This window comes from Triticum urartu, chromosome 4A (assembly GCF_056163025.1).
Source record: "Triticum urartu cultivar PI428250 chromosome 4A, HENAU_Tu73, whole genome shotgun sequence".
Lineage (NCBI taxonomy): Eukaryota > Viridiplantae > Streptophyta > Magnoliopsida > Poales > Poaceae > Triticum > Triticum urartu.
This window is the reverse complement of record NC_141876.1, coordinates 31,102,714-31,246,892: the sequence shown is the minus strand read 5'-3', so window position 1 is coordinate 31,246,892 and position 144,179 is coordinate 31,102,714. Positions and strand designations below refer to the sequence as shown.

Here is a 144,179-nt window from a genome sequence, read left to right as displayed (position 1 = left end):
TGGGCTCTGAAGAAACTCACCCCACTTCATCTGTACGTGAAGAAATTCCAGCCACTAGTGCTGAACATCTAAAGACGCAGACTACCACTGAAGAGGAACCAGAAATTCCTTAGCCTGAAGGACCTGTGATTGAGATTCCTGAGGTCGTGATGCAACTCACTTACACTCCTCTACCCAAGCCAAATGATCCATTCTCCAGGAAGCAAAAATTCAAGGCTGATGATTTCTTCAGTGAGCACGTATTCTTCGCAGACTATAACCCTTATGACTCTGCTCGCATTAGGAAGAGGCATTTCTGGACAGCCAGCCAAGCCAATTTCTTTTCCTCAGTGCTATTCAACAAAAACAAAATCTTCTACCATGAGCACATTCCTCACGTGGATATGGAATCTCTGTCGTGCTTCATGCCAGTCCTCAATGTTCTTCACGACACTGGAGTATTAAACTTTTGTTCTGACATCTGCGATTGGAATGAAGAAATGATTCTTCAATTTTATGCGACGTTGCACATCACAGGAGATTCTGAAGATGTGAATTCATGGGTACTAGACTGGATGTCTGAGAACACTCACTACACAGCACTAGCTACTAAATTGCTTCGTGCCTTACCACTCAGTCCTCCCCTTGAAGAAGCTCGTTGCATTTACAGTGAACCTGAGCTTACAAATCACTACATGCAAGTTCTGATGAAACCTTTGAAGCCAGGTCAGGCCCCACGAACAAAATTCCTCGTGAAGGAATTACTTTATGTGCCCAAAACTGTCTATCGCATTCTAACGAGGACAATGAGTCCCATCAAAGGCCACGACTCATCTGATGAGGAAATTGTTGGCATCATGAAGAATCTGGTATTCAATATCATTCATGGCATTCCTGTCAATTATCACGATTTCTTCATGAGGACTCTGGCAAATGTTGCACTTTCTCCGTTTGAGCTGAAGCCTTATGCACCTTGGATTATGAGATTCCTCAGGACAAGGTCTTCACTCAACTACAAAGTTGATTTTCAGAATCACCTCAGCTACTTGCCCCCGATTGAAGTCCTTAAGCAGACCTATTCGTCAGTTGATGAAAAGGGCAAGGCACCAGCTGTTATAGATGAAGGCATTCGTCCATTGGATGGACAGTTTCGCAAAGCTGCATCTTATTCCACCAATGATGACTCTGCCACACATGACTCTGCCAATGCACCCAAGTCCACTCCTCAAGCCACTGCTCCTCGTGTGATGACTGATCATGAGCTTCTGCTTAGTCTTCACTAGAAGGTGGATCGAAATCATAAATGGGTTAAGCGTCAGTTTGGTTCATTTCTTCCCAACATGATTGCTACGCACAATGCAATGAAGAAAAACCATTACTACCTCCATGAAGTTTTCGGTCGCACCTGGGCCATTCTGTCACATCTGTATGGTGAAGAAGATCTCAAGAAAATGGGTCTCAAGGAAGATTTTGACTGGTCTGCACCCCCACCGAAGAAATTCAAGAAGGTCAAGGTTCCTTCCTTGGTGGCCAGCTCATATTCTTCATAGCGCGACACCGATGAGAATGAAGACTTGGACGACACTGCGGCAGGCCCTTCCATGACAAAGGACCCCAACAACGCTGGCGCTCCTTCATCAACTTAATATTCCTCAGGGGCGTTAGTCCTCATATTCGATCCTTTTGGTCATTTGATGACAAAGGGGGGAATTTTGAGTTAGTCTTCAAGCGGGTCTTTCTATATGGGCGTTTTTTGTTAAGTTACAACTCCCGTTCTTCTGAGACTTTATTGGATTGAGTTGTAAACTTAAACCCGATGGTGCTCTGATACTTTTGATATGTGTTTCTGCATGCTTATTCCTCATATATGCTAACACATGCAGAATTACATCAGTCACCATATTTCATCATGCATTTCAAATTCTTCATTGTGATATGTCAAATGAGTGTATGAATTACAAGATATAGGGGGAGATCTCCATGATTCTACTCTTCAAGTGTGCAATGCTTCAAAAGCAAATACCTCACCATGCACATATTCAGGGGGAGTTCTCCTATATCTTGCGATCAAATTCCTCAATATCAGTATTTACACTTCATATGTTTATCCCCGTTGAAAACTTAACCTATATTGTCATCAATCACCAAAAAGGGGGAGATTGTAAGTGCATCTAGTGCCCCTTAGTGATTTTGGTGTATTGAAGACTTATAGGTTAAGGGACTAATGCATTTGTGAGTGTACACAAGTATATAAGTCTATGAGGAGTTTGATATTTACAGAGAAAGTCGACCCCTAAAAATGAAGTTCTTCGACTGAAGACTTTGGATTTCTGAAGACTTTTTGAAGACTTTGAAAGTGAATAAATTGGTGTGACCTTGAAGACTTGGTATTCATTCGATGAACATGAAGCGTGAAGACTTTTGTTTTCGTGGTTTCATTTTCTCTTTCTTGAGTCATAGGAAACACCGTACTGTTAAAGGGGGTCGAGGAAATACTAAGGAAAAATTTCCATGTGATGCTCAACTCAAAATCCTACACCTACCAATCCCTTTGAGTGAAGCCATTGGAAATCTCATACAGTCCAGTCATTTTCTTCAGTGACAGAGACGAAGTTCTTCTGGTCTCTAAGGAATTTGTTCTGACTAAGGAGTTAGGAACTCGCCAGTGCGGATTACCTACACAGTGAGGAACATGATAGCCCTGAGGATTTTGCTACTCAAAATTCTGACTGTTGCTGTGCTATGAGCCAGCTGTCCAAAATATCTATCCACCTAACGGTCATATCATTGAAGGGCATTTATGTCTTATCATGTCGGGCTTCTCCCTAGGCTATAAATAGCCGCCCCCTACAACCACTAGCTGGTTGGCTGCTCCGAGAGAAACTAACACTTGTCATTTGAGAGCAACCCATCCTCCGAGGACTTTGAGCGAAAATCATCAAGTGAGGAAAAACCCAAACCCAAACACCTACAAACCCCAAGTGATTGAGCATCACTGAAGAGATGATCCTGCGTGGATCCGACGCTTGTTACCTTTGAAGACTGTGCTTCTTCCAGACGGTTAGGCGTCATGGTCTAGAGCATCCAAGAGGAATTGTGGATCGCCGAGTGACCAAGTTTGTGAAGGTTCGGAAGTCACCTGAAGACTTACCACGAGTGATTGGGCGAGGTCTGTATGACCTTAGCTCAAGGGGAATACGGTGAGGACTGATTGTCCTGAGCTGCGTGTTCAGGACTGGGTGTCCGGGACTGTGTATCCTTAGGTTTAAATACCTAGCCGCCCTAACCAGACGTACAACTGAGACAGCAGTTGGAACTGGCCTACCAAATCATTGTCTTCACCAAGCTTACCGGTTCTATTTCCTCAACTCTTTCATCTCCTCATAACTGTGTTGTGTACTCGTTCATATCTGTGCTTGAAGACTTTGACTGAAGATTTTCTCAATTTCCTCAGTTCAATTTCTTCAGTCTGTTTGTCTTCATCCTGTGTTATCCTGTGCTTACGCTTCCTGTACTCTCTGCTTGTCTTCATTTCATCATGATGACTATGCTTGTGTTCTGTTATGTTTACTTTTGAGTACTTATTCCGCTGCTAGCGGTTCTTCGCTAAGGAATTTCCTCAACTGCAAATTCCTTAGTGAAGAATTCATAAAAATCGCCTATTCACCCCCCTCTAGTCGATATAACACACTTTCAAGAACCATGGCTTCTGCCATTCCTTGACAGATTCCACGAATGTGCCTTTTGGCCAAGAGACATTGGTGAGCTTTCTCACCATGGCGCCCCCGCACTCTGCATGCTGTCCGTCCACCACCTTGGACTTCACGTTGAAGGTTTTGAGCCACAGCCCGAAGTGGGGGTGGATGCAGAGGAAGGCCTCGCACACGATGATGAACGCCGAGATACTGAGGAAGGAGTTCGGGGATAGATCGTGGAAGTCTATCCCGTAGTAGAACGTTATCCCGCGGACGAAGGGGTGGAGTGGAAACCCTAGCCCGCGGAGGAAATGAGGGATGAACACTACCCTCTCGTTGGGCTTCGGTGTGGGGATGATTTGTCCCCGGGCTAGAAGACGGTGGGCGACTTCCTTCGCCAGGTACCCGGACGCCCGAAGCTCGGCGATGTCCTCCTCCTTAACTGAGGAGGCCATCCATTTGCGTTGACCTCCGGATCCGGACATGGTTGAGTTCTTTCTCGAGATAGGGAAACGAGAACTTGGGCGTTGGAGCTCGAGAACGGAGAGGCAGGAAGAAAGCGTGGGAGAAGAAAGGCGAATCTTATCTCCTTACAAGGGCGGTGAATATCGAACGCCCCCCCATTCGCCTTAAAATTTGCCTGCTCCCAAGGGCTGTGTAAATGGCACAGTTGGGTTACCCACACTCGTATTGATGAGAATACCATAATAAGGGGACACGATCTCTGCTTTGACAAGACACGCCATTGACAACCGCGCCTCGAAACATGGGGCGAAAAACAGTTCGAAATTATGACCGGACAGGCATGACGTCGCATTACTAAAGTTGTCGGCAGATTGGACTTGTGTGTCATTATATTCTCCCTGCGGTTGTGTGCGGTGTGTGTTACAGGTCCAGACATGATCAATTCGTCTGGAGACTATTCGGGAGTTCAAAAGGAGGAACCCGCCTTGCAATGCTGAAGACATCACTACGCATCGGATACCTTCTCATTGAAGCCAGGTTCAGGGGCTACTGAGGGAGTCCTGGACTAAGGGGTCCTCGGGTGTCCGGCCTGTTATCTATGGGCCGGACTGATGGGCTATGAAGATATGAAGACCGAAGACTGTACCCGTGTCCGGATAAGAGTCTCCTTGGCGTGGAATGCAAGCTTGGCGAACAACTATGAAGATTCCGTCTTATGTAACCGACTCTATGTAACCCTAGATCCCCCCGGTGTCTATATAAACCGGAGGTTGTAGTCCGTAAAGGGTATACTCAATACCGTAGTCATACATGCTAGAATTCTAGGGTTTAGCCATTACGATCTCGTGGTATATCAACTCTTGTAATACTCATATTCATCAATATCAATCAAGAAGGAAGTAGGGTATTACCTCCATAGAGAAGCCCCGAACCTGGGTAAACATCGTGTCCCCTGTCTCTTATTCCCATCAACCCTAGATGCGGGACCCCCTACCCGAGATCCGCCGGTTTTGACACCGACAATGACCCACAAGTATGGGTGATCTATCGTAGTGCTTTCAATAAGTAAGAGTGTCAAACCCAATGAGGAGCAGAAGGAAATGATAAGCAGTTTTCAGTAAGGTATTCTCTGCAAGCACTAAAATTATCGGTAACAGATAGTTTTGTGATAAGGTAATTTGTAACGGGTAACAAGTAATAAAAGTAAATAAGGTGCAGCAAGATGGCCCAATCCTTTTTGTAGCAAAGGACAAGCGTGGACAAACTCTTATATAAAGGAAGATGCTCCCGAGGACATATGGGAATTATCATCAAGCTAGTTTTCATCATGCTCATATGATTCGCGTTCGGTACTTTGATAATTTGATATGTGGGTGGACTGGTGCTTGGGTACTACCCTTCCTTGGACAAGCATCCCACTTATGATTAACCCATCTTGCAAGCATCCGCAACTACAAAATAAGTATTAAGGTAAACCTAACCATAACATGAAACATATGGATCCAAATCAGCCCCTTACGAAGGAACGCCTAAACTAGGGTTTAAGCTTCTGTCACTCTAGCAACCCATCATCTACTTATTACTTCCCAATGCCTTCTCCTAGGCCCAAATAATGGTGAAGTGTCATGTAGTTGACGTTCACATGACACCACTAGAGGAAAGACAACATACATCTCATCAAAATATCGAACGAATACCAAATTCACATGACTACTTATAGAAAGACTTCTCCCATGTCCTCAGGAACAAACGTAACTACTCACAAATCATATTCATGTTCATAATCAGAGGGGTATTAATATGCATAAAGGATCTGAACATACGATCTTCCACCAAGTAAACCAACTAGCATCAACTACAAGGAGTAATCAACACTACTAGCAACCCACAGGTACCAATCTGAGGTTTTGAGACAAAGATTGGATACAAGAGATGAACTAGGGTTTGAGATGAGATGGTTCTGGTGAAGATGTTGATGGAGATTGACCCCCTCCCGATGAGAGGATCTATGGTGATGACGATGGTGATGATTTCCCCCTCCCGGAGGGATGTTTCCCCGGCAGAATAGCTCCGCCGGAGCCCTAGATTGGTTCCGCCAAGGTTCCGCCACGTGGCGGCAGAGTCTCGTCCCGAGAGCTTGCTTATGATTTTTTCCAGGGCGAAAGACTTCATATAAACAAAGATGGGCACCGGAGGCCTGCCAGGGGGCCCACGAGACAGGGGGTGCGCCCAGGGGGTAGGGCACGCCCCACCCTCGTGGATGGTAGGTGGCCCCCCTCTGGTGCCTCCTTCGCCCAATATTTTTTATATATATTCTAAAAATGACTCACGTGGAGTTTCAAGACTTTTGGAGTTGTGTAGAATAGGTCTCTAATATTTGCTTCTTTTCCAGCCCAGAATTCCAGCTGCCGGCATTCTCCCTCTTCGTGTAAACCTTGTAAAACAAGAGAGAATAGGCATAAGTATAGTGACATAATGTGTAATAACGGACCATAATGCAATAAATATCGATATAAAAGCATGATGCAAAATGGACGTATTAGATCACATCATTAGAGAATGATGTGATGGACTAGACCCATCCGTTAGCTTAGCACTATGATTGTTTAGTTTATTGCTATTGCTTTCTTCATGAATTATACATGTTCCTATGACTATGAGATTATGCAACTCCCGAATACCAGAGGAACACTTAGTGTGCTATTAAACTTCACATCGTAACTAGGTTATTATAAAGATGCTCTACAGGTGTCTCCAATGGTGTTTGTTGAGTTGGTATAGAGCGAGATTAGGATTTGTCACTCCGATTGTCGGAGAGTTATATCTGGGCCCTCTCGGTAATGCACATCACTATAAGCCTTGCAAGCAATGTAACTAATGAGTTAGTTGCAGGATTATGCATTACAGAATGATTAAAGAGACTTGCCGGTGACGAGATTGAACTAGGTATCATGATACCGACGATCGAATCTTGGGCAAGTAACATACCGATGACAAAGGGAACAACGTATGTTGTTATGCGGTTTGACTGATAAAGATCTTTGTAGAATCTGTAGGAGCCAATATGAGCATCTAGGTTCCGCTATTGGTTATTGATCGGAGATGTATCTCGGTCATGTCTACATAGTTCTCGAACCCGTAGGGTTCGCACGCTTAACGTTCGATGACGATTTGTATTATGAGTTATGTGTTTTGATGTACCGAAGGTTGTTTGGAGTCCCGGATGTGATCACGGACATGACAAGGAGTCTCGAAATGGTCGAGACATAAATATTGATATATTGGACCATGTTATTCGGATACCGAGAGTGTTCCAGATAGTTTCGGATAAAATCGGAGTGCCAAGAGAGAGAGAGGGCCGCAGCCAAGAGGTGGCGCGCACCCCCCAAGGGGAGTCCAAATAGGACTAGGGGAAGGGGGCGCGTCCCCTCTTTCCCTCTCCCTCTCCCTCTCCTTCCTTCTTCTCCTACTTGGACTAGGAAAGGGGGAAACCTACTCCTACTAGGAGTAGGAATCCCCCTTGGGCACGCCCCTTGTGGCCGGCCGGCTCCTCCTCCCCTCATTTACATATGGGGGAGGGGGGCACCCCATAGACACACAAGTTGATCTTTAGCCATGTGCGGTGCCCCCCTCCATAGTTTTCCACCTCGGTCATATTGTCGTAGTGCTTAGGCGAAGCCCTGCGTTAGTAACTTCATCTCACCGTCAACACGCCGTTGTGCTGACGAAACTTACCCTCGGCCTCAGCTGGATTAAGAGTACGAAGGACGTCACCGAGCTGAACGTGTGCAGATCGTGGAGGTGTCGTGCGTTCGGTATTTGATCGGTTGGATCACGAAGACGTTCGACTACATCAACCGCGTCACTAAATGCTTCCACTTTCGGTCTACGAGGGTACGTAGACACACTCTCCCATCTTGTTTTTATGCATTTCCTAGATAGATCTTGCGTGATCGTAGGAATTTTGTTGAAATATGACAACCCACAAGTATAGGCGATCGCAACAGTTTTCGAGGGTAGAGTATTCAACCCAAATTTATTGATTTAACAAGGGGAGCCAAAGAATATTCTCAAGTATTAGCAGCTGAGTTGTCAATTCAACCACACCTGGATAACTTGATATCTGCAGCAAAGTATTTAGTAGCAAAGTAATATGACAGTAGTCCTAACGGTAGCAAAAGGTAACGGGGTGTACCAAACGTCACAACGTAACTGGGTGACTATAAAGGTATACTACGGGTATCTCCGAAAGTGTCTGTTGGGTTGACACGGATCAAGACTGGGATTTGTCACTCCGTATGACGGAGAGGTATCTCTGGGCCCACTCGGTAATGCATCATCATAATGAGCTCAAAGTGACCAAGTGTCTGGTCACGGGATCATGCATTACGGTACGAGTAAAGTGACTTGCCGGTAACGAGATTGAACGAGGTATTGGGATACCGACGATCGAATCTCGGGCAAGTAACGTACCGATTGACAAAGGGAATTGTATACGGGGTTGCTTGAATCCTCGACATCGTGGTTCATCCGATGAGATCATCGAGGAGCATGTGGGAGCCAACATGGGTATCCAGATCCCACTGTTGGTTATTGACCGGAGAGCCATCTCGGTCATGTCTACATGTCTCCCAAACCCGTAGGGTCTACACACTTAAGGTTCGGTGATGCTAGGGTTGTAGAGATATGAATATGCAGTAACCCGAAAGTTGTTCGGAGTCCCGGATGAGATCCCGGACGTCACGAGGAGTTCCGGAATGGTCCGGAGGTGAAGAATTATATATAGGAAGTGCAGTTTCGGCCATCGGGAGAGTTTCGAGGGTCACCGGTTTTGTACCGGGACCACCAGATGGGTCCCGGGGGTCCACCGGGTGGGACCACCCATCCCGGAGGGCCCCATGGTCTGAAGTGGGGAGGGGAACCAGCCCATAGTGGGCTGGTGCGCCCTCCTTGGCCCACCCCCTGCGCCTAGGGTTGGAAACCCTAGGGTGGGGGGGGGCGCCCCACTTGCCTTGGGGGCTACTCCACCCTTGGCCGCCGCCCCCCCTAGGAGATCCCATCTCCTAGGGCCGGCGCCCCCCCTTGGGGAGCATATATAAGGGGGGAGGGAGGGGCAGCCGCACCCTTGACTCTTGGCGCCTCCCTCTCCCCTGCTACACCTCTCCCTCTCGAAGTAGAACGACGAAGCCCTGCTGCGGTGACTCCTGCATCCACCACCACGCCGTCGTGCTACTGGATCTTCATCAACCTCTCCTTCTCCCTTGCTGGATCAAGAAGGAGGAGACGTAACGCTGACCGTACGTGTGTTAAACGCGGAGGTGCCGTCCATTCGGCGCTAGGATCTCCGGTGATTTGGATCACGTCGAGTACGACTCCCTCATCCCCGTTCTTTGAACGCTTCCGCTCGCGATCTACAAAGGTATGTAGATGCATCTGATCACTCGTTGCTAGATGAACTCATAGATGGATCTTGGTGAAACCGTAGGAATTTTTTTTTTCTGCAACGTTCATGAACAGTGGCATCATGAGCTAGGTCTATGCGTAGTTCTCTTTGCACGAGTAGAACACAATTTGTTGTGGGCGTAGATGTTGTCAACTTTCTTGCCACTACTAGTCTTATTTTGCTTCAGCAGTATTGTGGGATGAAGCGGCCCGGACCAACCTTACACGTACGCTTACGTGAGACCGGTTCCACCGACTGACATGCACTAGTTGCATAAGGTGGCTGGCGGGTGTCTGTCTCTCCCACTTTAGTTGGAGCAGATTCGATGAAAAGGGTCCTTATGAAGGGTAAATAGAAGTTGACAAATCACGTTGTGGCTTTCACGTAGGTAAGAAAACGTTCTTGCTAGAACCCTATTGCAGCCACGTAAAACTTGCAACAACAATTAGAGGACGTCTAACTTGTTTTTGCAGCAAGTGTTTTGTGATGTGATATGGCCAAAGTTGTGATGAATTATGAATGATATATATGTGATGTATGAGATGTTCATGCTATTGTAATAGGAATCACGACTTGCATGTCGATGAGTATGACAACCGGCAGGAGCCATAGGAGTTGTCTTTATTTTTTGTATGACCTGCGTGTCATTGAGAAACGCCATGTAAATTACTTTACTTTATTGCTAAACGTGTTAGCCATAGTAGTAGAAGTAATAGTTGGTGAGCAACTTCATGGAGACATGATGATGGAGATCATGATGATGGAGATCATGGTGTCATGCCGGTGACAAGATGATCATGGAGCCCCAAGATGGAGATCAAAGGAGCTATGTGATATTGGCCATATCATGTCACTATTATTATTTGATTGCATGTGATGTTTATCATGTTTTTGCATCTTGTTTACTTAGAACGACGGTAGTAAATAAGATGATCCCTCATAATAATTTCAAGAGAGTGTTCCCCCTAACTGTGCACCGTTGCGACAGTTTGTTGTTTCGAAGCACCACGTGATGATCGGGTGTGATAGATTCCAACGTTCACATACAACGGGTGTAAGACAGATTTACACATGCAAACACTTAGGTTGACTTGACGAGCCTAGCATGTACAGACATGGCCTCGGAACACAGAAGACCGAAAGGTCGAGCATGAGTCGTATAGAAGATACGATCAACATGAAGATGTTCACCGATGTTGACCAGTCCGTCTCACGTGATGATCGGACACAGCCTAGTTAACTCGGATCATGTTATACTTAGATGACTGGAGGGATGTCTATCTAAGTGGGAGTTCATTGAATAATTTGATTAGGTGAACTTAATTGTCATGGAATTATAGTACCATTGGAAGAAGAGGCACCAGTGGGAACATCTCTACTGACGAACCATTTCAATAGTACGGGTGCTGCCGTGCCACGGGGCACGACCATGGAAGTAATGAAAAAGAAGAAGTTCTGTAGTTGGACCATCTGCTCTATCCGTTCGATTTGAGCTTAGTTGTAGAAAGAGTACCTCTTTTTGCCTGGACTTCAAGCAGTTTAGCTTTAACCGTGTTAATGGTCTCACATTTAGATTTCTTTTTCTATTTATTTTTCCATCTAGGATTAGAACCGTATACTTGGTAATAATAGCAACGACACATTATGGCAAAAAAAAGTTTGATTCAGAGGGAGAAGAAGCGGCAGAAATTAGAACAGAAATATCATTTGATTCGTCAATCTTTAAAAAAAAAGATAAGAAGCAAAGTTTCTCCCTTGAGTTTGAGTGAAACTCGGATAAGCTGTATTATTGAACCATACAAAACAACAAGCGATAAAACCAAAGACAGATAAAGCAGCTAAACTATAAGACAAGTAAGCTTCTCCAGACCATACAAATGCACGGCGAGCCCATGCGAAGGGTTTGGTTAAAATATGCCAAATTCCGCCAAATACACAAATAAAACCCAACCATACATGCCCACCAATTATATCTTCTAAATCATCTACACTAACAATCCACCCTTCTCCACCAAAAGGAGATTTTAGTAAATAACCAAATATAACACTGGGACTAAGGGTCAAATTGGTAATTTTTCTTACATCTCCCCCCCAGGGGCCCAGGTATCATATACACCGCCAAAATAAAGAGCCTTGAGTACTAGAAGAAAAGCACCTAGACCTAACAAAATTAAGTGAATACCCAAAATTGTAGTCATTTTATTTCTATCTTTCCAGACATAACCAAAGAATGGAAAAGATTCCTCAAGAGTCTCGGGTCCCAGAAGCGCGTGATAAATGCCACCGAAGCCTAAGACTGCGGAGGAAATTAGGTGAAGTACGCCAGATACAAAGTACGGAAAAGCATCTAGAACTTCCCCCCCTGGCCCTACTCCCCAACCTAGAGTAGCTAAGTGTGGAAGTAAAATCAACCCTTGTTCATACATGGGCTTTTCTGGTACGAAATGGGCCACTTCAAATAGGTTCATTGCTCCGGCCCAGAATACGATTAATCCGGCATGAGCTACATGAGCTCCAAGCAGTTTACCGGACAAATTGATAAGTCTGGCATTCCCAGCCCACCAAGCAAAGCCGGTGGTTTCTTGGTCACGACCAGCTAAAACGAAAGTTCCATTAAAGAGCGTTTCCACGTGGTAGAACCTCCTCAGGGAATATAAGATTTTCATGAGGCTGATCCTGAGCTGCCATCCACGCACGAATACCCTCGTTTATTATTCGTTCCCTCCTTTCAATATGTTGCTGAGAATTTCTGAGAGATTTAGGTCTGGAGGAACTACACCAGTCCCAATGCATACTCCACCAATTATTAGACCAAATCCGATGAGAATACTCCCCCAACCCACATTATTACTATTGCTATCGGGCACGGGACCCTCACCCCCACCATCTGCTGATTACTCCTTTTTTCCTTTTTAAAGAGTGGCATTCTATGTCCAATATCTCGATCGAAGTACGGAGGTCAGAATAAATAGAATAATGATCAATGGAAAAAAGAAAAAAATCCTTTAGCTGGATAAGGGGCGGATGCCAACAGCTATTCCATCCCCATTGTCCATTGAGCCTGCTCTGAATAATCCCCCTTTTGCCGGATTATTACCAATATAATCATAAAAGGCTAATTTTTCGGGAATTTTAGACCAAGCTTCTGATAAACTAAGATTTTCGGCTAAACCATTGCTAACTCTTCGATATATTTCTTGCTGAAAGTATCCCTGATCCCACTGATAACGAGTAGGCCCAAATAATTCGATTGGGGTTGATCGGTTTTTTTAATGCAAATAGATTCAATCTAGTAATTTCTTTTAGATTAAGTCTTACGTCTTGTTTGACCGGTGAAAGACTTCCTTTGTTGAAATGTTCTGTTCCAAAAATTCCTAAAATAAAAGGAAAAAACTTTCCACTTTCCTAAACTAAGGACGGGAAATAAGAAGGTGAGCATATCTTCTAAATTAATAATACTCAACTCAGCCCTTCCTAGCCAACGTTGTCCTCAACTTCAGCGCGTTCCTAGAGAAAACCAAGCTGAAAGACGATGGCAGCAATTATACGGACTGGGTCCCGAACCTGAGGATCATCCTCATAGCTGCCAAGAAAGATTATGTCCTACAAGCACCGCTAGGTGAAGCACCTGCTCTCCCTGCAGAACAAGACGTTATGAACGCTTGGCAGACACGTACCGATGATTACTCCCTCGTTCACTGCGGCATGCTTTACAGCTTAGAGTCGGGGCTCCAAAAGCATTTTGAGAGACACGGAGCATATGAGATGTTCGAAGAGCTGAAAATGGTTTTTCAAGCTCATGCCTGGGTTGAGAGATATGAAGTCTCCGACAAGTTCTTCAGCTGTAAGATGGAGGAAAACAGTTCTGTCAGTGAGCACATACTCACTATGTATGGGTTACATAATCATTTGACTCAGCTGGGAGTTAATCTCCCGGATGACGCGGTCATTGACAGAATCCTTCAGTCGCTTCCACCGAGCTACAAGAGCTTTGTGATGAACTTCAATATGCAGGGGATGGAAAAGACCATTCCTGAAGTATTTGCAATGCTGAAATCAGCAGAGGTAGAAGTCAAAAAGGAACATCAAGTGTTGATGGTGAATAAAACCACTAAGTTCAAGAAAGGCAAGGGTAAGAAGAACTTCAAGAAGGACGGCAAGGGAGTTGCTGCGCCCGGCAAGCAAGCTGCCGGGAAGAAGCCAAAGAATGGACCCAAGCCCGAGACTGAGTGCTTTTATTGCAAGGAAAGTGGTCACTGGAAGCGGAACTGCCCCAAATACTTAGCGGACAAGAACGCCGGAAAAACGAAAGGTATATGTGATATACATGTAATTGATGTGTACCTTACCAGTACTCATGGTAGCTCCTAGGTATTTGATACCGGTGCAGTTGCTCACATTTGTAACTCAAAGCAGGAGCTGCGGAATAAGCGGAGACTGGCGAAGGATGAGGTGACGATGCGCGTCGGGAATGGTTCCAAGGTCGATGTGATCGCCGTTGGCACGCTATCTCTACATTTACCTACGGGATTAGTTTTGAACCTCAATAATTGTTAGTTAGTGCCAAGTTTGAGCATGAACATTGTATCGGGATCTCGTTTAATTCGAGATGGCTACTCATTTAAATCCGAGAATAATGGTTGTTCTATTTATATGAGAGATATGTTTTATGGTCATGCTCCGATGGTGAATGGTTTATTCTTAATGAATCTCGATCGTAATGCTGCACATATTCATAGTGTGAATACCAAAAGATGTAAGGTTGATAATGATAGTCCCACATACTTGTGGCACTGCCGCCTTGGTCACATAGGTGTCAAACGCATGAAGAAGCTCCATGCCGATGGACTTTTAGAGTCTCTTGATTACGAATCATTTGACACGTGCGAACCATGCCTCATGGGTAAAATGACCAAGACTCCGTTCTCAGGAACAATGGAGCGAGCAACCAACTTATTGGAAATCATACATACTGATGTGTGCGGTCCAATGAGTGTTGAGGCTCGCGGTGGCTATCGTTATGTTCTCACCCTCACTGATGACTTGAGTAGATATGGGTATGTCTATTTAATGAAACACAAGTCTGAGACCTTTGAAAAGTTCAAGGAATTTCAGAGTGAGGTTGAAAATCAACGTGATAGGAAAATCAAGTTCTTGCGATCAGATCGTGGAGGAGAATACTTGAGTCATGAATTTGGCACACACTTAAGAAAATGTGGAATAGTTTCACAACTAACGCCGCCTGGAACACCTCAGCGTAATGGTGTGTCCGAACGTCGTAATCGCACTCTATTAGATATTGTGTGATCTATGATGTCTCTTACCGATTTACCGCTATCATTTTGGGGCTATGCTTTAGAAACTGCCGCATTCACTTTAAATAGGGCTCCGTCGAAATCCGTTGAGACGACACCGTATGAATTATGGTTTGGGAAGAAACCTAAGCTGTCGTTTCTAAAAGTTTGGGGATGCGATGCTTATGTCAAGAAACTTCAACCTGAAAAGCTCGAACCCAAGTCGGAAAAATGCGTCTTCATAGGATACCCTAAAGAAACTATTGGGTATACCTTCTACCTCAGATCCGAAGGCAAGATCTTTGTTGCCAAGAATGGATCCTTTCTAGAGAAAGAGTTTCTCTCGAAAGAAGTAAGTGGGAGGAAAGTAGAACTTGATGAAGTATTACCTCTTGAACCGGAAAGTGGCGCGACTCAAGAAAATGTTCCTGAGGTGCCTGCACTGACTAGAGAGGAAGTTAATGATGATGATCATGAAACTTTAGATCAAGTTGCTACTGAACTTCGTAGGTCCACAAGGACACGTTCCGCACCAGAGTGGTACGGCAACCCTATCTTGGAAATCATGTTGTTAGACAACGGTGAACCTTCGAACTATGAAGAAGCGATGGCGGGCCCGGATTCCGACAAATGGCTGGAAGCCATGAAATCTGAGATATGATCCCTGTATGAAAACGAAGTATGGACTTTGACTAACTTGCCCGATGATCGGCGAGCCATAGAAAATAAATGGATCTTTAAGAAGAAGGCAGACACGGATGGTAATGTGACCATCTATAAAGCTCGGCTTGTCGCTAAGGGTTATCGACAAGTTCAAGGGGTTGACTACGATGAGACTTTCTCACCTGTAGCGAAGCTGAAGTCCGTCCGAATCATGTTAGCAATTGCCGCATTCTATGATTATGAAATATGGCAAATGGACATCAAAACGGCATTCCTTAATGGTTTCCTTAAGGAAGAATAGTATATGATGCAGCCGGAAGGTTTTGTCGATCCTAAGAATGCTGACAAAGTGTGCAAGCTCCAACGCTCGATTTATGGGCTGGTGCAAGCATCTCGGAGTTGGAACATTCGCTTTGATGAGATGATCAAAGCGTTTGGGTTTATGCAGACTCTTGAGAAGCCTGCGTTAACAAGAAAGTGAGTGGGAGCTCTATAGCATTTCTCATATTATATGTAGATGACATACTTTTAATGGGAAATGATATAGAGCTTTTGGACAGCATTAAGGCCTACTTGAATAAGAGTTTTTCAATGAAGGACCTTGGAGAAGCTGCATATATATCAGGCATCAAGATCTATAGAGATAGATCAAGACGCCTCATAGGTCTTTCACAAAGCACATACCTTGACAAGATATTGAAGAAGTTCAATATGGATCAGTCTAAGAAGGGGTTCTTGCCTGTGTTGCAAGGTGTGAAATTGAGCTCAGCTCAATGTCCGACCACGGCAGAAGATATAGAAGTGATGAGTGTCATCCCCTATGCCTCAGCCATAGGTTCTATTATGTATGCCATGCTGTGTACCAGACCTGATGTAAACCTTGCTGTAAGTTTGGTAGGTAGGTACCAAAGTAATCCCGGCAAGGAACACTGGACAGCGGTCAAGAATATCCTGAAGTACCTGAAAAGGACTAAGGAAATGTTTCTCGTTTATGGAGGTGACGAAGAGCTCGTCGTAAAGGGTTACGTCGACGCTAGCTTTGACACAGATCTGGATGACTCTAAGTCACAAACCGGATACGTGTATATTTTGAATGGTGGGGCAGTAAGCTGGTGCAGTTGCAAGCAGAGCGTCGTGGCGGGATCTACATGTGAAGCGGAGTACATGGCAGCCTTGGAGGCAGCGCATGAAGCAATTTGGGTGAAGGAGTTCATCACTGACCTAGGAGTCATACCCAATGCATCGGGGCCGATCAAACTCTTCTGTGACAACACTGGAGCTATTGCAATTGCCAAGGAGCCCAGGTTTCACAAGAAGACCAGGCACATCAAGCGTCGCTTCAACTCCATTCGTGAAAATGTTCAAGATGGAGACATAGATATTTGTAAAGTACATACGGACCTGAATGTAGCAGATCCGTTGACTAAACCTCTCCCTAGAGCAAAACATGATCAACACCAGAATTCCATGGGTGTTCGATTCATCACAATGTAACTAGATTATTGACTCTAGTGCAAGTGGGAGACTGTTGGAAATATGCCCTAGAGGCAATAATAAAAGGATTATTATTATATTTCCTTGTTCATGATAATTGTCTTTTATTCATGCTATAATTGTGTTATCCGGAAATCGTAATACATGTGTGAATACATAGACACCAACATGTCCCTAGTAAGCCTCTAGTTGACTAGCTCGTTGATCAACAGATAGTCATGGTTTCCTGACTATGGACATTGGATGTCATTGATAACGAGATCACATCATTAGGAGAATGATGTGATGGACAAGACCCAATCCTAAACATAGCACAAGATCGTATAGTTCGTTTGCTAGAGTTTTTTCCAATGTCAAGTATCTTTTCCTTAGACCATGAGATCGTGTAACTCCCGGATACCGTAGGAATGCTTTGGGTGTACCAAACGTCACAACGTAACTGGGTGACTATAAAGGTATACTACGGGTATCTCCGAAAGTGTCTGTTGGATTGACACGGATCAAGACTGGGATTTGTCACTCCGTATGATGGAGAGGTATCTCTGGGCCCACTCGATAATGCATCATCATAATGAGCTCAAAGTGACCAAGTGTCTGGTCACGGGATCATGCATTACGGTACGAGTAAAGTGACTTGCCGGTAACGAGATTGAACGAGGTATTGGGATACCGACGATCGAATCTCGGGCAAGTAACGTACCGATTGACAAAGGGAATTGTATACAGGGTTGCTTGAATCCTCGACATCGTGGTTCATCCGATGAGATCATCGAGGAGCATGTGGGAGCCAACATGGGTATCCAGATCCCGCTGTTGGTTATTGACCGGAGAGCCATCTCGGTCATGTCTACATGTCTCCCGAACCCATAGGGTCTACACACTTAAGGTTCGGTGATGCTAGGGTTGTAGAGATATGAATATGCAGTAACCCAAAAGTTGTTCGGAGTCCCGGATGAGATCCCGGACATCACGAGGAGTTCCGGAATGGTCCGGAGGTGAAGAATTATATATAGGAAGTGCAGTTTCGGCCATCGGGAGAGTTTCGGGGGTCACCGGTATTGTACCGGGACCACCAGATGGGTCCCGGGGGTCCACCGGGTGGGACCACCCATCCCGGAGGGCCCCATGGGCTGAAGTGGGGAGGGGAACCAGCCCATAGTGGGCTGGTGCGCCCTCCTTGGCCCACCCCCTGCGCCTAGGGTTGGAAACCCTAGGGTGGGGGCGCCGCACTTGCCTTGGGGGCTACTCCACCCTTGGCCGCCACCCCCCCTAGGAGATCCCATCTCCTAGGGCCGGCGCCCCCCTTGGGGAGCCTATATAAAGGGGGGGAGGGAGGGGCAGCCGCACCCTTGACTCTTGGCGCCTCCCTCTCCCCTGCTACACCTCTCCCTCTCGTAGTAGAATGGCGAAGCCCTGCTGCGGTGACTCCTGCATCCACCACCACGCCGTCGTGCTGCTGGATCTTCATCAACCTCTCCTTCTCCCTTGCTGGATCAAGAAGGAGGAGACGTCACGCTGACCATACGTGTGTTGAACGCGGAGGTGCCGTCCGTTCGGCGCTAGGATCTCCGGTGATTTGGATCACGTCGAGTATGACTCCCTCATCCCCATTCTTTGAACGCTTCCGCTCGCGATCTACAAAGGTATGTAGATGCATCTGATCACTCGTTGCTAGATGAACTCATAGATGGATCTTGGTGAAACCGTAGGAATTGTTTTTTGTTTTCTACAACGTTCACCAACACATCTCATCGTCAACACGCCGTTGTGCTGACGAAACTTACCCTCGGCCTCAGCTGGATCAAGAGTACGAAGGACGTCACCGAGCTGAACGTGTGCAGATCGTGGAGGTGTCGTGCGTTCGGTATTTGATCGGTTGGATCGCGAAGACGTTCGACTACATCAACCGCGTTACTAAATGCTTCCACTTTCGGTCTACGAGGGTACGTAGACACACTCTCCCATCTTGTTTCTATGCATTTCCTAGATAGATCTTGCGTGACCGTAGGAATTTTTTTGAAATATGACAACCCACAAGTATAGGAGATCGCAACAGTTTTCGAGGGTAGAGTATTCAACCCAAATTTATTGATTCGACACAAGGGGAGCCAAAGAATATTCTCAAGTATTAGCAGCTGAGTTGTCAATTCAACCACACCTGGATAACTTAATATCTGCAGCAAAGTATTTAGTAGCAAAGTAATATGACAGTAGTGGTAACGGTAGCAAAAGGTAACGGTAGCAAAAGTAATATTTTTGGTGTTTTGTAGTGATGATAACAATAGCAACGGAAAAGTAAATAAGCAAAAACAATATATGGAAAGCTCGTAGGCAATGGATCAGTGATGGAGAATTATGCCAGATGCGATCGATCATGTAACAGTCATAACCTAGGGTGACACAGAACTAGCTCCAATTCATCAATGTAATGTAGGCATGTATTCCGAATATAGTCATGCATGCTTATGGAAAAGAACTTGCATGACATCTTTTGTCCTACCCTCCCGTGGTAGCGGGGTCCTATTGGAAACTAAGGGATATTAAGGCCTCCTTTTAATAGAGTACCAGAACAAAGCATTAACACATAGTGAATACATGAACTCCTCAAACTACGGTCATCACCGGGAGTGGTCCCGACTATTGTCACTTCGGGGTTGCCGGATCATAACACATAGTAGGTGACTGTAGACTTGCAAGATAGGATCAAGAACTCTCATGTATTGATGAAAACATAATAGGTTCAGATCTAAAATCATGGCACTCGGGCCCTAGTGACAAGCATTAAGCATAGCAAAGTCATATCAACATCAATCTCAGAACATAGTGGATACTAGGGATCAAACCCTAACAAAACTAACTCGATTACATGATAAATCTCATTCAACCCATCACCGTGTAACGCCCTCGATGCGGCTATAGCTCCCACGTGTCGAGGCACGACTTAGAGACATAACCGCATTGAAAGCAATATCGCAAGTTAGGCAATCTTCACAACATCCCATGTAATATAGATAATAAAGGGGAGATACATAGTTGGCTTACACTCGCCACGTCAATCAAAGTACATAAATAGCATTACAACATTCAAACACTCATTGCCCGACTACAGCGCCAAAATAAAAGAACAACCCAACATGCGACACGGTCCCGATCACCCCAACTGGGAACCACTACTGATCATCAGGGAAAGACACGTAGTATCGGCGCGAGTCCTCGTCGAACTCCCACTTGAGCTCAAGCGCGTCATCTGGAACGGAATCATCAGGCCCTGCATCTGGTTTTGAAGTAATCTGTGAGCCACAGGGACTCAGCAATCTCGCACCCTCGCGATCAAGACTATTTAAGCTTAATAGGTAAGGCAAAAGAAAATATGTGGAGCTGCAGCAAGCGACTAGCATATATGGTGGCTATCCTGTTCACAAAAGAGAGCGAGAAGAGGAGGCAAAGCGCGAGCGAGTAACTAGAGGGCATCCTGCGGCAAGCATTACTCCAACACCATGTTCACTTCCCGGATTCCGCCGAGAAGAGACCATCACGGTAACACACACAGTTGATTCATTTTAATTAAGTTAAGGTTTAAGTTATCTACAACCGGACATTAACAAATTCCCATCTGCCCATAACCGCGGGCACGGCTTTCAAAAGTTCAAACCCCTGTAGGGGAGTCCCAACTTAGCCCATGACAAGCTCTCATGGTCAACGAAGGAATAGACCTCCTCCCGAGACATTCCGATCAGACTCGGTATCCCGGTTCATCAAGACACTTCGACAAGTCAAAACCAATCCAGCAGCACCGCCCGAATGTGCCGACAAATCCCGATAGGAGCTGCACATATCTCGTTCTCAGGGCACACTCAGATTGTCCTAGGTATGGGTAGGCCAGCCCAGAGTTGCCCCTGGTGGCCACCGGCAGCTGACAAGTGGACCAACACTCAGAGGAGCACTGGCCCGGGGGGGGGGGGGGTTTAAAATAAGATGACCCTCGGGCTCCAGAAACCCAAGGGAAAAAGAGGCTAGGTGGAAAATGGTAAAACCAAGGTAGGGAATTGCTGGAAAAGCTTTAATCAAGGCGAACTATCAAGGGGTTCCCATTATCACCCAACCGCGTAAGGAACGCAAAATCCGGGAACATAACACCGATATGACGGAAACTAGGGCGGCAAGAGTGGAACAAAACACTAGGCGAGAGGCCGAGCCTTCCACCCTTTACCAAGTATAGAGATGCATTAAGATAACAAGGCAATATAATGATATCCCAACAAGTAAATAATGTTCCAACAAGGAACGGTCTTCACCTGCAGCTAACAACGCTATAAGAGGGGCTGAGCAAAGCGGTAACATAGCCAATCAACGGTTTGCTAGGACATGGTGGGTTAGAGGTTTGACATGGCAAGTTGGGAGGCATGATAAGCAAGTGGTAGGCATCGTAGCATAGGCATAGCAAAAGAGCGAGCATCTAGCATAGCAAAGATAGTAGTGATTTCGAGGATATGATCATCTTGCCCGCAAAGTTGTCAGAGTTGACTGGATCCTCGAAAGCAAACTCAACGGGCTCCTCGTTAGCGAACTCGTCTCTCGTCTCTACCCAAACAGGACAAACAAGCAACAAGGACACAATCAACCACGTGCAAAGCTCAAACAATATGATGCAAAGATGGTATGCTATGCGGGACGCGATATGGGATGCATATGCAAGATTTGACAAGGAATGAAAGAACCTGGCCTCAACTTGGAAATCCAAGTGTGCCAGTGGAAAGGTGAGATTAAATCGCTTGAAAACGATATAAAGAACACCGGAATCGGAGTTACGGTTTGGAAATGGCAAGCAATTCAAATATGGCACCGGTCTGCAATTTACAGCAAGTAGCCAGCTAAATGCAACAAGATGAACATGCTACAGCACCCAAACATGACAACAAAATACATGGAAGGGATCCAGTCATGATGTTTAACAAAAGACTAGCACTGAGCTACGGCCAATTCATCCATTAACAGGTTCAAACAAGCATGGCAAAAATGCATTTGGTAAACAGATTTCAGACTTAGTGAAATTAACACTTGTCTGGAATTTCAGATCAGATAGCACTCTTTGGAGCATGAAAAACTATATGCTACAGGACCTGAACATGACAAAGTAAAGCATGGAATGGAGCTACTCAAATAGCTTACCAAAAGTCTCTTAGTAACCTTGAGCCAAAAGGGATCAGAAAATACATTTGCAAGCATGTGAACATGGCAAAAACATAATCAGATCACAGACTTAGTGAAAACTGGAGCATGCTGAAACAGATATCAAGTAGGCATGTTTACGAGCTCGATGCACTCACTAAAGAGCATGTCATGACAATCTAAGTATACACCCATCAAGAATACACAAAATACAAGCTATACATGGCAAGAACAATAACATAGCATGCACCGATCAACTACAACATCCTCGGCAAAATCGCTAACAAGTAGACAATCTACCCAGATTCACGAAATGACAAAAGTAGAGCTCGATTGACTCAAGATAGGGTGCTCCATAATTGCAAACAAAGACATGGATGGATAGAGCACTACAAGATTAACAAAACATCCTTACTGATCATCCTCAAAAGAGGCACGGATCACTAGGAAACAACATGAACATATGGCAATTTGAGATAAACAGATCAAGGACTTAGTGGAAATGCTAAGTCCCTGAAATCGGCATTAACAAATGCACCACTTTGCAAGCTTGTGCTAGTCACCACACACATCACAAAAATACATGGGTTGCACCTCTGGAAAGATGGCAAAACATATAACAAAACACATGAAGAGCTCAGGGGCATATCATGCACACAATAATCATGGCAAAAATGACAAATCTCTAAATGGAGCAGCAGATCTGACAATTATCTCAAATAGCATTCTTCTAACAGCATTTCGGTCATCAAGATGAACTCAAATGAAAATGATGCGATGAGATGAAATGATGTGCTCTCTGAGACGAACATATTGATATGCTTGTTGGGTTTCGTAGTAATTTCAAAATTTTCCTACGCACACGCAAGATCATGTGATGCATAGCAACGAGGGAGGGAGTGGTGATCTACATACCTAGTAGATCGACAACGGAAGCGTTTGGTTGATGTAGTCGTACGTCTCCACGATCCGACCGATCAAGCACCGAAACTACGGCACCTCCGAGTTCTAGCACACGTTCAGCTCGATGACGATCCCCGGACTCCGATCCAGCAAAGTGTCGGGGAAGAGTTCCATCAGCACGATGGCGTGGTGATGATCTTGATGCACTATAGCAGCAGGGCTTCGCCTAAACTCCGCTACAGTATTATCGAGGACTATGGTGGCTGGGGGCGCCGCACACGGCTAAGGAATAGATCACGTGGATCAACTTGTGTCTTTGGGGTGCCCCTTGCCTCAGTATATAAAGGATGGAGGAGGAGGAGGCCGGCCAAGGTTGGTGCGGCCAGGATGTGGAGTCCTACTAGGACTCCAAGTCCTAGTAGGAGTCCACCAAGAGGGGAGGAAGGGAGAAGGAAGTGGAGGAGAAGGAGAGGTGGCCGGCCCCCTTTTCCCTAGTGCAATTCGGACTAGAGGGGAGGGGGGGCGCAGCAGCCCCTTGGCCCTTTCTCCTCTTCCCACTAAAGCCCATCAAGGCCCATTGCTTCTCCCGTAACTACCCGGTACTCCGAAAAATACTCGAATCACTCGGAACCTTTCCGATGTCCGAATATAGTCGTCCAATATATCAATCTTTACGTCTCGACCATTTCGAGACTCCTCGTCATGTCCCCGATCTCATCCGGGACTCCGAACTCCTTCGGTACATCAAAACTCATAAACTCATAATATAACTGTCATCGAAACCTTAAGCGTGCGGACCCTATGGGTTCGAGAACAATGTAGACATGACCGAGACATGTCTCCAGTCAATAACCAATAGCGGGACCTGGATGCCCATATTGGCTCCTACATATTCTACGATCTTTATCGGTCAGACCGCATAACAACATACGTCGTTCCCTTTGTCATCGGTATGTTACTTGCCCGAGATTCGATCGTCGGTATTCCAATACCTAGTTCAATCTCGTTGCCGGCAAGTCTATTTACTCGTTTGTAATACATCATTCCGCAACTAACTCATTTAGTTGCAATGCTTGCAAGGCTTAAGTGATGTGCATTACCGAGAGGGCCCAGAGATACCTCTCCGACAATCGGAGTGACAAATCCTAATCTCGAAATACGCCAACCCAACATGTACCTTTGGAGACACCTGTAGAGCTCCTTTATAATCACCCAGTTACGTTGTGATGTTTGGTAGCACACAAAGTGTTCCTCCGGCAAACGGGAGTTGCATAATCTCATAGTCATAGGAACATGTATAAGTCATGAAGAAAGCAATGGCAACATACTAAACGATCGGGTGCTAAGCTAAAGGAATGGGTCATGTCAATCACATCATTCTCCTAATGATGTGATCCCGTTAATCAAATAACAACTCTTTTGTTTATGGTTAGGAAACAGAACCATCTTCGATTAACGAGCTAGTCAAGTAGAGGCATACTAGTGACACTTTGTTTGTCTATGTATTCACACAAGTATTATGTTTCCGGTTAATACAATTCTAGCATGAATAATAAACATTTATCATGATAAAAGGAGATAAATAATAACTTTATTATTGCCTCTAGGGCATATTTCCTTCAGTCTCCCACTTGCACTAGAGTCAATAATCTAGTTCACATCGCCATGTGATTTAACAGCAATAGTTCACATCACCATGTGATTAACACCCATAGTTCACATCGATATGTGATCAACACCGAAAAGTGTTTACTAGAGTCAGTAATCTAGTTCACATCGCTATGTGATTAACACCCAAAGAGTACTAAGGTGTGATCATGTTTTGCTTGTGAGATAATTTTAGTCAACGGGTCTGCCATATTCAGATCCGTAAGTATTTTGCGAATTTTCTATGTCAACAATGCTCTGCACGGAGCTACTCTAGCTTATTGCTCCCACTTTCAATATGTATCTAGATCGAGACTTAGAGTCATCCAGATCTGTGTCAAAATTTGCATCGACGTAACCTTTTACGACGAACCTTTTTGTCACCTCCATAATTGAGAAATATTTCTTATTCTACTAAGGATAATTTTGACCGCTGTCCGGTGATCTACTCTTAGATCACTATTGTACTCCCTCGCTTAACACAGTGTAGGGTATACAATATATCTGGTACACAGCATGGCATACTTTATAGAACCTATGGCTGAGGCATAGGGAATGACTTTCATTCTATTTCTATCTTCTGCCGTGGTCGGGCTTTGAGTCTTACTCAATTTCACACCTTGCAACACAGGCAAGAACTCTTTCTTTGACTGTTCCATTTTGAACTACTTCAAAATCTTGTCAAGGTATGTACTCATTGAAAAACTTATCAAGCGTCTTGATCTATCTCTATAGATCTTGATGCTCAATATGTAAGTAGCTTTACCGAGGTCTTTCTTTGAAAAACTCCTTTCAAATATTCCTTTATGCTTTCCAGAAAATTATACATTATTTCCGATCAACAATATGTTGTTCACATATACTTATCAGAAATTTTGTAGTGCTCCCACTCACTTTTTTGTAAATACAGGCTTCATCGCAAGTCTGTATAAAACTATATGCTTTGATCAACTTATCAAAGCGTATATTCCAACTCCGAGATTCTTGCACCAGTCCATAGATGGATCGCTGGAGCTTGCATATTTAGTTAACACCTTTAGGATCGACAAAACCTTCTAGTTGCATCGTATACAACTCTTCTTTAGTAAATCCATTAAGGAATGCACTTTTGTTTATCCATTTGCCAGATTTCATAAAATGCGGCAATTGCTAACATGATTCGGACAGACTTAAGCATAGATACGAGTGAGAAAATCTCATCGTAGTCAACACCTTGAACTTGTCGAAAACCTTTTGCGACAATTCTAGCTTTGTAGATAGTAACACTAATATCAGCGTCCGTCTTCCTCTTGAAGATCCATTTATTTTCTATGTCTTGCCGATCATCGGGCAAATCCATCAAAGTCCATACTTTGTTCTCATACATGGATCATATCTCAGATTTCATGGCCTCAAACCATTTCGCGGAATCTAGGCTCATCATCGCTTCCTTATAGTTCGCAAGTTCGTCATGGTCCAGTAACATGACTTCCAGAATAGGATTACCGTACCACTCTGGTGTGGATCTCACTCTGGTTTACCTACGAGATTTGGTAGTAACTTGATCTGAAGTTACATGATCATCATCATTAGCTTCCTCACTAATTGGTGTAGTAGTCACAGGAACAGATTTTTGTGATGAACTACTTTCCAATAAGGGAGCAGGTACAGTTACCTCATCAAGTTCTATTTTCCTCCCACTCACTTCTTTCGAGAGAAACTCCTTCTCTGGAAAGGATCCATTCTAAGCAACGAATATCTTGCCTACGGATCTATGATAGAAGGTGTACCCAACATTTTCTTTTGGGTATCCTATGAAGACGCACTTCTCCGATTTGAGTTTGAGCTTATCAGGATGAAACTTTTTCATGTAAGCATCGCAACCCCAAACTTTAAGAAACGACAACTTTGGTTTCTTACCAAACCATAGTTCATACGGTGTCGTCTCAACAGATTTAGATGGTGCCCTTTTAACGTGAATGCAGCTGTCTCTAATGCATAACCCCAAAATGATAGTGGTAGATCGGTAAGAGACATCATAGATCGCACCATATCTAATAAAGTACGGTTATGACGTTCGGACACACCATTACATTGTGGTGTTCCAGGTGGCGTGAGTAGTGAAACTATTTCACATTGTTTTAAACTGAAGGCCAAACTCGTAACTCAAATACTCTTCTCTACGATCAGATCATAGAAACTTTATTTTCTTGTTACGATGATTTTTCACTTCACTCTGAAATTCTTTGAACTTTTCAAATGTTTCAGACTTATGTTTCATCAAGTAGATATACTCATATCTGCTCAAATCATCTATGAATATCAGAAAATAATGATACTTGTCGCGAGCCTCAATATTTATCGGACCACATACATCAGTATGTATGATTTCCAACAAATTTGTTGCTCGCTCCATTGTTCCGAAGAACAGAGTCTTAGTCATCTTGCCCATGAGGCATGGTTCGCAAGCATCAAGTGATTCCAAAAGCCCATCAGCATGGAGTTTCTTCATGCGCTTTACACCAATATGACCTAAACGGTAGTGCCACAAATAAGTTGCACTATCATTATTAACTTTGCATCTTTTGGTTTCAATATTATGATTATGTGTATCACTACGATCAAGATCCAACGAACTATTTTCATTGGGTGTGTAACCATATAAGGTTTTATTCATGTAAACAGAACAACAATTTATTCTCTTACTTAAATGAATAACCGTATTGCAATAAACATGATCAAATCATATTCATGCTCAACGCAAAAACCAAATAACACTTATTTAGGTTCAACACTAATCCCGAAAGTATAGGGGAGTGTGCGATGATGATCATATCAATCTTGGAACCACTTCCAACACACATCGTCACTTCACCCTTAACTAGTCTCTGTTTATTCTGCAACTCCCGTTTCGAGTTACTAATTTTAGCAACTGAACTAGTATCAAATACTGAGGGGTTGCTATAAACACTAGTAAAGTACACGTCAATAACATGTATATCAAATATACTTATGTTCACTTTGCCATCCTTCTTATCCTCCAAATACTTGGGGCAGTTCTGCTTCCAGTGACCAGTCCCTTTGCAGTAGAAGCACTTAGTCTCAGGCTTAGGACCAGACTTGGGCTTCTTCACTTGAGCAGCAACTTGTTGCCATTCTACTTGAAGTTCCCCTTCTTCCCTCTGCCCTTTTCTTGAAACTAGTGGTCTTGTCTACCATCAACACTTGATGTTTTTCTCGATTTCAACCTTCGTCAATTTCCGCATTACGAAGAGCTTGGGAATCGTTTCCGTTATCCCTTGCATATCATAGTTCATCACGAAGTTCTACTAACTTGGTGATGGTGACTAGAGAATTCTGTCAATCACTATCTTATCTGGAAGATTAACTCCCACTTGATTCAAGCGATTGTAGTACTCAGACAATCTGAGCATATGCTCACTAGTTGAGCGATTCTCCTCCATCTTTTAGCTATAGAACTTGTTGGAGACTTCATATCTCCCAACTCGGGTATTTGCTTGAAATATTAACTTCAACTCCTGGAACATCTCATATGCTCCATGACGTTCAAAACGTCTTTGAAGTCCCGATTCTAAGCTGTTAAGCATGGTGCACTAAACTATTAAGTAGTCATCATATTGAGCTAGCCAAACGTTCATAACGTCTGCATCTGCTCCTGCAATAGGCCCGTCACCTAGCAGTGCATCAAGGACATAATTCTTCTGTGCAGCAATGAGGATAAACCTCAGATCACGGATCCAATCCACATCATTGCTACTAACATCTTTCAACATAATTTTTCTCTAGGAACATATCAAAATAAACATATGAAAGCAATAACGCGAGCTATTGATCTACAACATAATTTGCAAAATACTACCAGGACTAAGTTCATGATAAATTTAAGTTCAATTAATCATATTACTTAAGAACTCCCACTTAGATAGACATCCCTCTAATCCTCTAAGTGATCACGTGATCCAAATCAACTAAACCATAACCGATCATCACGTGAAATGGAGTAGTTTTCAATGGTGAACATCGTTATGTTGATCATATCTACTATATGATTCACGCTCGACCTTTCGGTCTCCGTGTTCCGAGGCCATATCTGCATATGCTAGGCTCGTCAAGTTTAACCCGAGTATTCTGCGTGTGCAAAACTGGCTTGCACCCGTTGTAGATGGACGTAGAGCTTATCACACCCAATCATCACGTGGTGTCTGGGCACGACGAACTTTGGCAACGGTGCATACTCAGGGAGAACACTTCTTGATAATTTAGTGAGAGATCATCTTATAATGCTACCGTCAATCAAAGCAAGATAAGATGCATAAAAGATAAACATCACATGCAATCAATATAAGTGATATGATATGGCCATCATCATCTTGTGCTTGTGATCTCCATCTCCGAAGCACCGTCGTGATCACCGTCGTCACCGGCGCGACACCTTGATCTCCATTGTAGCATCGTTGTCGTCTCGCCAAGCTTGTGCTTCTACGACTATCGCTACTGCTTAGTGATAAAGTAAAGCATTACATCGCGATTGCATTGCATACAATAAAGCGACAACCATATGGCTCCTGCCAGTTGCCGATAACTCGGTTACAAAACATGATCATCTCATACAATAAAATTCAGCATCATGTCTTGACCATATCACATCACAACATGCCCTGCAAAAACAAGTTAGACGTCCTCTACTTTGTTGTTGCAAGTTTTACGTGGCTGCTACGGGCTTAAGCAAGAACCAATCTCACCTACGCATCAAAACCACAACAATAGTTTGTCAATTTGACTCCGTCTTAACCTTCGCAAGGACCGGGCGTAGCCACACTTGGTTCAACTAAAGTTGGAGAAACTGTCACCCACTAGCCACCTCTGTGCAAAGCACGTCGGGAGAACCGGTCTCGCGTAAGCGTAATCGTAATGTCGGTCTGGGCCGCTTCATCCAACAATACCGCCGAACCAAAGTATGACATGCTGGTAGGCAGTATGACTTATATCGCCCACAACTCACTTGTATTCTACTCGTGCATATAACATCAACATATAAAACCTAGGCTGTGATGCCTCTGTTGGGTTTCGTAGTAATTTCAAAATTTTCCTACGCACACGCAAGATCATGTGATGCATAGCAACGAGGGGGGGGGAGTGTGATCTACATACCTAGTAGATCGACAACGGAAGCGTTTGGTTGATGTAGTCGTACGTCTCCACGATCTGACCGATCAAGCACCGAAACTACGGCACCTCCGAGTTCTAGCACACGTTCAGCTCGATGACGATCCCCGGACTCCGATCCAGCAAAGTGTCGGGGAAGAGTTCCGTAAGCACGACGGCGTGGTGACGATCTTGTTGCACTACAGTAGCAGGGCTTCGCCTAAACTCCGCTACAGTATTATCGAGGACTATGGTGGCTGGGGGCGCCGCACACGGCTAAGGAATAGATCACGTGGATCAACTTGTGTCTTTGGGGTGCCCCTTGCCTCAGTATATAAAGGATGGAGGAGGAGGAGGCCGGCCAAGGTTGGTGCGGCCAGGATGTGGAGTCCTACTAGGACTCCAAGTCCTAGTAGGAGTCCACCAAGAGGGGAGGAAGGAAGAAGGAAGTGGAGGAGAAGGAGAGGTGGCCGGCCCCCTTTTCCCTAGTGCAATTCGGACTAGAGGGGAGGGGGGGCGCAGCAGCCCCTTGGCCCTTTCTCCTCTTCCCACTAAAGCCCATCAAGGCCCATTGCTTCTCCCGTAACTACCCGGTACTCCGAAAAATACTCGAATCACTCGGAACCTTTCCGATGTCCGAATATAGTCGTCCAATATATCAATCTTTACGTCTCGACCATTTCGAGACTCCTCGTCATGTCCCCGATCTCATCTGGGACTCCGAACTCCTTCGGTACATCAAAACTCATAAACTCATAATATAACCGTCATCGAAACCTTAAGCGTGCGGACCCTACGGGTTCGAGAACAATGTAGACATGACCGAGACATGTCTCCAGTCAATAACCAATAGCGGGACCTGGATGCCCATATTGGCTCCTACATATTCTACGAAGATCTTTATCGGTCATACCGCATAACAACATACGTCATTCCCTTTGTCATCGGTATGTTACTTGCCCGAGATTCAATCGTCGGTATTCCAATACCTAGTTCAATCTCGTTGCCGGCAAGTCTCTTTACTCGTTCTGTAATACATCATTCCGCAACTAACTCATTTAGTTGCAATGCTTGCAAGGCTTAAGTGATGTGCATTACCGAGAGGGCCCAGAGATACCTCTCCGACAATCGGAGTGACAAATCCTAATCTCGAAATACGCCAACCCAACATGTACCTTTGGAGACACCTGTAGAGCTCCTTTATAATCACCCAATTACGTTGTGACGTTTGGTAGCACACAAAGTGTTCCTCCGGCAAACAGGAGTTGCATAATCTCATAGTCATAGGAACATGTATAAGTCATGAAGAAAGCAATAGCAACATACTAAACGATCGGGTGCTAAGCTAAAGGAATGGGTCATGTCAATCACATCATTCTCCTAATGATGTGATCCCGTTAATCAAATAACAACTCTTTTGTTTATGGTTAGGAAACATAACCATCTTCGATTAACGAGCTAGTCAAGTAGAGGCATACTAGTGACACTTTGTTTGTCTATGTATTCACACAAGTATTATGTTTCCGGTTAATACAATTCTAGCATGAATAATAAACATTTATCATGATATAAGGAAATTAATAATAACTTTATTATTGCCTCTAGGTTATATTTCCTTCAATGCTATAAGCCCAAAACGGAGTTACGGATGCGGAGTTACGATGCGATGAACATACCCAAAATAATTAGAGACTTAGGGAAAAACTGAGAGGTCAACCCCTAGGGTTTCAGATCTGGATCGCCGGCGCGCGCACTGAGGTCGGCGGCGGGCTCGCCGGAGAAAGGGCAGGGTGTCGCCGGAGTGGAGGAGATTGCCGGATCCGGTCCTCTCCTAGCTGGATCCGGTCGGGGCAGCAAGGCGACGAGGTCGGCGGGGTCGGCGGCGGTCTTGGGAGGCGGCGGAGCCGGGTCGGGCGAGCTTGCACCAGCCGGCGTCGATGGCGGGCGGCGGCTCCGGTCGCCTCGGGCGCCGGACGCGAAGAGGGCGGCGGCGGCTTGAGGCGTGAGGCGCGGCAGGCGGGCGGCGCTGCCGGGCCGGGGGAGGGCCCCGCACGGGCCTTGCGGGCCCGCGACGCGGGGGGCGGCGAAGTGGTCACGGGGGCGCGGGCGAATGGCAGCGCGCCACATGGCGGCGGCGGGGCGGACCGGACACGTCCGGCCCGGCGGATTTTGTCCGGCGGCGGCGGGTGGAGAGGAGCTAGGTTAGGGGAAGAAGATCCGGGAATTGAAATGGGGGGTCTTTAAATAGGCATAGAGGGATCTAGGAGTGTCCAAATGAGCTGCGGTTTTCGGCCACGCGATCGTGATCGAACGCTCTAGATGATGGAGAGGGTTTTGGTGGGTTTTGGGCCAACTTGGAGGGGTGTTGGGCTGCAACACACACGAGGCCTTTTCGGTCCCTCGGTTAACCGTTGGAGCATCAAACGAAGTCCAAATGGTACGAAACTTGACAGGCGGTCTACCGGTAGTAAACCAAGGCCGCTTGGCAAGTCTCGGTCCAATCCAGAAATGTTTAATCCCCACACACGAAAAAAAGGTAGAAATGACCACCGGAGGAGAACGGAGCGCCGGAATGCAAAACGGACAACGGGGAAAATGCTCGAATGCATGAGATGAACACGTATGCAAATGCAATGCACATGATGACATGATATGAGATGCATGACAACGATAACAACACACGGAGACAAAAACCCGAACCCAAGAAAATAAAATAACTTAAGGCCGGAAACGGCAAGAGTTGGATTACATATTGGGTAAATTACATCCGGGGTGTTACACACCGTCCAGCAAGCCTACGATGGAATTACTCACACATGGCGGTGAGCATCATGAAATTGGTGATGGAGGAAGGTTGATGATGACGATGGCGACGAATTGCCCTCTCCGGAGCCCCGAATGGACTCCGCATCAGCCCTCTCGATGATGACGATGGCTTGGCGGCGGCTCCATATCGTAAAACGCGATGAATCCTTCTCTCTGGTTTTTCTCCCCGAAAATAAATATATGGAGTCAGGGTTGAGGTCGGTGGAGCGTCAGGGGGGCCACGCGGCAGGGGGCGCGCCCAGGGGGGCAGGCGCGCTCCCCACCCTCGTGGACAGGTGGAGGCCATCCTGACGTGAATCTTCCTTCCAGTATTTTTTTATATATTCCAAAATAATTCTCCGTTGATTTTCAGGTCATTCCGAGAACTTTTATTTCTGCACAAAAATAACACCATGTCAATTCTGCTGAAAACAGCGTCAGTCCGGGTTAGTTCCATTCAAATCATGCAAGTTAGAGTCCAAAACAAGGGCAAAAGTGTTTGGAAAAGTAGATACGACGGAGATGTATCAACTCCCCCAAGCTAAAACCTTGCTTGTCCTCAAGCAATTCAGTTGATAAACTGAAAGAAAGAAAGGAAAACTTTTACAAACTCTGTTTGCTCTTGTTGTTGTAAGTATGTAAAGCCAACATTCAAGTTTTCAGCAAAGATTATGAACTAACCATATTCACAATAACATTTAGGTCTCATGCTTACTCATATCAATGACATAATCAACTAGCGAGCAATAATAATGAATCTCGGATGACAACACTTTCTCAAAACAATCATGATATGATATAACAGGATGGTATCTCGCTAGCCCTTTCTAAGACCGCAAAACATAAATGCAGAGCTCCTTTAAAGATCAAGGACTGACTAGATATTGTAATTCATGGTAAAAGAGATCCAGTCAAGTCATACTCAATGTAAACTAACAGTAATGGATGCAAATGACAACAGTGCTCTCCAACTGGTGCTTTTTAATAAGAGGATGATGACTCAGCATAAAAGTAAATAGATAGGCCCTTCGTAGAGGGAAGCAGGGATTTGTAGAGGTGCCAGAGCTCGTTTTTGAAATAGATATGAATAATATTTTGAGCGGTATACTTTCATTGTCAACATAACAACCAAGAGATGGCGATATCTTCCATGCTACACACATTATAGGCAGTTCCCAAACAGAATGGTAAAGTCTATACTCCCCCTCCACCAACAAGCATCAATCCATGGCTTGCTCGAAACAACGAGTGCCTCCAACTAACAACAGTCCCGGGGGAGTTTTGTTTGCAATTATTTTGATTTGATTTGCCTAAAGCATGGGACTGGGCATCCCGGTGACCAGCCATTTTCTCGTGAGTAAGGAGCGGAGTCCACTCCTCTTGAGAATAACCCACCTAACATGGAAGATACGGACAACCCTAGTTGATACATGAGCTATTCGAGCATACAAAACAAAATGTTTATTTGAAGGTTTAGAGTTTGGCGCATACAAATTTACTTGGAACGGCAGGTAGATACCGTATATAGGTAGGTATGGTGGACTCATATGGAATAACTTTGGGGTTTATGGAATTGGATGCACAAGCAGTATTCCCGCTTAGTACAGGTGAAGGCTAGAAAAAGACTGGGAGGCGACCAGCTAGAGAGCGACAACAGTCATGAACATGCATTAAAATTAATCAACACCGAATGCAAGCATGAGTAGGATATAATGCACCATGAACATAAATATCGTAGAGGCTATGTTGATTTTGTTTCAACTACATGCGTGAACATGTGCCAAGTCAAGCCACTCGAATCATTCAAAAGAGGATACCACCATATCATACCACATCACAACCATTTTAGTAGCATGTTGGCACACAAGGTAAACGTTTATAAGCTCCTAGCTAATTAAGCATGGCATAAGCAACTACAATCTCTAATTGTCATTGCAAACATGTTTATTCATAATAGGCTGAATCAGGAACGATGAACTAATCATATTTACAAAAACAAGAGAGGTCGAGTTCATACCAACTTTTCTCATCTCAATAAGTTCATCATATAATCATCATTATTGCCTTTCACTTGCATGACCGAATAGTGTGGATAACAATAATAGTGCACGTGCATTGGACTAAGCTGGAATCTGCAAGGATTCAATTCAAGAGAGAACACAAGGTAATATGGGCTCTCTGTTAGATCAACAATAATGCATATAAGAGCCACTCAACATTTTAATTATGGTCTTCTCCTCTCGACCCCAAAGAACAAGAAAAGAAATAAAACTATTTACACGGGAAAGCTCCCAACAAGCAAAAGAAGAGTGATGACCCACAAGTATAGGGGATCTATCGTAGTCCTTTCAATAAGTAAGAGTGTCGAACCCAACGAGGAGCAGAAGGAAATGATAAGCGGTTTTCAGCAAGGTATTCTATGCAAGCACTGAAATTATAGGTAACATATAGTTTTGTGATAAGATAATTGGTAACGAGCAACAAGTAACAAAAGTAAATAAAGTGCAGCAAGGTGGCCCAATCCCTTTTGTAGCAAAGGAAAGCCTGGACAAACTCTTATATAGAGAAAATCGCTCCCGAGGACACATGGGAATTATCGTCAAGCTAGGTTTCATCACGTTCATATGATTCGCGTTTGGTACTTTGATAATTTGGTATGTGGGTGGACCGGTGCTTGGGTGCTGTCCTTACTTGGACAAGCATCCCACTTATGATTAACCTCTATTGCAAGCATCTGCAACTACAACAAAAGTATTAATGTAAACCTAACCATAGCATGAAACATATGGATCCAAATCAGCCCCTTACGAAGCAACGCATAAACTAGGGTTTAAGCTTATGTCACTCTAGCAACCCATCATCTACTTATTACTTCCCAATGCCTTCCTCTAGGCCCAAATAATGGTGAAGTGTCATGTTCATAATCAGAGGAGTATTAATATGCATATAGGATCTGAACATATGATCTTCCACCAAATAAACCAACTAGCATCAACTACAAGAAGTAATCAACACTACTAGCAACCTACACGTACCAATCCCGGACTTAGAGACAAGAATTGGATACAAGAGATGAACTAGGGTTTGAGAGGAAATGGTGTTGGTGAAGATGTTGATGGAGATTGACCCCCTCCCAATGAGAGGATCGTTGGGGATGACGATGATTTCCCCCTCCCGGAGGGAAGTTTCCCCGGCAGAACAGCTCCGACGGAGCCCTAGATTGGCTCCGCCAAGGTTCTGCCTCGTGGCGGCGGAGTCTCGTCCCGAAAGCTGGCTTATGATGTCTTCCTCATCGAAAGACTCCATATAGCAGAAGATGGGCATCGGAGGGCCACCAGGGGGCCCATGAGGCAAGGGGCGCGCCCAGGGGGGTAGGGCACGCCCCCACCCTCGTGGGCAGGGTGTGTCCCCCCTCCAGAACTTCTCGTGCTCAGTATTTTTTATATATTCTGAAAATGACTTCCGTGAAGTTTCAGGACTTTTGGAGCTGTGCAAAATAGGTCTCTAATATTTGCTCCTTTTCCAGCGCAGAATCCCAGCTGCCGGCATTCTCCCTCTTTATGTAAACCTTTTAAAATAAGAGAGGATAGCCATAAGTATTGTTACATACTGTGTAATAACAGCCCATAATGCAATAAATATCAATATAAAAGCATGATGCAAAATGGACGTATCAACTCCCCCAAGCTTAGACCTCGCTTGTCCTCAAGTGAAAGCCGAAATCGAAAAATATGTCCACATGTTTAGAGATAGAGGTGTCGATAAAAATAAAATACGGACATGAGGGCATCATGATCATTCTTAGAACAACAACTTATATAATTCTTGTCATATGATCTCTTATGCTAGAGTAACAATTCAGTCACAATTTCAAGTATGAATCATAAACTTCATTGAAAACTAACAAACTACAATCTCAGTCATTGGAGCAATTGCAATTTATCATAACATAGGAAAGAGTCAATATAAGAGCTTTGCAGCAAGTCCACATACTCAACTATCATATAGTCTTTCACAATTGCTAACACTCACGCAATACTTATGGGTATGGAGTTTTAATCGGACACAGAGAAAGATAGGGGCTTATATTTTTGCCTCCCAACGTTTTTACCTCAAGGGTAATGTCAACAATAATAGTTCATGAAAACTCACATCCAATTAGCCATATATACCGGGATCTTTCCAACATGTTGTGCTTGCCAAAAGATAAAATGTGAAGAAGAAAAGGTGAGGAACAGCAAGACTTTTATGTAAGGTAGGAGATAAAAGTAAAAGATAGGCCCTTCACAGAGGGAAGCAGAGGTTGTCATGCGCTTTTATGGTTGGATGCACAAAATCTTAATGCCAAAGAACGTCACTTTATATTGCCACTTGTGATATGAACCTTTATTATGCAGTCTGTCGCTTTTATTTCTTCCATATCACACAATCATATAAAGCTTATTTTCTCCCACACTAATAAGTCATACAAATTTAGAGGGAATTTTTATTGCTTGCACCGATGACAACTTACTTGAGGGATCTTACTCAATCCATAGGTAGATATGGTGGACTCTCATGGCAAAACTGGTTTAAGGGTGTTTGGAAGCACAAGTAGTATCTCTACTTGGTGCAAAGAATTTGGCTAGCATGAGGGGGAAAGGCAAGCTCAAACATGTTGGATGATCCATGACAATATAATTTATCTCAGATGTAAGAAAACATAACCCATTACATTGTCTTCCTTGTTCAACGTCAACTCTTTAGCATGTCATATTTTAATGAGTGCTCACAATCATAAAAGATGTCCAAGATAGCGTATTTATATGTGAAGACATCTCTTTCTTTATTACTTCCTATTAATTGCAAGGATGACCAAAACTATGTTTGTCAACTCTCAACAATTTTTATTCATCATACTCTTTCTATGTGAGCTCATTACTCTCCATAAGATCCATATGATCTATTTTCTTTCTTTTTATTCTTTCTTCTTTTCTTTTATTCACTCAAAATCATGGCAAAATAATCAAGCCCTTGACTCAACACTAATCTTTATTATATATATAGCTTACGGACTCGATTACATAGAAGGATCACAAAGCAAAACTCACAACTAGATCGTACTAAAACTTTATGCTACTAGATTAAGATATTATCAAAAGGATCGAACTAGGAAAAACGGTAAAGATAGAAGTGATGGTGATACGATACCGGGGCACTCCCCCAAGCTTGGCAGCTGCCAAGGGGAGTGCCCATACCATGTGATTATATCTCTTTTGCCGGTGAAGGAGTTGATGGTTTTATTGATGGCGTAGGCTTGTCGTCCCTCTTCCAAGGCATAGGCTCATCATCATAGAAGGATGATCGAGTCTCCAGAAACCTCAAATCTGCAGCCAAACTCATCCTCTTGAATCTATATTCATACTCATAGTTTTGATTTTGCAGGTCATAGATCTGGGCTTGGAGGTGCTCGATTTTCTCATGAAGCTTGAAGATGGCCTCCCCAATGTCCTTGACGTCCAGCTTGTGGTTGTTGGTGAACTTCGTGATCATAATGTGATTGGAATAGAGTCCACACTCCACCATATCCTGACACTTGAAAACTTGTTGCTCGAATGCCTCGAGCCTTGACTCTGTGCTTCCGGTCTTCCTCGGTCCCTCAACATCACGAATGTGCAACAACCCCTCACGCATCTCAATGGTTTGAGGGTGTTGCAGTACTTCTGCGAGGTAGGGGTTGATGACCTTCTCGAAGAACTGGTCCTTGGGGGCACTTGAAGACAACATGACGACCTGGATCTGTCAGAAAAACACCTCAAAACAAAGACAGAGGATATTTGCGTGATACGGGATTTAAAACCTTCGGGAGATTATATAATGAATTTTTACCGATCAAAATACGTAACGTGCAAGAAAACAGAGTTCGGAGAACACACGAGGTGCCCACGAGGTAGGGGGCGCGTCAAGGGGGTAGGGCACTCCCTCCACCCTCTTGGAGCCCTCGTGTCCTTCCCGGACTGCTTCTTATTTTTCTATTTTTCTAAATATTCCAAAACGGAGGAAAATTGCCATTAGAACTGTTTTGGAGTCGGTTTACTTACCGTACCACATACCTATTCCTTTTAGGAGTCTGAAATGTTCCGGAAAGTGTCCCTTATGTATTCCTCCGGGGTTACATGTCAGGACCCCGATTCCAAGTCACATCGATCTAGCTGGTAACACCTCATATCACTTTGCGGCCTCACGCACGGTATTCCCACGGGTGTCGCCTTACCAGGGCCCGGGACCGTTTGCATCTTTTGGCTCACGTATATGATAGTGTCGCTAGCATCCATATGACAGAGAACCCGGGCTGACATGACTAGTCGTGAACCCAAAGTGGCACTAACTTACGGGAACAGGCATACATGAATCAACATCGAGCATGTCGGTCAGCAGCGTGTGAATTCGGGCTGTAGCACTGGGCTAACAGGACTCCGGGAACTCGGGCTGTAGCAGGCTAGGCAGGACTCCGGATGTCACCGTGTGACATTTCCCTGAAGGGACAGACACAGGAACGAAGTGAATCACATGCCGGCCAATCAAGTGTTTCGGAGCAGAAGTGCTGGGCTAGCAGGACTCCGGTGAACCGGGCTGTAGCGGACTACTATGGCTCATGGAAGCACAAGACTACATTTCCCCATAAGAGAGGCTACCAAGGATAAACAACTAGGTTGTCAGATCCCACACATACCAAGCATTTCAATCATACACATAACATGCTCAATATGTGCAATACAACATGGCATCACAACAAGACTCTATGACTCAGAGTATTTACTCATTAGGCTCCGAGGAGCGAGATATTACAAACATGGATCTCATGACCCAACATTCAGAGCATACAAGTCAAAACACATGCGGAAGCTTAATTTGTCTGAGTACAGACAACTAAAAATGAAGAAGGCTGAGGAGCCTGACTATCTACCAGACCCTTCCAAGGGTACAAGATCGTAGCTGAGGTAACAAGCTAAACGTCGAAGCCCACGTGGAACTACTAGCGAGATTGAAGTCTCTCTGCAAAACATAAAATAAGCAAACGTGAGTACAAATGTACCCAGCAAGACTTACATCAGAACTAACCACATATGCATCGGTATCAACAAACAGGGTGGTGGAGTTTAACTGCAGCAAGCCAGCTTTGACTCAGTGGCTAACCTGAACTACGACTGCAAGTAACTCTTTTGAGGTGGCGCACATGAGTCCACAAATTCACCATACCAATACACCACTATGGATCCGCTCCTGTCTCCCTGCGAGAACGCCATCCATAGCACTCACGCTTATCTTGCAAATTTTAGAGTATCCACTTTCACTTGTCTATGAACTATGCAAGGGGTCCAAGTTTCCATATCCAAGGAATCCAGCTATTCGAATAGATAATGATAACCCTGCAGGGGTGTACTTCTTCACACACGCTCTCGCCATTTATCGCCCTGTACACGTCATGTACCTCGGCAACCTTCAAGCGGAAGCCGGGCGAGGGAGTCGGCCATGACCTGACTAACCAACAAGTCTCTAGTCCAGGTTTATCGCCTATTCGGGTTCCATCCGCAAGGAGATCCGGCCGGGGTGTCACTCACGGCCCCAAACGATGTGTGCAGGGTTCCCAAGCCCACCATCGGGGTGCCACTTGGTACACCGTGCCACTATGCCTAGTCTGTCCCAAGCCCACCTGTACCGGATGCCACTTGGTAGACTACTAACACTACCTACAAACACCAGAAACTAGTTGCAACTCCTGGACAGAGATTGAGTTGATTAATAAGCCGAGAGGGCCGAGTTACCGGAACCCAATGTGTGGTAGTAACTGTTCATGGATCACTAACACAGAACTCAGTTCCTGAGAACGGCTGCAATGAGACAACCCACCATGTACTCCTACATGGCCTCTCACCGCTACCTTTACCAAATCGTGTTCACACACTTAGCTCTCACACAGTAGGACATGTTCATCACCCTTCCAATTCATCTCCGATGAACCAGACCTGACTCAACTCTAAGCAGTAGCAGGCATGACAAACAAGCATTAATGAGTAGGCACATCGGGGCTCAAACAACTCCTACTCATGCTAGTGGGTTTCATCTATTTTCTGTGGCAATGACAGGTCATGCAGAGGAAAGGGGTTCAGCTACCGCAGCATGTAACAGTTGAAACGTTGTTGTCCTAATGCAGTAAAAGAGAGCAGGAGTGAGAGAGTGGGATCATATCGGAATGAATAAGGGGGGTTTTGCTTGCCTGGCACTTCTGAAGATAGTATAGTTCTTCATCGGTGTCATCGAATTCATCGCTGGATCAACGTCTACTGAGGGGGGACAAACACCGGCAACTGAGAAAGAACTCAATCAACACATGACGATATGTAACAATATGATGCATGCTATGACATGGCAATATGAATGTGTTTTGGGCTAATGCAAGCTAGAACATATTGAAATGAATCCATTTGAACCAAGGATTCAAATGCAAACCCATTTTATGAAGTCATATAAGTGCATTAACTTGTTTCACCTAAACAGCAAGGTTAAAGTGTTCTAACATGCATGAAACTAGCATAAATGGATAGATTGGATTTTTTCTGATAATTTTTCATATATAATTTATCTTATTTGGAGTTATAGATAATTTTCTATGATTTTTAGAAGTTTTGGGAATTTTCTAATTATTTTAAATCCAAAAAATCAATTACTCCATCAGCATTGCGTCTGGGTGATGTCAGGAGGGTCAACAGGCCGGTCCAGGTCAAACCTGACCAGTGGGGTCCACTAGTCAGTGACCCGGGGTCATCAGTGTCACGGACAGGTGGGTCCGGTCAACGGCCATGTCAGCAGGGTCAACTCTGGCTGGTGGGGCCACGGTTATTAGTTAAAACAAATCAGAAACTAACTATGGTTAATTAAGGGCGTGGGGCCCATATGTCGGTGTCACTGGAGGGTTAATTAGTGGGGCTGTTAGCTACTAATGACGGGCCACGTCATCTCACCGGAGTTCAACCGGCGGTGACCACAGAACACGGCGGGGCGCACCGGATTTGCGCTAGAGGCGTCGGGTTAGTGCGCTGAGGGCACCAGGGCATAGCCCTTGCTCGCCCGCATCAAGAGGAGGCGGAGTTGGGCGTGGGGCTCGCCGGAATCAATGCCGGCGACGAGGTTTGCGGCGGCCGTGGTTCGGTCAAGCTCGGAATCAGCGTTGTAGTGCATGGCGGTTCGAGCGGTGGGGTGCTTCGTGCTCCTGCAGACACGCTGAGCATGGTGACGCTCTCAGGCTCGAGCTGCAGTGGCTGCAACGACGACGGTGACATGGCCGGTAGTAGGGGAAGCTCGGCCACGGCGGTTACGAACGCTGGAGGTCGCAAACGACGAAGATAATGAGGGGGAGAAGACGGTGAGCTCACAGCAGTCACGTAGACAAGCTCAGCGGGCTCGGGGACGCTCTGGACGAGGCGAATCGATGGAGTCGATCTCCAGGCACCGGAGGTGAAGACGACGATGCTCCGGTCGACTGGGGCCTCTTTTGGTCGCGTGCGTCGGTGTGTTGCTCCACGGGGTCGTGGCAGAGCTCGGGGACGCGGAGAGGGAGCGAGGGAGTGGCTGCAGCCACGGCGAACGGCGTCGGTGCGCTCCGGCTCGTTCGGTCGGCCATGGGAGAGAGAGCAGAGGGGAGGAAGAGGTTGCGGGCGAGGGAGAGAGAGGACAGGGGTCTCTGGCATCTCCGTGGCATCGCGAGGACAGGGCGAAGGGGGAGCAGGAGGTGGAAGCAGGAGGTGGAGCTCGGTTGCGCGCGCGTTGACACGGCGTCGTCCTCCTGGCAGAAGCTAGGAGACGACTGGCAGGGGTTGGTGGGCTAGGCCAACTGGGCCAGCTCCAGGTAAGTGGTTGGGCTTCTCTCTCTCTCTCTCTCTCTATCCTTTCTAATTTTATTCTATTTTTCTATTTTTCTGCTTTATGTTTGCAAATAAAATACCAACTAAAACACTTTGTTAATTCTGTAAAATTTTGTGAGGAATATTTGAATTATTTTCAAACCACACAATAAATTTCAGAATATTTGGAGCAACCAATATTTAATGGTAACTTTTAAACTCCAACTCAAATACCATAATGATTTAATTCAATGACCAAAATGTCCTGGAAAAATATGCATCATCTCTGGTAGAGGCTTTCACCTTTTTCCATAAATCATGAACATTTTTAAAAGGATATTTTGAGGTCATTGAAAATATTTTGGTTGAACCTATTTGAATTGCATTTGTGCTAGGGTTTATCAATCCCCATTTCAAATTTATTAAATTGAACATGATGACATGAATGCTTATGAAACTAAGTGCAATCAAACTCTAGGGCTGTGACATTACAGTTTCAGTAACATTGGTTTCAACATTTATAGGATTACCTGAGATATAATGTTTAATTCTTTGACTGTTCACCACCTTCGGATTTGTGCCGTAGAAGTTGTTGATTTTTATGGCACCGGAACGATAGACCTCCTCGATAATGTAAGGACCTTCCCATTTAGAGAGAAGTTTTCCTGCAAAAAATCTTAAACGAGAGTTGTATAGCAATACATAATCACCTACATTAAACTCACGCTTTTGTATCCTTTTATCATGCCATCTTTTAACTTTTTCTTTAAACAACTTGGCATTTTAGTAGGCTTGGGTTCTCCATTCATCGAGTGAGCTAATATCAAATAACCTCTTCTCACCGGCAAGTTTAAAATCATAATTGAGCTCTTTAATAGCCCAATAAGCCTTATGTTCTAGTTCGAGAGGTAAGTGACATGCTTTTCCATAAACAATTTTATACGGAGACATACCCATAGGATTTTTATATGCAGTTCTATAGGCCCATAATGCATCATCAAGTTTCTTGGACCAATTCTTTCTAGATCTATTAACAGTCTTTTGCAAAATTAATTTGAGTTCTCTATTGCTCAATTCTACTTGACCAGTAGACTGTGGGTGATAAGGAGATGCAATTCTATGATTAACATCATACTTAGCAAGCATTTTACGGAAAGCACCATGAATAAAATGTGAACCACCATCAGTCATTAAGTATCTAGGGACTCCAAACCTCGGAAAAATAACTTCTTTAAGCATCTTAATAGAGGTGTTATGATCAGCACTACTAGTTGGAATAGCTTCTACCCACTTAGTAACGTAATCAACAATAACTAAAATATGTGTGTATCCATTGGAGGCAGGAAAAGGTCCCATATAATCAAAGCCTGAAACATCAAATGGTTCAATAACAAGTGAATAATTCATAGGCATTTCTTGACGTCTACTAATATTACCAATTCTTTGACATTCATCACAAGATACGACAAACTTACGGGCATCCTTGAAGAGAGTAGGCCAGTAAAAACCGGATTGCAATACCTTATGTGCAGTTCTATCTCCAGCGTGGTGTCCTCCATAAGCTTCGGAGTGACACTTGCGTAGGATCTGCTCCTGTTCATGCTCAGGTAACAACGTCTAATAACACCATCTACTCCTTCTTTATAAAGATGTGGTTCATCCCAAAAGTAATGTCTCAAATCATAGAAAACCTTTTTCTTTTGCTGGTATGTGAAACTAGGTGGTATAAATTTAGCAATAATATAATTAGCATAATCAGCATACCATGAAGCAGTACGAGAAGCATTTATGACATTTAATTGTTCATCAGGGAAGCTATCATCAATAGGTAGTGGGTCATCAAGAACATTCTCTAGCCTAGACAAGTTGTCTGCAACGGGGTTCTTACCTCCCTTTCTATCAATAATATGCAAATCAAATTCTTGTAGCAAGAGAACCCATCTGATGAGTCTAGGTTTAGCATCTTTCTTGTCCATAAGATATTTAATATAAGCATGATCCGTGTGAATAGTTACTTTAGAATCAACAATATAAGGTCTGAACTTATCACAAGCAAATACAACTGCTAAGAATTCTTTTTCAGTAGTAGCATGATTTCTCTGAGAATTGTCTAGAGTTTTACTAGCATATTGAATAAAATTTAATTTCTTATCAACTCTTTGCCCTAGAACAGCACCTACAGCATAATCACTAGCATCACACATAATTTCAAAGTGTAAATTCCAATCAGGTGGCTGAACAATAGGTGTAGAGATCAATGCTTTCTTAAGTATTTCAAATGCTTCTACGCAATCATCATAAAAACAAATGGTATATCTTTTTGTAATAAATTAGTCAGAGGCCGAGAAATTTTTGAGAAGTCCTTAAGGAACCTCCTATAAAAACCGGCGTGACCAAGGAAACTTCTTATACCTTTGATCTCCTTGGGACATGGCATCTTTTCAATAGCATCAACCTTAGCTTTATCAACTTCAATACCTCTTTCAGAAACTTTATGCCCCAAGACAATACCTTCATTAACCATAAAGTGTCACTTCTCCCAATTCAAGACAAGGTTAGTTTCTTCACATCTCTCAAAATTTGATCAAGGTTGCTTAAGCAATCATCAAAAGAGGATCCATAGACGGATAAATCGTCCATGAAAACCTCACAAATCTTTTCACAGAAGTCAGAGAATATAGCCATCATGCATCTTTGGAAGGTAGCAGGTGCATTACATAAACCAAAAGGCATACGTCTATAAGCAAAAGTACCGAACGGGCAAGTAAAAGCGGTCTTAGATTGATCATCAGCTGACATAGGTATTTGAGAGAAACCAGAATAACCATCTAGAAAGCAAAAATGTGTATGTTTGGATAATCTTTCTAGCATTTGGTCAATAAAAGGTAAGGGGTAATGATCTTTTTTAGTAGCCTTATTTAATTTGCGGAAATCAATTACCATCCTATAACCTGTAATAATTCTTTGCGAAATCAATTCATCTTTATCGTTAGGAACGACAGTAATACCTCCATTTTTAGGGACACAATGGACAGGACTTACCCACTGACTATCAGCAATGGGATAAATTATACCTACCTCAAGGAGCTTTAGTATTTCCTTTCTTACCACCTGTTTCATCTTAGGATTCAGCGGTCATTGGTGATCACGAACTAGTTTGGCATCTTTCTCCAAATTTATTTTGTGTTGACATAGTGTGGGACTAATGCCCTTAAGATCATTGAGAGTATATCCAATAGCAGCACGGTGCTTCTTCAGAGTTTTCAATAAGCTCTCTTCTTCATGCTCTGAAAGGTTAGCACTAATAATAACAGGATATATCCTTTTCTCATCAAGATAAGCATATTTAAGAGTATCAGGTAACGGTTTGAGCTCAAACACGGGATCATCCTTGGGTGGAGGAGGATCCCCTAGGATTTCAACAGGAAAATTGTGTTTCAGGATGGGTTCTTGTTTAAAGAATACTTCATCTATTTCCCTTCTTTCATTCATAAACATATCATTTTCATGGTCTAGCAAATACTGTTCTAAAGGATCACTAGGAGGCACGTCAATAGAAGCAAGACCAATAATTTCATCTTTACTAGGCAATTCCTCTTCTCGGTGTTATCTACCAAATTTAGAGAAATTAAATTCATGAGACATATCACCTAAACCAATAGTAACAACATCCTTTTCGCAATCTATCTTAGCATTAACTATGTTCAAGAAGGGTCTACCAAATATAATGGGACAAAAGCTATCTTGTGGGGAATCAAGAACAAGAAAATCAAAAGGATATTTAGTTTTCCCACACAAGACATCAACATCTCTAACAATCCCAATTGGTGAAATAGTATCTCTATTGGCAAGTTTAATTGTGACATCAATATCTTCTAACTCAGCAGGTGCAATATCATGCATAATTTCTTTGTATAATTTAATAGGTATTGCACTAGCACTAGCACCCATATCACACAAGCCATGATAACAATGATCTCCTATTTTAACAGAAATAACAGGCATGCCTACCACAGGTCTATGTTTATCTTTAGCACAAGGTTTAGTGATTCTAGCAGTCTCATCACAGAAATGAATAACATGCCCATCAATATTATCAGACAAGAGATCTTTAACAATAGCAATATTAGGTTCAACTTTAATTTTCTCAGGAGGTGTATAGGTTCTAATATTGCTTTTACGAACCATAGTTGAAGCTTTAGCATGATCTTTTATCCTAACAGGAAATGGTGGTTTCTCAACATAAGCAGTAGGAACAATAGGATCATTATAAGTGACAGTCTTTTCTTCAACTTTAATAGGTGCAACTAATTTTACTTCTATGGGAGGATGATATTTAAACCACTTCTCCCTAGGGAGATCAACATGAGTAGCAAAAGATTCACAGAAAGAAGCTACTATTTCAGAGTCAAGTCCATATTTAGTGCTAAATTTACGGAAAGCATCGGTATCCATAAAAGATTTAACACAATCAAACTTAGGTGTCATACCTGACTTCTTACCTTCGTCGAGGTCCCAATCTTCAGAGTTGCGTTTAATTCTTTCCAATAAATCCCATTTGAATTCAATAGTCTTCATCATAAAAGAGCTAGCACAAGAAGTATCGAGCATGGTGCGATTGTTATCAGAAAGCCGAGCATATAAATTTTGAATAATTATTTCTCTTGGAAGCTCATGATTGGGGCATGAATATAACATTGATTTAAGCCTCCCCCAAGCTTGAGCGATGCTTTCTCCTTCGCGAGGCCAAAAATTATATATATTATTGCGATCACGATGGACAAGATGCATAGGATAAAACTTCTGATGAAATTCCAATTTCAATCGTTTGTAGTACCATGATCCCATATCATCACATAGCCTATACCATGTCAATGCATCTCCCTTCAAAGATAAAGGGAAGACCTTCTTATTAATAACATCATCGGGCACACCTGCAAGCTTAAATAATCAACAAACTTCATCCACATATATTAGGTGCTCATCAGGATGCATTGTTCCGTCTCCTGCAAAAGGATTAGCTAGCAGTTTTTCTATCATACCCGAAGGAATCTCAAAGTAGACATTTTCATTTTCAGTAGGTTCAATAGGTTGAGGAGCAACTCTTTGCTCTACTGGTCGGGGTGAAGATACCCCGAACAAGCCCTTCAGAGGATTACTTTCTGTAGTAACAAGTGACAGTAAATTTCAGCACACTATATAAATTTTTCCTTACCAAATTCCACCTACCAAAGGCGCTCCACTCCTCGGCAATGGCGCCAGAAAAGAGTCTTGATGACCCACAAGTATAGGGGATCTATCATAGTCCTTTCGATAAGTAAGAGTGTCGAACCCAACGAGGAGCAGAAGGAAATGATAAGCGGTTTTCAGCAAGGTATTCTCTGCAAGCACTGGAATTATAGGCAACATATAGTTTTGTGATAAGATAATTGGTAACGAGAAACAAGTAACAAAAGTAAATAAAGTGCAGCAAGGTGGCCCAATCCCTTTTGTAGCCAAGGACAAGTCTGGGAAAACTCTTATATAGAGAAAAGCGCTCCCGAGGACACATGGGAATTATCGTCAAGCTAGGTTTCATCACGTTCATATGATTCACATTCGGTACTTTGATAATTTGGTATGTGGGTGGACCGGTGCTTGGGTGCTGTCCTTACTTGGACAAGCATCCCACTTATGATTAACCTCTATTGCAAGCATCCACAACTACAACAAAAGTATTAAGTTAAACCTAACCATAGCATGAAACATATGGATCCAAATCAGCCCCTTACGAAGCAACGCATAAACTAGGGTTTAAGCTTCTGTCACTCTAGCAACCCATCATCTACTTATTACTTCCCAGTGCCTTCCTCTAGGCCCAAATAATGGTGAAGTGTCATGTTCATAATCAGAGGAGTATTAATATGCATATAGGATCTGAACATATGATCTTCCACCAAATAAACCAACTAGCATCAACTACAAGAAGTAATCAACACTACTAGCAACCTATAGGTACCAATCCCGGACTTAGAGACAAGAATTGGATACAAGAGATGAACTAGGGTTTGAGAGGAGATGGTGCTGGTGAAGGTGTTGATGGAGATTGACCCCCTCCCGATGAGAGGATCGTTGGTGATGACGATGGCGACGAATTGCCCCTCCCGGAGGGAGGTTTCCCCGGCAGAACAGCTCCGCCGGATCCCTAGATTGGTTCCGCCAAGGTTCCGCCTCGTGGCGGTGGAGTCTCGTCTCGAAAGCTGGCTTATGATTTTTTTCCTCATCGAAAGACTCCATATAGCAGAAGCTGGGCATCGGAGGGCCACCAGGGGGCCCACGAAGCAGGGGGCGTGCCCAGGGGGTAGGGTGCACCCCCCACCCTCATGGGCAGGGTGTGGCCCCCCTCCGGAACTTCTTGCACTCAGTATTTTTTATATATTCCGAAAATGACTTCCGTGAAGTTTTAGGAGTTTTGGAGCTATGCAGAATAGATCTCTAATATTTGCTCCTTTTCCAGCCCAGAATCCCAGCTGCCGGCATTCTCCCTCTTTATGTAAACCTTGTAAAATAAGAGAGAATAGGCATAAGTATTGTTACATAATGTGTAATAACAGCCCATAGTGCAATAAATATCGATATAAAAGCATGATGCAAAATGGACGTATCAAAGTGCGAGAAATCTTTTTGGGTTTTGTTTTTAATTACTACTACAAGCATGGAAATTAAACTAATTAAAAGCTACAACTATTTTTTTGTTTTTCTTAAGGTTTATTAAACCCACAAGAAGAAAGCATAAAAAGGAAAATAAACTAGCATGGATGATACAATGAAAAAGTATGAGCACCGACACCTAGCATGAGTGTGTGAACATAAATGTAATGTCGGTGAGAAATATGTACTCCCCCAAGCTTAGGCTTTTGGCCTAAGTTGGTCTATGGGCACGGTTGGCCTGGCGGATATCCAAAGTTATAGCTGGGGTCGTACTGAGATGCAGAAGCTATTGCCTCATGAGCTGCCGCTTGGAGACGGGCCGTCTCCATCCTCCTCTTATATTCGTCCGCCTCCTCCCTGGTTATAACATATCTCCCTTTTGCCTGAGAGTCAAAGAAAGCAAGAGCAGGGAGAGCGACTTGATAGGTGCGTCATCTGTCAAAGATTAGTCGGTACTGGAGGAATTGATCGTTCCTCTCAACAAACTGATGACGAACCATGGCCTCATAATCTAAATAAACAGGAGGCAACTCAATATCATACCCATGTATAGGTATATCAAGAAAATTAGCTAGACGGGTTGCATAAATTCCACCGAAGAAGTCTCCATTAAATCTATTATTATGCAACCTACGTGCAACGATAGCCCCCAAGTTGTATTGTTTATCTCCTAAAACAGCGCTTCTGAGAATGCTAAGATCAGGGACACACATGTGACATGCTTCATCCTTACCATTTATGCACCTACCTATGAAGAGAGCAAAATAATGTATAGCAGGAAAATGAATGCTCCCTATGGTAGCTTGTGTTATATCTCTAGATTCCACCACAGTTATACTAGCAAGAAAATCGCTAAATTCAGATTTGCAAGTTTCATTAGGATAACCCCATTGTGGAAGTTTGCAAGCAGTGTTAAAATCCTTTAAGTCCATAGTATAAGAATTTTCATAAAGATCAAACAGGACAGTTTGAGAATTGCGTGATGATGAAAATTCAAACCTTCTCACAGAGGAATCAGTGAGATAGTGGTACTGGCGGCACTTATCTGCCTCAAAGCTCTCAAGATCGGCGTTATGCACATACGCGTTAAATTCTTCCTTGATTCCTGCTCGATCCATAAAGTCCTCTGAAGGCCATTCACAAGACCGCACTTGAGCTTCCCTCGGTGGTTCATCGCCGGCATCGCGTATTGCGAGCCTGGGTCCTTGCTTCCTTGAAGGACCACCTTGGTACATTTTCCTAAACATATTTCTTCCTCTGAAAAATTTCTGAAATTTTAGTAACTTCAAAATAAAAGTGAATCAAACTCAACAAAATTGATAGCAACTACTCCTACAAGTGCCTAGAGGCAATATCATGCATCAAAACTACTTTTGACCATATAAATTTGACATGCAAGCTCAAGAACAGGGTCACCTAAGCAGCAAAAATATGCAATGAATAAAGCACTAGAACAAAAACTAATTGGACCATTGGAGGAGTCACATACTAGGAACAACCCCCCAAAGCAGTTTTGTGAATGGAGCTTTGAGCAAGAAGGTCGAAAATGGCAGCAAAATGAGCTTGGACTCGGGTTTGAGCTGGTTAGTGATGTTTGTGGGAGGAATAAGGAGTGTGTGATAGCTGGAATAAGTGGAGGGGAGCCACCATGGGCCCCACGAGGCAGGGGGCGCGCCCAGGGGGGTAGGGCGTGCCCTGGACCCTCGTGGCCAGGTGCTTGCTCCCCTGCTGTGTTCTCAGTGCCAGATATTCTCGAATATTCTAGAAAAATCATATTTAAATTTCAAGGCATTTGGAGAACTTTTATTTTCGGGGTATTTTTTATTGCATGGATAATTCAGAAAACAGATAGAAATTACTATTTTTGCTTTATTTAATATAAATAACAGAAAGTAAAAAGAGGGTACAGAGAGTTGTGTTTTCTAAATTCATCCATCTCATGCTCATCAAAAGGAATCCACTAACAAGGTTGATCAGGTCTTGTTAACAAACTCATTCCGAATAACATGGAACCGGAGAATTTTCAAATAACACTAGGTTACCTCAACAGGGATATGCACATCCCCGACAATAAGAATATAATATTTCTTCTTGACAGTAGGAAGAGGAAATTCAAAACCTCAAAAAATAATCGAAGGAATTTTTCCAATAGAGTTTATACTATGAACTTGAGGTTGTTTCCTCAGAAAGTGTATCATATGCTCATTGCCATTAACATGAAAAGTGACATTGCCTTTGGTGCAATAAATAACAGCCCCTGTAGTATTCAAAAAGGGTCTTCCAAGAATAATAGACATACTATCGTCCTCAGGAATATCAAGAATAACAAAGTCCGTTAAAATAGTAACGTTTGCAACCACAACAGGCACATCCTCACAAATACCGACAAGTATAGCAGTTGATTTATCAGCCATTTGCAAAGATATTTCAGTAGGTGTCAACTTATTCAAATCAAGTCTACGATATAAAGAGAGAGGCATAACACTAACACCGGCTCCAAGATCACATAAAGCAGTTTTAACATAGTTTCTTTTAATGGAGCATGGTATAGTTGGTACTCCGGGATCCCCAAGTTTCTTTGGTATTCCACCCTTAAAAGTATAATTAGCAAGCATGGTGGAAATTTCAGCTTCCGGTATATTTCTTTTATTTGTAACAATTTCTTTCATATACTTAGCATAAGGATTCATTTTAAGCATATCAGTCAAACGCATACGCAAGAAGATAGGTCTAATCATTTCAGCACAGTGCTCAAAATCCTCATCATCCTTTTTCTTGGATGGTTTAGGAGGAAATGGCATGGGTTTCTGAACCCATGGTTCTCTTTCTTTACCGTGCTTCCTAGCAACAAAGTCTCTCTTATCATAACATTGATTCTTTGATTATGGGTTATCAAGATCAACAACAGGTTCAATCTCTACATCATTATCATTGCTAGGTTGAGCATCAACATGAACATCATCATTAACATTATTACTAGGTTCATGTTCATTACCAGATTGTGTTTTAGCATCAGAAATAGAAATATCATTGGGATTCTCAGGTGTGTCAATAACAGGTTCACTAGAAGCATGCAAAGTCCTATCATTTTTTCTTTTTCTTCCTCTTAGAAGGACTAGGCGCATCAATATTATTTCTCTGAGAATCTTACTCAATTCTCTTAGGATGGCCCTTAGGATACAAAGGTTCCTGAGTCATTTTACCACCTCTAGTCATAACTCTAACATCATTATCTTTTTTCTTACTATTTAATTCATTGAGCAAATCATTCTGAGCTTTGAGTACTTGTTCTACTTGAGTGGTAACCATAGAAGCATGTTTACTAATAAGTTTAAGTTCACCTTTAACATTAGCCATATAATCACCCAAGTGTTCAAGCATATCAGCATTGCGTTTAATTTCTCTATGAAAAAAGCATTGAAGTTTTCTTGTTTAACCATAAAGTCATCAAACTCATCCAAGCATGGGCTAGCAAACTTAGTAAATGGGATTTTAGCTTTATCATATCTATAGAGAGAATTTAGCTTTACTACCTCTGTCAGGTTATCAAGACCATGTATTTCTTCAATAGGTGATGGATTAAAACCATGTATTTCTTCAACAAGCGGTAAATTAAGACCATGTATTTCTTCAATAGGAGGTAAATTCTTAACATCTTCAGCTTTAATAACCTTTTCCTTCATAGATTTCTTTGCCTCTTGCATATCTTCAGGACTAGAAATAGAATACCCCTTTTCTTCGGAGTTGGCTTAGGAGTTGGCTCAGGAAGTGTCCAATTATTTTCACTAGTCAGCATATTATTCAATAAAATTTCAGCTTCATCTGGTGTTCTTTCCCTGGAAACACAACCAGCACAACTATCCAGGTGGTCTGTGGAAGCATCGGTTAGTCCATTATAAAAGATATCAAGTATTTCATTTTTCTTGAGAGGATGATCAGGCAAAGCATTAAGTAATTGGAGAAGCCTCCCCCAAGCTTGTGGGAGACTCTCTTCTTCAATTTGCACAAAATTATATATTTCTCTTAAAGCAGCTTGTTTCTTATGAGCGGGGAAATATTTAGCAGAGAAGTAATAAATCATATCCTGGAGACTACGCACACAACCAGGATCAAGGGAATTAAACCGTATATTAGCATCACCCTTTAATGAGAACGGAAATATCTTAAGGATATAATAGTAGCGAGTTTTCTCATCATTAGTGAAAAGGGTGGCTATATCATTTAATTTAGTAAGATGTGCCACAACAGTTTCAGATTCATAGCCATAGAAAGGATCAAAATCAACTAAAGTAATTATCTCAGGATCAATAGAGAAATCATAATCCTTATCAGTAACAAAGATAGGTGAAGTAGCATAAGCAGGATCATATTTCATTCTAGCATTCAAAGTTTTTTGTTTCAGCTTAGCTAATAGTTTCTTAAGATCACTCCTATCATCGCAAGCAAGAAAATCTCTAGCAGCTTCTTCATCCATAACATAGCCCTCAGGCACAACAGGTAATTCATATCTAGGGGGAGAGTCTTCATCATCACTTTCATCAATATTATCAGTTTCAATAATTTCATTCTCTCTAGCCCTAGCAAGTTGTTCATCAAGAAATTCACCAAGTGGCACAGTAGTATCAAGCATAGAAGTAGTTTCATCATAAGTATCATGCATAGCAGAAGTGGCATCATCAATAACATGCGACATATCAGAATTAATAGCAGAAGTAGGTTTAGGTGTCGCAAGTTTACTCAAAACAGAAGGTGAATCAAGTGCAGAGCTAGATGGCAGTTCCTTACCTCCCCTTGTAGTTGAGGGATAAATTTTTGTTTTCGCATCTTTCACATTCTTCATAATGATAAGCAGATATAAATCCCAAGTGACTCCAAGGATAGAGCTATGCTCCCCGGCAACGGCACTAGAAAATAGTCTTGATAACCCACAAGTATAGGGGATCGCAACAGTTTTCGAGGGTAGAGTATTCAACCCAAATTTATTGATTCGACACAAGGGGAGCCAAAGAATATTCTCAAGTATTAGCGGTTGAGTTGTCAATTCAACCACACCTGGATAACTTAATATCTGCAGCAAAGTATTTAGTAGCAAAGTAATATGATAGTAGTGGTAACGGTAGCAAAAGGTAACGGTAGCAAAAGTAATATTTTTGGTGTTTTGTAGTGATGATAACAATAGCAACAAAAAAGTAAATAAGCGAAGAACAATATATGGAAAGCTCGTAGGCAATGGATCGGTGATGGAGAATTATGCCGGATGCGATCGATCATGTAACAGTCATAACCTAGGGTGACACAGAACTAGCTCCAATTCATCAATGTAATGTAGGCATGTATTCCGAATATAGTCATACGTGCTTATGGAAAAGAACTTGCATGACATCTTTTGTCCTACCCTCCCGTGGCAGCGGGGTCCTATTGGAAACTAAGGGATATTAAGGCCTCCTTTTAATAGAGTACCGGAACAAAGCATTAACACATAGTGAATACATGAACTCCTCAAACTACGGTCATCACCGGGAGTGGTCCCGACTATTGTCACTTCGGGGTTGTCGGATCATAACACATAGTAGGTGACTATAGACTTGCAATATAGGACCAATGTGACGCCCCCGATTTGACCGTACACTAATCATGCACGCAAATGTGTACGACCAAGATCAGGAACTCGCGGGAAGATATCACAACACAACTCTAGACACAAATTAAAATAATACAAGCTTTATATTACAAGCCAGGGGCCTCGAAGGCTCGAATACAAATGCTCGAAGGCACAAGAGTCAGCGGAAGCAACAATATCTGAGTACAGACATAAGTTAAACAAGTTTGCCTTAAGAAGGCTAGCACAAAAGTAGGAACGATCGAAAAGGCGAGGCCTCCTGCCTGGGACCTCCTAACTACTCCTCGAAGTCGAACTCCACGTAGAATCATCCTCGGGATCCTCTGGCTCCTGGACTCCATCATCTGGTTGCAACAACCGGGTACAGAAAGGGAGAAAAGGGGGAGCAAAGCAACCGTGAGTACTCATCCAAAGTACTCGCAAGCAAGGAGCTACACTACATATGTATGCATTGGTATCAAATGGAAAAAGGGGTATCATATGTGGACTGAACTGCAGAATGCCGGAATAAGAGGGGGATAGCTAGTCATATCAAAGACTACACTTCTGGTAACCTCCATCTTGCAGTAGGAGAAGAGAGTAGATGGTAAGTTCACCAAGTAGCATCGCATAGCATAATCCTAACCGATGATCCTCCCTTCGTCGCCCTGTGAGAGAGCGACCACCGGTTGTATCTGGCACTTGGAAGGGTGTGTTTTATTAAGTATCCAGTTCTAGTTGTCATAAGGTCAAGGTACAACTCCGGGTCGTCCTTTTACCGAGGGACACAGCTATTCGAATAGATCAACTTCCCTGCAGGGGTGCACCACATTTCCCAACACACTCGATCCCCATTGTCCGGACACACGTTTCTGGGTCATGCCCGGCCTCGGAAGATCAACACGTCGCAGCCCTACCTAGGCACAATAGAGAGGTTAGCACACCGGTCTAAATCCTATGGCGCAGGGGTTTGGGCCCATCGCCCATTGCACACCTGCACGTTGCGAGGGCGGCCGGTGAGCAGACCTAGCAACCTCCATTACAAAGGAAGTTGCGTTACGCGGTCCAACCCAGCGCGCGCCGCTCAGTCGCTGACATCACGAAGGCTTCGGCTGATACCACGACGTCGAGTGCCCATAACTGTCCCCGCGTAGATGGTTAGTGCGTATAAGCCAGTGGCCAGACTCAGATCAAATACCAAGATCTCGTTAAGCGTGTTTAAGTATCCGCGAACACCGACCAGGGCCAGGCCCACCTCTCTCCTAAGTGGTCTCAACCTGCCCTGTCGCTCCGCCTCAAAGTAACAGTCGGGGGGCGTCGGGAACTCAGGCCCACCACTACCTGGATGGAGCCACCTGCCCCTTCAGCCCCCATCTCCGAACAGTATCATAAGTAATGTAATAGTATAAAGTATACAGCATATGCCCATGATCACCTCCCGAAGTGATCACGGCCCAGTAGTATAGCATGGCAGACGAACAAGAGTGTAGGGCCACTGATGGAACACTAGCATCCTATACTAAGCATTTAGGATTGCAGGTAAAGGTAACAACAGTAATAGCAAGGACAGGCTATGCATCAGAATAGGATTAACGGAAAGCAGTAACATGCTACACTACTCTAATGCAAGCAGTATAGAGAAGAGTAGGCGATATCTGGTGATCAAGGGCGGCTTGCCTGGTTGCTCTGGCAAGAGAGAGAGGTCGTCAACAGCGTAGTCGTACTGGGTAGCAGCGGCGTCGGTCTCGGTGTCTAGCGAGAGAAGAGGACGGGGGGGAACAGTAAATACGGAGCAAACAAAGCATCACAAAACATAACGAGGTAATACACGGAGCTAGGTATGCCCTAACGCGGTATTAGGTCATACCGGCGAAGGGGGGAAACATCCGGGAAAGTATTCCCGGCGTTTCGCATTTTCGGACAAACGGATCGGAGGGGATAAGTTGTGTGTTCGCTATGCTAGGGATGTGTGGCGGACGAACAGGCTACGTATTCGGATTCGTCTCGTCGTTCTGAACAACTTTCATGTAGAAAGTATTTTCATGTGAGCTACGGTTTATTTTATATGATTTTCTAAAGTTCTAAATCATTTTTAGAATTTTCTTAATTAATTTAATTCAACATTATCCAGAACAGTACATGCTGACGTCAGCATGACGTTAGTGGTCAACAGAGATGTTGACTGGGTCGCTAACGTGTGGGTCCCACATGTCATTGACTGCTAACTAACTAACCAGGTTAATTAGTTTAGTTAACAGATTAGTTAAGTTAACTATAGCAGTTAATTAGGTTAATTAGTTTAATTAAACACAATTAATTAATTTAATTAATTTATTAATTAAATAATTAATATTTTTATTTATTATTATTATTATTTTTAAAATTCTTTTTTTTGTTCTGGGGCTGGGCCCACTGGTCATAGGCCCATAGGGGCATAGCGGGCGAGCGGTTTACGGGTGTCGGGCATGGGCACCAGCCCGTTTGGGCGCACACCCCAGCCAACGGTGGGGGAACGGGGCGCCAGCGCTGGGCGACGACCGGGAGCCGGCAGGGAACGGCACCGGCGAGGCCGTGCGAGGGGGGGTTCGGGCTGCGCGCGGTGCAAGAATAGCGGCAGCAGCAGGGGAGGCAGTGCAGGGGCGAGAACCGCGGCGGGAGGACGGGGCGCGGCGGGCACGGTGTGCGCGAGGGGACCATGGGCGCGGCGACTGGAGGCGAACGAGGTCGCGGTAGCAGGTTCGGCGGCCGACGCAGCGCCGTGCGATGGGCGTGGTGTGCGCGCGGGTGCGAGAGAAGGAGAGGCCAGGGGCGACCGGGCTGCAGCGGAGCTGTGCCGGGGCGCGCGGGCGCGGTTGGGGCCGTGGTGGCCGCAAGCGTGTGGTCGGGCATGCGCACGCGGGAGGAAGCGGTAGCAGGCGAGCGCTGCGGGTGAGCACGCGGGCTCTAGTGGTCGCGGGCGGTAGCGAGCCGCGGCTAAGGAAGTGAGCTGCGGTGGCTATGCGGCGGTGCTACGGAAGCAAGGAGGGGGGAGGGAGGCGGCGGCTCACTGTGGGCGTAGGGCATGGGCAGTGTGGCGCGAGATGGAAGACGGGGACGGCCTCATCGACGATGGAGTCCGGTGGGGCAGCTCCAGCGAGGGGTCGAGGAGGAAGACGGCGAGGCAGCGCTCCGACGAGGTGGCGTCGCGGAGGAGGTCGGAGGCATGGTGGAGCGGAGACAGGCGGCGTCAGGGGCATTTCCCCCGATCTGGATCGGGAGGACAGAGGAAGGAGAGGGGATCGTGCGAGGGGGCGAGTGGGGGGAAGTGGCTGTCGGTGGGTTAGGTCATGGGGTGAGGGGATATGGGAAGTGGGGGTGGCCGGCTGGCTGGTTGGGCCAGCTGTGCCGGCCGGGCGGCCTAGTGGCCGGTTAGGCTGTGGCCCGGGGGTGTTTTCCCTTTTTCTTTTATTTCTATTTTCTTTGTTTTGTTTTTATTTATTACTTTCCTTTACTATTTTAATTCGTTTTAAAGTATCCAGACACTTTGTAAAAGCATGATTTCTTCACCATAAATACCTAGGCATTAATTGGCACAACCCGAACATTTTAGTTTTAATATTTGAAAACTTTTATTGTTTGCTTGATTTTTAATTTGAATTTGAATGGTATCAAACTAACGCGAGATTAGCCACGGTAATCGAGGTGACGTGGCATCATTAGCAGAGGTTCACTGTAGCTTAAGTATCCGGGCGTCACAATTCTCCTCCACTACAAGAAATCTCGTCCCGAGATTTAAGAGGGGGACTAAAGGGAAAATTCTGGTTACGAAATTCTAACGGGTCTTCTCGATCTTGGTTGCTCTTCTCAAAGAGGTCGATCCATTACGTTGAAGTCTTTATTTCTCTGCTCCAGGTCATCATGATCAAGTCGTCATCCTTTCTTCGGGATCTCCATCGCCCTACGAACACGACCAAGGGGAAAAACTCTGGAAGAACGCATCTCCACAAAGCTGGGCATCTGACGGTGAACTCAATGGGAAATACATAAGGTACACCACGAGTTGTATTTCAGTGAATTCGCTGAGTGCAATATACGATGGTACCAAAGTTTCAAATGGGTAGGCAGTCGTTCGATGCCTGAAACAGTGTGTGAAAAGGGGTTCAGAGCAACGAGAATAAGTATTGCGTCTGATATCGGAATAGATCACTAGGAAGGTGGCTCGCGAATTACCTACGAAACCAAGAGCAAGGGATAACTGTATCAACAAGGTGTACAGGAGAGTCAGGTTTCGATCCCGTGGAACTGTGGGTTATGGGCCCACCATGTGGGTTAAAAGCAGGAAGGCGGTGATGTCTTGCACGATCATGCAAGTAAGGCATGCCAGAGGATAGCCGGTCAGTTATGTCGGCAACAGCATCGGTACCAAGGGCGAGGGACGATGAGAACCATTCTCCTGCTCGTTGAACGAGGCGGACCATTAGGCAAAGTTCTCGTCCATCAGTGGATATCGGACTGTCATCAACAATAGTAACAGGTTCTAACTGACAAAGTTGTACACCGAGGTGCTTACAAAAGCAGTGACTTATTAGTGCTTAGATCATATAAACCTCGAGAAAGGTTAAACCAAACAATGGAAAGGATAATAAGATTATCAACTTAAACGGAACAATGGAAAGGAAAATGTGTTTCAACACATATTTCGGGGTATATCCTTCTCAAGGACAAGCAGAGAAGAAATATCCATGACAGGATATAAAGAAGAAAACCATTTAGGAAAGGGGGGAATTTCATGACATTACCCATACAATGTTGTTTGGATAATTGAGCAAGAAACATTTAGCATTGGCTTCAAATGTTCTTGTTAAAAATCGGAGTACCACAAACATGCTTCGAGATAGCATTGACATGGTCTTCAAGCAAATGTCAGACTTTGGATACTCAAAAGATCCATCAGGAACAACTTGTAGAAAAAGCCTTGCAATTTCCTCATGGAAGAATCGCTAAGCTTGCTAAAAAGGAAACTATAACAATAGGTCCTCCGGCCAGGTGTGCTAGGCATGACATCATCTTACCGGGTCATATAAAGACCAATGTTATAAGTCTTGGAAATATGTCCCAATCATCATATCTGACTGAGATCCAGATCTGATTGGTGCCAAGATGCCTCAAACTCAGTATGCCTGAGAAGAAAAGGAGCAACTCAAATTGACGAGATGTCATTGTAAGATTCTTGGGAAATGAACTATGGAAGCGAGTTCCGAATCATGAGTTCATCATTAAATCAAGGAGAGGTGAGGAGGTGGCTGATTGAATCAGCGACAATTCCTCCAGATTTCCAAAAAGATGGGTTTCCACAGTCATGTGAACAAGGAGATAACATTTGTCAGATCAAATGATATTGAGGTATGCTCGAGGAAAACATACCCAATTTAAACATTGGTTGAAAGGTGCACCGAAATAAGGGCTTAGGTAGTATGACCGATGTTAGAATGGTGATTCGATAACCAATGGTCTAAGAATGAAATGTCGACCATTAACTTCAAAGCAATAGGGTTGCTAGAAGTTTTGAATTCGCATGTCATAGTTCAATTGTCGGTTTTCCAGTTAGAAACAACACGAGGACCAAGAAGGAATGATGATGGTGAGAAGTATCACTATACCAAGAATTCTTATGAGGTGGAGTAATCCTCACAACATTCTTGTCATAAAAGATGGTAATACTCCAAGGTAAAGAAGAACAAATGCTGAATAGCAAGGACCTCAAGGTATAACACAAAACACGAACAAGTTTGTGTTTGAACAGAAGGCAATCGAGTGGTCGATGATAACACAAATCATCGAGGGCAAGGATGGTATTCCTCATCATGAATTCAATTGATATCCTTGAGGAGCTCGGAATGTTGATGATGATCATGACACATTTGTCGAGAGGTTTCATGAAGATATAATCGATCGACGACGACATCAAGTCAAAGGAATGATGAGGCAAAACGTTATTGGAACCACGGGTATGGCACAAACTCGAAATCAAGCTTGTTGTTCAAGGCGAAACGGTAAGACGAGGAAGATCGGCGTATGATTTGCTCATCATCGAAAATTGTGCTCCGGGAAGAATGACCAGGTAGCACAGTTAAAAATTAGCACAATAATGATATAGTCAATCAAGCTAGGAATGACGTGATGGAGTATTAAACTTCTCGACAACAAAGTAGTGGAAGTACCGAATCACAGTGTTGATTTGATTCACAAATCGGTGTTCTCGGTTGACGACAACCCAGAACCCGTGGAGTGACTATGGCGGGGAAACGTATCACTTCATCAGAAATTCATAAGAGGAAGTGCAATGGGTTGATATCCTTAAGATACCAGGGGTAATACTTGAAGGTAGAGTAGAATAGATGCTTGACAGCTGAAATGAGGTGCAGAAGACAAGCATTTTAACTTGCTTTATTTCAAAATAAAAAAAATCTATTCGCGTCGGAAATGAGAGATTTTTTGTTTCTCCATACAGAATTAGTTTCTTCAGATTCTGACGTAACAAACAATCCGAGAAACGGGATCAAAGAAGAACAATATGGCCGAAACCACGATTGTAAAAGATCAAATCCCAGATATAAGATGAACATACCAAGGGGATAATTAATTTAAGAGAAGCTTCCATGATAAGGTCTACATCGGGTCCATGGGCATGAACACAAAGTTCAAGGTCGACTCCCACTTCTTTAATGCATAACCTTTCATTCACTGCTCTAGATAAAAATGATTTCAGTGTCAAAACCTACCTGGTGAATTACCAGAGGAGTATGACTCGTGAAAACTTTCGGGTTCACACAGATTAAGAAAGGCATAGGTTCAACCCGTCAGGGTATCGTGGAAACATATACCACAAGCTTCAATCATAAATACCACCAGCTCGAAAACAGAGCATGGTTGAGAAAACAGAGGATACAATTTACCAAAAGCATTATGTATCCGAGGAAAAGCTCACAAGGTTATTGAATAAGGAGGACACTGTCGAATAATAATCCAATAAAGGATCTGACGGTCCATAGCGGAGCTGATGTGAGCATCGGCATACAGTCAGTTGAAGAAAGGATGCAAGGGCATCAGATTATAGGACACCTGAATGATTTGATGCTTAGATATCAAAGGAATTATGATTTCCAAATAGAAGGATCAGAAGCAGACGCTCTGATCAAGGGTGGATAAGTTCAATAGACCTAAGGGTACAATTGACGGCAAACAGATTGGTCGAGAACAAGCTTATGTTCAAAAATGACGTCTGAGCCAGAAAAATAATTTAAAAGGATCAACTGATGACTGCGTGCATTCGCACTCATTTTGAATCAATAGGATCAAAATGACGGTGTCTAAGAATACTAACGAATATTGCCAGACATATGGAAAGCATCCATAATGCAAGCAGACAAGTATTGCAGAGCAATAAGCTACTAAGGATTTTTGGAGGATCGAATAGTATTTCGAAGACCATTGTGAAACACATGAACAACTGGGGGATGAGCGGATACTCGATAAGTGTGAGAATTATCCATAGGGGTATTCAGATGACAAAGAACAGCAAGGCAGTAAGCTCAAAGGATTATCGAAACAATGACGAGTATTTAGGGGTATCTTGTAATAACAAGACCAACTAGGGATGTATGTAAGAATAACAACTGCAAGTAGTTATCCATAAGGGTTGACGGTGGAAGGGGAATTGCAAATGCGATGAACACAAGTTCTCGGGTTAATAGCGGAGAGTATCTTCAGGGTCTTCACGTGCAGCAGATGATCATCAGTAATAAGGGGCTCTCCGAGTGAAAGTGATAACGAGATCCTAATGTTAGATTTAGCAAAATTCATTTAACCCGAATAGAAGAGAGATCAGAGTCCCAGAGTATAGACAAGGAGTAAAAGATCCTAAAACCACCCAATGGCGACATGGGCCCGTAAGCCACACGGCCATGTTAGTAAAAGTTTTTCAATGACTAGACTCGACTTCGGCCAAGGAGTTGGGAAGGGGATTCCTACAGGCAGTCAGCTCTGATACCAACTAGTGACGCCCCCGATTTGACCGTACATTAATCATGCACGCAAATGTGTACGACCAAGATCAGGAACTCACGGGAAGATATCACAACACAACTCTAGACACAAATTAAAATAATACAAGCTTTATATTACAAGCCAGGGGCCTCGAAGGCTCGAATACAAATGCTCGAAGGCACAAGAGTTAGCGAAAGCAACAATATCTGAGTACAGACATAAGTTAAACAAGTTTGCCTTAAGAAGGCTAGCACAAAAGTAGGAACGATCGAAAAGGCGAGGCCTCCTGCTTGGGACCTCCTAACTACTCCTCGAAGTCGAACTCCATGTAGAATCATCCTCGGGATCATCTGGCTCCTGGACTCCATCATCTGGTCGCAACAACCAGGTACAGAAAGGGGGAAAGGGGGGAGCAAAGCAACCGTGAGTACTCATCCAAAGTACTCGCAAGCAAGGAGCTACACTACACATGTATGCATTGGTATCAAATGGAAAAAGGGGTATCATATGTGGACTGAACTGCAGAATGCCGGAATAAGAGGGGGATAGCTAGTCCTATCAAAGACTACGCTTCTGGTAACCTCCATCTTGCAGTAGGAGAAGAGAGTAGATGGTAAGTTCACCAAGTAGCATCGCATAGCATAATCCTAACCGATGATCCTCCCTCCGTCGCCCTGTGAGAGAGCGATCACCGGTTGTATCTGGCACTTGGAAGGGTGTGTTTTATTAAGTATCCGGTTCTAGTTGTCATAAGGTCAAGGTACAACTATGGGTCGTCCTTTTACCGAGGGACACGGCTATTCAAATAGATCAACTTCCCTGCAGGGTGCACCACATTTCCCAACACGCTTGATCCCCTTTGTCCGGACACACTTTTCTGGGTCATGCCCGGCCTCGGAAGATCAACACGTCGCATCCCTACCTAGGCACAACAGAGAGGTCAGCACGCCGGTCTAAATCCTATGGCGCATGGGTCTGGGCCCATCGCCCATTGCACACCTGCATGTTGCGAGGGCGGCCGGTGAGCAGACCTAGCAACCTCCATTACAAAGGAAGTTGCGTTACGTGGTCCAACCCAGCACGCGCCGCTCAGTCGCTGACGTCACGAAGGCTTCGGCTGATACCACAACGTCGAGTGCCCATAACTGTCCCCGCGTAGATGGTTAGTGCGTATAAGCCAGTGGCCAGACTCAGATCAAATACCAAGATCTCGTTAAGCGTGTTTAAGTATCCGGGAACGCCGACCAGGGCTAGGCCCACCTCTCTCCTAGGTGGTCTCAACCTGCCCTGTCGCTCCGCCTCAAAGTAACAGTCGGGGGCCGTCGGGAACTCAGGCCCACCACTACATGTATGGAGCCACCTGCCCCTTCAGCCCCCATCTCCGAACAGTATCATAAGTAATGTAACAGTATAAAGTATACAACATATTCACGTGATCACCTCCCGAAGTGATCACGGCCCAGTAGTATAGCATGGCAGACGGACAAGAGTGTAGGGCCACTGATGGAACACTAGCATCCTATACTAAGCATTTAGGATTGCAGGTAAAGGTAACAACAGTAGTAGCAAGGACAGGCTATGCATCAGAATAGGATTAATAGAAAGCAGTAACATGCTACACTACTCTAATGCAAGCAGTATAGAGAAGAGTAGGCGATATCTGGTGATCAAGGGGGGGGGCTTGCCTGGTTGCTCTGGCAAGAGAGAAATGTCGTCAACAGCGTAGTCGTACTGGGTAGCAGCGGCGTCAGACTCGGTGTCTAGCGAGAGAAGAGGAGGGGGGAGAAATAGTAAATACGAAGCAATCAAAGCATCACAAAGCATAACGAGGTAATACACGGAGCTAGGTATGCCCTAACACGGTATTAGGTCATACCGGCGAAGGGGGGAAACATCCGGGAAAGTATTCCCGGCATTTTGCATTTTTGGACAAACGGACCGGAGGGGAAAAGTTGTGTGTTCGCTATGCTAGGGATGTGTGGCAGACGAACGGGCTGCGTATTCGGATTCGTCTCATCGTTCTGAGCAACTTTCATGTAGAAAGTATTTTCATCTGAGCTACAGTTTATTTTATATGATTTTCTAAAGTTTTAAATCATTTTTAGAATTTTCTTAATTAATTTAATTCAACATTATCCAGAACAGTACATGCTGACGTCAGCAGTCAACAGAGATGTTGACTGGGTCGCTGACGTGTGGGTCCCACATGTCATTGACTGCTAACTAACTAACCACGTTAATTAGTTTAGTTAACAGATTAGTTAAGTTAACTATAGTAGTTAATTAGGTTAATTAGTTTAATTAAACACAGTTAGTTAATTAATTAATTTATTAATTAAATAATTAATTAATATATTTATTTATTATTATTATTAAAATTCTTTTTTTTGTTCTGGGGCTGGGCCCACTGGTCATAGGCCCATAGGGGCATAGCGGGCGAGCGGTTTACGGGTGTCGGGCATGGGCACCAGCCCATTTGGGTGCACGCCCCGGCCAACGGTGGGGGAACGGGGCGCCAGCGCTGGGCGACGACTGGGAGCCGGCCGGGAATGGCACCGGCGAGGCCGTGCGAGGGGGGGTTCGGGCTGCGCGCGGCGCAAGAATAGCGGCAGCGGCAGGGGAGGTACTGCAGGGGCGAGAACCGCGGCGGGAGGACAGGGCGCGACGGGCGCGGTGTGCGCGAGGGGACCATGGGCGCGGCGACTGGAGGCGAACGAGGCCGCGGTAGCAGGTTCGGCGGCCGACGCAGCACCGTGCGATGGGTGCGGTGTGCGCGCGGGTGCGAGAGGAGGAGAGGCCAGGGCGACTGGGCTGCAGCGGAGCTGTGCCGGGGCGCGCGGGTGCGGTCGGGGTCGTGGTGGCCGCGAGCGTGTGGTCGGGCGTGCGCACGCGGGAGGAAGCAGCAGCAGGCGAGCACTGCGGGTGAGCACACGGGCTCTAGTGGTCGCGGGCGGTAGCGAGCCGCAACTGAGGAAGTGAGCTGCGGTGGCTATGCGGCGGTGCTACGGAAGCAAGGAAGGGAGAGGGAGGCGGCGGCTCACTGTGGGCGTAGGGCATGGGCAGTGGGGCGCGAGATGGAAGACGGGGAAGGCCTCGTCGACGATGGAGTCCGGTGGGGCAGCTCCAGCGAGGGGTCGAGGAGGAAGACGGCGAGGCAGCGCTCCGATGAGGTGGCGTCGCAGAGGAGGTCGGAGGCATGGTGGGGCGGAGACAAGCGGCGTCAGGGGCATTTCCCCCGATCTGGATCGGGAGGACAGAGGGAGGAGAGGGGGCGAGTGGGGGGAAGTGGGTGTCGGTGGGTTAGGTTACGGGGTGAGGGGATATGGGAAGTGGGGGTGGCCGGCTGGCTGGTTGGGCCAGCTGGGCCGGCCGGGCGGCCTGGTGGCCGGTTAGGCCGTGGCCCGGGGGTGTTTTCCCTTTTTCTTTTATTTCTATTTTCTTTGTTTTGTTTTGTTTTTATTTATTACTTTCCTTTACTATTTTAATTCGTTTTAAAGTATCCAGACAATTTGTAAAAGCATGATTTCTTCACCATAAATACCTAGGCATTAATTGGCACAACCTGAACATTTTAGTTTTAATATTTGAAAAAAAATATTGTTTGCTTGATTTTTAATTTGAATTTGAATGGTATCAAACTAACCGACATTAGCCACGGTAGTCGAGGTGATGTGGCATCATTAGCACAGGTTCATTGTAGCTTAAGTATCTGGGCATCACAATCAAGAACTCTCATGTATTGATGAAAACATAAGAGGTTCAGATCTGAAATCATGGCACTCGGGCCCTAGTGACAAGCATTAAGCATAGCAAAGTCATAGCAACATCAATCTCAGAACATAGTGGATACTAGGGATCAAACCCTAACAAAACTAACTCGATTACATGATAAATCTCATCCAACCCATCACCGCCCAGCAAGCCTACGTTGGAATTACTCACACACGGCGGTGAGCATCATGAAATTGGTGATGGAGGAAGGTTGATGATGACGATGGCGACGAATTCCCCTCTCCGGAGCCCCGAACGGACAACAGATCAGCCCTCCCGAGAGAGTTTAGGGCTTGGCAGCGGCTCCGTATCGTAAAACGCGATGAATCCTTCTCTCTGGTTTTTTTCTCCCTGAGAGTGAATATATGGAGTCAGGGTTGAGGTTGGTGGAGCGTCAGGGGGGCCACGAGGCAGGGGGCGCGCCCCCCACCCTCGTGGACAGGTGGAGGCCCCCCTGACGTGGATCTTCCTTCCATTATTTTTTATATATTCCAAAATAATTCTCCGTTGATTTTCAGGTCATTCCGAGAACTTTTATTTCTGCACAAAAATAACACCATGGCAATTCTGCTGAAAACAGCATCAGTCCAGGTTAGTTCCATTCAAATCATGCAAGTTAGAGTCCAAAACAAGGGCAAAAGTGTTTGGAAAAGTAGATACGACGGAGACGTATCAAAATACTGCGTTCCCCAACAAAAAGTTCATCATTTTTGAAAAAATATCATCGGTTTTGGAAAAGTTCATTCAATTTAGCAAAAGAAAAAGAATAAAAAAATGAACAAAACCCTTTCAAATAAAAAATAAAAAATAAATAGAAACAGAAAAAACAAATAGATGTAAGGAGGATGAATGTAACTAAGTAGATAAGGTGAGGAAGGTGAGTGGTTAGTGCAACCTATGAATGACCAGGAGGTCTCTAGTTCGAATCTAAGTGAATTGTTTCTTTTAACAAATGCACCGAATCTCACCAAATAGGGATTGCCCCTAAAAATACTCAAATGGTTCCCATAAACCCGATTTTGTTACTGATCCCATATAATCACCTCTCTCGTCTCGCACATTTATGGGATGAAAGCCTTCCCTTATAATTTTTACGGGTGGATAACCGTGTGAAACTTCATGATGCATCGGGCCGGACCGTCGCTACCGCGTCGTCGTCATGCTGTGTCACTGCCACCTCCACGCCGTCGATGGGCATCGGGCCACTACGCAGGCACGCCGCTGCCACGCAATGGTGTCCCCGCTAGGGGGTTTCTCACCATGTCATCTCCCGGCCCACGGGCTCAAGACTCCATGTCGGTTTAGGAGTGGGGCACACCAAAGGACCCATGACGCATCAATGGTTCACTCCCAAAGACTTGTCGTGTACCCCAAGATGTCAGATTCATTGTAAACTCGATTTTCTCATATGTTGCCGACCAGCATAATGTAACCCTAGACCCCCTGGTATATATAAGCCGATGGGTAGGACTCGTAAAGGACACACAACAATCTCATGGTAGATCATTTGTACTTTGAACTTTCAATCCAAAGCAATAAAGACAAGCAGGATGTAGGGTGTTAACTCTTCGGATAATCTAAACCTGGGTAACACCTTGTGTCTTTGTCATTGTCGTATCTAGACGCTTAATTCGGGATCCCATACCTGAGATCTTCTGGATTTAGCTCTGTCATTGGTGGCCCATGCTGGTCCTGCTAAGTAGTCATCACTATACGATGGGGATCAAGATCAGAGAACACATCGGTACCGGTGCTACTTTCATGCCAGGACATATCTTCTTCTTCGGCAACATCACCCTCCTCGTTGACTCGGCCGGCCACCTAGGCCAGGTCGAAACCTTTGCTCATGACCGGGTCCTCGGATTCGGGAACATGGAGTACACAACGGTTTCACGCGGGGAGCTAGTCTTCACGCATTGAGTGTCAAACTAGGTCGAAAATTTGCCCGGATGTTAAATCTGGTCCAGGACAATTGTGAAAAATCCTCATCGGACCTAGCTTCAAGTTAGGACCCAACGACACCTCCCAAGGCCCAGATGTCAGATCAGGCCAAGGATGAAAAACCGAGATCCATGTCAGATTGGATCTTGGAAAAGCTTCCTCTGGTCCCGATGTCAGATCAGATCCAAGAAGAATGTGAGAAACTTCTAGTACATGAGATGTTAGATCAGATTTAGAAAACTAAATATATGACACAGTGAGGTCTAGGCATATGATCATATTAGGAATCGATGGGGAGGGTCAGGTTTTTTGACACACCCACCACCCATCTCGTCGCCAATGTTGAGGATCTAAGCGAAGTCCTCGCAAGTGCCTCTGACAAAATCGGCGACAAGGAGGTTGGCGAGTCCTCAGACAACCCACCAATAGCCATGCTCATAGGCAAGTGGACAGATACCTCCACCTACAACATCTACATGGCAGACACCCTAGACAACAACAACGGCAGGGGTGGCAACGACAACGACAACAAAAACGAGGGCGGTCGATGTCTACTACACAACCTTCTTCTTGTAGACGTTGTTGGGCCTCCAAGTGCAGAGGTTTGTAGGACATTAGCAAATTTCCCTCAAGTGGATGACCTAAGGTTTATCAATCCGTGGGAGGCGTAGGATGAAGATGGTCTCTCTCAAACAACCCTGCAACCAAATAGCAAAGAGTCTCTTGTGTCCCCAACACACCCAATACAATGGTAAATTGTATAGGTGCACTAGTTCGGCGAAGAGATGGTGATACAAGTGCAATATGGATGGTAGATATATGTTTTTGTAATCTGAAAATATAAAAACAGCAAGGTAACTAATGATAAAAGTGAGCACAAACGGTATTGCAATGCGAGGAAACAAGGCCTAGGGTTTATACTTTCATTAGTGCAAGTTCTCTCAACAATAATAACATAATTGGATCATATAACTATCCCTCAACATGCAACAAAGAATCACTCCAAAGTCACTAATAGCGGAGAACAAACGAAGAGATTATGGTAGGGTACGAAACCACCTCAAAGTTATTCTTTCTGATCGATCTAGTCAAGAGTCCGTAGTAAAATAACACGAAGCTATTCTTCCTGTTCAATCTATCCTAGAGTTCGTACTAGAATAACACCTTAAGACACAAATCAACCAAAACCATAATGTCACCTAGATACTCCAATGTCACCTCAAGTATCCGTGGGTATGATTATACGATATGCATCACACAATCTCAGATTCATCTATTCAACCAACACAAAGAACTTCAAAGAGTGCCCCAAAGTTTCTACCGGAGAGTCAAGACGAAAACGTGTGCCAACCCCTATGCATAAGTTCACGAGGTCACGGAATTCTCAAGTTGATCACCAAAACATACATCAAGTGGATCACGTGATATCCCATTGTCACCACAGATAAGCACATGCAAGACATACATCAAGTGTTCTCAAATCCTTAAAGACTCAATCCGATAATATAACTTCAAAGGGAAAACTCAATCCGTTACAAGAAGGTAGAGGGGGAGAAACATCATAAGATCCAACTATAGTAGCAAAGCTCGTGATACATCAAGATCGTGCCAAATCAAGAACACGAGAGAGAGAGAGAGATCAAACACATAGCTACTGGTACATACCCTCAGCCCCGAGGGTGAACTACTCCCTCCTCGTCATGGAGAGCGCCGGGATGATGAAGATGGCCACCGGAGAGGGATTCCCCCCTCCGGCAGGGTGCCGGAACGGGTCTAGATTGATTTTCGGTGGCTGCAGAGGCTTGCGGTGGCGGAACTCCCAATCTAGGTTTCTTTCTGGAAGTTTGGGGTTATATAAGAGGTGTTGGAGTCGGGAACAAGTCAGGGGGTCCCCGAGGCGGCCACGAGGTAGGGGGCGCGCCCAAGGGGGTAGGGCGTGCCCCCCACCCTCGTGGTAGGCTCGGGACTCTTCTGGCCCATCTCCGTTGCTCCATGAGCTTCTTCTGGTCCAAAAATGATCTCTGTGAAATTTCAGGTCAATTGGACTCTGTTTGGTTTTCCTTTTTTGCGATACTCAAAAACAAGGAAAAAACAGAAACTGGCACTAGGCTCTAGGTTAATAGGTTAGTCCCAACAATCATATAAAATAGCATATAAATGCATATAAAACATCCAAGGTTGATAATATAATAGCATGGAACAATCAAAAATTATAGATACGTTGGAGACGTATCAAGCATCCCCAAGCTTAATTCTTGCTCGTCCTCGAGTAGGTAAATGATACAAATAGAATTTTTGATGTGGAATGCTACCTAACATATTTATCAATGTAATCTTCTTTATTGTGGCAAGAATATTCAGATCCATAAGATTCAAGATAAAAGTTTAATATTGGCATAAAAATAATAATACTTCAAGCATACTAACTAAGCAATTATGTCTTCTCAAAATAACATGGCCAAAGAAATCTTATCCCTACAAAATCATATAGTTTGGATATGCTTCATTTTCGTCACACAAAAAAGCTCTCATCATGCACAACCCCAATGATAAGCCAAGCAATTGTTTCATACTTTAGTAATCTCAAACCTTTTTCAACTTTCACGCAATACATGAGCATGAGCCATGGACATAGCACTATGGGTGGAATAGAATATAATGATGGGGGTTGTGTGGAGAAGACAAAAAAGGAGAAAGTCTCACATTGACGCGGCTAATCAACGGCTATGGAGATGCCCATCAATTGATGTCAATGGGAGGAGTATGGATTGCCATGCAACGGATGCACTAGAGCTATAAATGTATGAAAGCTCAACAAAAGAAACTAAGTGGGTGTGCATCCAACTGGCTTGCTCACGAAGACCTAGGGCATTTGAGGAAGCCCATTGTTGGAATATACAAGCCAAGTTCTATAATGAAAAATTCCCACTAGTATATGAAAGTGACAAAACAAGAGACTCTCTATCATAAAGATCATGGTGCTACTTTGAAGCACAAGTGTGGGAAAAAAGAATAATAGCATTGTCCCTTTTATTTCTTTTTTTGTTTTTTTATTTGGCCTTTTTTGGCCCTTCTTTTTTTTTCTTTTTTGGGACAATGCTCTATTAATGATGATCATCACACTTCTATTTATTTACAACTCAAAGGTTACAACTCGATACTAGAACAAGATACGACTCTATATGAATGCCTCCAGCGGTGTACCGGGATGGGCAATGAATCAAGAGTGACATGTATGATAAATTATGCATGGTGGCTTTGCCACAAATACGATGTCAACTACATGATCATGCAAGGCAATATGAATTGTGTGTCATGATGAACGGAACGGTGGAAAGTTGCATGGCAATATATCTCAGAATGGCTATGGAAATGCCATAATAGGTAGGTATGGTGGCTGTTTTGAGGAATATATAAGGAGGTTTATGTGTGACAGAGCATATCATATCACGGGGGTTGGATGCACCGGCAAAGTTTGCACCAACTCTCAAGGTGAGAAAGGGCAATGTGTGATACCGAAGAGGCTAGCAATGATGGAAGGATGAGAGTGCGTATAATCCATGGGCTCAACATTAGTCATAAAGAACTCACATACTTATTGCAAAAATCTACAAGTCATCAAAAACCAAGCACTACGTGCATGCTCCTAGGGGGATAGATTGGTAGGAAAAGACCATCGCTCGTCCCCGACCGCCACTCATAAGGAAGGCAATCAAAGAAACACCTCATGCTTCAAATTTGTCACACAGCGGTTACCATACATGCATGCTACGGGACTTGCAAACCTCAACACAAGTATTTCTCAAATTCACAATTACTCAACTAGCACGACTCTAATATTACCATCTTCATATCTCAAAACAATTATCAAGTATCAAAATTCTCATAGTATTCAATGCACTTATATGAAAGTTTTTATTTTACCCATCTTGGATGCCTATCATATTAGGACTAATTTTATAACTCAAACAAATTACCATGCTGTTATAAAAGACTATCAAAATAATATAAGTGAAGCATGAGGGTTCATCTATTTCTATAAAATAAAACCACTGACATGCTCTAAGAAGATATAAGTGAGGCACTAGAGCAAACGACAAACTACTCCGAAAAATATAAGTGAAGATCAATGAGTAGTCGAATGGTTATGCAACTATGTGAAGACTCTCTAACATTTAATAATTTCAGATTTTGGTATTTTATTCAAACAGCAAGCAAAACAAAAGAAAATAAAATGACGCTCCAAGCAAAACACATATCATGTGGTGAATAAAAATGTAGCTCCAAGTAAAGTTACCGATGAACGAAGACGAAAGAGGGGATGTCATCTGGGCATCCCCAAGCTTAGGCTCTTGGTTGTCCTTGAATATTACCTTGTGGTTCCTTGGGCATCCCCAATCTTAGGCTCTTGCCACTCCTTATTCCATAGTCCATCGAATCTTTACCCAAAACTTCAAAACTTCACAACACAAAACTTAACAGAAAACTTGTAAGCTCCGTTAGTATAAGAAAATAAATCACCACTTAGGTACTGTTGTGAAATCATTATAAATTCATAATGGTGTAATATCTACTGTATTTCAACTTCTTTATGGTTCATACCCTCTGATACTACTCATAGATTCATCAAAATAAGCAAACAACACAATGAAAATAGAATCTGTCAAAAACAGAACAATCTGTAGTAATCTATATCATTCAAATACTTCTGTCGCACCAAAAATTCTGAAATAAATTGGTGTACCTGAGGAATTTTTCTATTTATCATCTTCAAAAAATCAACCTAATCGCACTCTCCAGTAAAAAATGGCAGCTAATCTCGTGAGCGCAAAGGTTTCTGTTTTTTACAGCAAGATCGCAAAGACTTCACCCAAGTCTTCCCAAAGGTTCTTCTTGGCACAAACACTAATTAAAAAATAAAACCACATCTAAACAGAGGCTAGATGAATTATTTATTACTAAACAATAGCAAAAAGCAAAGAATAAAAATAAAATTGGGTTGCCTCCCAACAAGCGCTATCGTTTAACGCCCCTAGCTAGGCATGATGATTTCAATGATGCTCACATAAAAGATAAGAATTGAAACATAAAGAGAGCATCATGAAGAATATAACTAGCACATTTAAGCCTAACCCACTTCCTATGCGTAGAGATTTTGTGAGCAAACAACTTATGGGAACAAGAATCAACTTGCATAGGAAGGTAAAACAAGCATAACTTCAGGATTTTAAGCACATAGAGAGGAAACTTGATATTATTGCAACTCCCACAGCATATATTCCTCCCTCATAATAATTTTTAGTAACATCATGAACGAATTCAACAATATAACTATCACATAAAGCATTCTTTTCATGATCTACAAGCATAGAAAATTTACTATTCTCCACATAAGCAAAATTCTTCTCATTCGGAATAGTGGGAGTATCATAAGAAACTCGAATACTATAAATTGTTTCCACATTAAAAGAGTAATGTTCAGAAAAAGGGTAATCATAATCATGACAAGTTTTATAAATATAATCATCACTACTTTTTATAGAATAAGTGTCATCACAATAATCATCATAAGTAGCAACTTTGTTCTCATCATAATCAATTGAAACCTCTTCCAAGATAGTGGAATCATTACTAAATAAAGTCATGACCTCTCCAAATACACTTTATAATTATCACAATAAGATTCAACATCCTCCAAAATAGTGGGATCATTACTTCCTAAAGTTGACATTCTTCCGAACCCACTTTCATCAATATAATCATCATAAATTGGAGGCATGCTATCATCATAGTAAATTTGCTCATCAAAACTTGGGAGACTAAAAATATCATCTTCATTAATCATAGCATCCCCAAGCTTGGGCTTTTTCATATCATAAGCATAATCACTCTCATCATTAATAGTATGGATAGCACCAATAATATAACAATTATCATCGTCACAATGAGTAATAGGAGCAACATCATTTGGGAGGAATACCTTATTACCTTTGCTTCTCCGTCTTTTCTTTTTCTTCTTCACATCATGTGTGGGTTTAATCCTCTTTTTGGAGCTTGTTATTAATGAGATTGGTTGAATAGAAGGCTCCTCCTCGTTACCTGATTCATCATAAGAAATAATAGGAGGATATTGGGAAGTCTCTTCCCTTTCATTAGTATTCTCTTCATCTTCTATTTGTTTTCTTGTCTTTATGTAATTGGCAATATAAGGATTTTCAATGCAATTCACCGCACAATACATATAAATTTCCTCTTGATCAAAATCAAGAACATTATCGAGGGCAAATTCTGGAATATCCTTAATTATACATTTCATTTCTTCATAACCCAGAAACAAACTAAGTTCATTATGATGCGCAAGGGAAATCAAGTCATCGCAATTTTTGGACATGATTCGATCATGAAACAATTTGCATTGGATATTTAAATGACCACATTCATTACAAAGTTCACAAGGATGGCCAAGAAAATTTAAATTTTCAGCACAAACATCTAGCCTTTCTTGCAACCAATTAGTTTCTAAATACTTATGCCTCTTGCAAAATCTATCTTCCCTATTTGGTGTGTACTTGCAAACTCTATGCACTCCACAAAAATTGACATGCTTATAAGAGACATTTTCATCATGACTAGTGCAATCATCATTAGTATCATGGATATTCAAAGAGCTCGTACTAACAACATTGCAATCATGCTCATCATACAAAGATTTAGTGCCAAACATTCCAATGCATTCTTCTTCTAACACTTTGGCACAATTATCGGAATACTTATTTTCACGAAAGACATAAAAAAGACGAAGCATATGAGGCAACCTTAATTCCATTTTTTGTAGTTTTCTTTTATAGACTAAACTAGTGATAAAATAAGAAACTAAAAGATTTGATTGCAAGATCTAAAGATATACCTTCAAGCGCTAACCTCCCCGGCAACAGCTCCATAAAAGAGCTTGATGTCTACTACACAACCTTCTTCTTGTAGACGTTGTTGGGCCTCCAAGTGCAGAGGTTTGTAGGACAGTAGCAAATTTCCCTCAAGTGGATGACCTAAGGTTTATCAATCCGTGGGAGGCGTAGGATGAAGATGGTCTCTCTCAAACAACCCCGCAACCAAATAGCAAAGAGTCTCTTGTGTCCCCAACACACCCAATACAATGGTAAATTGTATAGGTGCACTAGTTCGGCGAAGAGATGGTGATACAAGTGCAATATGGATGGTAGATATAGGTTTTTGTAATCTGAAAATATAAAAACAGCAAGGTAACTGCAATGCTAGGAAACAAGGCCTAGGGTTCATACTTTCACTAGTGCAAGTTCTCTCAACAATAATAACATAATTGGATCATATAACTATCCCTCAACATGCAACAAAGAGTCACTCCAAAGTCACTAATAGCGGAGAACAAAGGAAGAGGTTATGGTAGGGTACGAAACCACCTCAAAGTTATTCTTTCTGATCGATCTAGTCAAGAGTCCGTAGTAAAATAATGCGAAGCTATTCTTTCCGTTCAATCTATCCTAGAGTTCGTACTAGAATAACACCTTAAGACACAAATCAACCAAAACCCTATTGTCACCTAGATACTCCAATGTCACCTCAAGTATCCGTGGGTATGATTATACGATATGCATCACACAATCTCAGATTCATCTATTCAACCAACACAAAGAACTTCAAAGAGTGCCCCAAAGTTTCTACCGGAGAGTCAAGACGAAAACGTGTGACAACCCCTATGCACAAGTTCACGAGGTCACGGAACTCGCAAGTTGATCACCAAAAACATACATCAAGTGGATCACATGATATCCCATTGTCACCACAGATAAGCACATGCAAGACATATATCAAGTGTTCTCAAATCCTTAAAGACTCAATCTGATAAGATAACTTTAAAGGGAAAACTCAATCCATTACAAGAAGGTAGAGGGAGAGAAACATCATAAGATCCAACTATAGTAGCAAAGCTCGCGGTACATCAAGATCGTGCCAAATCAAGAACACGAGAGAGAGAGAGAGAGAGAGATCAAACACATAGCTACTGGTACATACCCTCAGCCCCGAGGGTGAACTACTCCCTCATCATCATGGAGAGCGCCGGGATGATGAAGATGGCCACCAGAGAGGGATTCCCCCCTCCGGCAGGGTGCCGGAACGGGTCTAGATTGGTTTTTAGTGGCTACAGAGGCTTGCGGTGGCGGAACTCCCAATCTAGGTTTCTTTCTGGAAGTTTGGGGTTATATAAGAGGTGTTGGAGTTGGGATCAAGTCAGGGGGTCCCCGAGGCGGCCACGAGGTAGGGGCGCGCCCAGGGGGGTAGGGCGTGCCCCCACCCTCGTGGTGGCCTCGGGACTCTTCTGGCCCATCTCCGGTACTCCGTGGACTTCTTCTGGTCTAAAAATGATCTCCGTGAAATTTCAGGTCAATTGGACTCCGTTTGGTTTTCCTTTTCTGCGATGCTCAAAAATAAGGAAAAAACAGAAACTGGCATTGGGCTCTAGGTTAGTAGGTTAGTCCCAAAAATTATATAAAATAGCATATAAATGCATATAACCATCCAAGGTTGATAATATAATAGCATGGAACAATCAAAAATTATAGATACGTTGGAGACATATCAACGGTGATGATGGCAATAATGGCGGGAACGTCAATAGCAATGGCGGCAACGGCAATCCCGATGACAACGCAGGCAACCTCTAAGCGATCTCGGCCCCGACGACCATGCCATCTTGAACGAATCGCTCAACAACCCCAATCATACTATAAAAATGTGTGCTATTTTGTGACAAAAATCCTAGTGAAGGACCAAAAAACGTCACTTAAGATAATTTTCTATGACAGGTTTCCATCTCCGGTTGATTTCCTCCTGGATTAGCCTGGCATTAAATGCGCCTATCTTCCTTGTCGGTTGGTAGGCCCCTGGAGGGCCCACAAGAGCAGAGCTAGCGCTCGCGAAGATTGAAGGCGCTCAGGGACGGACCTGGGCACTTCCCTTGGGTCCTTAAATCTTCTTTGTGGCCATTGAAGTTGGGGTTGTACAGATTAGGGGTTGTGAACAATGCGAGATCGCCCAGCTCGAGCTGGATGAGGGCATGTGCTCGGAAAGGCCTGATCACTGGTCCTTGGCGTTGTCTCCTGGGACCTTGCTTCTTGGGCCCCATGGTTCCAAGTCCGACACATTTCAACATGCTCGAGGGACCCTGTTTCCCGTATTGCTGACATCCGATGTGTGCCGTGTTAGCCATGATGGCTGCACCAAAGTGGGGACAAAACCACAACATTTTTATTTTGGGCGACGTTGCTCCACCATCGACACGCCACTCACCGCTACTACGTACACACAACCAACATATTTTTTTACTTTTTTTTACTATGCTTGAAGGTGGATCTATTTTTTTAGCATCATGTGGATCTATTTTTTGAAAGAAAAAAAGAGCAACAACAAGGCCATTTGTCGGCCCAGCTAACACAGCCCACCATCACACAATTCCGGTCACTCCAAAAACAAAAAAACATCCCACACTTGACTTTGCCGTTCCCCGAAACCTCCCGCAGCCATGGCGCGCCGCCACCTTCGCATCCCCCTCCTCCCGCTCGTCTCCGGCAACCCCCACGCCCCCACCCCCCTCCACCTCCGCCATGCCTTCTGCTCCTCCGCCGCCGCCCCCACTATCGACGCAGCATCCCCCGCATCCGTCTCCGCCGTGGAGACCCCGGAACAAGGCCCGGCAGCAACGGCCGCGCCGGGGACGGAGGCAGAGGCCTTGGAGTCGGCCCCGGCCCGTGCCCTCCGGGAGGAGGAGCCCCTGCACGAGAAGATCCTCCACATGATCCGCCGCCGCAAGTGGACAACCCGCATGGAGAACTCGGTCCGCCTGCTCTCCCCGACTCTCTCGGCGCCGCTCGTCCACGGCGTGATCTCCGCCGCGGCCGCCGCCAACCGCGCCGACCTCTCGCTCCAGTTCTTCCGCTTCGCGTACCGCCGCGCCGGGTTCCGCCCGGAGCCGGCCACCTTCGCGCTCCTCGTCCCGATCCTCGCGTCCAAGAGCATGCTCAACCACGCCCGCTGCATCCTCCTCGAGACCATGCCGTCCTTCTCCATCCCCCTTGAAGAGGCCACGGTCGCGGCCCTCGTCGCCGCCTACGGCAAGGCCGGCATCCCGCAGGAGGCCGTCAAGCTCTTCCGCCTGATGCCCGAGCTGGGCATCGCCCGCACCGCGCTCTCCTACAACGCCGTGCTCAAGGCCATTCTCTGCCGCGGCCGCGAGGCCATGGCCAGGCGGATCTACAACGCCATGATCGCCGACGGCGTCGTCCCGGACTTGTCCACCTACAACACGCTGATCTGGGGCTTCGGCCTGTGCAAAAAGATGGAGTCCGCCGTGAGGGTCTTTGGGGACATGAAGGGCCACGGGGTGACGCCTGATGTGACGACCTACAACACCCTGCTCAATGCCTGGGTGCGGACAGGTGATATGGAGAGTGCACGGAATGTGTTTGATGAAATGCCGGGCGCTGGCTTTGAGCAGAACTCAATCTCATACAATGTCATGATCAAGGGATATGTTGAGGCGAACAAGGTTGAGGAGGCAGTGGGGTTGTTCAAGGAGATGGGGGAGAAGGGGCTGAGGTTGAGCGAGAAGACGTTTGCTGCATTGATGCCAGGGCTTTGTGATGACGAGGGGAAGACTGCGGAGGCCCGGAAGGCAGTGGAGGATATGGCAGAGCGGCGACTCACGCCAAAGGACAAATCGGTGTTTCTGAGGCTTGTGTCGACATTGTGCAAAGCTGGAGATTTGGATGGGGCATTGGAGGTGCATAAGAAGAGCGGGCAGTTCAAGCATGTCCTGCTGGACCCGAGGCAGTACGGTGTGCTGATGGAGAGCTTGTGTGCAGGTGGTAAGTGTGATGGTGCTGTGGAGGTGCTCGATGAGCTTCTTGAGAAGGGCACACTGCTTAGCCCAAAGAGTCCAGTGCTGGAAGCATCGGCTTATAATCCAGTGATTGAGTATCTGTGCAACAACGGAAATACCAACAAGGCTGAGACGTTCTTCAGGCAGCTGATGAAGAAAGGTGTGGATGACAAGTCTGCATTCAACAGTCTTATCCGTGGGCATGCAAAGGAAGGTGCACTGGAGGCTGCAAAGGAGATTCTGGCCATTATGACACGCCGTGGTGTCCCTACTGACCCCCATTCGCATGCACTGCTTATTGATAGCTTCCTGAAGAAAAATGAGCCAGCTGATGCAAAGACAGCATTGGACAGCATGATGGTGCATGGTCACTTACCAAGGCCAGCTCTGTTCCAGTCTGTCATGGTGTCGCTTTTCAATGCTGGCCGGGTTCAGACCTCAAGTAGGGTCATGAAGAGTATGATCGAGAAGGGGGTTACTGAGAATATGGATGTGGCACATAAGATCTTGGAAGCTCTCTTCATGAGGGGTCATGTGGAGGAGGCGATTGGTCGCGTCAATCTGATGGTGGAAAATGGCTTTATGCCTGATCTGGACAAGTTGCTTGTTTCCCTTTGCCAGAAGGACAAGGTGATGGAGGCACATAAGCTGGCTGATTTTGCATTGGACCGGGACTTCGAAGTTAGCTTCTCAACCTATGACAAAGTCCTGGAAGCCCTGTACACTGAGGAGAAGACATTGCCAGCCTACTCCATGCTCTGCAAGATCAAGCACAAAGGAGGTGTTGTAGACCAGAAGGGCTGTGATGCTTTGATGGATAGCTTAAAAGCTGGAGGATACTCTAAGCAAGCTGACATTTTGTCTAGGATCTTGGTAGAGAATGGATCTTCAACATCCAAGAGGGGCAAAAACTCTGCCATGGGTGCGTAGCGAGGTTTCAGAATTCATGGGAGATCCTGTTTGCTTTTTTAATTGAAGAAGAAAAGAAATCAGCTCTTTGTTTGTTTCGTCAATGCCTGTTGGGCCATCTGTCAAATGAGGATTTTCATCCTAGCTCAAGCAAGATTGGTAAATTTACCTTTCTCACGAAAACCCTGATTTAATCTTGCACCATGTCTTAGCGAAGAAACATGTTTAATAATTGAGGCAGATGTGCTTCTTATGAATTTAGTTCAGAATTACATCTATAATATCCTGTTACTTCATTCTTTATAAGTGGCTGTACTAAAGATAGCCCAGAATTTTGTTCTGTTTTGGCATGATGCCAAAGGAAGGCTTTGATCCACATTGTATGCTGCTGTTATTTCACCTTGTTAAACATTTCAACCTTCAAATGTATCTCTTTGTTATATCTCGTCTTCGGTGAAAGATAGAGTGGTAGCCACCATCAACACAAGAAGTACAAAGCCACCCACTGATGATGTAGCTGCACAAATACAGTGTACAGGTAATCAGCACATTATCTAATGATAGAAAACCGCAGCTTACGGATTTAATGAGGATAAGAGAATGTAGGAGTGAGAATAGCTAATATAATTTATCTGTAGCAGATACTTTTCTTTGTTCCAAACAAAAAGTGCAGCCAAAGGAAAATTTGAATTGAAGTGGTACCTGCAATGAACAATAAGATCTCATTGATGGCTTTGCAGTACATAAAAGGCAAAGTAACTTTGTTTTGGCCAATGAGATAGGAAAAAGTTTGGTTTTCTAGGAACCGCCTCTTAATGTTAGTCTATGTAAAAGATAAATGGTCCTTACATTAATATGATATCATCAGAAGCCATATTCCTTGGAACAATTATAACATGAGAAGCAAGTTTTTGCATGGTGCTAGCTCTGGGGACTAAAGGGAGTCATTACTGGAGATTGAGAATGATTAGGACAAGGTAGTGAAGGTTACAAAAGCATCTATTTCTCACCTCATAGTCACCGATCTGTCATACCAGCCCGCATCACGTGATAAAACCAAAGGACATCTAAACATGCATAATTTTGCATTGCTACGATTTTGGGTCTTTTTTCTTAGCAATTACTAAGTTGGGCACTATGCATATCCATTGGAGTGTTATGACTTATGACTTTGCACAATTCTGAAAGTTGTAACCATATTCCCTTTGTAGGTAGTTAGTCAAATTTGTATGCTGTATTGATTTGGAAAGAGCTAGCTAGAGCCATGAGTTGGTTGCGAGATCTTATGGGTTTCACCTCTAGCCTACCCAAACTTGTTTGGGACTAAAGGCTTTGTTGTTGTTGTTGATTGATTTGGAACAATATTATAGCAGCAACTTTCCTGGAACTTACAAGATTCAAGCAGTAGTAGATAACTGAATTATAAAAACAGGAGATTCCTAAGATTTAAAGTATTAAACTATGATTTGGTTGTGAAGGCAGCCTCCTGCCGTGCTATAATGGTCTGAGTGTGTGTGATTGTAGACTTGCATCAGTCCAATTAGCGAGACACAAGTTTGAGCATAAACAAGCATTTGTGCAAGGAAAAGTTACTATGTGGAAGTATTTGCAAGCAGAATTGCTCATGTGGCTGCACTGCCGTTATGAGCATTTTCAGAAGATACAACAACTATCCTGCCAAAAAATTACAAATCCATGCGCGGCACAATTCGAATTGGCCGTTCTCCGAAGCAGGATTTGTTGTGTATTTATTTCTTGATAGGATTAGCTGGTGTAGCCACTGTCAAGTTTAATGCATATGCTAGTGCAATAGCACCTCATGAGATGACATGACAGAAAAATGGTGTCATGGAAGCATTACTGCCTTTCTCCTTATGTTGTAGGCTTGGAGAAAGAACACACGTCTGGGTGTGGGTGAAGAAGAGCATACTAAATTGTGCCCATGATATTTCTTTGAAAAGTGACTGTCACATGCATGCTATACACTGTTCTTTTTTGTGAATTGCTCTCAGGAGGTCATGAACAATACTCTCTACTCACCAGTTGCTTGCCACAGCACGAGCTCCTCTGAGCACTCCCCTGTGTCTGATTCTCACCAGATCTTGCCTGAGCAGGATGAGTTTCAGTGAGATTTACTACAGTACTCAAGACAACGGCGCTGGTCTTGGAAATGCAGAGTAGAGTGGTTTCAGTGAGATTTAGGAGCTGTTCGGCAGTCCACCCGCTCCCTAAAATTTAAGAATCTGCGGAGTACGTGTTCGCTCGCTCCACAACTTTTAGCTGGAACTCCGCCAGCTCCGGGAGCGGCCTCGTGGAGTGGAGGGACTCGAACAGGCCCTTACTACAGTACTAGTTTTTACCTTTCTTTATACTTCCTCTGTAAACTAGTATAAGATCTTTAGATCACTACTAACTAAACAGAGGGAGTAGCAGTGACGTGCTACGGTCTGCTGTGATACTCACTCCGTCCCAAAATAAGTGTCTCGAATTCAATACAAAGTTAAGGGAGTATATTTTTTCTCAGCCGATGTGCGGTGTCCGTTTTATGCTATGCTCAAACTCAGAGTACCTAGAGAGTGTAGTGATCAGCGGAAGCCACTTGAGTTGCAGGGTACCCAGTCGTTCCAATCCAAGATGACTCGAGGGCTCAAACTCTGAGTGCATTGCTTCGATCGATCCTTGCGTTAGGGAGCAACCAATAAAACCTTCCTTCTTTTTTTTCTGATGAAAACAAAGATATTCTCTACTGACCTACCATCTCGAATATTATTATTAAGGTGCCGATAAGATAGATCTTAAGGTGCAGACATAATGTGTCTAGTGCATTACATTTCACGCGGCGCATGTTTAGCTGCATCTTTCCAGTAAACCAACATCCAGTTTCGCATCGAGGAGTTTGGGGGCTTCGTCGGCATAGCAACTTAATTTGCAAAAGGTACCAGGCACTACATAGCTTACTACTTAAATGTCGAATATTGTTTCGTGCCCTCTCTAACTAGTTTATTACAGCTCCTTATTCATAGGAAATTATACATGGTGAGAATATGCCATCTTGAATTGGTGTAACCACAATTTCTTGCTCATCCTTCATATTCGGAAATTTCTTGCTCCTCATTGCTCTCTTGCTCCTCATTGCTCATCTCCTTTTAGCATTACAATCTACAAATTCCGAGCTCGCTCTAGCAAGGATCTTGTAAACGCAAATTGTTGTTCTAGTGATCTAAAGCCAGTGAATTCTAGCTCCTCTCATTCATTATGAAAAGATGGTGAACCTCCCCCGCATGGATCTAGGGTTTGCAAACGGATACTTTGGAGGGAGATTTCCTCTAAATCGTTACTCGAACAGAATGGAAGCAGATATAAACATTGAGAGTTAGATTCAACAACTCCCTCCCAACATACTTCCATAATCGATTCATTATTTCTCCCCAATACATATCCACATGGAAATGCAATCGAGCCATTTACATCAGCTTAACCCACACATACCGGCACATTTCCAGTACGGAGTAAAACAGCCAAAAATTAATCTCATCCTTTCCCAGCCTTACCATGTCCGCATGCCGTGAAGTCAACCGCAGACCGTAGCAGAAAAAACCGTGGAAGCTGTACAGCAAAAACTATGCTCTAGATCAACGCGTACAGTACAGTACACAATGCTGCTCCCCAACAGCGCCCAACGCAGTGCTCGCCCTTTGGCATACGTTTCTCCTAGCTTACGGTAATAAAACAGGGCCTGCCAATACAATACATGTACAGCTCTGTTACCTCTCTGGGCTGCCCGCCTCGCCACGAACTTGATCGTCGCGCGGACTCCGGAGAAGCCGCGACCGCGGGCAGCACCGGAATCAGAATGCATCCTCCGTTAAAGGACCGCACAAAACATAGCTGCCTCCGTTCAGTCAGAGTTTCTCCCAGTCAATGCACACACCCGAATGCGCAGATTGCTGTCAGCTGGATGTGCTAGGTCCCAAGAACTTCTGCACTGCCTTGAAGAGCTGCTTCTCCTCGAAGGGTTTCGAGACGTAGCCATCCATTCCATACTTTGTGCATTCCTCATGAGTGGCCTGGATAACGTCGGCAGTCATTGCCAGGACCGGTAGATGCCATTGGGCCTTCTTTGCTGCGCTACCCGCTTCTGAATTATCAGCATTGTCGGTCTGCTCATGTGCCTTTGCTTCAATTGCCCGTATTTGCCGGGTTGCCTCAAACCTGGCGTATCAAAAATACGTGTATTCCTTTAAAGAGAAGCACAAGGGTGGTATATTGACTCAGGTACAAAGACGTGTGCAACCATTAAAACGAGACGTGTGCAACCAATATGTACTGTACTGGTTACACAAGAGATATTGACTCAAGTTAAACACCCACGAGGCCATGGCTACGCAAATACGAGGATTTACAAGGAATCACCACATATTTTTGTATACTAGCTTTGGTATTACAATCATCACATGGTGTTGTAATTACTACAGTATTAGATAGAACACAAGCCTCTAATTAGGGGTTTAGATTTCAAAAAGTATATTTTTTTAGCGACACATTCAATCATATATAGCTTGGAATTTGGTACTATTCCCAATCAGCCATTGGTATCAAGATGATATATACATGCTTTTTCAGGTCAGATATATACATGTTATAGCTTATTACTGACATGAAAGAAGAAACAGAAATATAACTCAACAAAAACAGGTTGTCATGTGATTGTGCTTGTACAAATTGGGACTGATTGTGTGTTGAGTTTTAGGGTTAGATGTAAGAACAAATATGCTCAAGTTTACTATGTATAAGTTTAATAGTTTGATAGCATATAAGCTTACCCATCCATCTCTGGCATCTGAATATCCATTAGACAGAGATCAAACTTGTGTGGGACTTGCAGAAGCTCAAGAGCATCTTTTCCACTCTCCACACACTCCACCTTTGCCCCATATTTCTTCAGTGTACCAGCAGCAACTCTAAGGTTTACCTTGTTGTCATCAACCACCAAGATGTTCTTTCCAAGAAGCAACCCATAAAGAGAGTCCGGGCCATGATGTTTCTTCTCATTGTTTGCCTGTGTGATACTGATACCAAGCGATTGAAATAGACAAGCTGCAAGTGTGCTTGCTTTCAGAGGCTTTGTGATGACAGAATCAACGCCATATTCCGCTTTCATTTTGTCTGAATCAGCCAATGAAAGGAGAATAACTTGAGGGAACACCGATTCACACCCGTTCTGTTTCATCTCCAAAAATCTAGTACGCAAGGGGACGTCCATCTTTAAGCCCCATGAGTCACTCTCAACTAATAACATGGAAAGTTGTTTCCTGGGCATGGTGCAACAAATTCATATAACATTAAGTTCAATAGGATAAAACTGGCTATAAAAATATGTCAAATAACACAGTTAAGAATCATGTTAGTAGTTATTTGAAAAGTGCACTTGCTTACAAAATAAGTAAGAGTTTTTCTTTCTGAAAATAAGGAGTCGCCATTCAATTCTACAAATTTGAAGTCATGAACAGAAGAACTGAACTTCATAGTAGTAGCAATACAACATGAAAGCAAACCCAAGAATCCATTCTACCAAATAATCAGAAATGCGATGTAACAAGCAGTAACAACATCACGTGGTCAATATTATTGCCTACATCCACTATCAACCTATTTGCAATCAAATTCTTGTAGCATATTTTCTGAAAAAGCTAAATATTTATAAGGATGAAAGCATGTTCCATTTCCCTTTTCTCTAAAAATGGTAACTTATCACTTCACATTTGTAACTCGGGAAGCACTTATGATGTAAGTTTAGGTTGCAGGACAGAGACGTGTTTTGACGTCCTCGCGTCACCCCCGCCCTGGGCGACTCGGGGGCTCTCCAACCCTAGGGCCGCCGCCGTCCTCTCCCTCTCCCCTCCTCGCGCCGCCGCCGGGTGACGCCGCCGGGTGAAACCCGCGTGGCAGACGGCGGCGGCGGGGGGACTCCCTCTCCCGACTCCCCTTCCTCCGCGGGCGGCGGTGTCCTGCGGCGCTCGCGGTTTGGCGCGAGGTGGCAGGCCTCGGCGAGCGGTGGCGGGGCGCGGGGCACGCGACGGTGAGCCTCGGCAGGTGGTGGCGGCTGCGCGCGGGGCTGATTCCGGGGCGACGGCGCGGGCATGGATCCATCGCGGATCTGATCCTGCGGGCGCGGTCTCGGCTTCCCCTGCTCGGCCGGCGGGTCTCGGTGGGGGGCTTCTCCTTGCTGAGATCTAGCAGCGGGATCATCCAGATCCCGGCAAGGATGGCGGCGACCCGTGCACGAGGGATGGAGGTCTTCGATCAGATCCGGGTGAAAACCTGCTATTGGCTATTGCCAAGGCCGGCGATGGCGACGCTGTCTGCGTCGTTCCCTTCCTGAAGGCATCGTCGTGGAGAAGTTCAAGGCCACTCTCTGCTACCTCCGGTGGAAACCCTAGATCAGTATATCGGATGACGGCGGCTCTCTGGTGTCGTTTCCCCCCTGGGGGCGTCATTCTTGGAGGTGCACACGGGCTCGAGGGACTAGAGGACGGCGACTTTGGTGGAGCGGTGCTTCATCTTACACATTGATGGTGGCGGATCTCGGCGGCGTGGCGCTGTGGAGACTCGGCGTCTGATGCGCGGAGATGGACTCGTGCAGGAGGTGGAAGCTGTCTGGCGTCATGGTGGCGTTGATGGCAGATAGGCCTGGCAAGGTCGGTGCAGCAGTACAGCTCTGAAGATGGATTGGTGGCAGGCGGCTGCGGCGGCCTCATACCCGGCAGGGGTCCTGGTTGAGAAACACGCCGGACTGGTGGGTGCCCATACCAGGCAGGCGTCCTGGGTGGGACCTCAAGTCTTTAGATGTTTAGGTTTGGCTGCGTGATCTGTTTGGTATTAGGCCCAGACTTTCAGCGCCCCTACATCAACTGGATAGGGATAGCGACAGTTGTTGCTTGTTTTGGTGGCTTTAGACTTATAACTTATTGTTGTATGACTCTGTACGGTCTTGTGTCAATAATTAATAAAATGGCCATATGCATCGCCCAGATGCAGAGGCCGGGGGTCGTCCTCCTTTTCTAAAAAAAACTTATGATGTAAGTTGTCATTGATAAATACCTGGGTAGCGAAGTGCCATTTCTCCCAAGCAAAACACTGAGTGCTTGTTCAATGGTACGCACAGATTTCGAGGCAATGCCAAGTCTTTGCAAATGATACTCAGTTATAGTTGCTCTTACTGGTCTTTTATCAACCAGCAGTGTGGATAGACCTTGAAAACTGGATGGCAGAGGATGCAACAAAGCAGACTTACTGACATTAATAGCATTTCTCTCACACCTTTGCAGAACTGCTGTGAATGTAAATGTGCTTCCAACATTGGGTCGACTGACAAAGTTTATCTGACCACTCATTAGTTCAACAAGACATTTGCTGATACTCAATCCAATTCCAGTCCCACCATAGTTTCTAGATGTTGAACTATCAGCTTGCATGAAAGGCATGAAGACCCGGCCTTGGGCATGAATTGGTATCCCTATCCCTGTATCTTCCACACTTACTACAAGAGTGACATTCTCAGAATCACTTCCATATGCCATATCATTTGTGTCATAAGAAAGCAAAGCCTTGAAGTTTTCCCAGCTATTTCTGCTGTCAGCAGCCTCAAAACCACTTAGTGTATTGTGCGACACGCTTGTGGATACAACACTTGTCTCGTCTATATGTCCATTGATGCCATTCGCAACTGATTCAACTTTTGGTTCAGTTGCTAGATTTGAGTGGTCTGCCAGGTGAACTTGCACAAAAATGTGTCCCCTTTCCGTGAACTGTGAGAAGGTAAGCACACAGCAAACAACAATACAATGTAAGCTGGGGTGTAATTGAATTTAAGTAAACCCAGTTGTCCGACATGTCAACACAGGCATGTGTTTTTTTACGAGAGAAGGTGAGACTTCGGTGCACATTTACCTTAATTGAGTTCCCAACTAAGTTTGTAATTATCTGACGGAACCTTCCAGGATCGCCCAGCAGGATTTCAGGAACTCTTTCAGAGACATATACCGCAAGCTACGATTTGAGGAGTAAACAGAAATTAGGAGAGCAACCAATGAGTTAACTATAAGCAAAATACTTTCCTGAAATGCAGAGTATTTTAAGAAAGCGAATAAATGAAGAAACGTTAGAGCGAATAATGTACAGTATGATATTGCATTAGCATGCCTGATGATATTTTTCCAATTTCTGAACAAAGTTAAACTAACCTCAATTCCCTTTTCTCTTGATTTCGAAGAAAATAGAGAGACGACTTCATCAAGGATGGACCTAAGGTCAAACGGTACAGACTCTAGCTCCAACTTGCCAGCTTCAATTTTGGCCCTGTCAAGCACTTCATTAATTAGGGATATCAATGCCTTTCCGCAGATTTGGGCAGTTTGCGCAAAATCTCTCTGGGTTGACTTCAGCTCTGTGTCTAATAGCATATCAAGCATTCCTACAAAAACAAGAAAAACATAAACCACTCACTTCCCTTGGAAGAAAGGAATTACATGAACAATAAGCTGGAATCCATAGGATTTATACAAAAGAATCACCTAGCACACCGTTCATGGGTGTCCTGATCTCATGAGAAACAGTTGCAAGGAACTGGCAATGACAAAGAAGGGTATGTTAGATCATAATCTTAGAATATCTCAACAGCAAGTAACTTCCAACAGAACTTGACCTGAGACTTAGCAACATCAGCGGCTTCCGCCCGTTTTTTCAGTGCTTTCATTTTCCGGCAATCTTCCGTAACGCTATCATAGCGATTCCACGCAGCATATATTATGTAGCCGATAAGCATAAGTATAACGAAGACACCAGATGGGGTAGTAATAGCAGACCATGGAACATGGGGCTCGCTTCTGTATCTGCACACAATAATGTCCAGAGGGGTAAAAAGATACAAAAAAATAAATATATTTTGACAAAATCAAAATGACCAATCCGCACATCCTTACCTGCATATCATGTGATGATTTCTGAATGGATCACCAAAATCTAGCGTGCAGGTGTGCGAGGGCGAGGGGGCACCAAGAGGGACTTCAGACCCATACATGACAAGAGGGTTTGAATGGTTTGTGACATCATAAACATTCACCACCAGCTCCTGATTGCCAGCTAGCTGCCGCAACAAATTTTCCACAAGTGACTCTACATCGAAAGCGCCTCCAAGGTATCTGTCAAGCAAAAAATCAGAATTTGAGTTCAGTTTGCGGTTGTTGTGCTGAGCTGCGCCGAACCGTCGAGTTCAGTTAGTTAGGGGAATCTTACTAGTTTTAGCAAGACTATTTCGTTACACCTCAAAAGAGGTGCTTTCAAGTTCCAAATAATTATTATATCCATAAATAGGAATGAACTAGTGCTTGTTAAAAGCCCGCGCAATGCCAAAAACAGAGCCTTCTAAGAAGGCACTAAAAAGGTCAGATATAAAAGAACCATTTTGATCACTGCTGTACTCAAAATGGCACTATGAATAGTAACCTCTGTAAACATTTCATTCTCTGATATAGTAAAGTAAAACATGTAGCAGCAGTGCAGCACTATTGTGTTTGTGACAGCAGTCCTGACAACTAATGTGCTTTTCTTTATGAGCAGCATAGTGGGCAGCAAATGGCGGTGAACTGGCAGTTCTACAGTGGAGTAGTAGAATAGAAGAGAAATGAGTTGATCGAGGGGAGGGGAAACCTCACCCGGCGGTAGCAGCAACACGATCCTCCACCTTGGCATCCGGGGGGAGGTCGACAAGGTAGACAGGGAACGTCAGCACCACGCCCAGGTGATTCGACATGAGCCTGAATGGCCTCGTGAGCACGGCCTTCCCTGTCGCCCTCGACCTCAAGATGTTCTCCCGGTCCTCCTGCAGCAGCAGCAGCAGCAGCACAGACCTTCAGAGCCCCAAAACCAACAGAGAAATTAACCCAAGAAACAGAGCAGCGGGAGACCACCGCCACAGACCTCGCCGGACATCATGTCGAGCCCCTCGATGTAGGACACGGTCTCCTGGGAGTAAATCACCGGCGCGTACTCGTCCTGCGGCGGGGAGGGCTCGTGCTTCATGGTCTTGATGATCCAGCCCTGCTGCCGCTCGAAGGCCTCCCGGTCGGCGTGCATCACCCGCTGCGCGTACGCCACCCCGCTCAGCAGCGGGCGCTCGAAGGACGTCCGCGCCGTGTAGTCCGCGAACGTGTCCTGCTCCAAGAAGAAGAAGAAGAAGCAGAAGAAGAAGAAGAAGCGCACGCGTTAAAGCCAGAGCAACCCGCAGTCAAATTCAAACCGCGGAACAGGAGTAGCTTCTTTCTGTGTAGGATGGCATGCATGCATGCTACAGGTTGTGGTAAAACGGTAGTAATAGTACTGGCAGCATGTCCTTCCATGGCAGGCCCGGGAAGCTCTCGCATGAATCGAATTAAATGGAGAGGGAGCCGCCGCAGCGGCGGAGGCAGAGGCAGTCAGGCAGAGCATGTACTGCTGCTGCTGCTGCATGGTCAAGGTAGTATCATCGTAATGGATGGGAGAGGCAGCAGGAACCAGGGCCGAAAAGACAGGCGATTAACTGCGGGCGCAGAGCCAGCGGGCGAGCATCTGAGGTCTGCGCATGGCGCCCACAAATTCGCTAACAATTGTTGGAGCTGTGGTGGTACGGCGCACATGGAGATGGAGGGGCGGGCGTGGGCGGTACCTGGTCGAGCGCGGGCGGCTGCTTCTCGTAGTGGAAGGTGGCGACGAGGATGGCGAGGGCGTGGACGTGGTTGACGGAGACGGCGAACTGGTCCTGCAGCATGCGCGCGCGCTCCTCGCACATGCACACGATGCCCTCCTCGGCCTTGACCAGCGCGCCGTGGCGGAGGCTGCGGTGCAGCGCCGTCACCCCGGTCACCACCAGCACCACCCACACCACCGCCAGCGCCGCGCTCAGCTTCGACCTCGCGCGCCACCCCCAGCCCCCCTCCTCCCCCTCCTCCTCCTCCTCCTCCTTCCCCTCCTCCTCCACCACCGCCGCCGCCGCCGCCATCTCCCCTCCTCCCACCCCCATCCCCGCCGGCCCAATCAGCTCACATGCGCGAGCAGCAGCAGCAGAGGATGAGACAGGACGGCCCTGCTACTCCGCTTTGAGCGAGAGGGAGGGGGGGTCGCTTTTCCCGGACTGGCCTCGCTGCCGGTCCGCTGCTTGGACCTTGTTGCTTTTCGTCGCCAGAGGAGGGCCACGGGTGGACGATCGATCGAATTTCCTGGATTTTACGAGATACGCGACGCGCCCGACTACTACTTTACTAAAATAAACAAATAAACAAACCGGGCCTCCTTTTCCCTCCCCATCCCCCGTGGGCCCCGCATGCCTTTTGCGGCCCTGCCTGCCTCCCCGGCCCGACCCAGCAGGCCCACCGCCGTCGCTGCCGCTGCCCCGTCCCTTTCCCTCCCTTATCCGAACCCCACACCGCGCCGTCGCCCATCGGTCCATGCATTGCATCCGTCGACTCGGCCGGCCGCCAGCGGCACGGGGTGGGTGCGGTGCGGCGGTTCTGATTCGGTCCGTCGCCCGCCGGGATACGGTGATTCGCCTGCGGATTTTCTCATCTCATCTCGTCCCGTCTCACGGGTGGTGGGAGTGGTGGGGGCGCGCGGTCGGTCGCGGCGGCAGTGGGTTGGGCGGGTGGGTGCGCGCGTCGCGGTCTCGGGGATCTGCTCCGCGGGGGATCCTCCCAAATCTGGGGGCGGGCCCGCGCCCACGCGCTCCGGAAACGGACGGACGGACGGACCAAGAGGGGAGAAGGTGGCGCCCTGGCTGCTACTACTACTGCTCCCAGTGGTGGTCAATAGTAAACAGGCAACAGCGATCGATCTCTCCCTCCTCGCTCGCCTCGGACATATCTCGTCCTGATCTACTGATCTGCACACTTTCACTTTCGTCTCTTTCATCGGTGCGGCTTTCACTTTGCCCGTGCCATCGCCCGCCCGTCTTCTTCTTCTGCTCCTCCATTATTTGTATCAGAAACGCGCACTCGCTCCTCCATTATCGGAATAGGAGCAGGAGCGCTGCTGTACGAGATCAGACAGGGGCGTAGCGTAGCTGGTTAATTATGCTTTCGAATTTCGGTACGGCCCGATTGCATTCACGGAATTTGTGTGGCCTGCAGGTGTCTGATCTTGTCAACGCCATGAATATACGCAACGCATAACCATAGGAGCTCAATCATCATCTCCAAGCTGGTGCGGGCGTGTCGTGCGAACTCACAAACAGACTTATCCGATCAGAACCCACAGCCCATAAAATACAAGATCCATATCCGCGATACCCCATGTGAGCCTTCCCTCTTCTCCCCACTGGCGGTCTCCCGGCAGACCGCAACGACCGCAGCGCACCGGCAGGGCTGTCCAGCGAACAATCCCAGCTTAATTAATCCATGTCTACCCAGTGCATGCATGCATGCTTTGGTTCCAAGCAGAGCCGGACATATAAATAAATAAGCACAGAAGAATGTCCGAAAGCACGGCGGGATACGGAGAAGGCGATCGACGCCTTTTCCTTGTGCACAGAAAGGCCCCGACATTTCCGCATAGAGAAACGCGCCACGCACAGCGCTGTGTTAGCCCAGCATTATTTATGCTACTAACCACTGCTCCGGCTAACGTATTATAAGCGCGAAAGCATCTCGGCCACATGCCCGATTATTACTTATAAACAATGTCCATAGCGAATTTTTAACGGCGCCTGCTGCAGTTCCAGTAGCCTCCGGTTGGGCGAGACACGATCAAAGCTTTGCTTTGTTTATCGCAATACATAAGCTGCGCGGGGGCTCGCGTGAGTCGTACTGCAGTAGTTACCGCGCACGTAGCAAGCAGCTTTGTTTGATCTTCCGCGCGTGCTCGTTGATGGTATGTTGTCAGTGTATTTTAGTAGCACAGACGTTTAGGATGAGGCGTTCGTGTGCACTCTACTCTAGCCGTGGTGGTGTGCTACTAAAGCATGGCGTCGCTTTCCGGCCGGCCGGACAGATGGATACTTTCGGGCGCCTTATACTACTTAAAACTAGTAAGCTTACACGTGCAACCCACGTTTCGAACGTTGACCAAATAAGATTCACACCTATATGCAATAAAAAAATAGCTTGTAAAATCTTGTATTATGGGTCGGAGAGAGTATGAGTTAAATGGATACACTATATTGTGATGTCACTCAAGTTGTTTTTTCAAAAGTGGGACATCATTGCCGTCCTCCTTCTGCATAGAGACAATAATATATTTAATCTATTGAATATTCTATATGTTGAAAGAGAATAAAAAATCTAGTTATGATTGAAAAAAGCCTTGCATTATGCTTAGTACATGGAGACATAATCCTACATTTGGTCTTGAATATGATGGTGTAAGCAATTCATAACTAAAATTTGAGGAAAAGAACAAGGGATAGTAGATCAACACATACTTCTTAGATGAGGTTGCTAACCAAATGCTTATGTAAAGTTGCAAATGCCATAGGCATTGATAGTGTATTATGAAAATCCTGACACTCCATCACATGTTGCAAATACTCAAAACACACCCGGATGAGCACTAAAATGGAAAGCAGATATCTCACATTAAAATATCAACGGCATTGAACCAATATTGTGAAGTACAATCCTCTTAACACCAAAAGATCAAAGGGACTTTTTTCACAATCAAAGGAGCTCAGCTCTCTTCCTCATGATTACTGTCAGTTTGCATCAAAAATCAAGTTGATCCGGAGCAGCATTATGCCACAGTCTCCGGTCACTAACCTGCAGGGGCAGCTTTGCACACAAAAATCAGCCTCTAAGAATAGAAGACACCGTAAGGGACAAAAGGCTTGGCTCGGCTCCTCAATTTCACACAGGAGGCCCATAATGTCTGATATGTTCTCTTTTCATTAGTTCCACATCTCCACCAGTACCTGACAATCATATTGAAAGGTAACATCAGGCCATTCTTCCTCCTTCACAGGTCGTACGTACCACATCCTGGAGAGAAGTGTTTCAGCAACCAGAGAGTTTGGAATATTTGCATACCTCTGAGACGCTGCTATAATGAACTCACCTCTAGTACGTCTTACAATTAACTCCATGGTCGCACGAGCATTGGCACATGAGAATGCCACGTAAACGTTAACTTTGGTAATCCCAGGATCTGGGCGTCTTTACCTCTTATTTAAGCTTGCTTGGACCACATCATTAACCCATTTTCTCAAGTTTTATTGGGCTTCACAACATAGTTTTCCCTATGGCTAGGAATCTATTTTCATGCACCACTGCATTTGAGAATCTGAGAATAAGAATGGATGTTGCTACTAAAAAGCTATAGTTTATGTGTGTTCTGGAAACAATGGTAGTTTTTCAAAAACAAATGCAGTAAGTTTCAGCTTACCATCCTTTGTTTTGATTCTCTCTGCTTAGAGTGGTCTTAACAAATAATACTCAGTAACAAGCACAAAGAAATACAAAGAACTCGATTCACATTGAGTTACAATAATAAGTGCATATTGATAATTTGACAGCATTTCTCATATTAAACTTAAAATGTAGAACCCACTGAAGGAATCTTGTTCCAAACTACAGTCACACAAAAGCAGTAAAATAGGGTTTGCTCCACTTGGCATGGAACATGCAGAGAGGAGTGTGCTATGTAACATTAAAATCATTTATCTCCTGAACGTTACCTAGGAAGTTTTCTTCCAAGTACTGCAGACCGGTCAAGATATCCAACAACCCCTTGATGAACATCGTCAATGTATCTGCTCAGTCAAGTCCAGCTTTGGCAATCAAAACCTATTTATCAAAAGAATGTTAGCAGTAATAACATAAGATCTGCAAATGTGGCTAAATCAGTAGATTGTATATTTCTATAGTCGGCAACAAATGAAGTTGTTCAAGATTCCAAATAGCAAGGCCATAAGTTAACCACTTTTAATATTCAATTTCAGATACGATGTGGGTTGGTGGACCTGGAGTGCCTGTAGCATCTCCAACAATTACAGTTTGGCATGTCACTATGAAATAGAGAGTAGTTTTTCTACACCCAGGCTCGATGCACCCACGCAAGAAAACGTACCAAAACATTTCAAAAAATTCTGAAACTTTGTGTGAATGATTATCAACAAATGTTATAGGCGCTTGTAAAATTTGGTGCTCAAATAACATTCAAGGAGCTCTCTACAAAAAAAACAAAATCACTGAAAATTAGTCAAAATGTAATTGCACTGTTTGAGCAGATTTTGTAATTTTATCTTTTTTGGAGAGAGCTCCTCCGTCCGAAAATACTTGTCCTAGAATTGATAAAAATGGATGTATCTAAAACTAAAATAGTTCTAGATACATCCATTTCTCCGACAAGTATTTACGATGGAGGGAGTACAAACAAAGAGAGGCAAGTTAGGTTGTCGTGCTTGATGTTGTACGGATGTTAAGGAGGATGAAGGCAGCAACAACATCTTGGTTCTTTATTTTTAGCTTCAGAGATAAGATACCTTGTGCAACGCAAAAGTGTTTTTTTGTTAGTCCTAGAGCATCGTCGACGCTGTGTACTGCAAATAAAAACACATCGGAGGTTCTAAAATGACCCAAAGAATCAAAGGATGTGAAAATTGGGATTCATGCATACATATGTCAAGTTGACAAGCTAAAACCAGTCACTTGGATCACAAATACTGTTCACTCAGCTTGAACCTAAAATAAAGAACCAAGATGTTGTTATAATCCATGAAACATGCACATCATACTTCATTATTTTTGAAATCTGCCATTTGTATAGAACATCAGAGCTTAGACCTAAAACTTTACCTGGAGAATGGGGAGGACAGTGCAACCATGAGCAGCAAAAAACATGATTTTGGCATCAAAAGCATCATGGCAATATACAATAGATAACTTGTAAAATTAGCAAGCGCCCACGTAAACAAATGGCAAACAAAAATAGGTAAAAGGATAGAAACATGTATATGAGAGTACCTATATGCAAGAGTTAACTACCGAACCTTTAAAGATTATTACGCTGTTGGAGAAATATGAAACATGACATTTGTTGGGTTTCGTAGTAATTTCAGAAAATTTCCTACGCGCACGCAAGATCATGGTGATGCATAGCAACGAGAGGGGAGAGTGTGATCTACGTACCCTTGTAGATCGACAACGAAAGCGTTTGGTTGATGTAGTCGTACGTCTCCACGGCCCGACCGATCAAGCACCGAAACTACGGCACCTCTGAGTTTTAGCACACGTTCAGCTCGATGACGATCCCCGGACTCCGATCCAGCAAAGTGTCGCGAAAGAGTTCCGTCAGCACGACGGCGTGGTGACGATCTTGATGTACTACCGTCGCAGGGCTTCGCCTAAGCACCGCTACAATATTATCGAGGACTATGGTGGAAGGGGGCACCGCACACGGCTAAGAATATGATCACGTGGATCAACTTGTGTCTAGGGGTGCCCCCTGCCCCCGTATATAAAGGAGCAAGGGGAGGAGGCCGGCCGGCCCTATAGGCGCGCCAAGGAGGAGTCCTCCTCCTAGTAGGAGTAGGACTCCTACTAGGAGGGGGAAAGAAGTGGGGAGGGAGAGGGAAAGGGGGGGCGCCGCCCCCCTCTCCTAGTCCAATTCGGACCAGGGGGGAGGAGGCGCGCGGCCCACCTCTGGCTGCCCCTCTCTCTCTCCACTAAGGCCCATATGGCCCATTACTTCTCCCGGGGGGTTCCGGTAACCCTCCGGCTCTCCGGTTTTCTCCGAAATCACCCGGAACACTTCCGGTGTCCGAATATAGCCGTCCAATATATCAATCTTCATGTCTCGACCATTTCGAGACTCCTCGTCATGTCCTGATCACATCCGAGACTCCGAACTAACTTCGGTACATCAAAACTCATAAACTCATAATATAACTGTCATCGAAACCTTAAGCGTGCGGACCCTACGGATTCGAGAACAATGTAGACATGACCGAGACACGTCTCCGGTCAATAACCAATAGCGGAACCTGGATGCTCATATTGGCTCCTACATATTCTACGAAGATCTTTATCGGTCAGACCGCATAACAACATACGTTGTTCCCTTTGTCATCGGTATGTTACTTGCCCGAGATTCGATCGCCGGTATCTCAATACCTAGTTTAATCTTGTTACCGGCAAGTCTCTTTACTCGTTCCGTAATACATCATCTCGCAACTAACTCATTAGTTGCAATGCTTGCAAGGCTTATGTGATGTGCATTACCGAGAGGGCCCAGAGATACCTCTCCGACAATCGGAGTGACAAATCCTAATCTCGAAATACGCCAACCCAACATGTACCTTTGGAGACACTTGTAGATCACCTTTATAATCACCCATTTACGTTGTGACGTTTGGTAGCACACAAAGTGTTCCTCCGGCAAACGGGAGTTGCATAATCTCATAGTCATAGGAACATGTATAAGTCATGAAGAAAGCAATAGCAACATACTAAACGATCGGGTGCTAAGCTAATGGAATGGGTCATGTCAATCAGATCATTCACCTAATGATGTGATCCCGTTAATCAAATAACAACTCCTTGTTCATGGTTAGGAAACATAACCATCTTTGATTAACGAGCTAGTCAAGTAGAGGCATACTAGTGACACTCTGTTTGTCTATGTATTCACACATGTATTATGTTTCCGGTTAATACAATTCTAGCATGAATAATAAACATTTATCATGATATAAGGAAATAAATAATAACTTTATTATTGCCTCTAGGGCATATTTCCTTCAACATTTGTACTGCACTTAAAAATGAACACCCAAACACGGTTAAAAAGCACATACCTATTGTTGCATCATAGCCCAAACTAAGATTGTCTTGTACCAAGCTTCCCAATAAATATAGTGATCAGGGGAGCCTGCAGAAATTCAGGAACAATTAATATATGGATTAATAGGCCTGAGACATTAATGGGAGAGCACATACAACATATAATCAGGCTGCAAACAAACCAATGAGAAAGAAGTGGAGAAATATCTTTAAGAGGCTAAAGGAAAATCTGATTACATAGAACAGAGTATACACAATAGGAAAATGATCACAATTCACTCTCCTGCAATGTAACAACAGTCCATACGCATCTATTCCTCCCAAATCACAGTACCTTAATTTCAGAAACTAATAACCAGTCCAAAAGACATACAAATTATCAGAAAGTCGTCACCAGACTAGCAATCAGATAGAAGGTCGAAATGAATTGGTCATGCAACAGACCCTCATTGGAGAAAAGAATATACAACACACTAGGATATGATTATGCTGAAAAGGAAACATAAATGAGAGGTAGTGCCATCAAGAATCATTCTGTGGCGAAGATAGTTTAAAAAAAAGTGACGACCGAGGAAGATTACGTACCCAACTCTGTACCTTCCCAATTCCCTATGGCGAGCGTTGCATCGGTACTCCTCTGTCGAGCTGCTCATTGTTCTGCAGCTTGTTGTCATCTACCTGCGCCTGACCATGATGAAACACTTTTGCAGCCACGCGCATTTGGGTGGCACCTCGAGGCAATAAGCCAAGGGCACAACAGGAGGAGGACGCCGGGATTACGACCGAATAATGATGGTCAGCAGCGGCAGTTTGTGCCGATGCTGCGAGTAGAATGGGCGATGACCTGCATTTCATTGCTGGATTAAACAGCTCTGAAACAAAAAAAAGTCAAAATTGAAGCCGTTCCAGGTCTCGCAATGCACCATAGGTTCCAATGTAGGCGTAGCAGGAATTGATCATAACAGGAAACAATGCATATGTAGCAGGTATTGATCTACATAGCAAACATTGTCGTTGCTACCGGTTTTTGTTGCCTGTGTGCTCAAAAGTAGCATCCCAAAGATCAGATAGTTAGGTTGTCCTGGCTATGCATCACACACAAAAAATAGTACTGCATATGAATTTTATAAAGTCGTCTTCTAAGGGGCACATACATTGTCCAAATTAGAAAATTAGAAAATTAGAAAATTGTAGTCTTGAATTAAACCTGCCAAATTAGAAAATTGTCCAAAGAAGTATGTAAGGTAGCGGTGCATTACCTTCAGGTCCTCCAATATACATGTAAAATAATTCTGAAGCTCAGAACCCTAGAAGTATGTAATGATCTCTTGCCGGATTCTGCACAAAAAATAGTGCAAAGCTAAATAAGACTATCTTGAGCAAGTCACAATATAGGGAATATCTTTTTTTAGAAGATATAATTTGAATCATCCCACATGAGGTTTCAGCTTGCCAGCTAAGACTTTAAGTGATGTGGATTTTCCAACTCCATTTGTTCCAACAAGGCCGCATATCTGGGAAGACCTTGAGACGGGCTAATCGATCGATTCTATCAAAAAGGATAAGCTTCAGGAGAGATTGGGAAACCTACAAACAATGAACAACACAAGTTCAGACAAGCAATAGGTGGTGTCTTTCTCAGATCCATCGGAAGGTTGATGATCTCGATGGCATAAAATTGGCATTCTGCACCAAGGATTACAGCGGAAGACAATGTTATAAGACATACGACTGTACTTTCACAAAACAACAGAAGTTCTTCTCTTGTTTAATCAACTGACATGATGTTAGAGACGTATACTGTGTATACCTTGTGCAAATAACATAATCTGCCTCCGCTCTTTCGGGATGAACATGACCTTGAATGGGGGTCTAACATTGATGCAAAGCTTCCCTGCACCAACAACCAAAACCATTCTGCAATGAACCATTGAGTAATCTAAAAACCAACATTCACATCCAAAATGAACCCAACTCTACATCTAAAACCAATCTTAAATAAAACAAGAAAAATGCAACATCAAGATCAAGATCTCAGCAATCGATTATTCGAAAGACTGAAGAAGATCAGAAATACTAAATCTCAGTAACCCAATTAAAGGATTTCAAAGGACGCCACCACCTCGCGCTCACGTCCTTCTGTGGGGCAGCAGATGAAGGCCGGCGGGATGCTCACGCTCTCCCGCCTTCTTGGGGCAGAAGAGGAGAACCGGCGGGGGGCTGCTCACACTCGCGGGGAAGCAGAAGAGGAACGGCGGGGCGGCGTCCGAGGAGAGGATCGGCGGCCGGCGACGGAGGGCGAGCGGAGCGGAGGACCGTGGTCGCGAAGGCGAGGCAGATGGGAGCCAAGAGGAGCTCGTTCCCTCCAAGCTTGATGCCGATGGCAACTGCGGGAAGCCGGCAAAGCATCCTTGAGTAGCGGCGCTGAGCAGCGGGAGGCGACCGGTGTGGGCGGGGCGGGGGCTAGCGGCGGGTGCGGAGCCTGTCGACCGGCGGCGCTGAGCGGCGGGAGGCAACCGGTGCGGGCGGGGTGGGGCGACCGACGGTGAGAATGGGGAGGTAGGGGCGCAGCGGTTCCCGAGCGTGGTGGGCTCGAGCGTGGGGGCGAGCAGTTCCGGAGCGTGGCGGGGAGTCTGTTTCGCGAGCGTGGGGCTTAAGTCGTTTCATTAGCGAGGGGATTACGTTTCGTAAGTGGCCAATTTCATTAACGATGGCATGGTGAATAATTAAAGCATAAAACACGTTTAGTAGGCTGGAGGGATGTAGACCATCAGATCGCAGGTTTTGATGGATAAGATGATTTGGTTCTCCATCCTCTTGTGCTTTTATAGGGGTAGTAGGAAGTCTGATCTAGCTAGCTCCATGGCATGGCAAGCATCGGCCGTGCGGTCGATCGTCTTCCTCGTCGCTGTCTCTCGGCCGGGTTGGTGGGCGAGACCACCACGCGGCCAGCCGTTGGGGCCGCCGGCGTCACGGAGGATGGCGTGAGGTCGTCTACGGCTAGCTAGGCACGCGGAAGCGGCCTCCGTCCCATGAAACGGCCGGCCGGTCGCGAGGGGTCGGTCACCCGCGCGCTGGGCCTTGGCCTTCACGTGAAGGGCGCCCGGCAGTGCAGGATTTGGAGTAGTACTTGCTTTTTACCTGCGGCACCTCACACCAAAACATACGCTGGTTGGGTTAGCTGAATGCTGAGTGGCCGAGAGAGAATGTGTTCCCCTTCCTCAGAGCATCTGCAATAGTTTGTTATGTTCAATCGTTGGTATAATTGTTCACATCAGCAGCCAACAGCACATCATACATGCTTTTTAATAAGACGTACTCTGTAGAGTTTGACTAATTTTATATTAAAAAATATAAACATTCACAATATGAAATCAATATTATCAGATGCACCATGAGACGTATTTTCACAGTATATAGTTTTAGTATTGTAGATGTTCATATTCTTTTATATAAATTTGGTCAAATTTTGTGCAGTTTGACTTTGACCAAATCTTATATGCAGAGTAAAAAGAAACAGAGGAAGTATGTTAAGCATATGTTAAATAACTAGGCGGGTCCACTAAATGTTGAAGAAATTAACAGACTTGCCTTGAAGCTTGTGCCTGGAGCGTTGGTTCAGATTCATACGGTTTCATTCTCTCTCTCTTCTTTTATTATGTGTCATGTCATCAAAATAGTCTATATGACAATGTAACCAACGATGATCATACGACTGTTGGAGATGCCCTCACATGCTATGCAAAGATGCAAGGTTCTTGGTACTACGATCTTTGTTAATTGTTACTGGCAGTACTTGGCAGCCGTGCTTTACAGGATCAGATTAGTGCCGATTTAAGACTGATCTCCAAAATATTTGTTGTTAGGACTATGCTTCTCTCGTACTCGCTGCCCAAACCAGTGCCAACATTTGCTGTTCTGACCCCGCTTTCAAAGCATTCGCAAAATAGATACCCACACATTTCAAAAAATAAAAAATAAAAACTGTTTCGGAAAAAATATGTAGAATAATATGATGCAACTCTCGGTGTATTGATCGGGTGCAATCGCACGCATGCATGATGTACAATGTGGGCCTCAATCTCAACTATATAAAAAAACAGAAGGTGGGTTAGAAAAAATACAAATATACATGCAATATATATTCTCAACAAAATCGTCGACTACATCAAGTAATCAGTTGCCGGTGAAATAATACCATGGTGGAATATAGCTTGCGGCATCAGCATCTTTCAACTTCTTGCAAGGCTGCCGAGCACACGTGAAAAGGGGAGGACGATCTCTCCCCTCCTCCCCTCTTGTGAGCGATGACATCCACTTGGAAAACGACGCCATCCATCGGTTCCTCATCATACCGCCAAGAATAAGACGGGTAAAATCATCGCCATGATGGGAGCCGTAGAACTATCTTGCTCGTGAGCTTTCACACGGATATGTCCGATCGATCGCCCGGGTCGTACGCGCATCATGAGGTGAATTGTCTCCCTTTTACAGCACGAAATGTGGGTGGCAAAACGTAACATTTTCCCATCGGTTTTCTGTCCGGGTGTCTCTCTGCCAATAAAGCCTTCTTTGGCGCTTGGTGGAGCTTCTGATGTCTGAATGTCTGATCCAACCCACCCAACGACGTCTGTGATGCTTGATAATTGATTGCATGGAAGAAAAATAACGAGGATCGTGACGTTGACCGGCAACTTGGGGTCTGATTATTATGAACAAAACCAGCCGCGCAAAACAACGGAACCACATGATGAGTTGTGACGTGTGCCGCCACTCATTAGGCGCGCGCACAGGAGTACAGTACGGGGGCGTACAGCGCTGCGCCCCGTGAAGACGAAGCTATGATGGCACGACGGACCGGCCGGGCGGTGCCTCCGCCACTGATTCTGCTCGTGCTCGATGGGTTGCTGTCGAGGTGGAGAAGCTGCTGTGCACACTGTGACGGTGATTGTCAAAAACAGGGATTCGAAATTTGTGCGTCCCCATTTCGATCCACCGGCTGGAGTCATCGGGTTTTTCGGTCATCTCATGGGCGGCAACTCAGGTAGTCGTCGTATACAGTCGATCACCATAATAACCATTCACGCCTTCATTGGTTCATAGGAACATTGTACTCCCTTCGTTTTTATTTACTCTGCATTAGATTTGACTGAAATCAATTTTTTTAAAGTTTGATCAGATTTATAAAAAAAATATAAATATTTACCATAACAAATCTACATGATGTGAAACTACATTCAATAAAGAATCTAATACTCCCTCCGTTTCTAAATATAAGTCTTTTTAGAGATTTCGCTATGGACTACATACAAAGCAAAATGAGTGAATCTACACTCAAAAATATGTCTATATACATCCGTTTGTAGTTTGTAGTGGAATCTCTAAAAAAGACTTACATTTAGGAACGGAGGGAGTAGTATTGATTTGTTAATATATATATATATATATATATATATATATATATATATATATATATATATTAATACTTTTGCTTATAAACTTTGTCAAAATTTATAAAGTTTGACTTTGACCAAAGCTAATACGCGGACTAAATAAAAACGAAGGGAGTAATAAGAATTGTAAAGGATGAAAATTTTGTAGAAAAAATTTCGAGCCATTTGGTTTGTAGGAACGTATTCCTATTCCTTTGTAGGATAGGAATCAACCCTCCCCCTCCCCCCCCCCCCCCTCCTCCAAAAAAAACCCTTCACATTTCAAAGGAAAAGAAACATCAACCTAAACCCAATGAGAAAATCATATCATATGCATCAAATGAAATCTCCTTCTATATAGTAGAAATTGAGATCCATGTCATCTCATTTCCTATGATTTTTCTATTCCTATACTATTTTTATCCTATGAACCAAAGAAGACTCATATGATGTGGTGGTTGAAATGGGCGGTCTAGCGGAGTTACCTATATCCATTGGACTACGTAATTTATGAAGGCACCCCAAATCTAGCCGTTTTAAAAAAATCTTGGAGCAACTCCAGAATGGTCATCATATCAAGTCGATCGACGGCGTAACCCCATATGTTGTTGCAGTCAAACGGACAGTTTTGGAGAGATACCAACGCACATCGGTGTGAATGATTTATGAAGTCTGCACCAAATCGAGCCCGCAAGCCTCCATATTTGCAGGTTGGAGAGCATTGGTTTGGAGCGCACTACATCCACCAGACGGGGAGTTCGGCCCAACCTCTTCCTCACACGCACATCCCAGTCAATCGTGTTGCCGTCCATATGGGCGTTGCTTCCGCCTGTGTCAATGACGCAATAGCGTCTTCGCCAGAAAGAGCGTCAATGACTGGTCGCCGCCGCGTTTCACATCCATTGCCCACCCGCGCACGTCAAATCCATGTTTCCCATCGGAGCTCATCCATTCGCCCCTTATGTAAACCGGGCCACCCTGCTTGGTGTCGTTACTCCTCACATATCTCCCCCTTCTTCGTTGCCGCCACACTCACTGCCATCGATCCCCTTCTCCAACGCCAAATCACCCCCTATCTTTTCCCTTCCCCATCGCCACCCCACTCACCGCATCGGCCATGTTGCGACAGCCGCTCCATTCTTTTGAACCTTTACCCGTTAAGATCGAAGAGGACCCCACTGAGAGGGGTTTCGGGAGAGGGCGTGACACTACTCATGGTGGGTGGAGGAGGACGTGCTCCGTAAGGCCGAATCAGTCGTCCACTGGGAGTGCCTCACTGTTGCCCTCCGCTACTTCGACCGGGTGTCACCCATGTTGAAATCTAGTAGAAATAACTTTTGTGGAGGAGGGCATGCTATGTAAGGCCGAATCAGTCTTGGAGGCACGTCTGCCTTAAAAACGTGGAATTTCTCAACATCAAGGACCCACATGTGTTCGTTGACCACATGGCTGTGACAGTGGAAGTATTCCCGCCTGCGAGGTCACTTACAAAAGGAGGAAGAGCATGCAGTTCTAATTCTAACAGAGAATTGTAGGTTAAATGGTTGTCAAATCCTAGTTGTCACCCATGTAGAAATCTAGTAGAAGAAACTTCCATTGTCAAGATGGGGAAGGAAGAGACATTGCAGTCAATGACAAAGGTCTCACATGAAAAAAACGTTAAAGCCTACGGTTTATTACGATCCCGTGTTTGCACCTCGCCTCGCCAACCTATATAATATTATGGAGCATACTCCATACACGTTATGGAGGCTGCCAATATAGTGACTATGCTAGAGTTGCTCTTAATGATGTCAGTTTTCATCGGGCAAAAGATTTTTTTTATTTTAGTAACGATCATTCCATAATTTGAGGAAGTGTTGAACAAAAATAATAATTTGTGGTAATTAAAGCCAAATTCATTTGTGAGCTATATTTTTACTGGAACCTAAAATTTAGTTTACCCATAAAATCATCAACAATTTTGAATTTATGGGAGAAATGATCTATTTAAAAATGGAAGGTCATCTCTAGGGGAAAAAAGTTGCCCGCTCCATGGATTACACGGGGAGGGCTCGACGCCACTCAATCGACATGTTGTGGGGGAGGATGTCCTTTTTCCTAAGAAGGTACCCATTTCAGCATGAGGGCATATGATGAGTTTTTTTCTTCTTCTTAACAAAAGCTCAAAATGGAGATAAGTATTAAGCCAAGCGTCTAAATAATGAATCGTTTCATTTATCACGGTGATATCTTCGGAATAAGATCCCGGTTGATTTACATGTTTAAGTGGATTTATTAAGTCAAGGCTTAATTTGTTTTTAAACAAGGAAATATAAGAGTTATTTTCTCCAGAAGGAAGCAAAAGAGTTTTGATCATGCACTAGTAAGTATGCACGTGCAACGCACGTCTATTTAAACTAATAAGTGTGCACACGCAATACGCATCTATTTGGATTAACATATTATACTAAACTTAATACAAGACAATTTATTCATAAATTTGAAATTTCCCTATAAAGTACACGATCTCTTATTTCCAACTCGTACAAATAATTTGAAATATCGTTTCTTCTTAATCAACATGTCTCCTGTATTAAAAGACCACCCACTTTTCTCAATGTATAAAATTCAAAATTATTTAGAAGATTCATCATGATTCTTCATATGCACACATTTATGCAAGTATAGTCACACATGAAAATGTCACTTAGGACAAGCTAAGGAACCGTTTCAGTGCCAACAAATTCCAGTCAAGAATTACACAAGATCGTCGTGAACATATACAGAGAGAAGTGACCTCTCTTTCTCCGAGATTGATCGAACAACAAGTTTTTGTATATATCTATCCGACACTACTACATATATACAATATAACATCTCTTATAATCCCTAACATCTAAAATCGACTTCAACTTCTACATGGCATTCTCCGTCTTTATGTATGACATGGTCAAGAAAGAATCCCGCCAATTCCTCTTGAATTGCTCGTATGCGATCATGTGGTATGAGTTCATTCCGCATCTGTCACATCTAATTTAAAGAAGAGGGTCAATACATATATATGAAAGAAACTCAACACAATTGATGATAATAAAATAAAATTGTGAATATTGTTTATGTACTAAATGATATGAAATTTACCATGACCACAAAATATCCTACGTTCATCATCATCATAATCAACATGCAGTTTTTGCTTCTCTTGTATGTAGTCCAAATTTTCTATCAGGAAAACATGTTAGCTCAACTGTAGATAAGGATGGTATGAAAATGCTCATGTAAAATTACAATTGCCATGTATCTGCTGGACAAACAAATACACTTATGCAAACTTCAGGGTTTTTTAGTAAAACTTATGCGAACTTTAGTTTTTTTCATTAAAACTTATGCAAACTTCTGGGTTTTTTTCAGTGAAACGTAATTTCATGACTGCAAGTAAGGTCTTGGTTCAGCGAATTTGTCTGTGAGTTCACTATATAGTCGTGAGTTGGCCATGTAATAACCGGTAGTCAGTACTTAAAAGAACAGGGATGTCTGTTGCAGGTACGTGAAAATCAGTGAAAAAATAAAGAAAGAAAGAAGGCGAACGTCTTTGTGTGCGCTCCAACGTTCCTCTGTTTGTCATTGCCTCATCTCTAGTTCCTGTACTTCTAGATGTGTCACCACCGGCGAGGTAGCGATGACAGTAAAAAAACAACACTGGATACTTACTTGATTAATGCGTGTGTGTGGTGCGTTCGCGTGAAGGCGAGAGTCTCCGTCGTTTAGGCGTGCGAGCGGCCGCGGCGACCGTGTCCTCTCACCAGCTGGGCGGCATTGTCGACGCAGGTGAGTCAGTCGTCCAGCTTTGAGGCGGCGGCCTCCACGCACCGGGATTAGCTTTGGACGACGTCGTCCACGCGCGAGTACCGGACAAGCGTGTCCAACGGAGCAGCACGCGTCAGAGCTGAGGGAGTCGGCGGTAGCTTCGGGCGAGTGAGATGGGGCCGTGATTAGCTTCACCTGCTTCACAGTGGCCGAGGCCTGCACCGCCCTGGGGACGATAATGGTTGGCGACCAGGTGAATCTACATGCATGGTTGTGGGGGCAGATTTTTTTGGCCCGCTTATACTGGTCCAAGATACTCAGCGTTCCCCCAACTTGAAGGACCTCGGCGGTGGGTGCTTGTCAGCGTGGGTGTTGTGGATGGAGCCGAAGTCGACGCGGATGCCGGTGGTTCCCGAAGAGCATGCCCAGGATGTGGACGAAGTCGTTGCAGTCAGTAGAAGTGTGTTCGGAGGAAGCCGCAGCTCCTCCTCGCGTGTCTCCCATTGTGGCTCGCGTGGGTGGTGGGCTGGTGACGGCTCGCGACTCGCGATCACGATTCCCTGATAGGAAACGATAGGATGCGCTCGCGATTAGTTTCCTAATAATTAGATGCGTTCGTGGTTACTTATCTAATAGGATGCAGCCATGATTAGTTTTCCAATAATTAGATGAGTCCGTGATTAATTTTCTAATAGGATGGCTCGTAATTATTTTCCTAATAATAGGATGCACGTGTGATTTTTTTCCTAATAATAGGATGGGTTTGTGATTAGTTTTCTAATAATTAGATGTGCCCGTGATTAGTTTCTTAATAGGATGTGTCCGTGATTATAGTTTCCTAATTGACCAGGCATAGACTTTCATATTTTCCTCCGCGGTGGAGTACGGTCAGTCAATGTAAATTGCTAAGTGCACACAGAGAACAGATTCGGTTAAGGCTAGCCGTTAGATTAAGTTTAGTGGGACTAATCATGCGGTGATAATGTATCCGTATACAGTTTGTGGGGTGCACTTAAAGAAGATAATGTTTGCTCTTTTATAAGTAGTATAGATGTGAGGAAAATGCAAGCTAACTGGATTTTTTTCCGGTCTATTCAGCATCTGTCATGGCAGTACAAGAAACACTATAAAAAAGAAAAAAGAAAATCAAACGCTGCGAGAGGGAACGAACATATCGACAAAGCGAATCTAATATGAGAGACACGAACAAAGGGCAGCCATCGTTGATGTCGCGATCCATGTCATCACCCACCCATATTGCAACTCATATTGCAAAACCCATACTTATCCATCACCACATTTACCAGCACACAATTCTAATAGAGGAAAACCACATGCATGTTCCTGTCTGGTGGTACCAGGGTGGGTGTGCCGAAAGTTTTGCCGGAGACAAAAAATGTCCGCCTCAATTTTCGCCGAATTCAAATAGCCGTCTCAAAAATACGTCACTGCATGTGGGCCCCATCTCACAATTTCGCTTTTTCCAAATGTTTGTAGTAGCATTTGGGCGAAAAAGCATGGCCTTGTTGCGGGCAAGGACAGCGGCATATTCACGAGCCAGCGGAAGTAGGCGGGCGGAGCCGGAATAATAATTGTGCACGGTGCAATGATCTCACTCGCCACGAGATCGCGATGTGTGTCTCTTTTATCGCTTCGGCAAGCCCAGGAGGAAAAGTCCGAGGGCCCACCACCACCACCGATCGGGCAAGCTTTGCGTCTGCCTTTTCCATGCGTGCTCCAAGTTGCATTTCTTTTCCTTTTCTTTTTTCTTTCTCAAGGAAAAGCTCAAGAGTTAAGGGCCTGTTTGGTTTCAAATAAGTCACCAACTTATAAGTCGAAAAGTGAAAAAAGTGACTTATTTTGCCAAACAGACCCAACTTATAAATCACCCCAACTTATAAGTCATAAGTTGCTTCACCCCAACTTAAAACTTATAAGTCACCCTCTTTTGCGTGGGTCCCATCATCTTTACATCAAAAAAACAAGGTGGGAAGGCGTGCTCAGGTGACTTATAAGTCAGATGACAACCAAACATGCATGACTTATAACTCACTGATTTTAAGTCACCTAACTTATAAGTCAGGTGACTTATTGGAACCAAACAGGCCCTAAGAGGGGGTCCCACTTGGCATGGCCCGGGGGGCTCTTTCCGCCATTATCGTTCGGAAGGAAGATGACAAGTCGTGGATGAAAATCACCTTGGAAGCTTTCTACACTGGGAAGCCGTTTCAACTGCTACTTCTAGAGCGGTGCCGGCCGTTGGATCGGCCAGCTTACAGCCACGGAAATTGGAAGGCCGGAGCTCATCGTTGGCAAATGGCGACGGCAACGGGCAAGCGAGACAAAAACGATCCGATCCATCGTCCATCATGGGATGGGACATGGGACATGGAGCAAAGCAATAGTGCGAGGAAACATGGCGCCAGTGCGCGCGCAAAGCGGCCAATAATCGGTGGCATGAGGAAGAGCTAGCTGGTTTGCGTTGCGGGGCCATATATCCTTGATAGAGCAGCTTTTCTCGAGACGAACAGTGGCGATTTTGTCGAGTGGCGGCTGGTTTTTTGCAGTGATTTGCTTGTCATGTCAGCGCGAGGATCTCGGTTAAGGTTCGGACTGCCCAATAGTCATGGTTGTTGGCCGGTTTGGACTACTATAGATGGGTACAATTATTGGCACACGCATGTGTTGTGTCGTGCCACCGGTGGCATCAGATCGCAAAGCAGTGTAGTCTGCAGTGTAGTAGACTACACGTGTCTCTGTTGCTCGCCTGCATAGTCGTAGTAGCGCCGTATTGCTTACGGCCGACGCTGCGACGCCGATCAAGCAGCAGCTTGGAATTGGAACAGGATGAAGAATAGCGTCATCGGCTCGCTTCAGTTCTTGTTATCGTTGATAGATGGTCTACGGATCTGGATGTAATTTTTATTATTTTTTGTGTTAGTTACACTATCATAATTAAAGATAAACAGTACTGTAGATCGGAAGTTTTCTTAAAAAAAAAACAAAGCCGAAACGTAGAACCCAATGCTGTTGTCATCTTGCGTTAAACGAAGTGAAGTGATCCCCGTGTCGCGTTTGGCTTCATATATCAATCAAGATCGCCTAGCCTGTTTTTCCTGGAGATTCAAGCACACCATGCTCTAACCTGGCCAGCAGTGGGCCAAGGATTCATGGAGAGTCGGTCCGCACGAACCGGCCGGTGATAGTGATACTGTACATGTGCGCCCACTCGCACTGGAGTCGAGCGAGAATGTGTGGTCTGATATGGATGGTGCGCTGCCACTACGGCCGGGCCATGCATCCGGGTGCGCTTTGCCGTCACGGAGGCCCTTGTCGGTGATCTTCCGGGAGAGACTTTACCAAGATACGCCTCGTCTCGTCGGTTCGAAGCCATGGCGGGGAGTGGAGAAGGAAAAGAAACCTCACTTGCTGCAAAGTCAGCGCGCGCTTTCGCTCTCTCTTTTCTATTTACCTTTGCTATCATCTTGCTGCGGGTGCTGGCTTTTTACGACTTGGCACACGGGCGCCCCTTTGTTTTCTCTTGTTGTCTTGCGGTGCTTGTGCAGTTGTGCTTCGTGGAATTGGATGCCTGGTGTGTCGAGTGTCAACGTTCGAGAAGGCCTCCGTTCCTTGAGAAACCGAGTAGCTTCTGTTGATCATCAGGGACTACGCAATCTGAGTACTTTTGTTCTTTGTAAGGGAAGACTACGTGATCTACTAGCATGAACGCAAACAAAATCTGGCTAATCTACTTGCATGAATACAAACAAAATCTGGCGGGTCTAGCAGCCAGCCGGCGGTATTCCAGAAAAGAAAAGAAAACCGTATTCTAGAAAAGCAGCCAGCCGGCCATGCACGACTCTCCGTTTCATGGCCGAGTAGCTGAACACAGGCAAATATTTACTACTACTAGTCTACTAGTACTATATTTATTAGCAGTTGGGACAGAGGGGACGGCTCTTTATTCCGTTCAAACGGGACTACTGCATCAACACTGACTTTGAAACAATAATGCAAGAAAGACTTTTTTTACAGTTCGTGTAAATTGGGTTGAGAGAAAGAAAACTCTGTCGTCTTACCAAAAGTTCGTGTTTTCTAATGGCGAGTTCTCCGAGGGATCCTTCCCGATGAGACCACACTAAAGAGAAGGCACATTGCATAAATTAGCCGATGTAAGATTTGCTTAGCCATGGATGAAGATCTACAACATGCACTCACGTACTGTTCCCATGCAAAGCGTTTTGGGGAGGAAGCCTTTGCGATGTTTGAGGTACGTCTACCAAGGTTACATCCGGACCCTTGGGCGCGGGACATTTTGTGTGATGACAAGTTCAGAGGTAAGGACCGAGCTATTATCATTACTATTATGTGGTCGATCTGGCACTCCAGGAACCGAATCAAGCATGAGGAAGGAGGATCCGATCCTGTCTCGTGTATGAGGTTGACAAAAGAAGCATTGGCGATTCTAGACTTGCCCAGAACTCTGGCAAGTGTATTACCATGACATGGGTGGTTGCCACCAGAACCGGGAGTGTTCAAGATCAACGCCGACAAAGCATTAAACTTTGATGGAAATTGTAGTGGTGCAGGTGGTGTTGCCCGGTCCTCCACCGGCCTCCTTGGTGCTTGGTGCAAACCCCATATGGGTATTTCAGGCCCACTGATAGCTAAAGCATTGTCAATGCGGGAGGGTGAGCATTTTGCGTATCTGCGCGGCTATATGCAAGTGATCATGGAAGTTGATTGCCTGGAGATGGTAGATCTCTGGAACACTCGCCATAATTTTCATTCAGTTGTGGCTCCTATCCCGTTAGGAATTGGAGACCTAGTTAGAGATTTTCAGCTTTTTTTTATATTCTTCATGTAAATTGAGCAGCTAACTTCCGGCACATCTTTGTGCTAAGCATGCTTGCACACTGAACGTGACGGACTGCTGGCTCGAAGAGACTCCGAGCTTCTTAGTGACCATCCTTTTGGCTGACTGTCCTAGGATTGCAATTATATGAATAAAGCTCATGATGTGAGTTACAACAAACGAAAGTGTCTTGGTAACCACTACGGCTGGTAGGCGCAACTGACTGGGAGGAACCCGAAATGTTTAAGAACCATTATATCCGTGCTATTGAGTAGATTTTCAAATTATTTGAAAACAACTTGGAAAAGTTGATTTTTAATTGAAAAAGAGTTCATCAAATCGAAAAAGTTTACGCATTTGAAAAAACAATTCATTGATTTTTTTTAAAAGTTCATCAGATTTAGAAAAAGATTTGACCGATTTTAAAAAAGTTCATCAAATTAAAAAAAGCCCATCCATTTTTGTAAAAAGAGTACATCAATTTTTCAACACTAAACTTCTCTGTCTCGGAGATGGCAACTAAGTGTGGTAAAAGCGCAACACTAAACTTAATGTACTAAGTACATCAACAGTTTCATTTTATTTCATTTTTCTCAACATTTCTTGAAAAAATGTGAACATTTTAAAAATGTGAATAATTTTTGAAAATTGTGAACAAGTTTCAAATTCGAACAAACTTTATAAACATGAAGAATTATTGAAAAGGTGAACAAAAAATTGAAAAACACGAACAAACATTTGAAATTCCGAATATATATTAATTTTCTTATATACATTCAAATTTCTTATATGTATGTTAAAAAATTGTAATATAAGCTGAACAATTTTTAAAATGCTCAATGAATATTTTTGGGATATATGCTGAACAATATTTAAGCACACATTGAACATTTTGTGGTATATGCTGAATTTTTCTAAAATACACAATGAACATTTTTATGATATACACTGATCAATTTTAAAATACACAATGGAAAGTTTATTACAATAGTTGAACATTTTATAAATATAGGGTGAATTTTTTCTTAATATAGGGTGAACATTTCCTTAAAATATATGATGAACATTTTTGAATATAAACACGCAGTGGACTTTGTATAACACATTAAGAAACATATTAAAATAAAAAATAAAAAATGGAAAAAGAAAGAAATAAAAACAGAAAAAAAAGAGAAGCAGCAGCGATACCATATCGTTTTGACGCTCGGGAGCGTCATATACGGTCTGTGCCACTCTCCCTCGCCGCAGCTCTTTACTAAATGGGCCAGCACATAATCACAAGTACACATAGGCACGTACTGGCACATGTAGTAATTTTCTTTTTGGATCATGATAAATGTCACACGTGTAGCACAAAGACATGACAACTCCAACCTTTTTTATGGCAAATTTAGTAACGTAGGGATGGCAACTTTACTTGTCAAGAATTTTTTCGGATGGCATGTTTTAGTTTTTCTGGTTTCCTTTTTCTTTTCAGATGAAAACTTTAGTTGTAAAAAACGCCAGGGGCGGAGTTCTTCTGTGGCACTTATCATTTGGATTATTTTTTTTGCATTTCTAAAAATCTTCCTATGCACATACTCAACCTTACTTTACATATTTTTCTTAAAATTTTAACTGTGAATTTAAAAAATGTCAATGCGGTGTATATCCTTTGTTAGCGCAACTGTAAACAAAATGTTGATAACATTAAAATAATCTGTGACATTTAAGAACTATTCATGCATTTAAGAAAAATACATGTCACATTTTTTAAAATGGTATACAGTGACAAATGTTTACACAACTAAAAAATATTTTCTGCCATTAAAAAATGTGACTTTTAAGAAAAACATGTGCCATTTAAAAAATGTTTATACAACGTAAAGGAATGTTAGCTTAGTTATCAGAAAATGTTTCATTCCATTAATAAAACTGAATGTATATCTGATCTTTTTAGCATGTATTCAAAAAAGGTTTACAAAAATTTATTTTAAAAAATGTACATCATGTATTTGAAAAATATTCAATGTGCATAAAAAATTGTTAGCTTAGTTTTCAGAAAATCTTTCATTCCATTAAAAATAAATAAATATCTTAATTTTTAGCATGTATTCAGAAAAGGTTTATAAAAATATATTTTTAAAAATATCCATCATGTATTTGAAAAATGTTCAATGTGCATAAAAAATGTTACGCGTGGATAAGGAAAATGTCCAATGTGTACTTAAAATGTAGACATCTGTTAAAGAAGGAAAAGAAAAAGGAAAAAAACAAAGGAAATCATTGGAAAGAGAAAGAACAACGAAAACCGACACAGAAAAATGAAGAAAAAAAGCTAAAAGGATAAAAGATAAATAAAAATAAATATCAAGAAAATTGCTAAAGAAATACAGGAAGCTAAAAAACCACAAGAAAAATTGATAAAAAGCAACACGGGAAATATGCAAAAAGATGCGCCTAGAAGACAGCTCCTGCTGGACGCAGAATTGGGTCGTCCAATAACATACTCGCATATTGCAAGAAATACCTTCCGCGTCAAGCCATCACTCGCACTTTCGCTTTTGTTTCCCTACAAATGGCTTTCGGTTTTCCTTTCAAGTAACCTTTAAGCTCGTTTTTTCTTCTGTGAATAGGCTAGTCTTACTCATATCAGCATGGATTACACTCTGCTCGACAGAGTTTGGAGAGATTGGCACGGCCTTAACCCAAACCAAACCGTTGTATGAATTTCAACACGAGCATAATTTGCCGAAGAGTGACTAGAAGTATTTTGACTATGATTTACATGCGTGATACAAGATTGGGGACACCATAATTATGGCTTAGATTTCCTTCACCAGAGCGGTATATAGAGAGTGATCCGCGTTAGCATGTTGAACCATCTTCACTGGCTCCGTGCAATCTGCTTCCACAATAACCGGAGACCGGAGTAGCACGACTGAGAACCCTCCATGTAGGTCATCGGCTCCGACTCAAGTTTCCGTTTGCCAGATTCTAGGAACTTTGAAACTATAGATGTTTTGATTGCAATGAAATGTCACTTACCACATGTAATGCATTTTAGGTGACCTCGAATAGTCTCTGAATGGCCACAAGTATCATGCGGCGTCAATATTGCTATAGTGTCATTTTTGGCAACATCTGCTAGAGTTGCTCTTATAAAGTAGACCAACAATATTCCTGAATCCACCATTTTGATGCCTGAATTCTATCCAAATGATGAAGGGGTGCAAGCTGGGCCACATACCCAGACCTCTCACCTAAGCCTAACATCTAAAGCCGGAGGCCCTGACCGAGCCATCTGCCAAGTCTGGGGCTAACCGGTCCGACGCTTTCACTGGTCCATTTTCAGAGCAGATTGAGGTGACAACCTTGGCAGAACCACCTTCACGTGGTATGTAACGGCTATGGGTGCAAGCATGTATCATGCGAAGTTTACATACAGGTATGATATATCAAAAGCCAATTACGTGTTAATCTTGAGTAACTACTACACACGATCGACTTTTAATATACTTGTAGGTTCTGCTTGCATCCCTAATCGTGCGGGTGGTGTATGCTTCACACAAAAGGAGACAAATTGAGAAGCCCAGAGTTTCTCTGCGAAGCTCCTGTGAACGAGCCGATTAGAATTGTTGCAGAAAAGGTTCAGTAGGACATTACGTACACACGCCATGCAATGCAAACCACCCAAACTTGCTTTACATGTACACGTAAAATGTACCAGCCGTAGATACAAATGGTGAAAGAAACCCAACCAATCAAACAGACATGCACACAGACTCATCGGGCGGCCGGCGTCCGCGGCCGGTGTCCGACCACCCGATCGAAAAGAGGGGCTACCGACCGAGCTACTGGTAGCGCGTGGCGATGCGCAGCATGACGGTGGCCGCGACGGTGACCCCGTAGAAGACGATGAAGAGGCCGGTGACGTTGATGAGCCTGGCCTCGGTGCCGGGCGTGGCGCTGGCGCTCTTCTGGACGAGCCCCGTCTGCGCGGCGCAGACGCCGAGGAGGAAGATGACGAGCCCGCCGGCGACGTGCACGGGGGCCGCGGCGGCGCGCGTGTGCTCGTGCGTGCCGGGCATCCAGAAGACGGCGAAGCCGATGAGCCACTGCAGCGCGAAGAGGGAGATGGCGCCGATGCCGATCCAGGAGTGGAGGCTCACAAGGTCCGGCACCACGGCCACGTTGTGGAACTTGAAGGCCGCGTAGATGCCGAAGACGCCGAGGACGAAGGCCACCAGGTGCACCAGCATGTGCACCATCTTCTGCGCCCGGTGGTTCATCGGGATCGTCGTGTACACCAGTATGGCTGCACAAATGTTGTAAGACTTTAGCTACCACGGCACATGTTAATTTCGCCTAAGGATAATGTACCAATCGTATGCCAGTTGCGAGATGGATGATGAGCTTGGCAGGAAAACGTAGCGATCCACGGTGGTCATTATCGGCATCATCCGAGGTGACCTTTGGCATGGACGCCCACCCAGCACACTCATTGGCACTTCAGAATGAGACTGGTCCGGTGCTTTTGCGGCCACCAAACACCTAGAAAGCCCTACTACGTACCAATCTGGTCTAAAATGTAGTGTGGTGACACACTCACACCTTGTCTTTTTTTTTTGCAATGGAATTTCGGCCATGTCAACAGCAGTAGCAACATCAACAGCTACACCTTCAGGTGCTTTTGGCAATTAATAATGATTCTGTTGCGACGTTTTGCTAAACTTCATGTACACTCATATACTTGTATATCTATCTCCCCTAAACCTTAGTTACGATTCCCACAAAAAGGTAAAGCTTGGTTAAGGACTTAAGGTCACTGTGTTTGGGAGTTGGTAATAAAGACGACATTGACAATTCAGGGCAGTGTGCATTGGACGTACCTTCACCGATGAGAAGAATGAACCCCCATGTCATCACAAAGGGATGGACCTGCATCACAGAAAGGAGAGATCAATACTGCAAGTGCATAAGGCCGGCCAGTTTAATCTACAGAACTGTTTCTGTAAACAAAATAAGAACAGAGAGATCGAGGAACTGTGCGTGTGCATTAACCGGAACGTACGTTGAAGATCTGCTCGGGGTCGTCGGACTGGATGTTGATGCCGCCGCGGAAGCGCAGGAGCCAGACGAGCATGAGCACGGCGGTGGTGAGGAAGAGCAGGTGGGCGAACATGGCCACGCGCGACGCCACCACGGAGTGCCGGTGGTGGCCGCCGATGATCCCGCCGATCGCCATTCCCACGTCTAGCTAGCTAGCTACCTCCCGCCCTAGCTTGGCTCTGGTCGCCGGCGAGCAGGGTTAGAATGGATGACGGGGATCAGTAAGCTGGCCTTTGTTCTTCTGCATGGGCGCGCGCGGGGCTGGGTTTTAACGTGGCCACCGGGAATCCCAGGTTACACCGGGGCGGAGGCTTGGGTTTGGTATATCGGCGAGCTGGGCGTGCGTGTTGAAAGCAAGGCATCTCCGGCTGTGTGTATGCGACGGTGATGGTGATGGTGATGGCTTTGCAATGCAGGGAAGCAAGTAATCCCCAAGAATGCTGACAGCATGTCGATCGACGACGACATTTTCTTCTTGAGACATATATCGCCGGCACTGAGCCGTAAGCATCAGAACGGGCCGTAAGCTAGCCTGTCGAAACGAGTCCAAAGCATAATGCATGCTCTCTAAATAAGCCCCAGCAGTATCACCGGGCCGAGCTCATTACAAGCCTAGCCACGCAAACACCTCCTCACGTGCCCGAGTTGGGCCAGCCCAGGCACGTGGGAGCCATAGCTTTGTTGTTGTTTTTTTTTTTCACTTTTCTGTTCTTGTTTTTTGCTTTCTTTTTTTATACTTTCAAGTATTCTAAGTAAAATTATAACCAAAATAACTCTACATAAAACATTATTTAAATGTTGACCAAGCATTTAAAAAATGTTAAATGTGAATAGGAACAAATTACCACGTACGAAAAATGTATACAGGAAGAATACAATGTGTATGATACAATTTGATCATGTATATTCAAAATGTTAGAAATGTTGAATAAGTATTTTTTTTAACTATGCATAGAAAAAATGTTGACCATGTATTGAAAAATGATGAACTTTTGATCATGTATATAAAAATGTTAGTCAAGCATTTGAAAAAAAACGTTGAACAAGTCTTTGAAAAATATTAATCAAGCATTCTAAAAATGTTAAATGTGTATAGGAAAAATATTAAACATGTATTAAAAAACTGATGATTTTCATACAATGTATATAAAAATATTAATCAAGCATTTGAACAAATGTTGAACAATTATTATAAAAAAGTTAATCAAGCATTTAAAAAATATTAAATGTGCATAGAAAAAATGTCTACCATGTATTAACAAATCTTAGCATTTTTTGGAAAATTTCAATCAAGTATTAAAAATAGTAAAATGTGTATAGAAAAAATGTTGACTATGTTTTAAAAAAATGTTTTTGAAAAATGTTAATCCAATATTTTCAAAATGTTTTAAATGTTTATAGAAAAATGTTGACTATGTTTTAAAAAAATGTTTTTGAAAAATGTTAATCCAATATTTTCAAAATGTTTTAAATGTTTATAGAAAAAATGTTGACTATGTATTAGTAAAATATATTAAATTTGAGTTAAAAATAGGTTGGATATATACGCAAGATGTTTAGAGAAGAAATATTAACCATGTATTACAAAACCAATAAAAATGTATTAGATATATAGATAGAAGTGTGTGTGCAAAATCGATGACACCCCAAGGAAAAGAAAAAGAAAAGTAAATGGAAAAAGAGAAATAAACAAATTAAACCAAAGAAAAATAAAATAAAAAAGTCATTGGAAACCAAGAAATAAACAAATAAAACCGAAGCAATACAAAGGAAAAAACCAGTAATAACAGAAAAGGAAATAAATAAAAACAGGAAAAAAAACTAATAAAAACCCGGTAAACTAGTGGAAACCCCAAGGGAAAACAAAAAAAACAATAAAAACGTGAAAGAGACAAACAAAAACGAAGTAAAACGAAAAAAATGAACCGTTGAAAACCGAGAAAGAAATAAAACTAAAGAAAAAGAAAGAAATAATAAAAAAATAGTGAATATGAGGAAATAAAGAAATGGTGTAAAAAATGAAAAACCAATAGAAAATCGGGCGTTTTACCCTGAAATTTCCGCCCACTATACCGGGGTTCAAATCTTGTGTGCGCTCCAACTTTTCTTTTCCCTTTTTTTTAAGTGTGCGCTAAGGGGCCGGCTCAATTACTTGTGTGAGGAGCTATTCCCTTCGGCGAGAATAGCTCATCTAGCTTAAGGCCAAATGTAGGTCCTGCGAGGGGCGTTGCTGGGAGTCCTCCAATTTCTATCTGATGTCCGCTTATCAGAAACTGGCGCACCCCGCCTGCCCCCTTTCACATCACTGTGTATCTAAATGGGACGATCCATAGATGGGGTTTTCTCCTCTTTTTTCAAAAAAACCTTTCCATGACTAGGAATACGTTCACGTTGCCACTCTCCTTCAATGTCAATTTGCATTTGCAAAGTTGAATGCACATTTGAGAATGATCCCTGTAGTTATTTGATGTTTTGTGTCAATAGTATGTGTTAGTTTAACCCACTCTATTATATTGTAAACATGAAATTTTTTATCCTTATTGCAATGAACGGCCAAGATGAGGTGGACGTCATCTGCTTTTAAAGGAGGTGGCTCCAGCAAGAAAAAAAAGGAGAAATGTCCCGCTACTGCGGAAAACCGGTCGGGAATTAAGAGGTTCCGACAGAAAAAGGGAAGGTGTGTCATTGGATAGGGGTTTTGTGTTGAACCTGAGTGTTACAGATATTGCGGATAGCCCGTAGTAATGCACGGGCGTTCTGCCAGTACAAAATCTAGACGAGTTTGCGCACAAAATTAATACGCATCGGATAATACAAAATCTAAAAAAAATGAGTTGAAGACGGGTTGGAGGGACGAAATTACGGTGGTTATCACACAAATGTAAGGATGAGCCTCCATGTGGCATGTGAAAATGGAAATGTATCGTGTGCTCCCAGCGTTTTGGGTACCGAGTGAAATTTTGTGATCTCGCGTGGTTACCGTCCCCCCTCGAGAAACACTCATACCGAGCAAAATATCTTGAATATTTTGAAATTTTTGAATTCAAACGCTCACTGTCGAGTTAATTGGACACCATCTCTTTTATTACCACACAACTCGTAGTGGCCTGGTGGCAAAGGCATCCATTGGTTAGCAGTCGCGTGTTCGATTCTGTCTTCATGCATTTTTATTCTGTTTCAGAAAAAAAGGAAACGTTCAAAAATGCTGCAATGATAAGGGGTCGAATTCACGGGGTAAGAGCAAGCGGAAGCTACGAGCGCCTCCTCTCCCGCTCGCGCTCGCGCCGCCGCCTCCGCTGAGAGGACCTGGCGGTCTCCTCTCCCACTCGCGCCTCTCCCTCTCCTCTTTCTCCTGCTCGCCTCTCACCTGATCCCTAGCCCACCGCCCGCCTCCCTGCCCCGCCGCCGCCCGCCACCGCCTGCTGCCGCCGCCGCCCGCCGCCGTCTCGTCTGAACCGGCAAGACGCCAAACCCAGCGCCCCCTCCCGTCCTCGGCCATCCAGCCCCCAACCCCACCCCACCCACCTGTCCCCTCCCTCCCAAACCCCAGAATCCCCTGCCCGCGCCGACCCAACCAATCCCGCACCCACGCGCCCGCACATGCGCAGCAGCAGGGCGTCGACGACGAGGACGACGACGACGACGCGGCGCAACGGAGGGGTGCAGGTCAGCGAAGGGCACAGGCCACTGCTCACGCCGCTGCTGCGCTCGGTGCTCAACAGGAGTAGCTCGTGCTACGTCCGCACCGCCGGAGAGGACGCCAAGATGAGCATGGTAAGCCATCTCCGTGTCCTCTCCGCCCCCATTCTTCTTTTCCTATCTAAGCTCAATCTTCTGATGCGTTTCTTCCTCCCTAAATCACATCTTGGACTTTGCAGGAGGTGCATGGGTTGCGCATTCGGATGAAGACTCAGTAGGTGGAGCAGCAAGAGGTGCCCCTCCGTAGGGCAGATTTGTGGGTGAGCTCCTCTACACGATATACTTCCCAGGTTGTATGGATGTTGTGAATATCTGGGTGATGAGAAAAGGGGTGGATGCTGGTGTGACGATGATTTAGATTGGAAGGGTAGCTTATCTTCCTCAAGATTTGTCTGTAGGTGTTCGACAAAACTCCTATAGACTGCCGGGAAGATTATATATGTAATATGTGTGCTCTTTTATTTACTCAGTAATTTTCAACTTATGGATTTCTTATTAATTCCCTTCCAAAAGAGTTCAGATTATGTAGTGTATAGGCTTACGTTCCATCAGCAGTTCTGTACACACTTGAAAGATTTGCTGGGACGAAGAGTATAAGCAATTCCATTGAATATTTGGTTAGGTTTTCACTTTTTAGTTAAATGACAGGAGCAGGAATTTAGTGTAGTATTTTCTCTGTCCTACTCTTACATTGTATATCAGCAGCTCTTTTTTTTCAACTTATATTTCTGAAGCAAAGGTTCTTTTTATATTAGACCAGTGCTTCAAGGAAGCATGAATGTCCCCCCAGCCTATGTATAATATCCATGAAAGCATGGATTATGTCGAATTTGATAATGTTAAAGGAAAGGCAATTTAATACCCCGTTCAAGAAAATTTATAATACACCTATGTAATAAGTCTCTTTGTTTTCCTTTTTCATTGCTTTCGGTTTGTTTACTGTCAACTCTCTCTCTACAGCCACACATCTATCACCAGCTGGTCCATATAGAGGAGGAGATAAGGTACATATCAAGACACCTTTCTCCGTGACTTCCGTTGTTGATGGTCATGATTCTGTTTAGTTACAGGGCGTGGGGTGCTCTTCTTGGAAGACGGTTAGCGGAGCGTGGAATTATAGTCGCTTGCATTGATTATAGGTGCTTACCCTTTGATGGCATTTCTATCTAATTTCATGACTTCTAGGCGAGTAAGTATAGATTGACATATGTCTGGTTGATGAAATATGTAAATATATCTTGCAGAAATTTGCCCCAAGGAACAATAAGTGACATGGTCAGTGATGCTTTTGAGGCATTTTCATTTATTTGTGATACTATTGCTAGCTATGGAGGAGATCCTAATCAGTAAGTGATCATTCGTTATATATTTATATCACAGTACACTACTTTGGATGGACTACTTGAATATATCACAGTACACTACTATGGACGGACTATTTGAAACATCACATAGTCAGCTGTTCCTTTTATCTTGAAGGAACTATGCGCCACACTTGAATATTTGATCCTTTTGGGCGGTGATTCTATCCAAAGTCGTTGTTGTGACGTCGGTGAGCAACCTCGGGCACCACACTGAGTGCTACCGCCTCCCCACCACTCATGACGCCAGGTGAGCTCACTCATGCAGCCTCCAGCCTCTTCGTTCATGTTGCGTTTCTCATGATGATCCTATGCCTTACATCTGCCACTTTTTCGTGGAGGCTGTTCTACTTCTTCGAATTCAGGTGGCACAAGGAGGACCCAGTGGTGATCTGGCTGATGGGAAGGCCCGGCTACTGCAGCGAGCTAGCCCTCTTCTACGAGAACGGCGCCTTCCACATAGCAGACAACATGTCGCTACTCTGGAATGAGTTTGGTTGGGATCAGGTATATTATATATACCGACAGTTTGCGTACTAATCAATCAATCTGTATAATATTTTTCTTAGAGATTGTTTAGACCCTGTATAATCTTCTCTCTGTTTGGAATTGGATATTGGCTACTGCAGGAGTCGAATCTTATCTATGTTGATCAGCAAACTGGGACTGGGTTCAGCTACATGTCTGATTCTGATTATTCACTATATGTAGTTTTGCAATTGATGCGATTAGGATATTACTGGGGGATTTTATCTAGGTTCCAGGGTGTTGAAAATTAAAAAGAATGTAACTAAAATTTTACTAAATTTAAAGCTGCATGTAAGATTTATGGTTTAAAAAGAACATACTTCCAAGTTCCAGATCAGTTTGCGGTGTGTGTGTGCGCGCGCTCAAAAGGTATAATTTAGTTTAATGGATGCTATGCATCTTGAGAGTACTTGATCTTTGTATATGTATTACAGTTTGCCATCTGGTGTCAATCTAATTTCTTAACACGAAAATGAGCAATTGTGATGCACCTCTTCTTTCCTAATAATAGTTTGCTTCTGACTAGCGACTGGTGGCGCTGGGTGCGCTTGCTTACTTTGTCGCGCAACTTCTTTGATCACCGCGTAGAACCTGACCTGGGTGTTGCAGGTTGCTCTCCCGATCTCTCTCTCATTAGCTACCATGGTGTGCTATATAGACTGATATCTGAGTTTCATGCACCTTTTGGAAAAATGACTTGCCTTAATTGTTATGTACTATCCATTCAACTTGCTAAATGTCAAAGTAATACTACATTCTTCGACATATACCAATGGATAGAATGTGCACATCCGACCATCGATAAGAATTTTTTTTTGTATTACTTTCTTGTAGCTCTGTCCGTGGTGGTCTCATGGATGTAGTGGTGACACCTCTCCAAGTATACATGTCCAAAATCATTATTTTGTGGGAATTCTCGCAGACTTTGCCTTTGTTCCAGTAATTCTTTAACAAGTATTCTTCTTCTTTTCTCAACCTCTTGCATGCAATTTCAGGCCACTCCATCTATCCATGAAATATACATGTTTGTAGCATATTTTGTGGTATCTTATACTACCATCTTATCTTATATTCACATTACCGCTGTAAAAAAATGTATACAATAGACTGCCTGCTACTTGATGCAATTTTAATATCTTCCTAAGAATACATACACAACTCATGTTTTGTACGAGTTATGAGAGAATACACAACTCTCAGGTTTATGTGATTGTGAGCTAGATGTTCATGCATGTGGTTGTTTTGGCCGGTGATGTGCAGGGAGGCGTGCAACGACGGCATGAAGAACAACATCGAGACCATACGTTCGGTTTCTCTGTGCCCGCTCTGCTGCCATCCACACCCGCACTATCCCAGCTCTTGTGCCGGCTCGAGGTTGGAGATCTTCTCCTCTCCCCTCCTCCTTCACACACCTTATCTTGGGGCTGCCATCGTGGTGCTTTGTATCCGCACATAATCTGTAGGTGTTCTCATCGGATAAACGTACCAGATTTTCAATCCACGGCATGATATGTGATGGAATTTTCAGCTAGAGATGGTTGTTACCTATTGGTCAGAGAAGCTATTGATAACACACCATGCATTGCAAACACAAACAAAAACGTGATTATGCATAATTCATGTACTACTGATGCTATTTTACATGGAAATCATGGGAAAAAGCCCCTATCATCGATCTGATTGTTATACTACTGATTGGTTTGGTTTGCAATGTTGTAGTGATAGTAGAGAGATTTCCTTATATTATTTTACTTTTGATAGACACCAAGTTCAGAAATTATTGCTCTATAATGATAATATTCTTAGATTATTTTTGTGTATTTTTTAATTTGATGCCACTTCTATAATTAAAACAATGATGTCTCCAATGCGTATGCTACTTCTTTGCTTCAAACTATAGCATGCGTTTTTAGTTTCACCGATTTTGCATTACGAAAGTCACCCACTCACCGATTCTGCTCGATCTCTTCCTCCTTGGCGCTCGGCAGGAGAAGCTCAGGCCGCCACCACACAAAGGGAGAGGAACCCAAGATGAATCTATCCCGCCTTACTGTCCATGACCCGACGACAGACAGCTACTTCGAGCCTAGGTGAGTAGCCGCCAACCCTGCATTTCGAGCCTAGGTAACCAAGTTTGTGTCTACTTCTCTGATTAGTTGCTTATGCTCCATGGTCTTTGTGGGAAACACAACATGATGCCTTGCTGGTTCCTGAGCAAGGCCTTTTGGGACCGATCTCTCTAGCGTTAAAGAAAGCAAGATTGATGCTCTGTTTTCTCTATTTTTGTTGGGTTGGAGCAGAGTGCGTGGGTTACCGATCCCATATGCCAGTGTATAGCAAGAACAAAAAAACTTTAGTTGATTTGACTTTTAACCTAAATTTATTTAGGAAACTTCTATTAACCTTTATCTTAGTTAGTTGCACCAGCTTGCATGTATTTAAGTAACTAGAGAAGTTTGGTCCTTGCTTAGCCATATAATCATAGGACAAATATGTCGTGGTTGCAATTGTTATCCAGGTGATGTTTTCAGGAGCTAGATTAAATTCAGTACAGTGATTTGGCCATCGACTGTGTGAAAATATCTACAGCTTTCTGTTTGAGATGGGGATATTTGTTAGATTAGCAGATGCACATTTGAGTATGATGTTATGTTGTGTTGTTAGCATGTAGAAATATTAGTATAAGCTCCGCAGAGAAGAAAAACCACAAATTTGTATGAGCTGGTTACATCATTTATTTGTGTTGTTTATGGTTGTAGTGGTTGACGGCGACTAGGTTCTCAATACAGGTTCCGATCATTATTAAAGGTTACTATGTCAAAATTAGGATGTGCAAGTTGATGACGGTGACTATGGTTGTAGTGGTAAGGTATTTAGTCTTCTAAAATGATATGCATCATTGTTAAATGTCGAAATTAGGCAGTTCAACAAGAAACTTGATGGCAACATGCCTCCTAGGAATAATAAGGACATTCTTTATATAGAGGGAAAGCAAAGACATAATTGTTTCTTCTGGTTTATTGTTACTTTTTATATGTTGAGGCGCGACTAAATCATTTATGAAATGCCATAATAAACCTTTTATTCTTACTTATATAGAGGGAAAGCAAAGACATAATTGTTTCTTCTGGTTTATTGTTACTTCTTATATGTTGAGGCGCGACTAAATCATTTATGAAATGCCATAATAAACCTTTTATTTCTTACTGTAGAAAGATAAAAAATGTTCACCGTTATGCACAAAATAGTTTGTCTTAAGGATTGACAATTAGGATGGGCAGGCATACTCAGCCATGGCACCTTGCTGAATGAAAATATTATTTTAGACTCCTGGTAATATATTCTTCCTTGCATTTGTTGCAATTTTTCCCACTTATGCCTTGCATTTATGGATTCCCCCCCTATGGTGTAGGTTGTAGTTGCTGCTGTATGATGCTTGTGTGGCTTAGGGATCGATGCTACTCCCTTTAAGATTGTTGCTTCCTGATTTTTCTTACCAGGGGTTGTCATCTAAAGTTGATTTTTATAGGAATCAGAATCTGTTCTTTTTTCTTCACCAGGAACTGGTTCCTAATTTGGCTGATGATCCTTTTCTTCCTATGGTATGCAGGCTCGTCGGCGGGGCAGTGCAAGGTGTAACTCCGACGTGGTTCCTCGCCGGTTGGACGGTGTTCAGGCGCAACCCGGTGCCCACTGAGTACTGCCTCGGCTACAACCTCCCTTGGTGAGCTCCATCTTCCTCCTGCTCATCTGCTTCGGCTACTGCATTGGACATGGCCGTGGCTATATTGATGTGGTGCTCGTCTGGTTGATGCTCTATTCCCTGCTCATGCATCGGTTCCTACTTGAGCTCTTTAGTTGTAGATGCATGCTATTCTAGGGTTTGCAGGCTGAGTTCATGTTTGGTTTCTATCATAGGAGTTCCTGCGATGATCTGGTTTACATGTGGATGCTCTGGTTGTATAGTTATGCTCCTGGATTTGCAAAATTGACCAGTAGTGTTCGTGCTAGAGCGATGATGATTAACCTTGACTGAAATAAGTGTGCCTTTGAGCAATCGAGGCACCCGTGGGTATCAAGCTGGATCCTCCCTCTTGTCTCTAGAGTCCTTTTTGATCCTGTGATACTTGTTGTTATGTCCTAGGATGGTCATTCTTGTTGAGTGATAACCAGGGCAGCTCCATTGTATAAACAGATTGATCTATGATAAGAGATGACGGGGGTAGGTTATATGATCGAGGAAAGCCGAATCTGAGCCCACTATGCAATGAACCCTGAACTATTTTTATTTGTACTTAAAGGTGTTACTTATTTATGCTCCGATGGCTTTCGTGCTGGGGCGATGATGATTAGCCGTGTCTGAAATAAGTGTGCCTTCGAGCAATCGAGGCACCTGTGGGTATCAAGTTGAATCCTCCCTCTTGTCTCTAGAATCCTTTTTGATCCTGTGATACTTGTTGCTCTGTCCTTGGATGGTCATTCTTGTTGAGTGATAACCAGGGCAGCTCCACTGTATAAAAAGATTGATCTGGTGATAAGAGACGGGGGTAGGTTATATGATCGAGGAAAGTCAGATCTGAGCCCACTATGCAATGAACCCTGGATCCTTTTTATTTGTATTTAAAGGTGTTGCTTATTTATGCTCCGGTGTTTATAGTCGTCTTATGTAAAGATTTCTTCTCTCTCATACCTTTATTGCATATGAGTTGTTCTTGATCTTTTATTGTTTGTTGTTGATCCTTGATTTAATCTGGTTAAGAGTAAGCTGCACTTTGTTATACTAGAAAGACATGCTCCCAGCAAGTTATAGGGGCCTCTCTTGCTGCCTTAAGTTTGTATGGTAAAGTATGCATCATGTGTGCCTCTGTTTTGTTTCCCTCTTGTATTCCTATGTCTTGCCTCACATATCATGGCACTTGATATATGCATGGTTGTTGGCGATCGGACGCCACCACCGCCGCCGATGCCATCGTGGCTCTTGCCGCCGTCAAACATTAAGTAAGTCGTGACCTTCTCTTTTTTTTCTTAGTGATATGCGCATGGTTGCAACTACTCTACTGATTACAAAAGAAACATGAGCATGGCAGAGGTTGGTTACAAAAGTTTCCTTCGTTCTTTCATGTTGGAGTCAGTGGCAGTACCTTGCCAGTTAAGTTGCCTTCTTTCCTATTAGAAAGCAGTGTATGCTCTCTAGCTACTTAGTTTTCTTTCTTGGCTGTAGTTTATTTCATATTTGTAGTTTCAAAATGATATGTCAAACATGCTCTAATTTTTTCATGCCATTAGAGATTTCGGCTCATATTACTTCCTCTATGTTTATGGTTGGGTAGTGGTGCTTTACTGATTAGGTATTCTCAATCATGTATCATATCTACGTTCAAAAATATGTTGGAGTCAGTAGCTGCGACCGTGGTTCAGCCTGCAATTCCTGTTGGCTATGCTGATGGCCCTACCGCTGTGATTGATGCCGATGTCCTTCTGTAGTGACAGATGTTGCACGCCAGATAGGTCTCGACGGCGTGCAGTATTTAGTTTTAGCTTTATTGTGTGAGTTGTTTGTGTTTTTCTGGTTTTCCATTGGTCCTAAACTGTACATCGAAATCAGTGTAGATGTATTAAGAGAGATGAGCTACTATGTAGGCATTATTTGTTTTTGTTATGTACCTGGTTACTTAATAATCGTTCTTAATATTGGAAAGGGACAGAAATAAGCTGAGTATTTGATCTGACTTGGTAGTGTTTGCCGTTTAACACATCTATGTCATTAGACCAGTTCTTTTTTCTTCTCACAGTTTGTCATTTAGAATGATTTTTTAGAGGAACCAGGAACTGGTTCCTGATTCACTTTGTCCTCTTTGTTGATGATCCTTTTCTTCCTATGGTTATGCAGGCTTGAGTCTCAGTTTGATCTTACGGTTCAAAGGTTGATGACTGCCATGAGGCACTACCCAGTTAAATCTTCATAAGTTGTTGAGCATGAACTTTTCTTCTTAATTATTTTCATCTTCTTAGCCTTGCCACATCATCTCTTAAAAATAGTTTGAATCCATCAACTGTGTGCTCTGCCTATGCAATTCATTGAACCGTAAGATTAAAACCTTCATAAGGTGTAGCCCTGTCTCCAACTACCTTCTGAATATTAACATTTTTGTTGGAAAAAGAAGAAAGATTGAATCATAGTTTGCATTAAATGAAAATGAGTTTTTTTTACATTTTGTTCACTCACTAGGAGGGTCACTATTTATATGCTTGCTTCAACTTTTTCCGGATCACCATGTAAATCATTTGTACAGGAGCTCTGGAACAAGAAAAACAATAATCACAAGGATGGAGGCTTAACATGTATTTTGTTTGCCATCTGGTGTTTATCTAATTTTTTGATGGTGTGACCAAAACCAGATTACCTTTTCTAATGTTAGTATTGGAGTGCTATCTGCAATGGCATCTACTATATATATACTGAAAGTAGTTTTATTTATCTTTAGAACTTGATATATTTTCTAAAACCACATATTATGCTTCTATTTGTATCTATGACTTCTGAAGCAAGTCAACACCCACACAGGCAAACAAACCAAACTGCCGGTAGAGTCACCGTATATAAGGAAATTTACTTTGCTTCCAGTAGTGGGTTTAGGCTTGATAGAAGCTTGGTTGTTTATATTTTCAGAAAACTGGATCTATCATGATTAAGATATGGTCAACATGTATATATTTGGTTCTACTGTGCCCTCCAGTGTTGCTTACCAATGTGATTGCTTAATGATTACTATGACATATCTTGCTAGGTCCAAGCTGACAACAATCCTCTTGGTCTTAAAAATTTTGTCGAGGCGGCAGGGATCAAAGAATAACAGATCTGGGTCTTCGCCTTCTAAGATTAGAAGGGGGAAACCATCGCTCACTGTCCATATGCTTTAAAAGCAAATCTCAAGTGCATTGCCTATACAAAAATAATTTTGTGGTCATCTATCTCACAAACTATTCACATCAAGTTCATATGGAATGGCACTCACGGAGGCAATTGAGCCAAGCTATCTATTGTATGCCTAACTATGGCTTCGTAGTTTTATTGCCTCCATTGCCATTGTTTGCTTTTTCTCTCTTATGTTTCTGCTCATATTACTGAACTTAATGTTAGCTAATTAGTTTTTCTATTCGTATGACCGTAGTGGATGCTGCCTTGCTTCTGGCACGGGTTAACTTTGATAGTCTCATGCCCATGTTTAACTTGATGATCGATGTTACTCTTCTGGTACATATTGAATGTTTCTTCTTACTCTTGAACCGGCCAGATAATCGGTTGTTCTGTTACATGTGCTAAAACTTGCCTTCATACTGATGCATCATGCCATTTGATCTTCCATCGGTTGACCATATCGTTGGGACGTCATACTCTGAATTGGCATGGCGTACCGGCAGAAGCCTGCATCGTGCATCGCTGAGAATCCGGCATCGCTGCCTGCACGTCGCCGTCCATACTACTGTAGTACCTTGAGTTATTTACCCAAACCCACCACAGTTGGGGCTAGGGTAACAGGTCAGTATCACATTTGAGTCATGTCATAAAAAACCATCAACTCTGGGACTAATTGGTAACGCAGAGCACCGACGGGCCGTTTTAGCTGTGAAAACAGCGAATCCGACAGGTTGGGCCCACCTGTTGGGTCGACGTGGCGCGGGCTGACGGGCTTTTAATACCTGCGAACAAAGACTCTCAGGTTTAGTCAAAAGCCTCCAAGTTTGCCGCGCCAGCAATGCCTGGTTAAACGCATCACGAAACCCCAGTCCATCACTGAGTTTGTGCCTCTGAATTTTGGGCCATGCCTGCTAATGAGTTGTGCGCTTTCCCCCGGAAGCTCCCCACCAAAAGTTTCTTACCACCCTATTAAGATCATCACACACGGACATTGGAAGTTTAAACACCCCCATCATATAAGTGAGGATGGCTTGCGCGACTGACTTGATCATCGCCTCTTTCCGGGCCAAAGAAAGTGTATCGCCCCATGCAATAATTCTTTTAGTGAGCCTTGCTTGCAGATTTTGACACTTCCTTTTTGACATTCTACCTTAGCCGCAAGTGTATCACACCATCTCTTTTATGACAGCAGAGGCATCCTTGCGATCCAAAACCTTGCGTGTTCCCAATGGCGAACATGCGGGGAGGTTGCATGTTTCTATTCTTGTTTACACACCGTCGCGATATTGAGGCTGGATTCGTGGTGCCGGACTAATCACTCTGTTTCAATTTTGTTCAACTTGTATACTTAGGGCTTCTTTGATTCAAAGGATTCTCAAAGGAATTTTGGAGGATTCTAATCTTAGAAATTTTTTCTATCTTGGTTGTTTGATTCGAAGGATTGTAAACCATAGGAATTTTTTCATAGGATTTATTTGCACTAGATTTCATAGAAAACATCCCATCCACTCAAATCTGTTTGAAAGAATCCTGCGTTTTTTCTATGCACAATCAAACACTCGTACAATCCTATAAGATTCAAGACGACATTCCACTCTAATCCCATATTTTTCCTATTCCCGTATTTTGGAAATCCTATGAATTAAAGAGGCCCTGAATTGGCATGGCGTACCGGGAGAAGCGTGCATGGCGTACCGGGAGAAGCGTGCGTCGTGCATCGCGAATCCTGCATCGCTGCACGTCGCCGTCCGGGGCTCCGGGCTATAAATACCAGTACCTCCGCCACCATTGATCTCTGCCTCACAGACACACACACGCACACAGACGACTCCACACAGAGAGACAGAAGAAAGGGATGGCGACGACCCGCGTGAGCCTGCTCCTCCTGCTAGCAGTTGCGCTCGCCGGCTCTGTTGCCGGGGCATCGGCCCTCACCTGCACGCCGGATCGTTGCACCAAGGGGACGGCCGCCTTCTATGGCGATGCCGACGGCGCGGGGAATGAAGGTAATCGTAACGAATAGTACACTGCAATTCTATGCACGCACCTCTGCTGCTTATGTTGGCTTATCTGTTCCCATCCATTCTGCTGCTCTTTTTCTTTTCCAGCTGGAGTATGCGGTTACGGGCCAGCGGTGGCCAAGCCGCCGTTCAACGCAATGGTTTTTGCCGCAGCGGGCCGACATGGGATGCGGCGGATGCGTCAACATAGGCTGTCGACACCCCGCGTGCAATCCTGATGGAGTCACGGTAACGTTCGCCGACTACTGCAGCGGCGGACCGTGCGTCGACAACGACGTCATTGAGATGAGCGGCCACGCGTTTTCCGCGATGGCCCTGCCGGGCCGAGAATCCGAGCTGCGCGCGTCACCCACTGTTCCTGTAACGTACCAATAGTAAGTCGGGGGCAAATTAAGTTTGGATACGTCAAGTTTCTCTTCTCTGACATCTTTCTGTATGTACACTAACACTAGGATTTTGCAGAGTTGACTGCCGCTACTCATCCAGCATGGCCTACCTCGTCGAACCGAGCGCCACATCGGAGCGCTTCACTGTCGTACTCCTCTATGTGCCAGGGGATGCCTACCCCGGCCAGCTGACGGTTCACTTCAAAGATGAGTCGAGCATGGACTGGGTGGATGCTGATCGCGGCGATCGCCATGATCTCCCCAAATTCACAGCCACTAGGAAGATGGTAGCCCCAATTACGATCAAGGTGGAAGGTACCTATGTGACACGGGGGGATGTCATCCCCGTCACCTGGAGTGTCACGGCGGCAGATGTCATCCCCGTCGGCTGGCACGGGGGCAAGACCTACTACGCGGCTTGAGCAGAGCTCACCTTAGACGGGTAATAGAAACGTTCAGTGCGGTCCGAGGTAACCCATCATATCCTGGTTGAGCCTGTTCAACCCGACCACTGTAATAAAAGTACTAGCTGGCAGAGACTCAATTGTTTCTTATCTTGCTGTTAGTATGAGTGTTCGAGCATGAAAGTACATTCTGAAATCAGCCGCTATTGTTTAATACATGATGAGTGTAACGTTAATTATAAAATTGCTTATGAGAATAGCGAGCGTGGCCTAGAAAAAAACCACTAGATGGAACAAGGAAACAGAATCAACTGTCTGTTTTACCGTTTTCCCTTAATGTTTTTTTTGAAACGTGGGGCAAAAGATTTACCCCTTTTCATTAATCAGGAGAGGGAAAAGGTCTTTCAAGTTACAGAGGACAAGAAAATAAAAGCCCCAAACATGGGGTGCACAACACATCCGCACTACTCTTTCGATAGAATGTGGCCCAAATGTTTCGGCCCCGCGGTCGCCCAAAGAATCGCTGCTTTCTGGATGGTGTGAAGAAGGATGGTTGGAGGAGCAAAGTTGTGTCAAAAAACCCTTGCGTTCCTTCCGTCCCAGATCGACTTGCATACTAGCACAGTGAGGGAAGACATCGCCCTTCCATGGAACCTCTGGGTGGCCCTCCTTGTTGCCATCCTTTGTGCCTTAATGTAAGTAGCAATTCAAGTAGGATTGGTAAAAATTCATAAATAGTGTAATACACTTTTACTTCCAGAACCTTTTTTGTTTTGCGTCCTCCCCTTTCTCTTCGCGTACTCCGCGTTTTGTGTGAGTTGCAAGCTATCCTTCTCAAGCTCAATCTCTCCAAAAGTCTTTGTCTTCTCCAGCTCCCATTTGATCGACGCCTTTTACTTCTCCAACTCGATTTTCTCCCTCTCAATTTCTACCTTCTTCTCCGCCCTCTTCCGGTTCCAATCCATCCTCTTCTTTTGCGCATCTAACATGAGTTTGTACCTCTCCTCTTGTTCTCCCTCACCGAGAAAATACCCGCTGCTCGTCCATGCCTGCTTCTGCTCCTTGCGATGCCATGATCGCTTCCCTCTCTCGTTGCCGGCGGCGCCGGTTCCTCCGGGCGATGTACCCCGGCTTGCACGGTGAAACCGAGGACGGGGGCGCCGGCGGTGAGGATGGGGAGCAAGGGTGGAGGACGGCGAGGGCTCGGATGCGGAAAAGGGAAGAGGGAGGCGGGAGAAGGAGAAAGAGTTTGGTGGATTTGGTGCAATTTATGATGGGATAGGGCTGTTGGGTCCACCCGGGTGCCCGCGTATCCGCCCTAGATTTGGGTTGGATGTGAGGGGTGCCGGTCAGCCGGGCGTTTGAGGCTGGCTTGAGGAGCCCGTCTGGGTTGCTTTTTTCTTATCGGGTCTCCGCCCGGACATTTGAGGTGGGTTTGGGACGCCCGGCTGTAGATGCTCTTACATCTTTCTCTTTCACGAAATATGACATGTTTTGCAGAAGCATAGTGTATTACAACTTTCACAGAGTATGACATATTGTATGCTTATGTATCCTGAGGAAAATCCAGGAATGAAGAGACAACGTGTCAACGGTGAAAAAAAACCAAATCTGTTGCTAAAATCTCTTTCTCTAATACTCCACGAAAAATGAAGACACAAAGTGCACGCTCAAGTAGGAGTGGCATCAACTTGCATGGTATGATGGGAACATGGTAGATGATATTTGACCATCCATAAAGCACAAAGGTGAACACCTCCGGCTGTGTTAGCGACAACTTGCATGATATTGTAAATACATTTTCCTGAGATGATGGTAAGTAATATTTGACCATCCATAAAGCAAATTGGACTCCGTCGCCAACATTCATTGCAAGATCTTTCTCTAATATTTGACGATGATGTACGTCACCTCCACCTCGGAGGTGCGTTTGTACATTCTAGATTCCACCTTAGCGACCCTTTCTACTAAGGTGGAAGACCATGCCAACTCTTCGTCGAGAGTGGGTAGCTGCCAGTCACTCGAGACTCCGTCGGCATTACAGTGCAGCATCCATTGCAAGATCTGACTCCTGGCGGAGTTGATGTTTAGCGAGATGATGTTTACCGGCAGCTTGAATGGCCCAAAGCGGCCAAATAGCTAATCGCACAACCAGGCATGGTCGTAAACTGTCAAGTTGTTGGCCAGGCTAGGAAGCAGTCTCATCCTGTCGCCAACATCTCCATACTCCCAAGCAAACCTGCCCCTCTTTTGCAGAGGTGCAATTCAACGAAGGGGAAAATCCGCCCATGCATGCTCGACGGTCAACCCGGCAGTCTTCAAACGGGTAATCATGTTTATTGCCGGGCGAAGCCTGCACTCAGTGAGGCCGAATGCCCTCCAGACACTATCACGCTCAAGGAACTCCGTTCGTGCATGGCAGAACCCAGGGGCCTCCTCATCCCGAATCCAGCACCAATCCCCCTCCACTCCCATTTGCTGCTGATTGCCGGAGATATAATCCTAGTTTTCTCTTGGCACTACCCGTGGCATCCAACTTATATTGCCGGAGCGGTGGCTCTTGTTCTCCACCCGCGGGACGAAATAGTGCTTGAACAGATCGACATCGGGGGCCACTCCAACAAAGTTTTCACACAAATGGGCAAAAATCGCCATGCACGCCATTGCATTTGGCGTAAAATCCAAGAGATGGAATCCATAAACCGCCATCATCACCTCAAAGAAATCCGAGAAGGGAGGGCAGAGACCGCAAATGAAGTATGCACAAAAGAACCTGTATGAATCTGGCGGGTCCTCTTCCCCCTCCGCCAGAACCTTGGGAGCGTCGTGCCCATTCGGGACTTCCCTCCCCCACAAGTATGCATACCTCGCCTGTAGCATGTCACCATCGAGTTGCGACGGGAAGAAGACAACGTCTCCCCTTCGCTTCTTGTCCAACTCCGCTGCCTTCTTGCTCCCCTCGGCGACCGTCTCTTTCGCAGCGGCCACCGGCTTACTCCTGCTCGTCGTTTTCTTCCCCATATCCCCAACTTTCGGTAGGGGCGTGGGGAAGAAATCGGGAGGATATCGGCGGCGAATGTGAATGAAGAACAGGCAGTTGCTGGGCTTGCGGGGGAAGAAGATGGAGAAGCAAGGCAGGCGACGAATGAGTAGTTCTTTCTGCATTTTCCCTTATTAAGGGGGACGGCGTGGGAGGGCGCGTCTCTTCAGAAAAGTTACTGTTTTTACATTAACTGCTACAGTCCCACACCCCCACAACCCGCGGTAATTACGCGAAGTGGACGTTGAATTGACTAGTCATCATGGCGAATCGCCATACGCGCAGCCTTCTTCCGCCACGTGTCCGTGCACTGTTTGGGGCCTAACCCAACGTGACCAGCGACACATGTGGCTCAGGCTCGGGGGCTTATGTCGGGGTACACAAACATGGGTGTGTGTTTTCCCCTGACTTGTGCATGGACGACAAGCCAACAGGCCCGAGGGTAAGAATGCAGCACCAAGACTAGACCAAGACGCAAAGGGATCGACCCTTTGAGAAATCAGAGGGCTGGTCGAGAAGATCAAGTCGACCAAGACTAGCCAGAGAGGCCAGATATCACCAAGGGGAGGAGCCTCCCTTGCCGGGCAGGCGAGCCCGGCGGGGTCAGGATCGTCCCGGAAGCAAACCTCCAAGATCGTCCCGGCCGGCTTGCCGGGGCTCGCGTAGGCAAACCACCCCATTACAACACCTCGCATCCAAGGTTGTCAGAATCACGATTTTGAGTCAGATCGGAGCTCCAATGGTAGGATCGCAAATTGTAGAATCTTAACTATCAGGATCATAAAAACATAGATTCTATGAACTAAAATCGTAGAATCAGAGAGGTTAGTTTGGATCGTAAACTCGTAGAATCGTATTATAGAATCGTGATTCTGACAACCTTGCTCGCAGCGACGCACGTCGACGATCAGTGCGGTGTCAAGCTCCTACGTGGCTCAGTGGAAATTCCTTGCCACATGGCAGCCACTTCCTACAGCAAAAATCTCCTAGTGACACCCATCATGAGACGTGTCAAGCAAGAAGACGTGAAGCTGGCAAAACAGCCCGGCAGTCCTTGTCGGGCGAGCCGCGATGTGACACTGAGCGGTACATTTAATGCGCTCTGTCAGCCTACAGAGTTAGGTATGATAGCACTGTTTGCTATATAATCAGTGCATAAAGACTTATTTGCCAATGTGGTGACCCCTTAACCTATAAAAGGAGGCCCATGGCAACCGTAGAAAGGATCCGGTCGATCCGAACCCTCAGACATCCATACGCGCGTAGCGACTCTCGTCCCAAGTGAAACTGCTAGTTATCGACTAGAGGGGGGTGAATAGGCAATTTTTATGAAAGTCTTCAAAACACGGGGTTTTTTGAAGACAAGCAGTAGAAATAAACCTATTGATATGCAGCGGAAGGTCGACTACACTAGACAAGCCATAGCCAAGTAAGTAATGAAGTGAAAGCACGAATACTATTAGCAGCTAGGTAGTATGGATCAGGATGGAAGATAGTATGAACCCAAACTGCCACAGTCTTCACCAGTGAAGTCAATCATATCATGCAAGTAGGCAATGACTTCACGAAGACAAGTTGTAAGTAAAGAGGGGTAAGAGATAGAACCAGTTGCTTGGTGAGGACAAGGATTTGTTGGACCAGTTCCAGTTGTTGTGACAACTGTACGTCTGGTTAGGGAGGCTAAGATTTAACTCAGAAGACCGCGTCTTCACCTTATTCCCCTTGAGCTAAGAACACTTTGTCCTCGCCCAATCACTCTAGTAAGTCTTCAAGATAGACTTCCAAACCTTCACAGACTTTGTTCATCAGCAATCCACAATGACTCTTGGATGCTCAGAACGCGATGCCTGATCGGTTGGAGGATTCACAGTCCTCAAGTGTAACAAGTCTTCAGATCACGCAGACAGAAAGAATTCAGTGATGCCTAACACTCTTTGGCTCTCGGTGTTTTGGGCTTTGTCCTCGCAAGGATCTCTCTCTCAAATGCTTCGGAGGTGGGTTGCTCTCAAACGACAAAAGCCGTGCACTAACTTTGAGCACCCACCAATTTATGGTGTAGGGGGTGGGCTATTTATAGCCAGGAGGCAACCCGACCTGATTTGTCTGAAATGACCCTGGGTCACTAAGGAACTGACACGTGTTCAACGGTCAGATTTCAAACACACACGACAACTTGACTTGGGCTACAAGTAAAGCTGGCTTATCTAGCTCAGGATAAGATTTGCTCTCATTGTCCTCGCTCGAACACATAGGATTTGGTTGAGCATCACTTCAGTCACTCTAACTTTGTTCACTTGGACCCCACTTAACAGTACGGTGGTTCCTATGACTCAACAAAGAAGAAAAGGAAACTACGAAACAACTATATCTTCGCACTCCATAGTCTTCACGCGAATGTCTTCTCAAGTCATAATCTTCGTTGTGAATATCTTCACAAACCACCATTGTCTTCAATGTATTCACACATTTTTAGGGGTCATCTCTGGTAGGTAAACCCAATCAATGTGGAACTACTACCTGTGTTATCCTGCAATTCTCACAAACACATTAGTCCCTCAACCAAGTTTGTCGTCAATACTCCAAAACCAACTGGGGTGGCACTAGATGCACTTACAATCTCACCCTTTTTGGTGATTGAGGACAAACTGGTTGAAGTTTTCAATGGGGATAAAGGTATGTGAAAGTTTTAAGGATTAAGGCATTGTCTTCATAAGTAGCAAAAGGCTCCCCCTGAAGATGTGCATATAAGTAGTTTGCTTTTGAATGCAAATGCACATGGCGGGTTTTACTTTGTGGATATCCTCTTCAACTTATGAAGACAATTCATCATGCATATTAAAGATATAACATAGATAATGTCATGCATAATGAAAAATGGACGTCTGCAGAATGACTTCATGCGGAATTTATCATCGCATCATAGAGTAGCAGAAAAAGTAGCAGTCGACCATCAAGTTTAAGTGTTACAACCCAAAGAACCAAATGTATCAAAAGACAAGAGTTGTAAACACTTGGCAAAATATAGCAATCCACCCATAAGGACCCACTTGAAGAAGGGCCTGGTACAGTCATCAACATGCATAAGCGTTAGGATGTGTGTCCAATCACAGGATATTTGAGGATTCTAAGATATTTAGCTCACACCGCAACTTGCAAAACCTTTTCTCATCCAAGGGCTTTGTGAAGATATCTGCCAATTGCTCTTCATGTTGACGTGAATGATGTCAATATCTTCCTTCATGACATGATCTCCGAGAAAGTGATGATGGATCTGAATGTGCTTTGTCTTCGAGTGCTGAACTGGGTTATTGGCAATCTTGATGGCGCTTTCATTGTCGCAGTAAAGTGGCACTTGCTTCAGGTGGATACCATAGTCCTTGAGAGTTTGCTTCATCCATAGAAGCTGAGCGCAGCAAGATCCAGCAGCAATGTATTCAGATTTAGCAGTGGAGAGAGATACACAGTTATGCTTCTTTGAAGACCAACAGACAAGAGATCATCCAAGAAAGTGACATGTGCTTGATGTGGACTTGCGATCAACCTTGTCACCAGCATAATCAGCATATGAGAATCCAACTAGATCAAACTCTGAGCCCTTTGGATACCATAATCCTAGTGTTGGGGTGTAAGCCAAATATCGAAGAATTCGCTTCACTGCTAAGTGATGTGATTCCTTTGGTGCCGCTTGGAATCGGGCACACATGCAAACGCTAAGCATTATATCTGGCCTAGATGCACATAAATAGAGTAAAGAACCAATCATGGAGTGATATACCTTTTGATCGAACTCTTTACCATTGTCGTCGGGACCCAATTGACCTTTGGTTGGCATTGGCGTCGTGTACCCTTTGCAGTCTTGCATTCCAAACTTCTTCAGGCAATCTTTGAGGTATTTGTCTTGTGATATGAAGATGCCGTTACTCTGGTGATATGAGTTGATAGTCTTCAAGCGGGTCCTTATGGGTGGTAGCTATATTTTGCCAAGTGTTACAACCCAAAGAACCAAATGTATCAAAAGACGAGAGTTGTAAACACTTGGCAAAATATAGCAACCACCCATAAGGACCCGCTTGAAGACTATCAACTCATATGCTTCTTCTCGTTCCCATTCGGAGTAGATGAAGGTGCAGGGTCGATGCTGGAGTTCGATGGTGCAGAAGGGCCTGGTATAGTGTCGAGATGCAGTGCAACCATGGATGGTGAAGTGGCGTCGTCTTCTTCATCGACGACTTTCGCAACAACAGTTGCAGCCAAAGATGAATACTCAGAATCTTCTATTGATGGAGTGTGGCGCCAGCTTGCATTGCCTGGAGGTCTGGAGTCAAATTTGAAGCCCTCAGTGAAGCCATCTTCGCGAAGATCTTCTTCAGGGCATAGCAGTGTGAGACTCTTCCAAGACCGCTGATAGGCTTCATGGGCTACGAATGAGTTCTTGGTGTCCAAGTTTCTGATGTGATTGACGTCCACCAAGATACTCTGCATCTGATACTTTAGCCAGTCATGGTGTTTGTCCTGCTTCTGATGTAAGGCCACAAGAAGCTCTCAGTCGTTGAGTACACGAGATCGCTTTCGAGGCCTTTGGGCGATTGTACTAGCAGTGGCTTCAGTGTTGGCACGGTGGGGCTCACGCATATTGCCAGCCAGAGGATAAGCAGTGGTGGTAGCATTGGGAATAGGAATTCATTCTATTGGTTGCGTGAAGCTTTGACGATCAACATTATGAAGATATAGAGGCTCCTTGGCAAGATCAGGGTAGATGGCTTCAACTGACAGATTGACCTCGGGCAGAAAAACCAGATGGTTGCGCACTGAGGGCTGATAGTCAGCAGAAGAATGGAGTTTGATCAGGCGCATCACCCATGGAGCATAAAACTTCAAGCCAAACAGATCAATTCCAGATGCAGCAAGTTGTCTGATGAAGAAATCCTGGGAGTTGAATCTGATGCCATTGGCAATATAGAATACCAAAGTCTTCATGGTTCCTTCAAGTTTGGCTTCAAAATAATATCCCTTGATTGGCCATAGAGTACGCCTTAGAATGTGATACACTGTGTGGGGCAAGTACTCGAGGTCTTTGACGAAGAATTCCTTGGGATATTCAGCATCTTGAGGCAATGACTTCATCATGCTGAGCATCTGGCTCATATTTGTCTCAGGCTTATGAAAGATACTTTGCAGTTCATTTCTGTGTAGCTGACAACCAGGCTCATACAGATCACTTGGAGTGGGCCGGGAAGACAACTCGATGATGTGTTGAGCTTTGGCTTCATGGTGCACATCTCCTGTCATCCACTCAAGGATCCATGTCTTGGGATCCCTGTTGTAGCCACAAATGTGAAGTGTGGCATAGAACTGCAGTAGAAGCTCTTCATTCCGGTGCTCTTTATCAGTTACGAATTGCAGCACACCAGCATCCCTAAAGCAATCCAGTGCTTCTTCAAGATAGGGAAACACAGCAAAAGCTTCACAATCAAGACGCATGTGAGGGAAGATTCGCTCTTGATTGTATAGAATGCATGAGTAATAGCTACGCTGCTGATAGCTCCAGAAGCGATCAGAAGAGATCTTTGGCTTCGTATATGGATTCTTGGCGCTGTCGAAGAATGTGTTGTGTGCCCTGAAGCTGGTCACGCTGAACGATCCTGGCGATGTGGCAGCACCTAGAAGCCTTGGCAGCCTGGGCTTTGGCTTCTGAACCTAAGGCATCTGCTCAACATGGTAGTCGTACTGAGGTCCGGGAGCAGTTGGAGGAACCAAAACAGGCCATCTCACCGTGACAAGCTGGCCGTGATCATAGGCCTGTTCAATGGTGTGAGGCCTTGGAGGTGGAACAGTGGCTTCAGCATTCACAGTGGCTTCAGGTTGTAGTTGAGCTTCAGGAACCACATTAGCTTCAGGCTCCACATTGTCTTCGGCCATGACAACGTCAGTAGCGTTGTTTTGTGGCAGCCTCAGTGTTTTCAACCTCCGTTTCTTCAATAATAGGAGGGCCGGGCATAGTCACATTCTCCTTGAGAATGACTGGATCAGCAGCAGGGGGTGTGGCAACTCTTTCTTCTTCTCTTGTTTCTTGATCTTCATCGACTGATGCTGCCGGAATGTCTTCAGCAGCTTTAGCTTCAGACTCAGAGACATTCGCAGTAGGGGTGGCTTCAGGAAACACTTGACGTGCTACTGAGCTTTGTGGCGCTTCCCCTTCGGGAAGGCTCGACATGGTGACCTGTGGCCTAGGGCCTTTGCGAAGCCTGCGGAAAGCGAGCGACGCCTATGGTGATGGAGTGGTCTGCACCATGTAGTTGTCGTCGTCAAGCACTGATACCTCTCCGTCGTATCTATAATTTTTGATTGTTCCATGCCAATATTCTACTCCCTCCGTCCCATAATGTAGGACGTTTTTCAACACTACAGTAGTGTCGAAAAACGTCCTACATTATACGACAGAGGGAGTACAACTTTCGTATACTTTTTGGCAACTTTTTATACTATTTTTGGGACTAACATATTGATCCAGTGCCCAGTGCCAGTTCCTGTTTGTTGCATGTTTTATGTTTCGTAGAAACCCCATATCAAAGGGAATCCAAACGGGATAAAAACGGACGGAGAATATTTTTGGAATATTTGGAGAATTCCGGAAGAAGAATCAATGCGAGACGATGCCCGAGGGAGGCACGAGGCAGGGGGGCGCGCCCCACCCCCCTGGGCATGCACCTGATCCTCGTGGGCCCCTCGTAAGGCGGTTACTGCTCTTCTTTGGCCGCAAGAAAGCTAATTTTCGGAGAAAAATTTGGGCGAAGGTTTCAATCCAATCGGAGTTAGGATCTCCATATATATACGAAACGGTGAAAGGGAAGCAGAACAGAACACAGAAACAGAGAGAGATAGAGAGACATATCCAATCTCGGAGGGCCTCTCGCCCCTCCCACGCCTTGGAGGCCAAGGACCAGAGGGGAAACCCTTCTCCCATCTAGGGAGGAGGTCAAGGAAGAAGAAGACGAAGGGGCCCCCTCTCCCCTTCTCTTTCGGTGGTGCCGGAACGTTGCCGTGGCCATCATCATCACCGCAATCTTCACCAACAACTTCACCACCATCATCACCAACTCTTCCCCCTCTATGCAGCGGTGTAACCCCTCTATTACTTGCTGTAACATCTACTTAAACATGGTGCTCAACGCTATATATTATTTCCCAATGATGTATGGCTATCCTATGATGTTTGAGTAGATCCGTTTTGTCCTATGGGTTATTTGATGATCAAGATTGGTTTGAGTTGCATGTTTTATTATTGGTGCTGTCCTATGGTGCTCTCCGTGTCACGCAAGCATGAGCGATCCCCCCTATAGGGTGTTGCAATACGTTCATGATTCGCTTATAGTGGGTTGCGTGAGTAACTGAAACACAAACCCGAGTAAGGGGTTGTTGCATATGGGATAAAGAGGACTTGATGCTTTAATGCTATGGTTGGGTTTTACCTTAATGATCTTTAGTAGTTGCGGATGCTTGCTAGAGTTCCAATCATAAGTGCATATGATCCAAGTAGAGAAAGTATGTTAGCTTATGCCTCTCCCTCAAATAAAATTGCAATAATGATTACCGGTCTAGTTATCGATTGCCTAGGGACAAATAACTTTATCGTAACAAAAAGCTCTTTACTAAAACTAATTTAGTTGTGTCTTTATCTAAACAGCCCCTACTTTTTATTTACGTGCTCTTTATTTTCTTGCAAACCTATCCAAAAATACCTAAAAAGTACTTCTAGTTTCATACTTGTTTCCGGTAAAGCGAACGTCAAGTGTGCGTAGAGTTGTATCGGTGGTCGATAGAACTTGAGGGAATATTTGTTCTACCTTTAGATCCTCATTGGGTTCGACACTCTTACTTATTGAAAGAGGCTACAATTGATCCCCTATACTTGTGGGTTATCAAGACCTTTTTCGGGCGCCGTTATCGGGGAGTCATAGCGTGGGGTGAATATTCTCGTGTGTGCTTGTTTGCTTTATCACTAAGTAATTTTTATTTGCTGTTCTTAGTTGTTCTCTATATTTAGTTATGGATATGGAACACTAAATACCAAAAAAAATTAGGTTTACTTGCTACTCATGGAGATGGGGAACCTCCTAAAACCCTCGATGCTCGTTATGTGACAGATATTATGTACTACTTTGATAATCCTGAGAAAACCCCATTGAATCTAGTAATGGGAGACACATTGGATCAACGTGAATACTTTAGGGATTATCGCTTGACTCAAAAAGGGAAACTATTATGGGATCAAATTTATATGTTGAAGTGGTATGCTAGGCAACTATGCTTGAGATATGATTATACTTGTTGCTCTAGGATGAAGTCTCCACACCTTACCTTTGCATGCAAATTTAATGATAATGAAACCTTGGCTTCTTATGCTAGAGGTATATATGATTACT

General features: G+C 44.4%; 5 protein-coding genes and 1 long non-coding RNA gene across 12 annotated transcripts; 3 read left to right on the top strand and 3 right to left on the bottom strand.

Annotated features, from left to right (window-relative positions):
- Positions 1-54,974: 54,974 nt before the first annotated feature.
- LOC147974610 (uncharacterized) lies at positions 54,975-58,177 on the bottom strand. Its single transcript, XR_015600192.1, has 3 exons — positions 57,920-58,177; positions 56,550-56,624; positions 54,975-55,237 (listed from the first exon to the last, which is right to left on the bottom strand). It is a non-coding gene; the product is annotated as an uncharacterized LOC147974610 (long non-coding RNA).
- A 19,923-nt stretch (positions 58,178-78,100) lies between these two features.
- On the top strand, positions 78,101-80,711 carry LOC125550414 (large ribosomal subunit protein mL102 (rPPR5)). The gene has a single exon (XM_048713406.2). It carries the CDS (start codon positions 78,166-78,168, stop codon positions 80,449-80,451), a length of 2,286 nt encoding a protein of 761 aa, XP_048569363.2. The 5' UTR covers positions 78,101-78,165; the 3' UTR covers positions 80,452-80,711.
- Positions 80,712-83,790: 3,079 nt separating this feature from the next.
- LOC125550413 (putative histidine kinase 4) lies at positions 83,791-91,501 on the bottom strand. Its single transcript, XM_048713404.2, has 11 exons — positions 91,133-91,501; positions 90,409-90,642; positions 90,144-90,310; positions 89,412-89,630; positions 89,135-89,321; positions 89,004-89,055; positions 88,674-88,903; positions 88,381-88,479; positions 87,532-88,238; positions 85,254-85,742; positions 83,791-84,642 (listed from the first exon to the last, which is right to left on the bottom strand). The coding sequence occupies exons 1-11, from the start codon at positions 91,484-91,486 to the stop codon at positions 84,381-84,383; spliced, it is 3,000 nt and encodes a 999-aa protein (XP_048569361.1). The 5' UTR covers positions 91,487-91,501; the 3' UTR covers positions 83,791-84,380.
- A 24,463-nt stretch (positions 91,502-115,964) lies between these two features.
- LOC125553455 (putative ascorbate-specific transmembrane electron transporter 2) lies at positions 115,965-117,721 on the bottom strand. The gene is made up of 3 exons (XM_048717235.2): positions 117,361-117,721; positions 117,179-117,227; positions 115,965-116,604 (listed from the first exon to the last, which is right to left on the bottom strand). The coding sequence occupies exons 1-3, from the start codon at positions 117,532-117,534 to the stop codon at positions 116,141-116,143; spliced, it is 687 nt and encodes a 228-aa protein (XP_048573192.1). The 5' UTR covers positions 117,535-117,721; the 3' UTR covers positions 115,965-116,140.
- Positions 117,722-120,609: 2,888 nt separating this feature from the next.
- LOC125550415 (uncharacterized) lies at positions 120,610-132,866 on the top strand. 7 transcript variants are annotated; one of them, XM_087517618.1, is made up of 13 exons: positions 120,610-121,172; positions 121,277-121,357; positions 122,058-122,236; positions 122,342-122,443; positions 122,577-122,708; positions 122,800-122,965; positions 123,513-123,595; positions 124,247-124,360; positions 124,975-125,076; positions 126,597-126,710; positions 126,905-131,911; positions 132,014-132,300; positions 132,389-132,866. In XM_087517618.1, exons 8-11 carry the CDS (start codon positions 124,266-124,268, stop codon positions 127,020-127,022), a joined length of 429 nt encoding a protein of 142 aa, XP_087373744.1. In that variant the 5' UTR covers positions 120,610-121,172; positions 121,277-121,357; positions 122,058-122,236; positions 122,342-122,443; positions 122,577-122,708; positions 122,800-122,965; positions 123,513-123,595; positions 124,247-124,265; the 3' UTR covers positions 127,023-131,911; positions 132,014-132,300; positions 132,389-132,866. The 7 variants fall into 7 exon arrangements, with proteins under 7 accessions (XP_087373744.1, XP_087373741.1, XP_087373742.1 ...); XM_087517615.1 differs by lacking the exon at positions 123,513-123,595 and having other exon boundaries at positions 120,611-121,172; positions 122,058-122,101; positions 122,168-122,236; XM_087517616.1 differs by lacking the exon at positions 123,513-123,595 and having other exon boundaries at positions 120,611-121,172; positions 122,058-122,101; positions 122,162-122,236.
- On the top strand, positions 131,761-132,734 carry LOC125553456 (expansin-B18). The gene is made up of 4 exons (XM_087520093.1): positions 131,761-131,911; positions 132,014-132,018; positions 132,080-132,291; positions 132,389-132,734. Exons 1-4 carry the CDS (start codon positions 131,761-131,763, stop codon positions 132,732-132,734), a joined length of 714 nt encoding a protein of 237 aa, XP_087376219.1.
- Positions 132,867-144,179: the final 11,313 nt, after the last annotated feature.

Bases quoted from the DNA above. Each gene is read 5' to 3' on its own strand.
- LOC125550414 (XM_048713406.2), top strand. From the start codon at position 78,166: ATGGCGCGCCGCCACCTTCGCATCCCCCTCCTCCCGCTCGTCTCCGGC.
- LOC125550413 (XM_048713404.2), bottom strand. From the start codon at position 91,486: ATGGGGGTGGGAGGAGGGGAGATGGCGGCGGCGGCGGCGGTGGTGGAG. The intron at 89,322-89,411 runs GTAAGGATGTGC...TATTGTGTGCAG, and splicing joins AATCATCACATGATATGCAG to ATACAGAAGCGAGCCCCATG. The intron at 88,239-88,380 runs GTAAATGTGCAC...ACCTTCTCACAG, and splicing joins TAGTTGGGAACTCAATTAAG to TTCACGGAAAGGGGACACAT.
- LOC125553455 (XM_048717235.2), bottom strand. From the start codon at position 117,534: ATGGCGATCGGCGGGATCATCGGCGGCCACCACCGGCACTCCGTGGTG. The intron at 117,228-117,360 runs GTACGTTCCGGT...TCTGTGATGCAG, and splicing joins ACCCCGAGCAGATCTTCAAC to GTCCATCCCTTTGTGATGAC. The intron at 116,605-117,178 runs GTACGTCCAATG...ACATTTGTGCAG, and splicing joins CATTCTTCTCATCGGTGAAG to CCATACTGGTGTACACGACG.
- LOC125550415 (XM_087517613.1), top strand. From the start codon at position 124,218: ATGTGGTTGTTTTGGCCGGTGATGTGCAGGGAGGCGTGCAACGACGGC. The intron at 124,361-124,974 runs GTTGGAGATCTT...GGCGCTCGGCAG, and splicing joins AGCTCTTGTGCCGGCTCGAG to GAGAAGCTCAGGCCGCCACC. The intron at 126,711-126,904 runs GTGAGCTCCATC...TTTCTATCATAG, and splicing joins CTCGGCTACAACCTCCCTTG to GAGTTCCTGCGATGATCTGG.
- LOC125553456 (XM_087520093.1), top strand. From the start codon at position 131,761: ATGGCGACGACCCGCGTGAGCCTGCTCCTCCTGCTAGCAGTTGCGCTC. The intron at 132,292-132,388 runs GTACCAATAGTA...AGGATTTTGCAG, and splicing joins TCACCCACTGTTCCTGTAAC to AGTTGACTGCCGCTACTCAT.